Here is a 144,179-nt window from a genome sequence, read left to right as displayed (position 1 = left end):
AAAATAGTAAACATACAAAATCATGTAGCCAAATTATTCATGTATGCTAGGGTTAGTGTTAGGCTTATGATGTGAACATGACAGGTTATGGACATAACAAATAAGTTCATTTTCCGCCTGTTACAAACGGTACGTTACAAAATGTCAACCTTACCCCAAGTTCTTCCAACTCTGTCGTCCCAGGAGGTAATGTGGGAACCGCTGTATTTCTCAGGCGAAAGAGCTTTTTGGGCGATTTCTTTCGACCTCCAGCGAAGTTCAGTAAAATGCAGACTGCAGAGACACGGTGATCAGCTTTCTGCAGATTCTCAACAGGTGTGCTCACATCCAACCCCAGAAATTCCAGTCACAACTTTAGCCTTTCTGGATCGTTGAAAGGAAGTCTGTGACAACTTTTTTTGCTACGAAATTTTCCCCACTGAACTGCACAAAATCGCCTCATTTTTAGCTGTCTGTTGCAAAATACTTCAAGACAGCGATCTTCTGCTTCTTCTGTGTATTCAATGAAATGCCAGTGGTTTGCTTGTAATTGGCAAGACGTGTAAGGTGCATTATCGCCACCAACTGGGCTGGAGTGTCTATTATTCAAGCTCTCAACGGAAGAATGTACGGGTGTGAGGCGTTTGGAAAAATAGCTCCACAGTTTTACAACCATAGTAAAACACCTGTTGGAAAGCATCTTTTGCAGCGATTTTTGTGTGAGCATATCAGCGAACACCCCTGACCACTCGGTGAGTTTCACGTCTTTGTAAACGAAAGTTTAATGCGTTTTAGGAAGGATTGTTCCAGTGCACCTATGCAGCGTTGTGGAGGAGGGGGGGCGCTACCACAGACACCGAAAATTCTCAGGACAGCAGCATGTGTCCAAATTTCAACCTTAAATGTGTGCTGATGAAACAGTTGTGTAGGCTACTCTATTGTTATTTATCCCCTATTCACCCACGCCGTCAATTCTGTGGCGCAGTGCGTTAATGACAGCCGCCAATACGCAGCAGTTATCAGCCCCCTGTCCAAGAGTTCGAATCTGGGTTAAGCGTAGTTAGCTTTTGGGAAACGCACCCCTGATGTCTGATGTGTGATCAGTGGAATATGGGGAGGGAAGTGGCAGTTTTTTTTGCGCGTCTGCAGAAGTCAGCCAAATATGAATGTAATTCTGCGGCATAAAGCAGATGTATTTGTTTATTGTACAGAAAAATAAAAATGACATGTCAAGCAGTCAATTGACTACATTGCAGTCAAGAAGTAGGGCAAATTAATTTACGAAACCAAAACGTGGGTCATAGCCTAGTTGTCTAAGCTTCTATTGCGTAGCCTGTTAAAAACGATGCTAGATAGTATTAAATCGCCAACAACATTGTTTTCTGCAGAAGCCTACCCAAGGCTACAGATGAATTCTGAACAGTTATTTCTCTACTGGCTCAATTGTCACACAAGACACTGTTTTGATTTGCATAGTTGCGTTACCCCCAACACTGACAATAACGTAGACAGCAAATTAAAATATTTTTTCATTTTGTGGAGTGGCACCGGTAGGCTATCAAAAGCAGATTTCGATTTTCGTTACCACCGTGTAGTCAAGCCTTAAGCCATACCCAAGTAGCCTAAATCGAGGTAATGTTTAATTATGCATGATTTATTTTGTTATTGAATTCGTAGGCTGGGATTCCTCTCGGCAACAATTATGTTTAAAGGTAGCCTCCTGCTTTTTCAGAAGGGGCAGCAGTCAGGCTACTGACAGAGCGATGTACAGTGGCAAAGCGACGCACAGTGGCTGAAAGTGGTACTAAAGTTTCACGCAGCTTCATGCCGCGTAATGCGCGACTGAAGTGGCCATTTGAAAACAACGCCCACTGTACTTCCCACAACTTCAATATTTGACAACATATCATGAATGGTACTTCAAATAGGTGTTATTTTAAATAGATTGCTGATGGGCTATTCATCTTGGTGAACGTCTGTTAACAACTTCTTGCCGTCATCGTGAGGCATGTATCTCGCGGTTATGGAAATATGATGCAATATGCCATTTTTTATAGTTAGAACAATATGTGTTCCCAATTATATCATGTTCTATAGTGTAACATGTTATTTCACGGTGTCTTACGTGGGTTAGGGCACCACACATCCAAATAAGTGCCCTTCATGACCCACAGGCCTTCAGTCTCCACAGGTTAACATGGCAAAACTCGAAAAGCTTGTCAGACCTCCCGTGCCTAGTGACGGGTTGCTAAGCCACGATTGGCCTGTGGTGGTTTTCGGGTGTGGCTTAGCGAAGGGTGAATTGATTCCTTTTGGGTGTTTAATAATGATCACCTGTTTCAGCTATACCAGTCTTGGCTCGTCATCAGACTTACATTTTGCACAAATCTTGGATGATTAATGCCATGAGGGACAAAAATAAATATGCATATCAATCAGCTGGCCACACACAGCATATAAGCAACAGCTAGGATTTTGCGATCATACTCTCTTCAGATCCTGACATGTTTGAACATGGTAAGGTATATTGCATAATGTATGTATAATGTTTTTTCATCTTCAAAACAGTTTTTAATACTTTACTTTTTCAATGCTTTATTTAAATGTTTTACTTTTTTTTTTCTCAGCAGAGCCAATGTCCAATGTGACTTTACTGTTCACAGCCTATGGATCTCCAGGTTCAAAAAATCATGGGGTATTGTTTATCACCCTGTTGCTTTATGTTAGCACTGTTTTATCTAATGTTACCATTTTGCTAGTGATTTACTTTGACTCAAGTTTGCACAAACCTATGTACATATTTCTGTTTAACCTGGCAATTAATGGATTAATAGGCACCACTGCAGTCTGCCCAAAGATCATGGCTAATCTTCTTAAAGACAATAACTACATATCTTTGGAGGGCTGCTTAATTCAGGTGCTGTTCATCAATGTCTATGCTTGTTGTGCTTATGCAATTTTTGCTGGAATGGCTTATGATCGATATGTGTCAATATGTAAACCACTCCAATACCACAGTATAATGACACCATTAAGAGTGAAGGGGCTTCTAGCTGTAGTGTACCTCCTTCCAACATCCTTGTTGTCTTTCCAAGTGTATTTGACCTCGAGACTTCCTCTGTGTGGTCACAACATAAATAAGCTGTTTTGTGATAATCTGGTTGTTGTTAATCTATCTTGTGTTAGAGATGCCATTGGCAATTTGTATGGCCTTTGTTTAATTTTTGTACTTGTTGTTCTTCCTCTGTTTCTAGTCATTCTGTCCTATATTAAGATCATATCTGTAAGCTTAAGAGCCTCTACGAGTGCACAAAAGAAAGCTCTACAGACATGTGCACCTCATTTAATTACATTTACTAATTTTTCCTTGGCCATTCTCTTCTCTGTAATCTATAACAGAATTAGTCATTTTCTCCCTCAAGAAGTTAATATTTTGATGTCATTAGAATTCATTTTGATACCACCACTTTTGCATCCATTGATATATGGAATCAAAACAAAGGATATTAGAAAAAGCCTGTATAAAATCTTTAGAAGAAGGGTGGTTTTCATGAACTCTGAGACTGACACACTAAATCAAAATAGATTAACAAACAAAATATTCTTCTTTTAAGAATCATCATGAACAAGCACCACTTATTTCAATGGGTGTTAATAAAAAAAAAGGTTGCATTATCTGCCATGCCTAAAAGAATATGTTTGTTCTGCACTTCAGAAAACCTACATTGAAATTAACACATACTAAGTTCTCTATATTCAGTTAAAATGAATGACCAACAGTTTACATCCTGCTAAATGTTACAAGGTAAACAAAACCTTCCATTTAATACAAAACTGATACACTCTGGCAGTTTCCCTATACATACACTACCAGTCAAAAGTTTGGGCCTCGCATCTGATGGGCCTCGCACCTGGCCAAAGATGACATTAAGCGTTTATTCTTCATTAATGCCTATTGGTAGCCTAAGCAAAAAGCTTAACGTGGCTTAATGTCCTAAAGCAACGATCAGTGATCACCAAATTTCTCTCATATTGTTCCTCATAATTATTAAGAACCTTATTAAGATTACCTGACGTGACAGCATGTTTCTTCAATCTCCTTCACTGACTCATATGGAAAAGGTTTAACGTCCTAAAACGTCCCATTAACGTCCCATTGCTCCTACCTCATAACCATCTATAAAAATCTATCCCGAAGTTTTTTCTTTTGGAGCACGGGCATAATGCACTAGCCTACCTCAAAATAGGCTCGAGATATAATTCAAAAGGGGACAGATAGGCCTAGGCTACTGCACTTACTTACACAACTTAAAAAGATTGAACGAACCTTCCCGAACTTTTAAATTGCGGTCAGTGGCTGGCATCGGGTGAACGAAACTTTTCGAAGTTGAATATAGGCTATTAAAAACTATTTGCGCACCTCCATGTCACAGGATAGATAGTGGGCTCGCCCTTCTATGAAGACGTTAGCTGCAAGCTGGTATGATTTCATGGCTGAGTTTGCGGCAAAGTAGGCTAAGCAAGTTATGTTTTTTATTCTGAGTCAGGATATGGCGAGTCAATGTCATTTATTTGTCCAATGTTAGCCTATACAGTTTCCATAGTGCACATGTTATCAATAGCCTAGTTTGAATGCCGAGTGTGTTTCTGCTCATTGACAAATAGCGTTCAGCAATTTATAATAATTCAAGCCCAATTAATTCCCTCTGTTAAAGTGCTTTGTCACACTAGTTTGGTTTTGTGATGTAGCCTAAACGGCCTATAGTCAAATAGCCTATGTGACTCAGCTAATGTTATAGGCTATACAATTTCCCCTCTTAAAGACAAGCTGGTGTTGCCTACTATTAAAATGCACTGACAGGTAAAGTAGGCTATGGCATGACTTCATGCACGTAAGTGAAAAGAGCCTCGCACCCGTCGAGTTGCCACGGCCCTGCAGCTCTTAAGACAGCGGAAAATAAAGTTCAAATATGTGATAAACCCGGAAAAAGTTGTCAGGTAGCCTTCAGGTAGCGGTTCCGGTGATTATTTGTGAAATTGTGCAAATGACAGCCTTTTCAAGGCATTTCAAGGAAGGAGTGGTAGCATGCAAGCTCCCAAATTAACCCAGTATAAATGCGTCAATAAATTATTGGAGAGGGTCATGCGTTTTTTTCTCAATCACTTTGGAGGGTCATAGAAAAATTTCTTGCTGGCGAGGGAGGGTCACGTCTTTTGTATCAATGAAAACAGCAAAAAATCAAAGTGGCTTGTTTGATTGTTGATTTCTATCGCCATATAACGTTCTCTTTCGTTCCATAGCTGTCAACATTGAACAATGAAGGGAGATTTCCCGGGTTTCTCACGCAAAATACAGAAAATGTCAACATTCGTCCCCATTAACGCTGGAAGGGTTGGAGCAACAAATAATAATAATAATAATAATAATGCATTTAATTTATGGGCGCCTTTCTGAACACTCAAGGTCACCTTACAAAATCAACAATAAAACAGTCAATCCATTAAACAAGCAATCAGAGAAAACAAGCAATAAAATAACAAGATAATACTATTAATAAAAAATAATATAAAATTAATAAAAATAAAGAAAAAATTAAAGAGAGTAGGCCTGTCTGAAAAGATGAGTTTTTAGGTGAGATTTGAAAGTGGTTATGGACGTGGAGTGTTGAATGTAGTGGGGCAAAGAGTTCCAGAGGTGGGGGGCTGAGTGACTGAAAGCTCTAGACCCCATGGTAACCAGACGAGCAGGTGGGAGGATGAGCTGGATGGAGGAAGAAGATCTGAGAGAATGGATGGGTGGATGAGCTGGATGGAAGAAGAAGATCTGAGAGAATGGATGGGTGTCTTGATATGGAGGAGCTCAGTAAGATACTGAGGAGCAAGATTGTTAATAGCTTTAAATGTAAGGAGGAGGATCTTGTAAATTATGCGGTATTTGAAGGGGAGCCAATGAAGTTGCTGCAGGACAGGTGTTATGTGACTGGTGGAGGGGGTTCTGGTAATGATGCGGGCAGCAGAGTTTTGGACCAGTTGTAGTTTATGGATAGATTTGTCAGGTAAACCATAGAGGAGAGAGTTGCAGTAGTCTAGGCGGGAGGTGACCAGGGTGTGAACCAGAATTTCAGCACTGTTGGGGGAGAGAGATGGGCGCAGGCGAGAGATATTACGTAAATGGAAATATGCTGACCGAGTGATGTTATTGATGTGGGACTGGAATGACAAAGTGCTATCTAGGATGACACCCAGACTCGTAACCTGGGGGGATGGGGACACAGATGAATTGTCGATGGAGATGGAAAAGTAATTTATTTTAGAGAGGATGGATTTGGTGCCAATAAGGAGGAGTTCAGTTTTGTCACTGTTGAGTTTGAGAAAGTTTAGGGAAAACCAGGATCTAATTTCCTGAAGACAGTTGGATAGAGAGATGGGAGGGAGGGATGTAGTGGGTTTAGTGGATAGGTAGAGCTGGGTGTCATCTGCATAGCAATGGAACTGAATGTTATGTTTACGGAAAATATGCCCAAGAGGGAGAAGGTAGATAATGAACAGAAGGGGTCCAAGGACAGAACCTTGGGGAACACCATACCTACTTTATTCACGCCTAACAGCCTATATCCATTTGGTCAACTATATCCAGCCCTAAAAAAGCTAAATTTAACTTTGGTTTACTTGTAGTTTATCGTGTAGCCTAACTTTTAAGCAGTGTGCATGCTTATAAAGCCTATGTGCTTCATTCATCCACACATCCAGCTCCTAATGTTTTGACAAGCATTTCTACCAATTGACCTTGTTCCTGCCCATCTCTAGCTTTGCTGTCTCCATCCTTTCTGTTTTTGTTGTTTGCAAAAAAAAATATATAGTATTTATTGGTAACCAGCAACAAGTGCAAATAGGGTTAACATCACTCTGAGTTCGCATTCAAGCAAGCAAAACGATGATTTGAATACATCTGTTTCACTGGATAGTCAGGGGGCCTATGTGGTTTCTGTGGGATTGAAATGTAAATTTTTGGAGAGTGGTTGGACTGTCTTTAGAGGTCATTGAACATGGAGAAAAATGATGTCTCCATTTTTTTTACCTGTTTTAACCCTATTTTTGTGAATTTGTATATTTCACTATAATTAACACCATACATTTCGCCTAAATTACAGGCTATTAGGGGTGTAACGGTTCATGTATTCGTATTGAACCGAAACGGTACAGGCGTCACGGTTCGGTGCATGAATTTACACGTAGAATACACGGTATAAAAAAACATAAAACTCGTGTGCGTATTAATTAATGTCATGCGCAATTACTGTTAAGTAGCGAGATTTACGGGAGTTCTTTAGCGACACCTAACGCTAATCTGTAGCCCCGCCTTAGCTCTGAAGCTCTGATTGGCGCCTATTTATTTTTTTGTCAGGTCGTTGGTGGAGTCAGTCAGTCAGAGATAGTAGCACTAAGGTGGCGACACGCATTAGAGGATCCGCTGGTCTCTTCGCAATTTTAAGAACTTCAGTTACAGTAGTACAGGCGAGAGAGTGGTGGATAAGAAACTGTGTGTCGGCGTTGTTCAGCAGTTGTTGGGTATGTGAGTGGAAATATATGCTACACATGTTCGAAGCAATCACCCAGATGATGTAGGCTACCAATCACCTAAATGAGAAAAAAAAAAAAATTCCCTCAAGCTTCACCAGCCTTTGGATACACATACAAATAGATCCAAAACCTATGGCTTAAATTAAATGATTTCAGAATGACAGAAAGCCATGTAAATCAAGCTGTGGTAATTACCTTTATGTTGGGGTAACTTGTAACTTCTCACATGAGGAGCTGGTAGTGTTAAGTGCATAGACAGTAAGTGTCAACGCTAACCAGGCTAATAAACAAACCATGCTACGGTGAGTTAACGTAGAAGGGCAAAGTCATGTGACTTCTAGTTGTAGTCTGTTTATGAAATGAAAGGAGCAATTTCGTTTTTTAAAAGAAGGCAAAATAGTGTGATATTTTCAGTTAGTAGGCTAGATTATTACTCTACACACACTGAAAAATATTGAGGCAAATTGTAGACCCTTCCATATACAACTAAACACAGATGTTGAAGGTCTTGCTTAAGTGGATTTTTAAAAATCATTATTCTATGTAATTTGCACTTTCAGAAATAAGAGATGCTGTAGGCCTATTTTAAGTTTTATAGCTGATTGTCTTATTTTGTTTACAACTTACAGATGGAGTCTGGGTACTATTGTACTGTTTAGCCTACATCTTACACACTTCAGGCTGTTGCAGATAGCTCAGGGAAGAGACTGTATGACACTAGGTGGTACAGCCTGATACATGCACAATAAAAAAAAAAATTGCTTTCTGCATTTTTGGTTTTGCTTTTCCCTCCATTGTACCGAACTCGTACCGAACCGTGATGTCCGAACCGAGGTATGAACCGAACCGTGACTTCTGTGTACCGTTACACCCCTACAGGCTATGTTGAATAAAGTTCACAAAACAGTTATTTTCTTATTTAACAGTATGATTGTATGTTATTATTATGATTGTATGTCAAACAATTAGAGATAAGATCAATAACCAATCAGTTTCACCAAATCTACATACTCCATTGCAAAATTACAGAATCACAGATGATACCTCAAACAACATTTAATTCATTTACATACCCAACATATTAGATCTTACCTCCACAATTTCACTCTAAAAAATGCTGGGTTATTTTCTCAACCCAAACGCTGAGTTGAAACTGTTGGGTCATTGTGTGGGGTTGTTTTTACTCATGTTGGGTTATTTTCTGTAACCCAGCTTGTTGGGTTGATAGTTTAGGACAGCGCCCCTCCTCTCCCCTGACGTGAGCATACTACTCAGCACCAGGGTAACTTTAACACAGCTGCATAGTTATTTGAGAGTTCGGGGGAAATCGTTATTCTTTCAACCGTCCATGCAGTCCAGCAGCTTTCAACATGCAGTGGAAATCAGGCGATTTTGGAAGGTATGTATCTGCTTTTAACTTTTTTATTATTATTATTCAGACGGATTTTAAAAGTAGCCTACACTCAGAGATACCTTCGTGATATAAATGGATATTCTGCCTGCCAATTTCGTTCAGCCTAAGCAGGTTAAGAATTGTGACATTCAAGCCAGCTAACGTTAGCTAACATTAATTTACAGTCTTACAATTACTGCTCATGTTAATGTTAAATCTACACAAAGACAGACTCTTAAAAACATAGTTCTGTGTTGACTGGGTATGAACTGCTGAACAGAAACAAAACAAAACTTTTACAAAGAACTAAAATTAGCATACCAACAGCTGGCTAGGTTAACGTTAGCAGACGGTTGGTATGCTAGCTTCTAGCTCTAACAAATGCTTCGTGTTAGTGCAGCATGTTTGTCAGCTAATGTATACAGTCGAAGTAGTCTCTTTACGTACGGTAATCATCATGCCAAACAACATATTAATTCATTCAGGGTAGCTTCATATTATAGCCATGTAACTTCCTGGGTGGTTTTTGGTGGTAACATTAACGTTACAGACAACTTGAATTTAACTAACTGAATGTGTTAACATGAGCTAGCTAACGGTAGAACTATCACTGACACTAAAGTTAATATTACTGAACGTATGTTTGTCAGTCTGCTGTTAAACAACTCCATGAGGTGGTCATGGTTTCCGAGTGTGTTGCGCTAATATTTTGTCTCCGAATTTTTAATGTTTGTCAACATCATTCACTGATCATGGTTCGTGAAAGTCTTGATCTAAAGTTCTGCAGTGATTAATTTACTCTTTTTCTTTCTTTGATTGACAGGGCTGACCCCCAAATGGACCGTGGAATCTAGCTGTCTTCATGGAAGTAACTTATCACATGCTGATGCTGCTTTTAGAGTAGGCTATCCATTAAAAAATAAAGTAAACTGTCAAATAAATAACTAGATGTACCGCATAGCGGTACAAAATATGACCGCCGCTCAGTCCTGTACATCCGTTCCGCGAAAATATATCACACTTCAATTTGTCTCCATATTTTACTCCATCCCCCACTCTTGAAACTTTTGTGTATGCTTGTTTGGCATGCCTGAGTGTGTGTGTGCGGCTGCACAGAAAGTACCCTACTGGTGCTGAAAAGGTGAATAGATTGTAGAATAGCCAAAGAAGATGTAGAATTGTTATAAAACCTTTAAAATCTCTAAACAATCACAAGTAGGGCAGTTCATCACAGTTCATCCATTGCAACTGGATTGATGAAAGGTCACTTACACCTGTAGGCTACATTGTATTTGGGAAAAGCAAATTATTTATTTTTTATGTATTTTTAAACAAAAACATCTCTGTCAGTTCCATGCCATTTTCAACAGCTATCAAAAACAAAGGTCATTTTTGGATGGATGGATTTTTTGTGAATGTTTCTTCTTCTACATAAGATTTTAGTAATCTTTAGTTCATGTAATACTTTATTGTCAATGCACAAATTAAGTAACAGTAGTCTGAAACGTTATTGTTAATGCACAAATTAAGTAACAGTAGCCTAGTCTGAAACGAAATGCTGTTTTACATCTAACCAGTGGTGCAAATAACTGACATGTCCAAATGGGCCTTGATGAAATGCGTCGCTAGACTGTTCATACACATTTTAACGGGCCAAAGTTGAAGAGCTTTTGTCCGGTATTGTTAGTGCAAATATAGGCTGATTCATGTTCCCTTGCATTGTTTAACTGAGGTCCATGGCTAGTCTGGCTTTCATCAGACCAAGCTCAATCTTTTAAGAAATCAAAAAATAAATAGCGGGCAGATCAGGCTGGGTTCACCCAGCCTAGTCCATAGGCACCCGATATTGTTTAATTTTCCGATTGAGATATACACGGTCTGGCTATTCTAAATGCAAAAATGCATCAGGGAGTTATGACAAAACGGTAACTAACCAACTAGATCCTAATAGAAAGCTGTTAGCTTCCCTAAACTACAGGTAGGATTATAAGGTAGGCCTATTTACAACATAAATTGTCAATAGGCTATGCTGGCTACACAAAATAAAATCTCCTTTGAAACCAATGGCTTACGCCTTTACAGTATCAAGCGGACTTAAACTGTCATATCGTGGCGAAAAGTTGTAATAACATTCACGCAGCTCCATGAGTCAAGGAAAGCGAATGAAGTAGCCACTTCTAAATGGGACCCACTACACAGTAACTTAAGGTGTTTTGCTAAAGCAGCCATAATGAAATGAAGGTGTCATTGTTTGATACTTCACACACACGCGCTTTTTTTAATTTCACAGACTACAACTACCAAGCTGCAATCAAAGCACATCGATTCCCCTCTCACACCCTGCACGCACTTAAAACAAAATAAACAGGCGCCTCAGTCTCACGATGTATAGGCAAAACTGTATCAGACCGTGTAACGTTGGTAAATCTTCCATTGCACAGAATGATTTTGTAGCACGCGTGCAATAAATGACAGTCGAAGATACAAACAGTGCTGCTATACATTTGCTTGGTATAACCGCATTTATAGTTTTCTACAAATGCAATAAATCAAATGCCTCCATCACTCAACCAACGCTAACGGTAACATTACCTAGGTCCTTATTGATATTACAAGATTAACGCATTCTGCAGTAAAACCAAGCATGTCCGATAAACATCCTCAGATTTATTTCGGGCTTCAAGAAGAAATGGGAATTACACTTCATGTGAACATCGCCCTATCCTTATTAGATGTTCGCCTGCGGTAAATTACAGTCCTTGTATGAAGCGCCCATTGTTTTTTCCAACCCACTTTTAACTTCAAACAAAATTACGCCTCACTGCAACGATCGCCATCTAGTGGACAAACGACTACTTCTGGCCAATACTGAAAATGCAGCCATGATGATGATGATGAATATTTATTTTGGCTTTTTTTAATCCTACTGATTTTCATTTTTACCGGGGCAAATCACAAATGAGTGATTATGAGCCAGGTTGATGTGGGCCCTTGAGACCAACATACCATAAAAGATTCACAGAGAACTGTGTCTGCCCTACCCTCCTTTCGGGGGTCCAGTCCAGCGGGGGGGGCTGCAGATGAAAACGAAAAATGACGGTTCCATGCTATCCATGTGGGGGTACATGCCCACCAAGTTTTGTGTACCCCGGTCTTTCAGTGTCCCGGGAATCCTTGTTGGTGTACGTCACTAAATGTACACATAAATTATTTTATTGTAAGGCCCCCCATGAACGAAAGTACACAAAACTTGGCATGCATTCAGAGGGTGTCATAATGATCCTAGCCTTTTAATTTCGTGCAGTTTTGACCTTGTCAGCCAGAGATATTGAGATGAAAACACCTAATTTTTTGCTTTTAATTTTTAACTAGGTGGCGCTATACATGAAATAAGTGGTAATGGGATGGGTTGACATGCCCCCCTTAAGACCAACATACAAAAAAAAGGTGGACCTCCTAGGCCCTACGGTTCTCGAGATATTCACAGAAAACTGTCTCCGGCCACCTACAGGCCAGTTGGTGTATAGTAACATAAATTAATTTATTGTGTGGCCCCCCATGAACGGAATTCCACAAAACTTGGCGTGCATACAGAGGGTGTCATAATGATCCTACACTTCCAATTTCATGCAGTTTTGACTATGTTAGGTCACAGATACCTTCAATTACACCACCTCATTTTTACTTTTTTGTGTTTAACTAGGTGGCGCTATACATGAAATGAGTGGTTATGGAATGGGTTGACATGGCCCCTTGAGATCAACATACAAAAAAAATGGTCCTCCTAAACCCTACGGTTTTCGAGATATTCACAGAAAACTGTGTCTGCCCTACCCTCCTTTCGGGGGGTCCAATTCAGCGGGGGAGCTACAGATCAAAACGAAAAACTATGGTTCCATGCTATCCATGTGGGGTTACATGTCCACCAAGTTTCGTGTACCCCGGTCTTTCAGTGTCCCGGGAATCATTGACGGAAATTTGGGCATGCGAAAAAGAAAAAAAAAAAAAAAAAAAAATCTGACTAAACCTATATGACCGCCGCTTCGCTGCGCGGCGGTCATAATTATGTCGAACTGTTTTATTTCATTGCATGGCTATTTGTTGCCCATTTTCTCTCAATGCAACCCAAATACTTGGTTTAGAAAACCCGACATACTGGTTATTTTAACTAGCAGTTCTGTTGATATAACCCAGTGGTTTGGGTTGAATCTATACCCAATATACTGTGTGAATTTTACTCAACATTTATATAGTTATAACCCAGCACATTGGTTACCTTTACCCAGTCTATTGTGCCAATTTAACTAACGTTGTGTTGATATAACCCAGTGTTTTGAGTGTTCCTCATCAAAATCTACAACTAGTCGACTAAACCTTATTCCTACTCACCTTCTTAAGACTGCTCTCCCCTTCCTAGATAACGTTTTGCTCTAGATTATAAATAATTCAATGCTATCAGGGCATGTACCGCAGTCGTTTAAGACATCTGTTATTAAGCCCTCCCTCAAAAAACCTAGCCTTGTATCGATACTGGTCTTCCTGGACCTCAGCGCTGCCTTTGACACCATAGACAATGACATACCACTTACAGTAGGCTTGAAAATTTGATAGGCATCAAAGACTCAGCACTCGCTTGGTTTAGATCAGTGTTTTTCAACCACTGTGCCGGGGCACACTAGTGTGCCGTGAGAGATCATCAGGTGTGCCGCAGAAAATTACCCAAATGTCACTCACTGGTCCAGAAAAGCAACTGTTGCATCAAAGAATTTATAACCACATACTCTCATTAATTGTATGATTGCACTATTTGTGGTATGCAGGCATTGTACAACGGGGGCCCCATGTCCAGTATTCACAGAATCATCACATATCCAGTTCAAAACAACAATTAAATTAGAGATAGTCACCTACAAATGAAACAGAGGGCGCTTGTTATATTGAGCAGGTCTTGCATAGAAGCCATAATAAGGCCATATCTGTGTATCATTTGAAATTTTAGGCTATGGTATGTTTATTTTTTCTTCACACAGGATTAGTGTGTTAGTGTGCCGTGGGACATTTTAAGTGTCAAAAGTGTGCCGTGGCACAAAAAAGGTCGAAAAACACTGGTTTAGATTATACCTAACCGTCAACAATTTGTACAGGTCCATAATAAACCATCTACCCAGATTATGGTCAAATGTGGAGTGCCTCAAGGCTCAGTACTGAGGCCCCTGTTGTTTAGCAGATGATGCATAACTATACCTCTCCAGAAAACCTGATGAATTAACACCGTTAGCCAAACTTGACACATGTATAAGAGATATAAAGACATGAATGACAAATAATTTCCTGCTTTTGAACTCAGATAAAACAGAAGACATGGTTTTAGATTCTAAAAAGATGAGGGATATCCTATCCACATCACAGGCTACATATAGTGATCTTCCACTGACCTCATCCACAAGTGTTAAAAACCTAGGAGTTATAATTGACCAGGACCTAGCACTAAGTAATCACATAAAACAGATCACCTATATAAAAGTCTATTAAACTTGACTTAACAGAGATCTCTGCACTTTGTGCTCTGAAAAATGTTTTATAATGTTGTATTGTTTATGTGGTCCACTTTTGCACACTACCTTGTAGAATATCTTTGCTTTTTGGCACCAAACTCTATGCTATAATACTAGCAATGTGAGGTTTATGGACAAAACACCAAATTTGACCTTTTCTGAATTTGACCTTTGATTTGGGTCCTTCAAAACCTTCAAAAAAAATGGAGACATGTTTTTTTTTTACTCTTAAGAACCCCTAGAACAAAGATATATTACTCTCCAAAAATTAACATGCGAATCCCACAAGCCCCCAAATTACACACATAGGCCCCCCTACTAGGAAGGGCAAGGGGTAACAACAGGACAACACAGAGACAGGCCAGAATGCAGGACTAATGTTATGAGAGTATTACAGTAATATTCTACGGGAAAATATTAAAACGGCAAGACAGCGGGGAAAAGTTAAAATGATAGGCCTAAACCCGGAAAAAGTTGGCATGTTAGGCATTTTTCAGTCCCTGTGATTATTTGTGAAATTGTGCAAACGGCCTTTTCAAGTCATTTGAGAAGGAAGGAGTGTAGCAAGCTCCCAAATTGACGCTCGTCTGAGAAATTGAGTTTTGGATAATGTTCAGCTTTGGCAGCTTTACAATGACTGAGGAAGCCTAGAGACAAGTCCATAGCAACAAGTTCATGTGTTGATGTTGTTTTATTTCATGTGAATACTTACTAGAAGAGTAACTTATTTCAAGTAGGCTAATGCAGTTGCAGGAAGTCTGCATTTAGTTTCCATGCTTATTGTGTTTCCACAACAATGTTAGTGAGTACATCTACTGAAATGGCCATCATCTTGGTGAAGTGTGATGTGTAAGATCAGAAAGCAGATGGTGGGTTTAGAACGGTAGCTTAAGTCGATGTGTTTTAATGGTGCTTAAAAGTGTGGACGGAAGGTATCGACAATTGGCTGGGGAGGGTCATGTCTTTTTTGAAAAGACTTTTGGAGGGTCGTTGAAAATGTTCTTGCAGGCGGGGGAGGGGCATGCAACTTTTGATTGAAGCACTCAAAATCCCTCCGGTGGCCCCGTTTATAAATAACGAGCAGTCCCTCCCACAATTGAGTGGCGGAGTGCTTCCCTGCTGAAAAAAAAAAAACAGCCTGACCAGCTAAAGGTGGTTTGCTTGATGACCAGCTCAGGGGTGATAGTAGAAAAAAATCCTGAGCCTGAACTTTTTTTCCCTTGGAGGTAAGTGGGCCCCTAAACCAAGATATATGCCCTGATCACATAATTGTCAAGCAGGATCCAGGGGTGTGCTCCCCTGGGAGAAGATTTTGATAAATAGTCCCTTAGATGATAGATTCTGGTGACTTGTGGATATAAATGGACATCATACAGACATGAGATGAACAAACCCAATACTAGCATATATTACAGTAGCATCTTTGTGTAGAGCACCAGAGCTCCTGAGCCTGGTAGGCCTGTTCATTAATCCATTAACCCTGCTTTTAACTAGTCACTTACCTGTATAATTATTGCTTGTATAGCATACTGAGACTACAGATACTACAGCCATACCAAGAAAGGTCAGTGGGTGGCAATTATAATACTCAAAAGTAAACTAGGAATTGATTAGTAGCCTAACCATTGACTGAAGGGAATTAATAAGGAGACTTTCATTTTTCTGCAAAATATGCACAATTTATTTTAAAAATGTTATTATTAAGTTTGTCGGACAGATTTGTTTTAAAGGGATATTCCACCATTTGGGGAATTACACTCATTTTCCACCTCCCTTTGAGTTAAACAATTGATTTTTACATTTCTCCAGTTCATCCAGCCGTTCTCTGAGTCTGGCGATACCACATTTAGCTCCAGCCTAGCATAGATTATTGAATCTGATTCCCTGAATTCCCTAATGTCATCGGTGCAATAGATTGCACTCACATTGCCTTACGAGCACCCCATGTGAATAAGTGTGCCTATGTTAATAGGAAGAACATCCATTCAATTAACGTGCAGGTCATTTGCAATGCTTGTATGACAATTGTGAACGCTGTTGCACGATGGCCAGGGTCGACGCACGACTCATTCATCTTGCACAATTCCAGTGTGGGGAACCATCTAGAGGCTGGAGCAGGCAGAGATGGCTGGCTTCTAGATAAACACTTTTTATATTTTACTTTCTTGTTTCTTGCTTTAAAACGCATGAGATAACCAAATTACCTCTACACCATTAGGTGACAGAGGTTATCCTCTGAAGCCATGGCTTCTCACCCCCGTGGCGCACCCACAGACACCCAAAGAAGCCCACTTCAACACTGCCGGTGCCTAAGCGCGGTCGGTAGTGGAACAGTCGGTATGCTAAAGGGAAGCTGGCTGTGTTTGGATGCATCGGGAGGGAAGGGAGATGCGCATGGACCGAGATGATCACCCTCCCCTACCTGCTGAATTGAACAACCATGCCACTGCTCTAATGAGAAGACAGCAGTTGATTCACCGTCTAACCCGACAGGTAAATGTTTGTTAAATTATAAGTATGAGAGAAGTTATAGGTGATATGATAAGAATGAAAACTACACATTTTTATTTTCCCCAATTTTTTTTTATTTACGCATGCACTCTACCAAAGCGGACAGCGTTTGGTTCATGTGAACCAGAGCCTGTCGTACCAGCCGAAGTTCGGCAAAAACCTCTCCAACAGAATTATTAGTAGCATACTAGCCATTTGTTAGTCATTATAAGTCACTAATTAATACCTTATTCTGCAAGACCTTATTCTACCCTTACTAGACCCTTAATTAAAAGAATTTCCCCTATGTAAGCTCCTAATTACCCCTTAATCATAGTTATTAAATAAGTTGTTGCATATGAATTATGACCTAAATATGTATGGCTCAGTGTAGGGCTTGTAAAGTGCTACTACCACAAGAACACTTATTCACTCCTAATAATACTTATCAAAGAAGGTCTATTTAAATGGAATTAGACATTAAACCACAGGTGCTAATAGTGTACAAATAACTCAAAATTAAGTCTTTGTAATGCAGAATATGTTCCCTATTCTAAAGTTGGGTCTTTGTTCACATTTAATTCACAATTAATTTGGCACTTATTAACCCCCATGTGTCCCTAAGTTTCTGCCAAATTCATAAGATTAAGGGTCTAGTAAGGGTAGAATAAGGTCTTGCAGAATAAGGTATTAATTAGTGACTTATAATGACTAACAAAAAGTCTTGAAACTCTGTCGTGCATAATTTGGAACAGTGCATTTTGAGTTTTTTATTTTTGAAAAAAATACTGTCATCATTGGGAGGTTTGTTCAATTAAATTCAAATTATACTCTAACAGTTGATGACTTGAAAGTTATCATTTGCATCAACTATTTAGGAAAATCTGAGAAAAATGTAATTTGCATAATAACTTGGAACACGGTGTATGCTAATGAAGTAAATTAGGGGCGTTTACAAGGGAGAGTTCTAAGAGCATTCAGCTGCGCACAATTTCAAGATCATTTGTGATTTATAGACCGCATATCTGGCAAAGAGGCATACGCAAAGGGTTGCCAACCGTGCCGAATTGTCCGGGACATCCCGAATTTTGGGTGATTTTGATTTGTCCCGTCAGGGACCGCTCCAGTCCCGAATTTCAATCACAGCCTCATCGGCCTTGTCTAGTTGTCCATGGCCAATAGTAGGCTACTGTAAACGCACCTGGAACAAAGTGTCCAGTGCCGTTGCTACCGCCACCCGCATCTCGCACTGTGCGTAGGGCACCAAGGGACAGACCCGCTCAGGGAGCACCACAATTTAGCCAGAGTAGCTTTACTGCGAACTTCTTTTCACTCTTCTTAGAGAATTTACAATGTTAGAAATCCACCAACAGCATCTTACATAAGGATGATACTTTGGGTCCTCTCCATTATGCAGCAAATCTAACTTGAACGTTATCCTTGAATTTCCTCTTCCGGATCAATAAAGTATCTATCTATCCTACTCATTTTGGTTATAGCTGGCTTGTCATTGTTGGCAATTGATTTATCCTTTTTAATTTGAAACTTTTAAAGGGAAATCATGAGGACAACAAAACAACTCTAGAGGAGATTGCACAGTTATCCGGTTCCCACTTCTGACCATTTATAAAATGTGAGAGGGCACATTGACAGGCTGCACGCACTGTGATTTGGACAGTGATAGAATATGAAGAGTGGTCTTTGCTTGCAGTAATGTGAATAATCAACTTGCAATTGCAGTAATGTGAATAATCAACATTTAGTATGTTTAGGCCTACTCTGTAGACAACAAAATTGGGGAGGCCTACCTTATGGAAAGACCTCTAGGCCTACAGCATAATCCTGCTGTACGTTATGATACAGTAGGCTACTGTACGTTTCCAATATGACCCAGGGTAATATGCTGATTTAGCCTACAAAACAGAGGACTAAATTATAAGCGTGATATGTCATGTAGGCTAAACGTTTCTTTTAGGATAGGCTTTTAGGATGTTTTTGCTGAAAAAGTAGCTTAGTTCGCCGGTCATTATTCATTCATTCTGCATATCTTTGCGATCGTTTTCTTTCAATAATGTCCAATGGCTTAAACATTGTCCTTTATTGTTTGCTTTAGGCCTACCTTAATATTCTAGCCTACATTATCCAACTCACGTATTGTCATCTGATCTGGGGCACTGCCAGTCAAAAAAAGCAAACAGGTGCGCGCTCTGCACCTCTTTACGCAACTCCGCCGCAACACTAAATATGAAGATGTCCTGCTTTCAAGGATACAAGGATAAAAGGATACAAGGAAGTTTATTGTCACATGCATATAGTTACTGGAAGTAAGAAATGCAGTGAAATTATGTCTGGTGTCAGCCTATTTGTGCATTTATGGGGGGGGGTAAAAAGTGGAGTAGAAGAGGGGTTTAGTAGATTAAGTGGCAAGGGCTGCTTAAGAAAGGTGGGGGAGGATTGGGATTGGGGGGGGGGGCACCAACAAGGAGCACCCAAGAGCAACAGGGGCAAGGAAAAACTCCCTTACCAAGGAAGAAACCTTGGGCAGATCCACGGCTCAAGGGGCTAACCCAACAGCCAGGGGTCTTGGTGTGTGTGTTGGGGGGGGGTGACAAGGGAGATGGGATAGTGTGCTGTGTATGTGGGGAGAGGGCAGTGTGCAATATGTGTGTTGGAGAAGCTTCCTCATGAGACAATGTGCTGTGTATTGGGGGGGGGGGTAACTTCCGTCCCTTGGTTGTGTAGGCTATATATGATATAAAATATCTATAGCCTACATTGTATAGCTTACATTCAAATATTACCTTTCTGTTACGGAGCTGGGAATAGGCCTATGAGCGCAAAGTAGGATGTAGTGGAGGCTAAACGCGAGGAAACACAGTTTATCCACCTCTGAAATTTCAGAAATAGAGTTTACCCACCTCTTATTAGAGTTTATCCACCTCTCAAAAGAGTTTATTGACTCCCATCAACTGTATCCTCTGCCTTCAACTATTTCAAAATAAAAGTCCTCACTAGCTAGTTAGCATCATTAGCATTGTTGTTCAACATTCATGAAACTATGTGTATCAACATCTATTAACAACTTTTAAACTATCTACATTCCACTTTTATACTGTCTACTTGTAAACTATCAACTTTTATTAAGCTATGCTGTCTGTCCTAGCTTCATTTTCATGCACTCGTAATTCCCTGGAATTACATTCTCTAGTTATTACAGTGCATGAAAATGCACTGTACTGTTCTTCCTAGGCTTCTTATTACAGTGCATGAAAATGCACTGTACTGTTCTTCCTAGGCTTCTTCTTATTACAGTGCATGAAAATGCACTGTACTGTTCTTCCTAGGCTTCTTATTCTTATTCTTCCGCTAACGCATTTAATGCAGCTTCAACCGTTTAACGTAGAAACTTCATTCAAACTATGTTACGTAGGTCTTACTTGGGACATTGGTGCTATGTATTTTTCAGCTTTGTAACTTTTATACTTTTTAAACTATTAATTAAAAACTAATCAAAATTTCCCCATTGACTTAACATTATGATTATGACATCACAATATGGCCGTTAAGCAATTAGAATCCAATGGCAGGTGTTCGGGCCACCTGGATCAACTGCCAGTCTCCGGCTTTAAGCATACAAACTGGCCCTATTAAGACTACACATCCTGTTCAACTGCTTCCTCTGCAAAAAACTGTTTCAAAATAAAAGTCCTCACTACAATATTTCACTGTTAAACAATTTAACCCTTTAAACTACTGAACCTTTTAACTGTTCAGCCATTGTAACTGTTACTTGTCATCAACTATGACTCCTCCCCACTGTAGCTAGTTAGCTAAGTTAGCTAAGTCACATGGTTAGCATAGTTAGCATGTTAGCATGTTAGTTAACATTTTTAGCAAAACTGCTAACACCTGGATCAACTGCCAGTCTCAGGCTTTAAGCATACAAACTGGCCCTATACATCCAGACTACACATCCTGTTCAACTGCTTCCTCTGCCAAAAACTTCATTCAAACTGCGTTGCGTAGGTCTTACTTATGTGACTTCAGCTATGTATTTTTCAACTTTGTAACTTTTATACTTTTTAAACTATTAATTAAAAACTACTAAAATTTCCCCATTGACTTAACATTAGATTATGACATCACAATAGCAATTAGAATCCTATGCCAGGTGTTCAGGCCACCTGGAGCCACTGTCTCAGGCTTTAAGCATACAATATGGCTGTATTAAGACTGCAGATCCTGTTCAACTGCTTCCTGTGCCCACAACTGTTTCAAATTAAAAGTCCCTTTAAACTATCCAACTTTTAAACTGTTCAACTGTTATCAACTGTTGTAACTGTCAGTCAACTATGACTCCCATCAACTGTATCCTCTGCCTTCAACTGTTTCATAATCATTCTATTAAGACTACACATTCTGTTCAACTGTTTCCTCTCTCCACAACTGTTTCAAAATAAAAGTCCTCGCTACAATAATTCCCTATTAAATAATTTAACCATTTAAACTATCCACCTATTAAACTGTTCAGTCATTCCAACTATATTAAACCTCATCTACCTAGAAAATAACTTAACCTTTTAAACTATCCATCTATTTAACTTTTCAGTCATTCCATTCAGTCAGGCTAACTATGTTACTTGGCTAACTTAGCTAATAATTTTTAGCAGTTTTGCTAAAAATGCTAACTAACATGCTAACTATGCTAACCATGTTACTTAGCTAACTTAGCTAATCATTTTTAGTATGTTTGCTAACTATTTTAACTAACATGCTAACTATGTTAACCGTATTACTTAGCTAACCTAGCTAATCATTTGTAAAAGTTATGCTAACTAACATGCTAGCATGCTAACTAAGCTAATCATGTTACTTAGCAAATCATTTTTAATAGTTATGCTAACTATGCTAACTAACATGCTAACTATGCTAACCATGTTACTTAGCTAACTTAGCTAATCATTTTTAGCAGTTTTGCTAAAAATGCTAACATGCTAACTATGCTAACCATACTAACTAGCTACAGTGGGTAGGAGTCATAGTTGATGACAAGTAATAGTTGTCTGACAGTTACAACAGTTCAACAGTTGGCAGTAGTTGAACAGTTAAAAAGTTGGATAGTTTAAAGGGACTTTTATTTTGAAACAGTTGTGGGCACAGGAAGCAGTTGAACAGGATCTGTAGTCTTAATACAGCCATATTGTATGCTTAAAGACTGAGACAGCCTGAGACAGTGGCTGCACGTGGCCTGAACACCTGGCATACGATTCTAATTGCTCTATTGTGATGTCATAATCTAATGTTAAGTCAAAGGGGAAGTGTTAGTAGTTTTTAATTAATAGTTTAAAAAGTATAAAAGTTACAAAGTTGAAAAATACATAGCTGAAGTCACATAAGTAAGACCTACGCAACGCAGTTTGAATGAAGTTTCTAAGTTAAACGGTTGAAGCTGTATTAAACGCACAAAAAGCGTTAGAAGAAGAAGAATAATACTAGAAAAGCATTTCCTGAAGGAAATACAGTGCATGAAAATGCAAAAAATATGATGTCAAATATCATACAGAGTAAAAACAAACTATATTGGTTGCTAGGTAGATGAGGTTTAATATAGTTGGAATGACTCAACAGTTAAATAGGTGGATAGTTTATATAGGTAAATAATTTACTTGGTAGATAAGGTTTAATATAGTTGGAATGATTGAACGGTTAAATAAGTGGATAGTTTAAATGGTTAAATTATTTAGGTAGATAGTTGACAATAACTGACACTTGGAATGGCTCTAATGTTTGCTAGCAGTTATGCTAACTATATTAACAAAGATAATAATGTTAACCAAGTTACTATGCTAACTAGCATGCTAACAATGTTAAAATGCTAAGTATGCTAACCATGTGACTTAGCTAACTTAGCTAATTATTTTTAGCAGTTATGCTAATCCAGCATGCTAACTATGCTAACCATGTTACTTAGCTGACTTAACTAATCATTTTAAGCAGTTTTGCTAAAAATGCTAACTAGCATGTTAGCATGCTAACTATGCTAACCATGTGACTTAGCTAACTTAGCTAATCATTTTTAGCAGTTTTGCTAAAAATGCTAACTAGCATGCTAACATGTTAGCATGCTAACTATGCTAACCATGTGACTTAGCTAACTTAGCTAATCATTTTTTAGCAGTTTTGCTAAAAATGGTAACTAGCATCTAACTATGCTAACCATGTGACTTACTATGCTAACCATGTGACTTAGCTAATCAATCATTTTAAGCAGTTTTGCTAAAATGCTAACTAAGCATGCTAGCATGCTAACTATGCTAACCATGTGACTTAGCTAACTTAGCTAATCATTTTTAGCAGTTTTGCTAAAAAATGCTAACTAGATGCTAATATGTTAGCATGCTAACTATCTTAACCATGTGACTTAGCTAACTTAGCTAATCATTTTAAGCAGTTTTGCTAAAAATGGTAACTAGCATGCTAACTATGTGACTTAGCTAACTTAGCTAACTAGCTCCAGTGGGTAGGAGTCATAGTTGATGACAAGTAACAGTTACAATGGCTGAACAGTTAAAAGGTTCAGTAGTTTAAAGGGTTAAATTGTTTAACAGTGAAATAATGTAGTGAGGACTTTTATTCTGAAACAGTTTTTGGCAGAGGAAGCAGTTGAATAGGGTGTGTAGTCTTAATAGGGCCAGTTTGTATGCTTAAAGCCTGAGAATGGCAGTTGGGACAGGTGGCCCGAACACCTGCCATAGGATTCTAATTGCTTAACGGCTCTATTGTGATGTCATCAGCCCATGTTAAGTCTATGGGGAAATTTTGAACAGTTTTTAATTAATAGTTTAAAAAGTATAAAAGTTACAAAGCTGAAAAATACATAGCACCCATGTCCTAAGTAAGACCTACGTAACATAGTTTGAATGAAGTTTCTACGTTAAACGGTTGAAGCTGCATTAAACGCGTTAGAAGAAGAAGAATAAGAAGAAGCCTAGGAAGAACAGTACAGTGCATTTTCATGCACTGTAATAATAAGAATAATTCGGATAACAATAGAGTGCATTTTCATGCACTCTAATAAGCATAAGAATAAGAAGCCTAGGAAGAACAGTACAGTGCATTTTCATGCACTGTAATAAAATGCCTAGGAAGAACAGTACAGTGCATTTTCATGCACTGTAATAAGAAGCCTTGGAAGAACAGTACAGTGCATTTTCATGCACTGTAACTACTCAAAATTTCCCCATAGACTTAACATGGGCTGATGACATCACAATGGACTAATTAACTTGATTTGCACCTGTATCATCTTCCAGCTGCTCATCTAGGCCCCATCAAAGAATCAGTTCAATTGATTGCACCTGTATCAACTGCTTTCTACTGAACTAGACCAACTCTCTCTGTGTTTCTCCATTCTACAAGGATATAAGACACATTTCATCCAACTTTCTATCCATTCATCCTCTTCAAACCATTCTCTCATCCACCCATTAAACTATCCATCAACATCCATTAAACAATCTGCCTATCAACATCCATTCAACTTTCTGTCTATCAACATCCATTACACTATCTACATTTAACTTTTAAACTATATACTCTGTCTCAGGCTTTAAGCATACAATATGGCTCTATTAAGACTGCCGTTAAGCAATTAGAATCCTAGGCCAGGCCACCTGCACCCTATCAGTTTCTCAGGCTAACCTTTTAAACTATCCACCTATCTGACTGTTCAGTCAGTCCAACTATATTAAACCTCATCTACCTAGTTCAGTCATTCCAACTATATTAAACCTCATCTACCTAGCAAATAATTTAACCATTTAAACTATCCACCTATTTAACTGTCCAGTCATTCCAACTATATTAAACCTCATCTACCTAGTTCAGTCATTCCAACTATATTAAACCTCATCATGTTGGTTGCCAATTAGCACATCATCTGTTTTAACGATATATTTCACACCATATGTTTTGCATTTTCATGCACTGGTAATTCCCTGGAATTGCGTTTTCTAGTTCTTCTTATTTATTATTAACACTTTTTGTGCATTTAATACAGCTTCAACTGTTTAACGTAGAAACTTCATTTAAACTGCGTTGCGTAGGTCTTACTTATGTGACTTTGGCTATGTATTTTTCAACTTTCTAACTTTTATACTTTTTAAACTATTAATTAAAAACTACTACTATACATAACTACTAACTCCCATTGACTTAACATTAGATCATGACATCACAATAGCAATTAGAATCCTATGCCAGGTGTTCAGGCCACCTGGAGCAACTGTCTCTGGCTTTAGCCATACAATATGGCTGTATTAAGACTACAGATCCTGTTCAACTGCTTCCTGTGCCCAAAACTGTTTCAAAATAAAAGTCCCTTTAAACTATCCAACTTTTTAACTGTTCAACTGTTATCAACTGTTTAACTTTTCAACTGTTGTAACTGTTTGTCAACTATGACTCCCATCAACTGTATCCTCTGCCTTAAACTGTTTAAAAAATAAAAGTCCTCACTAGCTAGTTAGCATCATTAGCATAGTTATCATTTTAGCATAACTGCTAAAAATGATTAGCTAAGTTAGCTGAGTCACATGGTTAGCATAGTTAGCATGTTAGCATTGTTAACATAGTTAACATGTTAACATTTTAGTAAAACTGCTAAGCCTTTAAACTATTTGTCTATCAACACGCATTAAACTTTCAGTCTGTCAACAACTTTTAAACTATCTACATTCATTAAACTATCTGTCTATTAAACTATATGTCTATTAACAACTGTTAAGTTTAACAGTTGTTAATAGACATATAGTTTAATAGACAGATAGTCTGTCTACAGATCTACATTCAACTTTTAAACTGTCTACTTCTAAACTATCAACTTTTATTAAGCTATGCTATGTCTGTCCTAGCTTCATTTTCATGCACTCGTAATTCCCTGGAATTACATTCTCTAGTTATTATTCTTCTTCTAACGTAGCTAATGCAGCTTCAACCATTTAACGTAGAAACTTCATTCAACCTATGTTACGTAGGTCTTACTTAGGACATGTAGGCTTTGTATTTTTCATCTTTGTAACTTTTATACTTTTTAAACTATTAATTAAAAACTACTCAAAATGTCCTCATAGACTTAACATTAGGTTGATGACATCACAATGGACTAATTAACTTGATTTGCACCTGTATCAACTTCCAGCTGCTCATCTAGGCCCCATCAAAGAATCAGCTCAACTGATTGCACCTGTATCAACTGCTTTCTGCTGAACTAGGCCAACTCTCTCTGTGTCTCTCCATTCTACAAGGATATAAGGCACATTTCATCCAACTTTCTATCCATTCATCCTCTTCAAACCATTCACTCATCCCCCCAATAAACTATCCATCAACATCCATTAAACAATCTGCCTATCAACATCCATTCAACTTTCTGTCTATCAACATCCATTACACTATCTACATGTTTTAAACTATATACTCTGTCTCAGGCTTTAAGCATACAATATGGCTGTATTAAGACTGCCGTTAAGCAATTAGAATCCTAGGCCAGGTGGCCAGGCTATATTAAACCTCATCTACCTAGTTCAGTCATTCCAACTATATTAAACCTTATCTACCTAGTTCAGTCATTCCAACTATATTAAATCTCATCTACCTAGCAAATAATTTAACCATTTAAACTATCCACCTATTTAACTGTCCAGTCATTCCAACTATATTAAACCTTGTCTACCTAGCAAATAATTTAAACCTTTTAAACTATCTGTTCAGTCATTCCAACTATATTAAACATCTACCTAGTTCTGTCATTCCAACTATATTAAACCTCATCTACCTAGTTCAGTAATTTCAATTATATTAAACCTCATCATGTTGGTTGCCAATTAGCACATCATCTGTTTTAACAATATATTTCACACCATATGTTTTGCATTTTCATACACTGGTAATTCCCTGGAATTGCATTTTCTAGTTTTTAATATTATTTGATATGGCTGGCGGTAGCTTTGTTTAATTATTATTTAGTGGCAGGATTGATAGGCCTGCCTGGCGCCTGAACTTGCTTTTTTCTTAGTGCCCGACTTAGCGCTGTTACAGGTTGAGAAATATGATTCACAAGTATACAAGTTCCGTACAGTTAGTATAGTCCTCACACTACAATATAGTTCTCAGAATGTCTCAGTGTAGATCTCGGATAAGTCTCAGTATGGTTAAATGGTATGTGCACACACGTAATGTCATACACAGTCATCACCACTGGTCTGGTCTAGAACCTAAAAGACAAAAGCAAACAAGTTTAACAGTTATACCAAAACAATACAAGGAATGTCTGCAATTGTACAATTGTTCAATACAACTCATTTATTTAAGTGAAGTTGTTACATTACATTAGGCTGACACATTTTTAACCTAACGACTAACATGTAAACAGTTTAAGCTTTTTAAACAATTCTCTCAACAATTCTAGGACAATTAAAAAAAGGTAGAGTATAATAGAATTGTTGCACCATCAAGCTACTGGTAGTTAAATACTAGCCTATAATATTAAATTTAAAACGTAAACAGCTTAGAAAACTTTGCAGGCAAAGGGTTTGTTATTGCTGTTGATAATCATAAGGACGGATCATTCTGATACTAAGTATCTTGATAACCAACTGCTATAACTTGAACTGCTTGCTAGGTCTGTCAGCCACACTTTTTTTTTCCCTAGATTACGATGTACTACAACTGGAAAGCTTGATCACGTGCCAGGCTACACTTTAATTTAGATCAGAATAATGCAGAAATGTGTAGGCCAAGTAATGTAAAGTTGACAACATACTGTATTAACATTGATTAACAGTGGGTTTCCTTACATAATAAATATCAACGTAGCAAGGTGCTAACATGAACTATTTCACTAACGTTAACGTTACCTAACGTTATAACGTTAGTTTAGCTATTCGTGACCCATCATTTCATACATATATAACGTTACATAACGTTTGATGACATAAATGACTCAAATACTAAAACCCGGAACACTTACCTTGTCTGTAATTAGAGAAATGTGCCTCTGAAGGATAGTTTTACGAGCAAATAAAGGGTGCATTCAAGGCACTTCGGAATGACAAGGACCGCCCCCGTGGCTACTTTGTTTTTCCCACAGCAAGTGTTCATGTGGACCAGATAGCTTGTCTGTGGCTCGGAACTCCCAGCAGCCTATGCGTCTGAGAGGCTACCAGACTAGTCCAGAGGAAGAGAGCCAGCATCGGAAGGGAAGCTGCAGTTTGGAGGGCGTCGGAAGCGATGAGTGCTTCCGGGAATGCGAAAAAGCCGCCAGACCCATTGGAAATGGCGTTTGGTGGACTGGGATGTGATCATGGATTGTTAAGCATGGATAAGTTTGAAACTAGATCTAATGATTTGGAGGAGTTGTCAGGGGAGCATGATAGTGAGAGTACTATAAGCGAAGGTGACGAAGGTGAATGGAATTTAATTCAAAGAGCATCGAAGAAAAGAAAAGGAAATACTAAACTAGATGAAACGAAAAGAGTTAGGACTGAGGTTAAAGTAGTGATTCGATTTCAAACCCCCTGTGTATTAAACCCATTAAAAGTCAGTGAAGCAATTTATAAGCAAATAGGAGAAGTTCGCTCCGTCAGAACGCTAAGAGATGGTAACCTGTTAGTGGTTTGTCAAGACAGTGATCAGAGAATGGGATTGATGAAACTTAAAACGTTACTGGGGAAAAGTGTTAAAGCCCAAGACTGGGAAGAAAGGGGTAAAATAATGGCGGTGATATCTGGAGTATCGACAGACTTGTCAGAAGAAGACATTAAAAGCAATGTTAAACGAGTTCGAGTCAGCAAAGTCAAGCGTTTGCAAGTACTTAGGAATGGAAGTAAAGGACCAAGTTTGTCTGTCTTGTTAGTGTTGGATGAGACTAAGATGCCTGAACGAATCATGATTGGGTATGTAAGTTATATGACGAGGACTTACATCCCCCCACCAACTAGATGCTTTAAATGTCAGCGATATGGACATATTTCTTCTGCGTGCAAATCAAAACCCAGATGTGCTAAATGTGGAGGCGAACATGAATATGGTAAATGTGCGGAAGGAACGAAAATCAAGTGCTGTAATTGCGGAGGTGAACATAGTGCGGCCTACAAAGGGTGCGAAATGCATAAAAGAGCAGTTCAAGTGCAAAATGTTAAGGTAAAAGAGATCATTACTTATGCTGAAGCCATTAAAAAGGTTGACAAAGAAAACCAAGCAAAATCAAGGGTTAAAGTAGGTATGGCCCCTTTAGATTTAACCCCTAGTCAAGCTCAAACGACCCAGAAATGTTGTAAGGTAACTGAAGATACTTTAATTGTGGATAAGAAAAGTTTCATTGCTTTTATGGTGGAAGTGGTTAACTGTTCAGCCCAAGTGGCAAGTAGAAGTGATAGAATTAAAATAATTAAAAGAGCAGCAGAAAAGTATCTAGAGATTCACGATTTGTCAGTTGACTCTATTCATAACATGGTATTAGGAATTTCTGATAGCCAGGTACCAGGTGGCAGTTAAGTAATGAGTCTATCAATTTTACAGTGGAACGCCAGAAGTTTAATTGCTAATGGTCAGGAACTTAAAAACTTTATTGAGGAATTAGATATTAAACCCAACATTATCTGTATACAGGAAACCTGGTTAAAATCATCACTTGATTTCATAATATATGGATATACAGCAGTGCGTAAAGACAGGGATACTGCAGGAGGTGGAGTGGCCACATTTATTCAGCAGGGGATTAATTACAGAGCTTTAAAATGCAGATAAAGAGGTTGAAACAGTCCTGGTTGAGATCTGGGTAGGTAAAACTAAGATTAAAATCGTCAACTTTTATAACCCTTGTAAAAAGATCCTGAGAGAAATGCTAGACAATATGTGTGAGGAGGGAAATGGGAAGCTAGTATTATGTGGAGATTTTAATGCACATAACACTCTGTGGGGAGGTACTAAGGTGGATGAAAATGGGAGCACTATTGAGGAGTTTATGGATGATTATAAGTTGGTTTGTTTAAATGGCCGGAAGGAATACTAGGTATGATGCGTCTCATGGAACAGGATCAGCAATAGATCTTACATTAGTATCTGATCAGATAGCAGGGGTAAGTGAATGGGAGGTTAGTGAAAATTCTCTTGGCAGTGATCACTATATTATTTGGTTAGGTATTAGAAATCAAAAATGTGTGCCTTGAAGAGAATTGGTTTCCAAGATGGAGAATGAAAAGAAGCAAACTGGGGTTATATAGCATGAAGGCAAGTGGCAGGCTAATGGGAATAATGTCAGAAATGAGTAATGATGTTGATGAGTTAAATTCAACAATTACAAATATTTTATGTGAGTCAGCGGGAGGAGGTTCTTGGCAAATCTTCTGGGATGAGGAAAAAGAAGAATGGTACCTTGGTGGTCAGATGATTGTAAGGAAGCAATTAAAGCCAGAAATAAAGCTTTCAAAATTGTTAAAATCAAATCATTCCTATACCAACTTAATGGAATATAAAAAATTACACTCAAGGGTTAAAAGAGTCATAAAAGAAGCTAAAAGGACATATTAGGCGTGACTTTTGTGGTAAAATAGGAGCAGAAGTCAAAGTGGGTGATGTTTGGAGCATGATTAAAAAGATGGGAGGCATTAGAAGGAATTTTCTCTACCTGTAATTAAAATAATGATAAAGAGGCAGTAACTAATCAAGAGAAAGCAGAGATGCTTGCAAAAAAGTTTTGTTAAGGTTCATAGTTCAAAAAAACCCTAACTGATGAGGAATTGTCTTGGAGAGTTAAAGTTATGGATGAGAGTAAAAAAAAGGGCTACTGGGGAAACACGTAATAAAACGAGTGTACTAGATAAGGAATTTACGTTATTTGAACTTAGGAGAGCGTTAAATGGAGTTAGGAATACTTCACGGGGAAGGATGGTGTATGTTATAAAATGATTAATGAAGTCGATGATATGGCTAAAATGATAATTTTAAGTCTTTACAATAAGGTTTGGGAGCAAGGAAGACTGCCTTTGGGCTGGAAACATTCTGTAGTGGTTCCTATTGGGAAACCAGGGAAAGATAAGACTGAAGTTAAAAGTTACAGGCCAATAGCATTAACATCTAACTTATGTAAGCTTATGGAGAAAATGATCACTAGAAGACTAATGTATGAAATTGAAAAAAAGAGGTCTTGTCTCCCCACACCAGAGTGGGTTCCGTAATGGGCGTGCCTACGATGGACCCTGTTGTATGTCTAGAAAATGAAGTAAGGAAAGCAAAGTCAGTAAAGAATCAGTCTTAGCAACATTCTTTGATATAGAGAAAGTATATGATATGCTATGGAAGGAGGGACTGTTAATTAAGCTGAATAGAATGGGTATTAGTGGTAAGATGTTTAACTGGATTAGAGACTTTTTTAAAGGATAGAACAATAGAAGTGAGAGTTGGGGTTAATTTTTCTAACATCTATTCAATAGAAAACGGAACACCTCAGGGTAGTGTATGCAGTCCAGTGCTGTTCAACATCATGATTAATGATGTTTTCAATACAATAGACGACATTAGAATTAATAGAGCATTATATGCGGATGATGGAGCTTTGTGGGTAAAAGGACGAATATTGATAATATTACAACCAAAAATGCAACTGGCTATTAACAAGGTAGAAAAATGGGCATGTGAGTGGGGTTTTCATTTTGTCTATAGAGACTCAATTTATTTGTTTTTCAAAGAAAAGAATAAATCCCACACTAGAACTTAAGTTATATAATCAATCATTAAAACAAGTTAACGTTATTAGGTACCTGGGAGTGTGGTTTGATGTCAAGTTAACATTTAAGGAACACATACAGAAAATAAATGAGAGGTGCAAAAAGGGCATTAATGTTTTGAAATGTTTGTCAGGGTACAACTGGGGAGCGTCAGGGATGTCCCTTAAAATAATTTATATTGCACTGATAAGATCAGTGTTAGACTATGGATGTATTGTGTATCGTTCAGCATCTAAGACATTGATTGGTGAAATCAATAGAATGCAGGCTAAAAGTCTGAGGATATGTTGTGGTGCATTTAGAACATCTTCAATACCAGCATTACAAATAGAAACAGGAGAAATGCCCTTAAGCCTTAGACGTATTAAGTTGAGTATGGCTTACTGGATTAATTTAAAGGAACATGATGTATCACACCCCACTAAGAAAGTTCTTAACGAGTGTTGGGAATATGGTATATCCCAGATTTGTAGCTTTGGTTGGGATGGTAATAAAATAGCAAACCAATTGGAAATAGATGGTATCAATTGTAGTAAGACTGTGCCCCTGGTAGGAACTCCACCTTGGTTGTTTTGTTCTCCTATGGTAATTATGGAAACCAAAGAGATAGCTAAATCTGGAGGAGTGTATCAGAACGTAGAGCAATATCTAGGAAGTATGTATTATGATACAACACAGGTCTATACAGATGCATCTAAAGATTCAGAGGGTAAAACAGGTATTGCAGCATATATCCCTGATCACAAAATCTCTATTAAAAAGAGAACATCAGACCATCTGTCCATATTTGCAGCTGAAATGACAGCTATTATTATTGCATTACAGTGGATAGAAGAAGCTAGGCCCCCTAAAGCAGTTATTTGTTCTGATTCAATGTCATCTCTCACATCTATACAAAATGGAGAATCATCATGCCGACAGGATTTATTGAATGCAGAGGTGGAAAAAGTACGAAAATATCGTACTCAAGTAAAAGTACCAATACCTTGATGAAACATTACTCAAGTACAAGTTAAAATACCGATCTGAAAATGTACTTAAGTAAAAGTAAAAAGTAGTTCATTTAAAATGTACTTTAAGTAAAAGTTACTTAGTTACTTTTTTTTTTTTGGGGGTTCCAGAACAACCAGTTTTACCAGAGACTTTCTAATGAGGAGATACAGCACTCAAAAAATCTCCATAGTAATGCATGGGGTTAGTCAGTTGTCTACAAATATCACAACCCTTCAGCGGCAAAAACGTTGACATGTGAGTACATTGAGCCAATCATGTGGTGTGTTGTAAAATACATTGAGCCAATCATGTGGTGTGCTGTGAAGACATCGTGCCAATCATCTGTTGTGATCTCGCTGCTGGAGCAAGATTGGTGTTGTGAAGCCTTACGCTGCGCATTTCTGCGAAATAGATGCACGATAAGTGCCCAAAAAGTGTTGCAATATGGCCGCCGAAAGTGGAGGTACTTGCCTGAAAAGGACTTTGGTCCTAGCTCGAGTTGCTGCAGCCAGCAGCTAAGGCAGCCATGTTCATGCTCCCAGTGTGTAGCGCTGTAGCTGCAGCAACTTCGAGCTAGGTAAAACCGATTGTTTCAGTTTTGTTCATACCGACAGCACTTTCGGTGACGTTGAGAAATGGAGATCTATGTGAAAAATCACCGGAGTTCTCCTTTAAGTTTGAGCAGTAGTTGATTTTCAAAGTTAGTTGCACTCATCCTTGCGGCCGCTTTGCAGTGAACAGTAATCCAACTGAAAAGCCCCTCACAGGCAGCTGAGGCAGGGAGGCCAATGTTGAGTTGTTTTTTTATATTTGGAAACAAGCAGAAGGTTCAGCAGATTAAAGGGCGTCGAACTGGGGGGGAGAGGAGGAAGTATAGGGCCCCAATGGAGGAGAGGGCCCATGAAAAGTGGAATACGGGGGGTACAACATTTTCACCAGGCATTAGTAATAACTCAGGTAATCCACACATAAAAAATCCAAACAACTCCATAAGTAGAGTCATGTGTAATGAAGTGGAATAACACAGGGAAAAAAGTATTGAACAAGCTAAGAAAAAAGCACTAAGGCAAGGAAAGGGAAGGAACAAGCTGGAATCTGTAAGTAGTTAGAGTAGTTATCCTTTCTATCTGTGCAAATTAATATAAGCTTGGTTAGTATATTGATGGGCTATAAAAAGGTTTTTCATTACCAAGGTGTCACACAAGAAACATTTCATGATGGATAAAAGCAAAAAGCTCTCCCAAGACCTTTGCAACCTTATTGTTGCAAAACATATCAATGAAACTGGTTACAGATGCATTTCAAAACTTCAGAATCTTCAGTAAGCAGCATGGGAGCCATTATCTGCAAGTGGAAGAAACATCACTGCCATGCAGGATCTCCTCATAATATTTCTGACCAGGGAGTCAGAAGGATAGTCAATTCCAAAAGCCAAGGACCACTCGGAGTAAGCTCCAGAAAGGATGAAGGCAGCCAATTCAATTAAATTCAATTAAACAGTTCTGGAAGTAACTAAAGATCAGGATTCACAAGAGGGACCCCTGGAATCTGTTTAGAACAATGGGCCAAAATCACACCTGATACTGTGACTAATACGTTTTTTGTCATACAGGAAATGTCTTGAAGCTGTCTTTACAAACAAAGGCTTTTCCACAAAGTATTGAAGAAATCCGTTCAGTACTTTTTTTCCTGTGTCATTCCACTTTAATACACATAACTCTTATGTTTGGATTTTTTATAACGTGTGTTAATATAATGTGTGGTGAAAATTTCGAATAGACTCACTGGAAATTTAAGCTCATTACTGAAAAAAAAAAAAATATATATATATGTCCACCATATATTTATTTTACCTGAATATTTTAACTTCCAAATTAAATGTCAAAATGAATGTCAGACGAAATTTAAAGTTTGACTGACTGGATTTTGTATACAAAACATAGTGAAAACTGTCTAAGGTCACTCTCCCTTGTTAAAGAGCTAAATGGTTTAGTCCGCCCTGCACGATTCATAAGGTAGTCTATCTTTTGTTTATTTAGTTGAGCATCGCTAGTAGTGGACCGCTAATTGTTGTGCTGCTGGTGCAATGTTTTCTCCAAGAAAGCCAAGTCAGGTTACTAAAAAGAGAGACATCAAAATGAGGGGAAACAACTGCTAATAAACTTCTTTCCAAAGAAAGGTGAGCACAAACGTCAAAACACGAAATCCCATGGTGTTTGCTTGAATATCACAGCTATCATTAGTGCTAAAACGAACTGAGACAACCCATTGAAATAGCGAAAATACACTTTCATAGGTTAGGCTACACATGTAATCTGATGCATCTCGTGATCCAGCTCCAGCTCCATCCCTTTCAGAAAGACTGCATGGCGCCAGCTTGATGTCCTGTTGTAGGCTACATGCTGATCATTATCACTAGGCTAGTGGTTTAGGGCACGATTTCTTTTCTCTCCCTTTCTGTTTTTCGTTAGTCTTAACTTTTTTTTTTTGCTCAAGTAACGGATGGGATTTTTTATGTAGCGAAGGCACAATACTTCACTCAAAAATGTAATCAAGTAAAATTTAAAAATACCGAATAAACTACTTAAAAATACAAAATACACAGAAAAACTACTCAATACAGTAACGTGAGTAAATGTATTTCGTTACTTTCCACCTCTGATTGAATGAAATTAATAATATCATATTTGCAATCAGTCAACAGGGAATATCAATCCAGTTTGTATGGGTACCTGCTCATAAAGGAGTTGGTGGTAGTGAGGAAGCAGACAAGCTGGCAAAAGAGGCAACTAAGGAAGAGGAAGTTCAGTTAAACATTCCTCTCAGCAGATCAGAAGTTAAGGTAATCATCAAACACAAAGTTAACTTAATATGGCAAGCTGAATGGGATAAGGAGAAGAAAGGTAGACATTTATATAATATACAAAAGAATATCCTAAATAACAAACCTATGTACCCAAACAGACAAGAGGAGGTTTGGTTTACAAGGATGAGAATAGGCCATACTGGTTTGAATAATAGCTTACATGTTGTAAATAAACATCCAACTGGAAAATGTGAGTTTTGTGGAATGAGAGAGGATGTAGATCATGTTCTTTTAAAATGCTTAAGATTCTCCAGACAAAGAGAAAAGCTAAAGAGGGAAGTGAACGCAGCCAAGAAAGCCTTCTCTTTAGACACCTTATTAGGTGAGCCTAGATCAGGAAACATCACTAGTGCTGTCATCACATTTATCAAAGAAACACAATTAGCAAATAGGATTTAGTTGGTTGTTTTGTGTTTTGTGTTTTGTGTTTTTTTTTTTTTTTTTTTTATTATTATTTATTTTATTTTTTATTTTTATGATTTTCCTTGAAATAACATCCAATTGATTGCATCTCAGTCCAGTAGATGGCGGTAATACACTTTGCCTGTAAACTGCCATAAAACCTGACAGAAGAAGAAGAAGAAGTGTTCATGTGCTTTGCCGTCGGAGTATGTGACAAACACGGATGCTGCAACAAAGGTTAACACACACTCACTAATCCTAAATAAACAACTGTATTTGCTTAAAATATAGTGTAAGACGCTTGTGAAAGAAAGATATGCAGCTTTCAAGTGACAAAAACGGCAGATTCCTAAGTTCACATTAAAACTGTTGGACATGAAAGGCCACATGGACTACAAACTGTAGAAGACCTGTCTGGGAAGGGCTGTCAGCGAGGGGCGTGTGGCCTCCCTCCTGGACGTCAGAGCACATCAACGTCCTCGAGCTGAAGGCCATCCATCTCGCCCTGCAGAGGTTCCTGCCAGGGTTGCGAAGCCAACATGTTCTGGTGAGGTCAGACAGCACCTCGGCGGTGTATCATGTCAATCACCAAGGCGGCCACGAGGTCCTGGCGGTGCCTCCAGGTGGCGGAGGAGTTGCTGTCATGGGCATGGCCGTCTGGCTTCAGTGAGGGCAGTACACGCCCAAAGCGTGGAGAACAGGGCGGCCGACATTCTCTCCAGGACCGGCCACTCCCGGGGAATGGAGATTGAACCCAGAGGTGGTCAGCCAGGTCTGGGCTCAGTATGGGACTGCACAAGTGGACCTTTTGCGTCGGCAGAAATCCACTCACTGCCCAGAGTGGTACTCTCTGGGACAGGGAGGCAGTTTGGGCCTGGATGCTCTGTCACAAGACTGGCCGACAGGCTTGTTGTACGCTTTTTCCTCCATCCCCTCTTGTACCTCAGGTCCCGCGGGAGGATCAGGGAGGGCCAACACACAGTTCTGCTGGTTGCTCCATGGTGGCCGGGCGAGGCCTTGGTTCCCAGACCTTCTCCGGCTCCTGCAGGGTCAGCCATGGCAGTTACCCTGCCGGGCGGGTCTTCTGTCACAAGCAGACGGGCAGATCTGGCATCCCAACCCAGGTGCCCCTGCGCCTGTGGGTTTGGCCCCTGCAGAGTCCGTCATTGAACAGCTAGCTGAGTCTGTGCAGGAGACTCTGAACAACGCCAGGGCTCCTTCTACTAGAGCTTGCTATGCACTCAGGTGGAGGATCTTTTCGGATTGGTGTGCCAGCTTGGGTCTTGAGCCAGCGGTTTTGCCCTGTGCCACAAGTTTTGGCGCTTCTTGCAGTCCTATTTGGATCAAGGCAAGGCGGTCAGTACTGTGAAGGTTTATGCCTCGCCATTTCAGCCTTTCACCAGGGTGCGGATAACAGGACCTTGGGTAGGCATCCACTGATTGGTCAGTTTTAAAAGGGCCCGCCGGTTGCGTCCCAGTTCGCACTTTGGGCACCAAACTGGGATTTGCCCACCGTTTTAATGTCTCTTACTGAAGGCCCGTATGAGCCCATTTTAGATGCAGATCTGCGATCTTTTTTGTCTCTGAAAACTAGCTTTCTCCTGGCTCTTTGTTCGCCAGGCGTGGGGGAGCTGTGCGCCCTCTCCGTCAGCGAAGACTGCCTGAGGTGGCAGGCAGGGGGGCACTGGCGTGTCACTTTGGCCTAATCCAGCCTTCCTGCCTAAGGTTCTAAGTCAGCAGTCTATCAACCAGGTTCTGGAGCTGACCCAATTCCAGCCGTCTGCTGCCTCACAGGCAGAGAAGCGACAGGTTGCTCACTCTGTGCCCAGTCAGGGCTTTGAGAGCTTATCTGGCCCGTACGCAGTCGTTGAGGAGGAACACACTCAACTTTTTTGTCTGTTATGGGCTGCCGAAGCAGGGACTACCGCTTTCCAAACAGCGGCTGTCGCGATTGGCTGGTTGAGGTTATTTCCCATGCCTACCAGGCTCTGGGAATGCCGGTCCCTTCGGGTACAAGGGCTCACTCCACCAGGAGTATGGCTACGCCTTGGGGGTACCAGCAAAGCGATATCTGTGCAGCGGCTTCATGGGCTTACGCCTTGCACTTTACCAGGTTTTATAGGGTGGGCGTCCACTTTCGCCCAGCTCCGGTTGGCGGCGCTGCCCTCATGTCCGTGACCGAGCAAGGTTTTAATGGTTAGCTTAGAGCTTCTCGCGACTTTTTTGGTATGTGTCATCCCTTTTTTAGACCGTAGTGACGGTCAGAGTGAGGTCGAAACAGATCGTAAGTTACGCATGTAACTATGAATCTGTGAGACCGAGGGATGACCCTCGGTCTCACAGATCCATAGTTACATGCGTAACTTACGGTATGTGACCACGGCAAGCGAAGATGTTCAGAAGATTCATAGCTCCAGCGGTAGATCGTGTTCAGCTGCAGTCACGTCATAATGCAATTAAGTTGCCGCCACAGCGGTCAATGTTAACTCTATGAGAATGTTATCGTAAATATCTCAAAAAGTATAAAGTTCACAAATGTGAAAAGACATAGGGCAAATCTCTGTTACAAGACCTTTGTAGGAGTGTTTGAATGACGTCAAACGGTTCAGTGGTTTCAGTATGGCAAGCCGTTCAGGACATAACGTCTGTCAAAATAACGCCTCCACGTGTAGATTTTTTACTTCTTCAGGAGTAAAAAATAGACGTCTGAGCGTCAGACGTCATATTTTTACGTGTGCCAAGCGCAAAAACTTTGCGTCTGACGTCAGAAGTAAAAAAATGACGACTGGGTGATTTGCTGCAATGCCAGAGCCTATGTGCCAGAGTAGACACAGCATTGGCTGCTGGAAACAGCAAATGCAGCCGCTATAGTTGCAGCAGAAGAAACAAGATGCCAGAGCAATGTGCAGCATATTCCTGCTCAAATCGGCGGACCATCGCAAACAGGGCTCGGGGGATTACTTTTCACAAGTAAGATTTAACATTATCGTACTATTGGTTGTATTTTGTGAATGCAATATTACCAGAGAGTTGAAAAGGAGCAAGGATCTTTCGTAGCCAGCTAGCTAGGCTACTTGCTAGGTGTTCAGGTGTTCACCCGGCTATGAACTGAGACTTGATAAGTCATATTCCATAACACTGACTTGCATTACAACTGACACAAGAATGCTATTGTAGAAATGAATCAAATATTACTAATATAACATTGGCCGGCGAATTTTACACAAGTGGCATAGACTGTAGCCTATTATCGGGCAGTTGCTACTTGTAGCTTAGCTAGTAATAAGTGTGTTGGTGGTAGCTTCACTATTTCCTGAATAAAGTCACTTTTCAATAGCTTAACTTCTTTATATGAAGTAGCTTGGCCAAACAAGCTACACTTTTGTCATGTAAAATTAGCACAATTTAAAGTAGCTTCCTATGTAGTGAACTAGCCTACTGCTGTGTTTGTGTTACTAAGCTTGCTACATTTGACTGGGGTGGTAGTTTTGTGTAGTGAAGTTTTATTCATGGCAGAGTAACTGATAGTTTCGCTCACTACAATTCCCAAGTAGCATTGCCCAACACTGTATTATTCACATGTAATTCACCCGAACAAAAATAAGATGCATCTCAAATCCCTTTTTATTCATTTATTTATTTTATATCTCCCCAGAACAACTGCCTTGCTCAAGGACTACCACGAATGAGCTGAACGGTCTCCTCACACCCCTGGAACTGAGGAAGGTGTAGCTCTGATCTTATTTAAATGTTTATGGAACCTTTCTGTATAAGTAGATATACACTCTTTTGATCCCGTGAGGGAAATTTGGTTTCTGCATTTATCCAAATCTGTGAATTAGTGAAACACACACAGCACACAGTGAACACACAGTGAGGTGAAGCACACACTAACCCCGAGCAGTGAGCTACCTGCTACAGCAGCGCTCGGGGAGCAGTAAGGGGGTTAGGTGCCTTGCTCAAGAGCACTTCAGCCGTGGATGTGGGCATGGAAGAGCAGTGCTCAACCACTTCCCCTGCCCACATTTTTCCTACTGATCGAGTGTGAGATCAGCCATTCAGACACCTGAGGGGTAGGCTATTCCAAGTAGGCTACGTGGTTGAGTGACAAACCTGAGTAAATTGACTCAGAGTAGGAGAGCTGATACAGGAAACATGGTTGTGTGTATTTTAATATTCATATATAATATTCGTGGCTTAACAGTAATAGAATATTCTGATACTGTATATCATATAAAGTGATGACATCCCAGATCAAAACTGGGAACATAATCCATAATGTTTGACAGCATAGACAAAAACTGGTTTGATACAAGTTGTAATGAGTTAAATGTAGTTGTAATTCCATAAACATTTTCAAGTGTTTTCATATTTAAGTTCAGTGCCATCAAAAATAAAGTTTGATAAACAGACATTGGTTTGGAATAAGTAAAGGAAATGGTGTAACTGGGTTCACTATCTGTTAGAAAAGTTCCATAAACATTGAAAAGTGCAAGTTTGTAGGTTTGTTTCTGATCGTTAAAAAACAGACATTGGTTTTTGGCATAAGTAAGTGTAACAGTTCATTAATACAAGACAAAAAGGTCAGCATGTGTTATTCACAGTTCACAGGTTCCAGCCCCAATGAAGAGATCAAATAAAGAGGAATTAAGAAACATTTTAAAAACGGCTGAGATCAGCCCTGTTCAATGCAATCAGTAAAGAATCTGGGAGTGTCTTAACAGGCTCAGTGAGACAGAGGTTACTGTCATGCTGGTGACAGTACATGTGCATGTAATTTTGTATGTTCCCAGTCCACCTTGCTAAAATTGCTTAGATACACTTAGACTGAGAACAAAAGTGCTACAGACAGCAGGTGGCAGTACATAATGAAACTGGGTAAACTCCATAAAAAAGGACCGAGTCATCCAGACAATGGGAAAATGGGAAACAGAGTGGCGAATGCAGGTGATTAGATTAGATTAGATTAGATTCAACTTTATTGGCATTGTGCAGAGTCCAAGTACAGAGACAACAAAATGCAGTTTTTGTCTAACCAGAAGTGCAAAAAAGCAGAAAAGTGCAATGTGATATACAAAGTAGTTGGTGCATAGACAGACAAAATATATAGTGCAGTGTAGACAGTGTACAGTTGTTTTCAGAAGGTGGTTTAGAGTAGTATAAATTAAATATAAGTATGTGCAGTGTATTAGCAGTAACCTTAGAAGAGCAGAATAAATATGGCCATTAGGGCTGGGACAACGCGTCGACGCAATCGATGACGTTGACGCAAAAAATACGTCGACGCAAAATATGCGCGTCAATATGTAACCTGTACATATGTTTATTGTCCTACGAGTTGAATAATGTGTAAGATAGGATAATAACTGGAATGTTTATTTAATTTCCTGCCTATAATGTTGGTAAGAGCCTTCTAGTTGTATGAATATTACACAGAACTGAACTGGAATGAAATATTTGTTTGAGAAGAAAATGTATTTTGTTTTGCCTACCTGGTACCTGTAGGTAATGAGGTCACGTGAGAGGTGTACCTAGCCTATTCCTGAGGGGAGGGAGGTTTTAAAAGGGTAGCTGGGAGGCCTGGAGTGGCTACTGTCTGGGGAGAAACGAGGAAGCAGCGGGACATTTCGAACATTCAGGCCTTCGGTGTGGTGAGCCCGCGGTGTTTATTTTTCCTACGCTGTAGGCCTACAGTTTATTTTCGTGGATTTTTTGATTACGGGATTATTGGATTATTGCATTTTTTTCCGTTTCGAGGAGCAACTCCTTTTTCTTCTGTTGGACATTGTGCGCACCTGGAATTGCGGTAGCGCTTTATATGACTTTGGGGTTGGGGCTGGGTAGAACAAAGTGAGCAAGTTTATCTGTACATGCTTGGACTGAATTATATATTTCTGTTTGGGGTAGGGGTTATTTTGTTAATTGTATGGAATTGGTTGCATGTATGAAATGAAATCAGTTAAGCGAGAAAGAAAAAGCATAACGTGACCGTGAAGCCGCACTAAAGGGCAACTAAACTTAAACTCAAATGACTGGTGTCCGAATTATTTCTTTCTGATTTTAGTAGCGTTCATCTCATATATAAAATTTAGGGTTGAATTGTTACAGATTCATTAAGCATAATGTGTGCCTCTAAATATTATGAATTTTACACCTTCGTGTTTCCCATACGTTGACTAATCTGTGGCTGGGGGCCACGAAATCATTGATCTGTGCTTTTTACGCACGCAGCCTTTCCTTGCCCCGGCCACTCTCTCTTGTAACGAGCCCGCTGCTCCTCCTCTGCATGTGCATTTAACAAAATATTCACGATTGTTGAAGGATTGTTGTTGCAACATAGAAGCATTGCATAGAACACGGTGAATATATTACAGACAAACTGAATAAATATGGATATTTAGTATAAACCATATAAACAGATATGTACAGTATGGTAACAGTACCATTGTAGTGCAGAAACAGTAACATTATAATAGTATTAAGAATAAGTGTATGTGCAGGATGAAGAGTAGTAGAATATGGCTATGGATAAGTTTGTAAATAAATAGACACTATGGATGGGATAGGGTAGTGCAGTTGTGAGGGGGTGGAGTGGGGGATGTCCGTCTCCTTGTTGTCCCTGTCAAGGCTGCCATGGTCGTATAGTATATAGTATAAGTATATACTCTATGACCATGGCAGCCTTGAGTCACCATGGTCGTGGACACCTCAACAAGCACAGACAAGGAGGCATCAGGCGGGGGCGGGGGGTGATGGGGGCTTAAGTTTGTTGGATGTCACCGGGATGCAGAGCTAGAGTTTAGTAGGGTGACAGTCGCAGGAAAGAAGCTTCCTCTGAACCTGCTGGTTCAGGTGCGGAGAGACCTGTAAAGCCTCCCTGAGGAGAGTGGGGTGAACAGTCTGTGGTTGGGGTGAGAACAGTCTTTGATGATGCTGAGCACCTTACGCAAGCATTGCTTGCCCCGGATGGCCTCGATGGAGGGGAGTGAGGAACCGGTGATGCGTTGGGCAGTTTTCACAGTGCTTTCCAGTCATGGGCAGAGCAGTTGCCATACCAAGAAGGTGATGAAGGTGGAGCTCATAAATCAAATATTTATTCACATTGTAGCAGATGTCCTGCAGTACTACAATGTAGAGCTGCACCTTCCTCAGTTCCAGGGGTGTGAGGAGACCGTTCAGTTCATTCGTGGTAGTCCTTGAGCAAGGCAGTTCTGGAGGATATAAAATAAATTAATGAAAAGGGATTTGAGATGCCTTTTATTTTTGTTAGGGTGAATTACATGTGAATAAAACAGTGTTGGGCAAGCTACTTGGAAATTGTAGTTAGCTAAACTATCAGTTACTCTGCCATGAATAAAACTCCACTACACAAAACTACCACCCCAGTCAAATGTAGCAAGCTTAGTAACACAAACACAGCAGTAGGCTAGTTCACTACATAGGAAGCTACTTTAAATTGTGCTAATTTCACATGACAAGAAAAGTGTAGCTTGTTTGGCCAAGCTACTTCATATAAAAAAGTTAAGCTATTGAAAAGTTACTTTATTCAGGAAATAGTGAAGCTACCACCAACACACTAATTACTAGCTAAGCTACAAGTAGCAACTGCCCAATAATAGGCTACAGTCTGTACCACTTGTGTAAAATTCACCGGCCAATGTTATACTAGTAATATTAATTTCTACAATAGCATTCTTGTGTCAGTTGTAATGTAAGTCAGTGTTATGGAATATGACTTATCAAGTATCAGTTCATAGCCGGGTGAACACCTGAACACCTAGCAAGTTTAGCTAGCTGGCTACGATTTACATACAGTAATAACAAAGATCCTTGCTCCTTTTCAACTCTCTGGTAATATTGCATTCACAAAATACAACCAATAGTACGATAATGCTAAATCTTACTTGTGAAAAGCAATCCCCCGAGCCCTGTTTGCGATGGTCAACCGATTTGAGCAGGAATATGCAGCACATTGCTCTGGCATCTTGTTTCTTCTGCTGCAACTATAGCGGCTGCATTTCCTGTTTCCAGCAGCCAATGCTGTGTCTACTCTGTCGGTGCCGTTTAAGTAGTATAGTCTATAGTATACTACTTAAACGGCACCGACAATCAAAAAATCCAGTGGAAACTAGATGGCAGAAGTGTGTAGGCCAATCTGCCCACCAGCTTTTTCTACTTTGTCACCTACAGAGTTTGACAGGTACGATCTTTCAAAACGCCATGTTATTTCCCATAGACATTTGACGACCGAAGGTTGGATGGATACGGAAGTTAGGAGGCGGGACTTATTCTGGAGAGGTCTATTGCAGCAAATCACCCAGTCGTCATTTTTTTACTTCTGACGTCAGACGCAAAGTTTTTGCGCGTGGCACACGTAAAAATATGACGTCTGACGCTCAGACGTGTATTTTTTACTCCTGAAGAAGTAAAAAATCTACACGTGGAGGCGTTAATTTGACATACGTTATGTCCTAAACCACTTGCCATATTTCAGAGCCTTTAGACGTCAAATTCGGTCGGAAGAAGAAGAATAATATTAAGAAGAACAGCGATAATAGTCCATTGCATTTACATGCAATGCAATTACAATATTGTCGTAATAGAGCACGTCCATATAATACAGATGAACAACCAATTCAAAGAAAAGTGGGCCATGGGAGACACCTCTCCTAACCGGTGGCAGCAGCAGCAACAGCAACATCAACATCGCATGTTCACCCTCCCGGATCTCCCCGGCCTTCACCAGCATCCTCTTCAGGCTACTCCGCACGGGTACTATCTGAGGCCGTCCTACAGTCACAAACAGAATTAAATAATTCTGTTGGAGAGGTTTTTGCCGAACTTCGGCTGGTAGGCCTACGACAGGCTCTTTTTCACATAAACCAAACGCTGTCCGCTTTGGTAGAGTGCATGCGAAAAAAAATTGGGGAAAATAAAAATGTGTAGTTTTCATTCTTATCATATCACCTATAACTTCTCTCATTCTTATAATTTAACCAACATTTACCTGTCGGTTTAGACGGTGAATCTACTGCTGTCTTCTCATTAGAGCAGTGGCATGGTTGTTCAATTCAGCAGGTAGGGGAGGGTAATCATCTCGGTCCATGCGCATCTCCCTTCCCTCCCGATGCATCCAAACACAGCCACCTTCCCTTTAGCATACCGACCGTTCCATTATACTGTAGACCGCGCTTGGGCATGGGCGGTGTTGAAGTGGGCTTCTTTGGGTGTCTGTGGGTGCACCACGGGGGTGAGAAGCCATGGCTTCAGAGGATAACTTCTGTCACCTAATGGTGTAGAGGTAATTTGGTTATCTCATGCGTTTTAAAGCAAGAAACGAGAAAGTAAAATATAAAAAGTGTTTACCTAGAAGCCAGCCATCTCTGCCTGCTCCAGCCTCTAAATGGTTCCCCACACTGAAATTAAGTTAATGAGTCGTGCGTCGACCCTGGCCATCGTGCAACAGCGTTCACAATTGTCATACAAGCATTGCAAATGACCTGCACGTTAATTGAATGGATGTTCTTCCTATTAACATAGGCATACTCATTCACATGGGGTGCTCGTAAGGCAACGTGAGTGCAATCTATTGCACCGATGACATCAGGGAATTCAGGGAATCATATTCAATGATCTATGCTGGCTGGAGCTAAATGTGGTATCGCCAACTCAAAGGAAAATGATTGTAATTCCCCAAATGGTGGAATATCCCTTTAAAACAAATCTGTCCGACAAACTTAATAATAACATGTTTAAAATAAATTGTGCATATTTTGCAAAAAAATGAAAGTCTCCTTATTAATTCCCTTCAGTCAATGGTTAGGCTACTAATCAATTCCTAGTTTACTTTTGAGTATTATAATTGCCACCCACTGACCTTTCTTGGTATGGCTGTAGTATCTGTAGTCTCAGTATGCTATACAAGCAATAATTATACAGGTAAGTGACTAGTTAAAAGCAGGGTTAATGGATTAATGAACAGGCCTACCAGGCTCAGGAGCTCTGGTGCTCTACACAAAGATGCTACTGTAATATAGGCTAGTATTGGGTTTGTTCATCTCATGTCTGTATGATGTCCATTTATATCCACAAGTCACCAGAATCTATCATCTAAGGGACTATTTATCAAAATCTTCTCCCAGGGGAGCACACCCCTGGATCCTGCTTGACAATTATGTTGATCAGGGCATATATCTTGGTTTAGGGGCCCACTTACCTCCAAGGGAAAAAAAGTTCAGGCTCAGGATTTTTTTCTACTATCACCCCTGAGCTGGTCATCAAACAAACCACCTTTAACTGGTCAGGCTGTTTTTTTTTTCCAGCAGGGTAGCACTCCGCCACTCAATTGTCCACAGGGCAGCAACAAAGATGAACAGGAATAAGTCACTGACGTGGCAGGAAAATATCCATTCAACAGTAATGAGTAGCACCATGTGTTTAAATAGTGAACAGCATCCTTTTCTCTTGACATGCAGTAAAGTTGCCATTGTGTTTTTAGGTCTGGAATGAATATGGGCTGTGATTGTGAGTTTCATCATGCAGGCGAAAACATGAAAATGTTCTTGATTAATTTAGAATCACTTTTTTAATGATAAATGACAAATACATATTTGTAAACCATGTTTATGTTTTCATAAAACAAATCTTGCAAATTAGACTTTGCCATATTTATTATTGTGTAAGAATTGACTGCAAAGTTCAAATTTCCTATTCTAATATTTAGCCTATTTTACACATGTAATGGTAATGTATAGGTTTAAAACTCTCATCAAGATTGATAACCAGTGTTCAATAACATGGAATAAATACATTAACTAAGAGTCAAGGCTAATGTTCCTGGTTTTATTTTAAATGGCTTGAAATCAATATAAAATATAAATCATGTTGAACCATGACCTTGATACTTTACAAGTATGCAAACATACTGACTGAGATTACATGTCTCAGCATTTGAGGTATTCATGGAAATTAGATCAAAGAAATAGTGGTGTCCAGATAAATTAAAACGTTCACATTTGTTTGGATGTCCAGAATCTTCTATACATCACATATTACAGATAATGTTTCAGATCTTGTTGTACAGTGATATTAACATTAAAATATCTGGTGTTTGTGCTGAACATTTAATATGTGCTATATCAGTTATGAGGCAGGCAGAACAAAGGACAGTGTTAGCTAGACAATAACAAGCTCAAAGGTTTGATGGAATCAGCTTTTAAAGACTTCTCTGTGTGTAAGAATTGAGGTAAAAATATCCAAAAAATGAGCTACACGCATCAAAAGAATGAGAAGAAATAAGGGCAATGATGTCATTAAAAAAATGACAAGGTATAGTGCTGCAGATATATCAACCTGAATTAGCATGCTAAATTACTAGCCCGACAGGTGTCATAATACCAGTTTTGGTCATGGGAGGCAGTATGCGGGCAACATAACCGCCAGCCAAACTGCAAGACACGTTTCCCGGTTGTTACTCTAGGGTAGACCATCTTACTTTCTGGATGTATACTGCCCCCATTTTTTATGGAATGTGGAGTATGAATTGATTTTTTGGCGGACATTACACATGGCACCTTTAAGTCTTAAAACAGTTCATTTTTCATCCTTCCAAGTAGTAGCCAGAATGAAACACTAAAAAATCCACATCTGGAATTGTCATCACTAAAACATTTTAAAATTTTTCTTTTTTAAGCTTTCACCTTTTCTGCAACCACACACCAGTTTGCATGATCTAAGAAGGTCTGCAGAATGTGAAGCTCCTCAACATTATTTTCAATTAGCTCAGTCAGTTCCCCATGTCTGAAGACATGGTAGTACCGCATTAACTTCTCTCCTCCCTCTGACTTACAATAGGTTTCCACACACCTTGTACTGTCTTCTAGTTTCTGCAAGGGATCTCTGTTCTCTTGCCTCTTGTGGCAACTTCCCTCCCCTTCCTCAAACTGCATATCTTTTTGGTAAGACACTAGGTCAGGTAGTGGCATGGATGAACACTCTTGGACTAAGGAGACAGATTGTGTCATAGCAGAACCATCATTATTCTTTTCTGTTGACCTTTGGTCTGCACAGAGATCTGTAACAGAGCCAAAGATGTCTTCCTCTAGACTGCTCCTTGAAGAGAAGAGACTAGAAACCTGCCTTATGAAGTTTCCTCCCCTGCTCCAAGAGACAGACCTGGCACCATCACCATCCCTCTCTTCATTTGGGGGGCATTCTGCATTGAGTTCTCGTGAATTGGATTGAGAAACAGTGAGGCTTCTGAAGTCCAATACTGAGTCTAAAGACCTGGAGAAAAACCATAATCTCTGTGTTCGAGGTTGGGTGGAAACGGGAGACTCTTCTTCATCCAACATGGAGGATGTGCTCTTCACTTTCCTGTGCTTTTCACACCAATCACTGTTATGGCTACCACATTCCAAACCCTCTCCCTGAGCTCTGCATCTGCTACTGATTTGGTCACAATTAGGACAGGATGGCAGGTTGGGGTTCCAGGGTACAAAGATGTCCTGCTTTTCAAACTTCCGTCTCTTCTGCTCCATGGCCCACACGTAGATCATCATGCGTCCTCCCATCCGTAGTGTACGAGCCATCTCCTTTATTGCGCGAATACGCCTCTCTTTGGTGGAAAAGTGATGAATGACTACAGGAAAAGAAACAAACAAATGGTCTAGCATTAGACATAATCCATGATTATGACAACAGCATGATTCATGATAAGGTATGTATAAAAAAATAGGCCTACAGTACATAGGGCTGGGCAAAAAAATCGATTTTAAAATGAAAATCAAGTTTTTTATTATAATCGATTTTCTCCTTAAATTCCATCACTGAACTTTATCCAGCTGCTGATGGGCAGCAAACATAAGCAGGATCTGATGTCAAAAGTAATGGAGCTCATTAGTGAGGTCATTCATAAGCATAGAGGCTTAGGCCTACTGCACAATGTATAAACTAATAATACTGGTAATGCCAGAGTAGGCCTGATATATCTGCACTATACTCCCCTCCCCCCTCATCCAATTTGTCTGTTGCTACCAAACTAGACCACAGTCATGATTTGCTTTGAACAATTGTTTGTCATTTGTAGTTTATGGTGGGGTATATGCAGTAGTTTTTTATTAAAATTGTATATGTATATGTCTCGTCGCTTGCTTACGACGAGACTCAGGCTGCGCAGTCGGCACCAGCTTCCTTATTTGGGTTTTGGGTTGCCAGGTTTTAGCCCATGACAAAACGGTTGAGATTGAAACTAAGTGATCGTGTATGTGAAACTAAGTGATCGTGTATTTCATACACAATCTGGCAACCTGAATGGATCAATGATTTTAAAATGAAGTTTGATGGCCATGCAAATTACGGGAGTTTTCCGGGAGAAATAACAAAACGGGAGGGTGCTGGGAGATGACCTTGAAATACGGGAGAAACCCGGGAAAAACGGGAGTGTTGACAGGTATGGTCCATCGCCTTCAGAGTAGTCTAGAGCAGGGATTATAAGACACAGTTGGCATGTCTTGTCTTAAAAGCCAATTAATCTGCAACTCAGCATGTCAACAGTCATTACGGATGCTAGTGAAAGTGATAGCAGTTCAGTGTTTGTAGCGTTCCCCAAAATACTAGATAGTAGATGGTTATGAGTTTGTCATATAAACAATATGCCTTGGGTAAGGTATTAATTGTTACCCTGTTTCACCATTACCTAACGATACCAAACAACTCAACATGTTCACTCTTACTTCTACAGATGGCATATGGCAGATAACTGCTTTGTGAGGATTTGACTTCATTCAATCAAGTTAAAATGAGTGCTGTCAAACGATTAAAATTTATTATCACGATTAATCGCTGAATTCCTATAGTTAATCACGATTAATCACATATTTTATCGCATGATTAAAATTCTATTATTTTGCATTGCTGAACTTTCCAGGAGTCCATATTAACAATATAAAGCAATTATTGCGTATCTTGATTGGGATTCAAATGAAAGCAAAGCAAGTTACTTCATTAACTGAACTTTAAGACGTAGGTCTATTTGATTATTTCAAATCAAATTTCAAAAGATGTGCAGCAGACCTGAGGCAACACAATATATTCTTTATTAAATATAGCTAATAAAGGGCATAACAAACATAAAATACTATATTCATTATGTTTGAGTTTAGTTGAAAATAAGGAACTTTTCGACATGAGTGCACTGCCATTTTATAGGCTTACAGTCTATGGTGCACTGTCACTTGCCACACACATCAGCACCGAAGTTTTTAACACGCAAACACTGGATGAACAATGGATTTTATGGAGCGGCGTTGACCAAATATAACTGAATCGTGATTTACACGGCGGCAAAGTGTGATGCTGGTTGTATTGAAAAGAATGAAATCTAATGTACAGTAAATGAATGTCGAAAGCAGAGTGCATCACACTCATGTCGGCATCGGTGTCCACAGCAATTTAAAACACCATTCAGCTGACCGGGAGTTCAGAACTGTGTTGGTGTTTATTATACGAATCTACTCTTTGGCCGGCTTGTAAGCCCAAACAAGTATGTGCAGCATGCCTTTACGTAGCCTACTAAAGGCGCATAATAAAGATAGGCTACATTTAATCTGCATCACGCCCCATTTTAGCGGAAAACAAGTTAACATTATTATATATCATTGATTCCAAAGACAGCTAGCCTAATCACACCTTGATGTTACATCTAGTTATTAATTTACAGGCCATTCAATCATTTTACTAACAGGGCAGTTATGAAGAATTATGTGTATGCAACTTACTCATGTCGAAACTATGTACATTACAACCCATTCAGCACATAGCTACACTTACCCAGGGATGCAAACAGAGGTATGGTCAAAAAGGAGTGAGATTATCGAAGCCCACGCCCCCGCAGGAAATATCATATAATTACATTTTGCCACCACCTCTGCCATCCAGGGCTCACCCTATTCACACAAAAATGTTCTTTATTTGAAAATACACTGTCCCAGTTCCTTGGAAATTCTTAAAAGTAAAGAATACTGAGACAACGCTGGAAAATTTGGCATGTCCCTTTTTTTCAAATTTTTTTTTTTAAAAGTCTGACATTTTGAATTTGTGTTTGGCTGTCTTGACCTCAATCTCTGTTTCAACCTGTAACCCATGGGCGGATTATGAACTTTCGGGGCCCTGGGCCCAGATGTATTAAGGGCCCCCCACTTATTGCCGTATATGTGGGAGGGGGGGTTTGGGGGTCCTCCCCCAGAACATTTTTAATTTTTCTGATGTGATTTCCTGTATTCTGGTGCATTTTGGGGATGGCCAATACTAAATTCAATCATATTCATAGCCTACATCCTGATTTGTTGATATTGAGGCAATGATTCCATGCAAAGGCTTGGGCTTCAGGGCCCCCTGACCCCGGTAGGCCCGCGCAGTAATCCATCCCTGCTGTAACCAAGACCAGTTCCACTTTGTTTTACAACCCTCATCCACTTTCTTAACTGTTAGTGCCTCACTCTCATCAAATTCTCATTCTGCAAATGAAAAGTTGCATATATTAGCCATAGTGTTACCCTAGACCTGACAGTATCATAACAGAGTGCAAAATAGTTCACTTCACTCTGCCCCCTTTCTCAATGCGCCCCAAAATAACGTTCTTCTGCACGAAAATGTACAGTTAAAATGTATCAACAGTAGTGCGGTCTGTCTGTTAGGATAAGCCCACACATCAGTTTCTCGCCCTTATGTGGTGGTATCATTGAAAATAAGTCAGTTCGTCACTTGTCACTTCGGGTTGCATTTGCGAAAAAGCCTAGACCAGCGGCTCATTAGGCTACTAGACGTCAACAAGCTGCTAGCCTAAAACTAGCACAAGTACGTTACCATTAGGCTACACATTGGAAAGGGGGTAGAGTTGGATATAACGTTAGGCTGCTACTAAAATATTAGGCTACAGGATAAAATACTGCTAGTCTGTCCGGAATACTAGTCTACTAAACTGACTGACGCAACAAACAAGGTTAAAAAAAAAAATCCAACTGTATTTTTGCTAGTCATGTAAAATGTAGCGCTAGTGTGCTACACTAACCTGGCATAATTATTCTAAAGACTGTAATGACACATTAGGACAAGCTAACCATTACACAATGCAAATGGTAGAAATTATCTTATTAGAAGACATCAAATATGGTTAACCTTACTTTTCTTGCAAAAAAGACCAGGCATGACAAAATTACTGGATCCCGGACTGATGGATGTAACGTTAAATCCTTGCAGTGAAGTGCAGCCCCTTAGCAGTCAGATAATGGTGCGCAGCTTTTTGATTTAGTGTTGTCTTACACCTTACACTTCCTATGTTTCATGGACTGTAACGGTAGGCTATGTGTTTATTTAGTCATTTTAATACAGAATTAACTTTGATGAAATTATAATCAGACACTTCAACCCCTGCCCCCAAAAAAAAAAAAAAAGAAAAACTCATCGGATCTGCACGATTCACACAAGTCCCCCAGACAGCCGTGAAAAAGGCGGCATCCGCCAAAAGGCGCGCCGTTTGCATCCCTGACTTACCATATCCCATGTAAAACGGTTAGCTTGCTAGCTAGCTAACTATGGAACTTCAGTATAACAGGCATAGCCAATTATCTCACCTAGTTGTAGGAAAAAGGCTACGTTCATATTACAAGTGATAGAATGAATGTGTCACTTATGTTTAGTTGATGTTATGACATGTAAAGTTAAGCTTGCCGAACTTAGTCAGCCACGGGCAGTTTGACTGTGCCTACATTCGTGACACTCCTGTTAGTAGGCTAGGCTATAAACTGGAAAGAGCAGAAAATAGGAACATAATGGTCACATTAATCCCATAAACACACAGATAACTCTTACACCAACCTTATTTTGTGCCTTTTATTCACGTTTGTTTCAAGATTTAGTAAGTATAAGCCCTTTTCGCTCCCCACTTTGATGCAGCATAGGTTACCATTATCCAAACAGCTCCCTTTCCCCTAAAAGGGGGCGTGTACATGCAGCACGGTCTAGCTAGATCCAGTGTGGTGTTGTAGTTGTTCTAACGTTACTAGTTGTTGCAACAGCATGTGAAAAAACTACAAAGTTTGTTACACAAAAATAAAGTTAATCTCGCGATAAAAAAATTGACACCGTTAATAACGCGTTTAACTGACAGCACTAGTTAAAATAGTAAACACTTGAAGTAAAAGTGCCCACAGACAAATACATATGTGCCAATTTCTTCAGTGAGATCTCATTTCAGATGTCCTTTACCAACTTACTGCAATTTTCCAAATTCCTCAGTGAAAAAAATGGCTAGAATAAAGCTAACGTTAGATATTCATCCAAAGCAGCATGTTTTTGATAGTTTAAAGTAGCGGAGGGAACTCTATCTGTGCACCACACAGTTTGTTGTAGGCATCATGTTACTGGTTGGTAATAAGAGCATGGCTTTCTGAGGACTTCTGTCACCTTCACCTACCACCAGATGGAGCCACAGGGGCTTTTTAAACCAAAAACACATGGGTTCTGAATTTGTCACACCACAGATGTCTGATAAGTCTAAATGAGGTTTCAAAAATGTCTGGTATACTCCGCTCTCAAATGCTGTAGGTAGGTCTGCTGAGTGTGCTGAAGCCACACCCAGTTGTGACAAAGATTCGGCCCATCTCATAAGTTCTAGTGTTTTCCCTACATTCATTCAGCAGTAGTGCAGAATATTAGAATATTCTAACTAACTATCCAGTTAGAGATCATAGATCTAGAAATGATCACTGACACTTATGACACTTATGTCTTCAATGAAATAAGATTAAGAATACGGTTTTTGAACACTTATTTTAACTAATGACAAAATTAATTGAATCCACATATCCTTATGCACTATGCACAACTTTTTACCACTAGCCTAAACCGTGAGATGCAAGCAAGGCTTCCATTCTTTAGGTGACAGGCACTCAATTAGACCTACACATCACCAATTACAATGATATTAAAGATAAGTGTAACAGTTTAGCTCACAGGCGGTATGTGGCCTTAAAATAATTAATTAATTAATAAATAAATAATCTTTCTAATCATGTTGTGCCATCTTTTTTTATTTTTGCTTCATTTCAAATTTCTTTTTTATGCCTTGAATGAGACAGGAAAGTGGGAGAGAGAGTTGGTGTGGGAAAGAACCACGGGGCGGGAATCGAACCCGGGGCGCCGGCGTACGGTGCAGGCCAGTCGCGCCTCGGCTGGGGCCATTCATTTCAAATTTCTACCAACAATTTAAATGAAAAAGCTGAAAATTAACACAATAGAAAAACATGAATGCAACGTGTTTGCAACTCAGGCCACCCATGACTCCCACACGGACATTGATTCATATGCTTTCTCCATTCTGACCTGTATAAACTCCAACATCAACAGTGTCACCACCCTTAAACAGATTACCACTTTCCTTAATCAGAAGCCATGGTTGAACAGTGAGGTCAGACTCCTGCTGAAAGTACAAGACATTGCATTCAGATCAGGTGATGCTCAGGTCTATAGCTCATTCAGGGCTAACCTGAAAAGAGGCAGCATGGGGGGCACCCCCCATTACTGACACCTCCTTGCCTGATGAGCTGAACCCCTTCTATGGGACAACAAGAAGGTGGCCATCAAGGATGTGGTCTCTGCAGATCTGTATTTCCTTCAGGAAATGCTTTTCTAGTTACTTTCAATATCTCAGCCTGGCTTGGGGCACTATCCTATTTTCCTTGCAACTCATTAAACAAAACTTTACCAATAAAATAATTGTAAAATAATTGGATTGGAGCAGGAATCATTTATCAGCATGTACAGTACAACAGACGGGCTACACTAAATGGAACACAAATAGCCTTGGACATCACACACTCACTACATTGCCATTACTGGGCCCTATTTGTCAGAGGTACAAAGTTTAGATGGCATGATTTTGTGATGAAACGCTGGGCATAAAAGGGTTGTTCTTATGTTTCTTTATCAGTCATGGGTGTGTTTTGGGCGTAAGATCCTTTAAACCAATGAGAATTACATCTGTCATTCCCTTTTACAGCAAGCAGCGCAACTTCAAACAGCACATACTGTTGACACACACATACATACAGTAGAACACATATTACATATAATTGCCTTGTTACACCAAACAACTTTGACAGGATTTGGGAAAGATTCTTGGGAGGCATTAGTTAAAAGACTACAATCTTTCAAAAATCTTGACAACACAACACAATGGCTCTTTGGCTATTTTTTTTTAACTTAGGGCTGAGCTACACCAGGCGCGTAACTGAAGCGTTCCGTTTGCGTTGCGTCTGCTGCAACATTAGCTTCCATTATTATCAATGGAAGTAGCTACACCAGCTACACATTCATCTAAAATGGATTTTACGCGTCGCGAACGGAACGCTTCAGTTACGCGCCTGGTGTAGCTCATACCTTAGACTTAGATTTATTTTTCTTTATTGTAGTTGTTAATCACACCATCTAACCTGATTTGAGAGGGACAGGATTCAGGAATAGGCTACTAAAGACAGGCCCATCTTCTGTCTAACTCACGTCACGTTACTCCATGCAATAAACCACTTGTCACTGCTTGAACATAGTTCACAATGGAGTCGACAATGGAGAAAACACTTAGCCTATTGGTTTCTGACAGAAATTAAAGGGAACTTGGCGACTATATCAACTTAATAAACCCGTTTAGAAATAACTTGGATGGTTAAATGACCTGTTCCGGTGAAAATGGTGACTTTCCCCTCTCCCCCTAGCGTCCCCAGGCAGAAAACCAACCTTGCAACATTGGGACTACCGTCCCGGTAAGAGAAGCGAGAAACAAAAAGCTCATTTTAAATAATAGATGGTTTTGTTATGCCATGTGTACCTCCACTTATTTATGACCTACTACTTCTAAATTTAAGCATCGACTGGAACACTCGGGAAAAGTCGCAGCACCGATGCTTGCGGTGCTACAAAAATATGGCCATAGTCTGTGTTTTTTCATTTTAGAATCTAAAGGTATCACAAGTATCGGTTCTCATTACATCCTTAGTCCCCACATTTGCAAAATTGCTTTAATCCCATTTACCTTTATCAGTACTGTACCAGTCGCTGCTTTTAACCTGCATTGAATCGCGATTGAGTACGCATCTAATGCAGTCTCCGTGGAGAGTTTAATTTTCTCTATTCGCTAATGTAGGGCCCTATCATGACAGTCAAAAGCGCATCGTCCTTCGTCAGAAGCTTATTCAAATTTAGTAGGATGTGTCCAGTCCACATTGGGAGGGTTTTCGTTATCAAACGTTGAACGCATGGCGCAACAAGGTGTTCCTAGGTTTTTACATCAGTCATGGGTGTGTTTGGGGCGTAACATCATTTAAACCAATGAGAATGACATCTGTCATTCCCTTTAACGGCGCAAAGGCAATGTCAAAAAAATGCATCGGTATTTTGACATTCAACGGTGCATTTGAAGGAGGCTGCTTGCGAGACCGTATGGAATTTCACTAAACCATGCTTTACTAAAACCTAGCATAACCTTCACGCATTTGCACTCCTCTATTATTTGAACTCATTGGCAAAGTGAAACTAACTTCACCATGGTGTCAGTCAACGACAATACAGTTCTATGCAGTTACTTTCACTATTGACTGACAATGGGTTACCATCGAAAACATAGGCTGGAAAAAGTAACACTTACCCTAATATCACTCAAAAGACTGAATAAAACAGCATTTATCCTGCAGAGGAGTTTCTTAAATCTCACGACAGTGCATCTTCAGCTGTGCTCCATACGTGTCTCTCGCCTCTCCCCTAATCACTTTTAAATGTCATTACCAATTTGCAACTGATGGTGAATAACTACTCATTATGAGATGTACAGTATTGCGTTATATCTTTATTCTAATTATGTTTCCTATTGTAATCGTGCAATTTGTAATGTTTTGCTTGGACGTGCGCTGGTGTGCGTTCATGGATGATAGGTGCACCCGCCAATATGACCGTTGACAATGCGCTCTTAAAATAACATATAAACAACTTGCCATAGACCTCTGACCAGGTGTACAATAGCGATTCTTAGACAATGCGCTAAGCCACTCCCTAAGTTGTTAATTGCCACACCCCTGGGCGCATTGTTTAAAAATTAAACGTGCAAAATAAGGAATTAACTTTGCGCCGGGTGAAAAACGAGTTTTACGCCATGCGCCAGTGTGCAAAATACAGCCCGTAGTCTCCAAGTTTAATTTTCGCTGTTGTTGCGAGCTAATAGGCTACAATATAGGAAATACTTTTAAGTTTCCTCTGAGTAGGACCAGCTCCAGAAGTGAATGGATTTTTCTTAGCCTGTGCTACACCTTTCCACCAAGTTGTGCAAAAATTGTAGGGTACCTGTAATGTTGACAAACATGCATAGTACATGGAAGCTCTTGATAGCGCATGACACTAACATCTATAAAAACAATATATTTATTGAATAAAACTAGACAGGTACCTCGGATTAGCATTGCTGTTTATTGTTAAACTGACAGTGCGTTTTCAGCAGTGCTTTATATGCACTTTTCGCTATGGATATTTATCCTGCAGACGAGTTGTTTGGGACTTGTTGCTAAGAGCTGCTTACATCTCGTGACAGTGCGTTTTCAGCAGTGTTTTCTATGTGCCTTTCGCTTTAGACCAGGTGTTTCTTGGTCAGGGGCGTAATCATTTTTAGAGGGTGTAAGACAGTGATTTTCGGATCAAGCACCAGACCACATTTGTTTCGTTTGACAATTGACACACCCCTGGGCGCAATGTTTAATTAAAGTGGCGCGCGAAAAATGAATCACTGAATTGGGTGTGAGATAAGAACAAGCCGCGTTGCGCCGGGTGTAAAATAGGGCCCTAAGAGAGCTATGTCAAGTTTTGTGCCTGCATCAATTGAACTCAGGACTGTTTTATTTTTTATATAAAAAAAAACACTTATTTATTTATTGCTTATCCATCAGGCATTATTTATTGTTCTTTACGAATGCAAATTGGCTCCATGAGGTATGTATGCATAGTATGTTGCATGTGTATGTCTCTACATGGTGTGTGCTTTGTTGTATTGTATGTGTGTGGAATGTTGTATGTGCATGCTGTGTGGGCATTGTATATGATGTTAGGTGTGTGTATGCCATATTCACATCTAAGCTGGAAAGTTTTCTTGAGCCTGCTTTTTGAATACAACATGAAATTTTCATGAAACATTTTAAACATGTGACTGATGAATGTGAATGAAGGATTTGAGTATGAGGCAGAGTGCAGCATTCTTAAAGAGAATGATACCTGCTATGGAAAGAATGGCATCAAAACAGCCATCACGGTAGGGAAGGCGCAAGCTATCGCAGAGCTGAACCTCATATCCTTGGTTCCAGGCAGATTCCACAAGTGGGCGGCATACGTCACACCCCAGCTTGAAGACATTTTCATTAATGTGGAGATACTTGCCATTACCACAGCCTAACAGGGGGAGGTAAAATGTGGGTTTTGATTACACTGTATTTCTGATGCATTTTGTTTCATTTTAATGGGCACCCCCAATCCCACCTCCTCAAACATGAAACTGGGAATGTCTTGTGCCCAACATTTTTAACAAGAAGGCTTCAGACAAAATTTGGTTGAAAATGGAGAGAACTGACTTACCCACATCAGCCACAATACTACCTGGCTCCAGTTCCAGAAGAAACTGACGCACTCTAGGCCAGGCTTTGTAACGACTGTCATTGAAGTAAGGTGCAATCTTCTCATAAACATTGTGCACATGGTCTCTCTCAAGCTGACAGGCTGCGTCTTCCATCACGCTCTCTCCTGCCACTTTCACAAATCAGCCCTGAACAACCACATCTGTGTAGAAAAACAAGAGTGAGATAGCTACACAATAAGACATCACATCGATAACACTAGCCCAAAGACAATCTATGCTGATGGAACACAACATTTTTTTTAGGTCAGACTGTCAAACACTCAAGAACAACCTTTAGGGCTTCATGCTTTATTCCTTAAAGAAGAAATCCGGCGAGTTTTCATATAGATCTCTGTTTCTCAAGGTCACTGAGTACTGTTGGTATGAAAATAAAATGTACATGCCCATGTACATGCCCCCAGAGTGGAGCGCTGTAGCTGGATTTCTCATTTAAGGGCAACACTGTGATAGCTAGCTTGTTAACTGTTTCAGCAATATATTTGGTGACAAAGGCTATTCTTGATATACTTACTAGGTTCCCTGCCCAGAGCACAAAATCACATAGTGAACATTCTGAGGAGCTAATTGGAATAATTGTGTTAAAATCCTTAAATCAAGTAAAAATATGTATGAATTTGCATTAAGCCACAATGTGGAATATTATTGCAAATGCAAGAATAGAATAATGTTAGAAATAAAACTATCAACACAGACATTTACATTGATAGTCTGGCGTTATAATTTATTTGCCTCGGGTGTACTGTGGAGTGGGCAAGACTGTTTTTAGTGGCAGGCTAACACATACTGATGACTTGCGAACTCTGCAACTAGAAGGAAACATGTTGATAACGGTCTCCACTGATAAATATCACACTTGCTAACTTCAAAATGAGGTCCTATGTCCAAAATTCTTTTGACATTGCTAAGTTGCCCCAAAAGGCTATGATATATGCTATTTAGTTGTAAATGCATATTCTGGCCTTACTCAATGCATGCCACTTTGGTCCCAAATGAAAATGTACACTCATTATCATCCACAAATAAACCCAAGGTTGTTGTTAGACCAGTTCCTCTTCCCAGTTTTCCAGTAAGTTTAGGTATCATGTTCAGAATTACATGAAAATTACACATTCATTTGGTTGTTACAGAATTACATCTAATCATCACCACAACCACATTGACTTGCTTCCTTTCAAATCAATGTACACAAAATACCTGTGACACACTTCACATGGCTATGTTGAACCTGATCTGCCAGCTGTGATAGCCTGGATGCTCCGTGTGAACCTGTGGGGCAAAAGGCAAATGATAGGCAGAGCCTGTCAGTCACATTAAGAGAGAGACACAGAAAAATATGACTGCCTCCTACAGTGTCATCACAAATATGATCTGTATGCTTTCTCTCTAAATACCACCCCATTCTAAACCAAGCACTACACTGAAAGGCAAACAGGAATGTACTAACAAGCTCATTCCTCCCTGCCATAGGGATACATTCTTACATTCCATATATGACAATCCCAATATTCAAGGTTAAAATGTGGGTAAACAGAACATCCCTACAAAACACACAATAACCTAGCTTGCACTTTTACTCCTTCTAGGTCTAGAACATGCTCTACTTGAATTCTCACTGAATTGCAAAAACAGACATTATGTAATAATTGTAGGAAGTACAGTCAACCAAATGATATTGACAATATGTGACAAGATCTTGAATCTGAATCTGAATGGTCACCATCCTCCAACCACACCAATGTAAACACACATGATCAATGACATTGATGTAAAATATGAATCTATAATGACAACATCATTAACGTAGAAATAATATTTGTGCAGTGAGTGACTAACTTGATCTATGAACTAAGAAAAACCGGTCCCCAAGTAATTTGCTTGATTCCGTACACGACTTAAGCATGTTAATAAACACTACCGTTAAGCATCTGATTGAACATTATTCACCAAAACCTAAACATGCAATCACACAACCATTAAACCATCCATTAATAAGGACAGGGAGGCTGAACCGACCGATGCCATTTTAGTTATAAATAGGGCTGTCAAGCGATTAAAAAATGTATCTAATTAATTACATACTCTCTGATTAATTAATGTAAAGTAATCGCATGCATCCAGTTTTGCTATGAACGCATTTTTAAAAAAACATTTCAATTGGGCAGATTAGTGAATCAATGAAAAGCCAAACCACCATTAGACTTTAAAGCAATTCGTTTCAGGTATTTTTGGCAACTCTATCGCTCCACATAGTCGTAATATCTATATTTTACTTTGCCCTATACCCTACTACTCATGGCTTGTTCCCCTGGTATAACAACACTTTTGTTGTGGAGGTGAAAGACTAACAACAGGCAGAAACCATCTCCAAAAAGCTATAGACCTATCTACTGATAAGGTATATGGTATAAAATTCTCGCCAAAAGTTTTCTGTACCTGTACCAAAGTTTTGTGCTTGTAAGAATATTTTGTGCTTGTAAAAATTATTTGTGTACATGTAAAAATAATTTGTATCTGTAAAAATATTTTGTGCATGTAAAAATGGTTTGTACATCTTCAAATCCGTTTTGTCACTGTGTAGAAAAAAGTTTTGTGAATTTGCGAACGATTTTTGCACGGACGGATTTTCCATTTGCAAGTGCGCATCTGATTTCTACAGACATGAAACAGATCTACGGGTGCGAAACGAATTTACAAGTACAAAACTTTTTTACAAATTTTCCCAAAACAGCCAATCACAGCACTGCTTACTGAACGGCCAGTCAGCCGATCAGCTCGCTTCTTTAATTCTGAAACGTTGGACATACCGCTCTGGGTACATCCATGTAAACACCACAGTCAGAAGAGGTGAAACACTTAAAAAAGAAGAAGAAGAAGAAGAGGTGAAACAAGTATTGGCTGGGCTAAGCTAACGTCAAAGATACTGCTGATGGCTAAGAAGCGAGCTGATCGGCTGACTGACCGTTCAGTAAGCAGTGCTGTGATTGGCTGTTTTGGGAAAATTTGTAAAAAAGTTTTGTACTTGTAAATTTGTTTCGTACCCGTAGATCTGTTTCATGTCTGTAGAAAACAGATGCACACTTGCAAATGGAAAATCTGTCCGTGCAAAAATCGTCCGTGCAAAAATCGTATTAATGGATCGCAAATTCACAAAACTTTTTTCTACACAGTGACAAAAACGGATTTGAAGATGTACAAACCATTTTTACATGCACAAAATATTTTTACAGATACAAATTATTTTTACATGTACACAAATAATTTTTACGAGCACAAAATATTCTTACAAGCACAAAACTTTGGTACAGGTACAGAAAACTTTTGGCGAGAATTTTATACCATAAAGGTAGGCCTAATGTTTCACGATTCTGGCGAGATGTTTTTTTTCAGCATGGTAAATGCAATGACTGAAGTTTCCACCCATTGTTGACATGTGGAGTAAGCTTACCCTAATTCTGAGGTAATGCAGTCGATTTAAGGGAGTTCGTCAGTTAGTTAGTCAGTCATATGTAGCCTAAACAATACATTTTCAAAGTTAATTTTGACAAGGCAATTTAACTCGTAGCCTACATCCGGGTTGCTTTGCATTGAGGTGATTGACTTGAGGAAATTCCTTACTGCAGAAATAGCAGAGAACATGCTCTTTACTCTCAACAGTTCCATCTGGGCATTTTCATGAACATAGGATACATGTTCCATTCACTGGACCAAGCAGCACTTTCTCGTCTGCCTCCTTCAGTCACTGAAGCCAGAACTGCACTTGGTAAAAGGTCTCTACAAAATGTGATTCAGCGTTATTTTTTAACGTGTTATTATTTCTGTAATTAATTAATCAAAATGAACATGATATTTTGACAGCCCTAGTTAAAATATCTTAAATAGCTTAAAGCAAAAACCTGCACTACTATGCCTATATTTCCTTCCCATTAAGCTGCTGTGCCTTCTGGTTTCTCCACCTACTGGTGTCCTTAAGCGTTCATTATTAGGGGTTATTAGATTGATAGTATCGATACCAACATTGGTATTGGTATTGGTATCGGATCGATACTTTAATTTCAGTTCACCTCCAATAGATCTACATTCACAATGAGTTGCTCTTGTTTCACCGAGGACTAGCCTACAGTCGTGCAAACACCATTCCTTTCACATACCCACTTTGCAATGTTTCGTTGTTCAAATGTTTGTAAATTATTAACAGTGGAAATCACAAAATCATTAGTGGTCATGGAAATGTATTCAAATTTAGCATATTGATGTTTTATTCACGTCATAAATCATGACACACCGTTCTCCCCTACATACAAGTATAAGGTGGTTTCAGTAACAAATATCAATATTGGTATCGATATCGGCAATACTGGCCCTATATTTAATTGATATTGGATTGAAACCACATTTTGCATCATCATCACTATTCATTATACTCGCCATTCCCGACCTCGCACAATAGTGTGACATCAAAATGATGTCAGCCTCGGGCAGGCAGCCCCTGCACAGGAGGATTTTTTCAGTGTTGTGTGTGGTCACGTCTGGTTGCGTTTTTTATACAGCCTAGCCCACATCTTAAATAAACTGAGTAATTTCAATAAAATGACTGTAGTGATGAAGTTTGAATAGCAAGTTCTGAGGACTGATTTGTTACAGATAGGTTAACAAAGTTACCAGCGAGAGTTACAACAGGAAAGAACTAGGACCCAGGGATAGGGCTGGGACAATGCGACGTCGTAATCGATGACGTCGACGCAAAAAATATGTCGACGCAAAATATGCATGTCGATTAGTCAAGCATAACGCGTGCCGCTAAATATTTTTAATTTTACACCTTCAGTGTTTCCCATAGATTGATTAATCTGTGGCTGGGCGCGATGAGATCAAAACCGGCCATCACACGTCTATGTTGTACTATTTAAAGTAAAGATAACATAAAATCCTTTAATTGAGCCGTTCATGGGCTTTGGAAAAACATTTTTCCCAGTGAAAACATCATCATTCCGCGTCATTCACGTCACGTAATGTGTGAGTCAGAGGTCCGAAACTAGGCTAACAGAGTTGCCCAGTTAGGGGCTCATCATCACTTTTGTCGTCACATTGTAGTTCGTTTGTAAATTGGCCTTTCATGTCCAACAGTTTTAATGTGAACTTGGGAATTTGCCATTTTTGTCACTTGAAAGCTGCATATCTTATAAGCGTCTTACACTATATTTTAAGCAAATACAGTTGTTTATTTAGGATTAGTGAGTGTATGTTTTAACCTTTGTTGTGGCATCCGTGTTTGTCACACATTCCAACGGCAAAGCACATGAACACTTGCTGTGGGAGAAACAAAGTAGCCACGAGGGCGGTCCTTGTCATTCCGAAGTGCCATGAATGCACCATTTTCACACACGCAGCCTTTTCTTGCCCCACTCGCTCTCTCTCGTAACAAGCCCGCTGCCCCTCCTCTGTGTGCATTTAACAAAATATTCACGATTACGTTACTCATGCAGGGCTCATTTTATTGACTCTGACACTGAATGTTCGATGTAAATGGAAAAGTGTTTTCCAAGACTTAAAAGTGCTTGTCCCAAGGAGAAGTACGGACCGTTATTTGAACTAACTACGTTATGAATTGCATCCACACATCAGCAGGATTTTAACTGTGTTAGTGTTACAATTGCAAGGGTTCCCTCACCGCCTCACGAGCGTCTTAAAGTGACAGGCACTCAATTAGCCCTATACACTACTGAACTTTATTGAATGCATTACTTTGCACTTGTATAGTCTTTTATTTTGGAATTTTTAAGAGCAATAAACATACACCGTGTTCTAAATTATTATGCAAATTGGATTTAAGTGTCATAAACATTTATGTTTTTGTTTTTCAATTAAACTCATGGATGGTATTGTGTCTCAGGGCTCTTTGGATCATTGAAATCAATCTCAGACACCTGTGATAATTAGTTTGCCATGGGAGCCCAATCAAAGGAAAACTAAGCTTACTTAAGAAGGATGTTCCACATTACTAAGCATGCCACAGGTTTCAAGCAATATGGGAAAGAAAATTGATCTCTCTGCTGCTGAAAAGTGTGAAATTGTGCACTACCTTGGACAAGGTATGAAAACATTCACATCATCGTACTGTGAAGAAATTTGTGGTGTTGTTGTCGTGTTCAGCCAGACAAATTCATAGGATTAAGAGAGCAGCTGCTAAAATGCCATTGCAAAGCAGCAAACAGGTATTTGAAGCCGCTGGTGCCTCTGGAGTCCTGCGAACCTCAAGGTTTAGTATCCTCAAGAAGTGCAAGTGTGCCACCCCTAAGCAGAAACAGTTGCAGTGGGCTCAGGAATACATGAAGACTAAGTTTCAAACAGTTTTGTTTACGGATGAGTGCCGTGCAACCCTAGATGGTCCAGATGGATGGAGTCCCAACAAGGCTGAAACATCAGCAAGGAGGTGTCATGTTTTGGGCCGGAATCATGGGGAGAGAGCTGGTAGGCCCCTTTAGGGTCCCTGACGGTGTGAAAATGACCTCGGTAAAGTATGTAGAATTTCTGACTGACCACTTTCTTCCGTGGTACAAAAAGAAGAACTGTGCTTTCCACAGCAAAATCATCTTTATGTATGACAATGCACCATCTCATGCTGCAAAGAATACATCTGGGTCATTGACTGCTATGGGCATAAAAGGAGGGAAACTCATGGTGTGGCCCCCATCTTCCCCTGACCTCAACCCTATTGAGAACCTTTGGAGCATCATCAAGCAAAAGATCTATGAGGGTGGGAGGCAGTTCACATCAAAGCAGCAGCTCTGGATGGCTATTCTGACAAATTAAAGCAGAAACTCTCCAAGAACTCAAGTTCAATGGCTGCAAGAATTGTGATGGTGATATCAATGAAGGGGTCCTATGTTAACATGTAACTTGGCCTGTTAAGATGTTTTTGATTGATTTAATTTATATGACCATTTTTAGTTCTTTACAACCTATAAAATGTCTTGAAACTCTGTTGTGCATAATAATTTGGAACAGTGCATTTTGAGTTTTTATTTAAAAAAACTCAAAATGCACTGTTCCAAATTATTATTTTTAATACTGTACTGAAAAATGTAACTTGCATAATAATTTGTAACGCAGTGTATATTGCAATGTTAAGGAATTCATGTTTCTTCATTCAGATATGTAAATCAACATGTATAAATTGTTATTAGTCAATTAATGGGGAGATAATCGAATCTAATCGAAATCGAATCAGACTGAAAAAATGAATCGTTAGATTAATCGATGCATCAAAAAAAATAATCGCTAGATTAATCGTTTAAAAAATAATCGTTTATCCCAGCCCTACCCAGGGACATGGCAATAATCCAGCAAAAGGTAACAAAGAAATGTATTTTCAACCAAAGGATATCTGCTAAGACCTGAAGAACATCTGTTTCCACTTTAGGAAATTACACAAACTCATCTCTCTGCGCCAGCCAGCTACATACACCATGGAAACTAAGCTTAGATGGTAATGTCCCCTAGTTGTGAATAGCAGCAACCAAAGTCTGAAGTATCATCACAGAGGCTAGTTTAGTCGCTACTGCCATTGACGCAAATGCTACTGACAGCGAACTGCTCACATTTCTTCTTCTACGGTGTAAAGTACTGTTGGTGGCGATAGCCTTTTCACAACAGCGTCACCTAGTGCAACTGTACAATGACAATAAAGGCTATCTATCTATCTAGCGTCGTGACCACCACGTGCGAGTATAGACCTCAACAGTCCCGCCCCTCCTCCGAGAGAGCTTAGTTTCCATAAGTAAGTTTCCCCATTAATTTCTCCAATCGACGTCTGGAAAAATCCGTATATAAAGACTTTTAGACCATGCCTTAGGCTAACCAGCTACGACGTGACACATAATCATACAATATATCATTTTGAGTAAAAAAACGAACAGAAAATCCAAAAAAGGTACAAAGCTGTGTACATATTTGAAATTCCGAGTGAAGGAACTACTATCCCATGAGTCTTTTCAAACGTACACATTTCGAACATTTGCAGCCTAACGATAGTTTAACATGCTTCTATTTTGATGTTAACAAGAAGATGACCGTTTCCTACCGTTTCCAATGAGTAAATTCAACTTTCAAGATGAGAAAACAGTTTTTATCGGACGGCCACACATCGGTTCTGACAGCCTTGGTATCCATTTTGAGTAATGAGATGACAGGCGCGGGAACAGTGGCATAAACATTTCCATGGCAAAGGCGATCTCTACCAATCAAAGGCTCTGCTTTTACAAGCTTTTACATGTTAGGATGTTGGGTAGTGTGGTACTTTTCCGTCAAATCGCAAATAAACTAGGTTGATGCCCCATTAACTTTTGGCCTCAATATGAGCATGTACAATTTCTTGGTCATGTCGTAGCTGGTTTTAAGTCTACCATGAACGGGACTATAAATAGTTACGGCACTCCTGTGATGTCACACTGTCGCGCGACAGGTCAGGAATGGCGAGTATGATCAAAGATTATACATTGGCAGAGCAAGACACTTCATCAGGATGCACTTCCGGGAACCTGGATCGCACAGGGGGGGGGTTCTATAGTTAGGAAAGCTGTTGTTGGCTAGTTGCTAGCTGTCTGACAGGTGGAACGTCATCAATACGTCAACGACACGCCTCTTTATGCAGACAGGAATCAATCCCCATTTCGCGCCCATAGACATGAACTACGACGAAGTATCTTGCTCCGCCTATGTATAATCTTTGGTATAATGAAGTGGTTCTCAGTGTGGGGCGGGCCCCACTAGTGGAGAATAGAGACATGACAGGTGGGGTGTGATGAACAGGGAGATATTTGTTTTTTGTCCCCATCTTTAATAATGCCTTTCTTTTTTGACAAGGAAGATCGTATATTCAAAACAAAATAGCCACGCACAACATAAGTCATAAACAGACCGACAATTCAAATAACATATGATCCAGCGTACTGAGGGAAATCTAACGTTGAATCAAAATGTGAAAAAATATATAAATTATAATGTTACCATTTTGCTGGGTTGATATGGTCAGGTGGGGCTGAAAATTCCCCACCTCCAAAGTGGGGGATGACAGAAAAAGTTTGAGAACCACTGGTATAATGAACGCTTTAGACTAGCCTACAGCAGCAGGAATTGTCAGACATTCACAAACAAGTTTTAGATGGATTTGAAGTTGCTTTTCATATACACCACGAGCACTAGGCTACATTACAGCCACTTGGACAAAAGACATGTAGAAAATACATATTTTTGCAAATTAGCAACCATTTAAGCCCAAATTTTTCAAGCCCAATGTTTCAGACATGCAAATATGCAAATGATGTGTTATCAGCAACCCTTTAAAATAATCAAGAATTTTTTTTTTGAAAATGTATAAAAGTAGATGAAAAAGTGTGTTTTATTACCAGTCATGGAATAATGCGTATACTCAATTTAAGGTTGCTCAAATTGTTTTTTGTTAAAATTAGGGTATTCTGACAGGACTTTCCAAACTGATATGAACACTGAGCTAAAATAAATCGGACATAGGCCTACAGTATGCTGAACATCTGAGCAAGAATAGCCTAAAATAAATCGGACATAGGCCTACAGTATGCTGAACATCTGAGCAAGAATAGCCTAAAATAAATCGGACATAGGCCTACAGTATGCTGAACATCTGAGCAAGAATAGCCTAAAATAAATCGGACATAGGCCTACAGTATGCTGAACATCTGAGCAAGAATAGCCTAAAATAAATCGGACATAGGCCTACAGTATGCTGAACATCTGAGCAAGAATAGCCTAAAATAAATCGGACATAGGCCTACAGTATGCTGAACATCTGAGCAAGAATAGCCTAAAATAAATCGGACATAGGCCTACAGTATGCTGAACATCTGAGCAAGAATAGCCTAAAATAAATCGGACATAGGCCTACAGTATGCTGAACATCTGAGCAAGAATAGCCTAAAATAAATCGGACATAGGCCTACAGTATGCTGAACATCTGAGCAAGAATAGCCTAAAATAAATCGGACATAGGCCTACAGTATGCTGAACATCTGAGCAAGAATAGCCTAAAATAAATCGGACATAGGCCTACAGTATGCTGAACATCTGAGCAAGAATAGCCTAAAATAAATCGGACATAGGCCTACAGTATGCTGAACATCTGAGCAAGAATAGCCTAAAATAAATCGGACATAGGCCTACAGTATGCTGAACATCTGAGCAAGAATAGCCTAAAATAAATCGGACATAGGCCTACAGTATGCTGAACATCTGAGCAAGAATACTGTCGAAAATAAATGTCGACATAGGCCTGCGTGCATGCTGAACATCTGAGCAAGAATAGCCTAAAATAAATGGACATAGGCCTACAGTATGCTGAACATCTGAGCAAGAATAGCCTAAAATAAATCGGACATAGGCCTACAGTATGCTGAACATCTGAGCAAGAATAGCCTAAAATAAATCGGACATAGGCCTACAGTATGCTGAACATCTGAGCAAGAATAGCCTAAAATAAATCGGACATAGGCCTACAGTATGCTGAACATCTGAGCAAGAATAGCCTAAAATAAATCGGACATAGCCTACAGTAGGCCTATGTCCGAAAATAAATCGGACATAGGCCTACAGTATGCTGAACATCTGAGCAAGAATAGCCTAAAATAAATCGGACATAGGCCTACAGTATGCTGAACATCTGAGCAAGAATAGCCTAAAATAAATCGGACATAGGCCTACAGTATGCTGAACATCTGAGCAAGAATAGCCTAAAATAAATCGGACATAGGCCTACAGTATGCTGAACATCTGAGCAAGAATAGCCTAAAATAAATCGGACATAGGCCTACAGTATGCTGAACATCTGAGCAAGAATAGCCTAAAATAAATCGGACATAGGCCTACAGTATGCTGAACATCTGAGCAAGAATAGCCTAAAATAAATCGGACATAGGCCTACAGTATGCTGAACATCTGAGCAAGAATAGCCTAAAATAAATCGGAAAGAATACTGTCGAAAATAAATCCCGGACATAGGCCTACAGTATGCTGAACATCTGAGCAAGAATAGCCTAAAATAAATCGGACATAGCCTACAGTAGGCCTAATAAATAAAAATCACCATTTTAACAAACTTGTTAAATTGAATGTCATATTACTGTACCCTGCACATAAAGGCTACACATTTCCACAGCACCAGAATCCGACCGAATGCCTCCCTCAACCCCCTCCATAATCGGCCTTCCACTATTATTTGCGATGGCCAACTGATCTGCTACTGTAAAACACTCTGGTGCCTTTCCTCCTACTGTAGTGTTCGAAGACACCTGTTTCTTTTTAGCTGTAAAACAGAGGCCAAGTGAAGGCTATAAGCTAGGCCTACATGTTTTCATAATTAAGAAATATTAATGCAAGCTATAACTAAATAAACCTACTATTCTGAATAATGTTTTTGTGTTTCATTTTCACCTGCTGCCATGTGCGTTTGGCAATGGTGTTGCATCTGAAATCATCACAGGATTAGGCATACACTAAATCAGTCAATGGGGGCTACAATTATCCTTATTACTGTAATCTATATGCCCACTTCTGAATTGGGTTGCATCTGTAGGCCTTTCTATGAACTCAAATTAGGCTATTTAATTATTTCAACTCATTTCAGACATTCCGCAAGCTACTAATCCTCTGTAACACATATTTGAAGAACATGTGGGAATAAAACTTTACTTTTAGGCATTTAGGCTACCCGATCTGTAATACGTTGCCAACAGCCTTGCTTTGCTCACTACCGACGTATTTGATTTTTGTCGTAGAGTGGGTTTTAATTCCTCATAACTTGTCATAATAATTGTGCATTCTTCATCCGTAAAATAAGGTGATCGCGTCATCATTGAAAGTGGTGACTTGCGCTGCAACCCGCCCCTTATATGTGAACGCGCACAGGTTAACCCCGGCTCAACAAATCAACTTCATAATCAGCGTCGTAGTACCGATTAACACCACTTAAGATAACCAGGTTTTGTCAACCCTGGTTTAACAAAGTAACCCTGGGTTACATCTGTGTAGGTTAAGCTCCCTTCGTAGTACAGGCCCCTGCATGTCCCTTTACTCACTGAGCTAACTCATCCCTCCCCGGTAAATCATGCTGATATCTATCCTACCATCAATTAATAACATGTCCTGAGGTAGCCAATCTGAGACAAGTGATCTAAAACAACCTTGGGCTGCAACAATTGTCAATCCAGTGTGAAGCATAATTCAAAACAACATGTTTCCACGGTGCTGCTTAAGTAATTAATTGATAGATGGAAATCATAACTAGGCTAGAAGGTTTGGGGTAGCAGTGGGATAAGACCCTTGGCAACTTATTGCAGGATCGAATCCATATATATATGAAATGCAACCTCAAATCCGTCTAAAACCACTTGTTTGTGAATGTCTCAACTCCTGCAGCAGTGGTGAGCAACGCAAGCACGCGCAACGAAACCAGTAGGTGGAAAACCAGACGGCACACAACACCGGCCCAAATACGAACGAAATAACAAAAAACGTTAACGTTTGTCTACGTTTACCGTAGCTTACGTTTGTCTACATTTATTCGCATCGTTTAGCCTTGCAGCTTACAGTGCCCTCCAGAGTATGGATGGACACCGAAAGAAGCTTGATTTAAGGGAGGAAGGCTTAAACCCCCCCCCCCAAAAAAAAAAAAAATGGTCACCAACATAGCGCTAGGCTATAGTCGACAATTACAGTCACCTCTATCGCAGAAACCGTATCAGGTGAGGGCACGGTCGGGAAAAATGAATTATTGCATCAGTGTTTTGTGACTCTCGTAAATCAACGTTAACGTTAATCAACCCGTTAGCCTAGTCGATGTTATGACACATTGGATACAGTAGGGACGACATATTTAACCCTTGTCGTTTACTAAATGACACATTAGCCGAAAGAAAAGTTTCCTTTCACCTGAACTCTGATCCCTTGAATGACATCCATTGGTAGCCAAATGTTAACGTTAGCTAGACTTCCAGCTTTAAATAGTATATACTCTGAAAATCCCAAACAACAACGCTATTACCAAGACACCCATGGTGCTAACGTACTTAACCAAAAAGAGCTGCCAACAGCCGTCAAACACATATAGCCTAATCACATCTATAAGCACTAACCAGGGAACTGAATGTGCACGGAGCACAAATCACTCTCCTTCTCGGCAGCGCAGCATCCACCCCCTCTATTGGTCGAACTGGATCACATGACCACACAGTTTCCCTATCGCCTACCGTCTGCAATATTATTCCTTCAGTTTTGGGGTCTTCAAAGAGTGTATTAGGCTACACTAGTCTTTTTACATTATATCTTAATAATTCGTGCAGATCTGCATCTAATAACGATTCTGTTAAGTTGTATAAGTCTATCACTATGGTTGGTTTATTTATTTCTTTTTTTATTCACCCATATAGAAAAATCAAGGGGAAAAATATATTCACATGCAGCTGCCTCCAGCTTATATTGGCTTAAATAGCTACAATATATTTAAACACTTGTAAAAACTAGTACAAGAATGTATTTATTTAATGTGGAACCCAAAATGGATATCTTGCATGAAAGCCCATGCTGAATATATTTAATTGCAGAAAATATAAGAAAGTGGCCAATATTGAATATTTACTCATATTTTGAAATATAAATACATGGAAATATAAATACATGGAAATATATCTATTTAACATAGTATACTTATTTAACATAGATTTAACTGGAATATACTGGAATATGTTCAGTATGGAATATACTGGAATATGTTCAAGCTGCATATATGTGGATATGGATACTTCTTCATCCAGTTCAACGTCAGCCTGACAGAACAGCCTCCGGCTCCTCAGCCGATGGTCACGTTCCGCCGCAACATCCGGAACCTGTCTCCAACGCACTTCTCCTCTGTGGTTGCCTCCGGTCTACCTCCACTCAACACCTTCTCCTCGCTGGAGGTTAATGAAGCCACTGACTCGCTCTGCTCCACACTGACCTCGTGTCTAGACGAGCTGTGCCCTCTTACCACAAGGCCAGCTCGATCCAAACATTCTCATCCATGGCTAAATGATACCCTCCGATCACAGCGCACCAAACTCAGAGCCGCGGAGAGGAAATGGCACAAATCCAAACTAGCTGACGACCTCAAAAACTACCAGACACTCCTGACCTCCTTCTCAGCCAGCATCACTGCTGCTAAGACTGCTTTCTACAATGACAAAATCAACAGCGCTACAGACACTCGAAAACTTTTCTCAACCTTCAAATGCAGCTACTCAACCCTCAGCTGCCTCCTCCTCCATCCAGCCTTACTGCAGATACCCTCGCCTCATTTTTTTTACAAACAAAGTGGCGGCAATCAGCAGTCAATTCTCTACATGCCCACTCAACGCATCTGACTCAGATACCGCACTCCTTCAAACCTCTAGGGACTGCTGGAACATCTTTTTCAGCATTCACGCTCTCTCGAGTGAAGTGTCCAGACTCCTGACATGCAGCCGTCCTACCACATGCTTTCGCTGGACCCTATACCCTCTGAGCCTACTTCAGTCCATCAGCCCGACCATCGGCTCCAGCTATCACACATGTGATCAATGCCTCGCTAACCTCCGGCACATTTCCAACAGCGTTCAAAATGGCCCGGTAACACCGTTACTTTAAAAAGCTTCTCTCAACCCTGCTCAAGTCGAGAACTACCGCCCTGTCTCACTACTGCCTTTCCTATCCAAAGGCATTGAACGAGCAGTCTCCAAACAGGTCTCTGACTTCCTTTCACAGAACAACCTTCTGGATCCAAATCAGTCTGGGTTCAAAAGCGGCCACTCTACCGAAACGGCTCTGCTGTCTGTAACAGAAGCCTTAAAAGAAGCCAGGGCGATCGCTCGATCATCAGTACTCATTCTGCTTGACTTATCGGCTGCCTTTGACACGGTTAATCACCGGATCCTTCTCTCTATACTCGCTGACATGGGAATCTCCGGAGCTGCTCTCTCCTGGTTTGAATCCTACCTCACAGGGCCGCTCGTTTAACGTATCATGGCTTGGTCAGCTATCTGCACCTCACCATCTCACCACAGGGGTCCCCAGGGCTCAGTGCTGGGCCCCCCTCCTCTTTGCTATCTACACCACCTCCTTGGGACAGATTATCCGTTCGCGACGGCTTCTCATACCACTGCTATGCAGGCGACACACAGCTCTATCTGTCCTTTCCACCTGGCGACCCCCTGGTTTCAGCACGGATCTCGGATTGCCTTTCAGACATAGCTACATGGATGAAGGCACACCACCTCCAGCTGAACCTCTCAAAGACTGAACTGCTGGTCATCCCAGCTAAACCTACCATACACCACGACATCAACATCAAATTTGACTCCCTGTCTGTTTCACCGACCAGGACTGCAAGAAATCTAGGAGTTGTTCTCGACAACCAACTAAACTTCTCAGATCATGTTGCCTCAGTCGCCCGGTCATGCCGTTTAAGTACTCTACAACATACGGAAAATCAGGACTTACTTGACTCAAGATGCTACCCAACTTCTGGTTCAGGCAATAGTCATCTCACGACTCGACTACTGCAATGCCCTCCTGACAGGTCTCCCAGCCTGCGCGTGAAACCACTTCAGATGATCCAGAGCGGCGGCGCCTGGTCTACAACCATCCCAAAGGGCACATGTTACCCGCTGCTCATCCAGCTACACTGGCTACCTATGGCGGCCCCGCATCAAATTCAAGTCTCTAACGCTTGCCTACAAAGTAGTCTCGGTTCTGCTCCCACCTACTTGAATGCCCTCATACAGACTTACACTACCTCCAGACCGCTCGCTCCTCTGACGAACGGCGTCTAGCTCTACCACCCGGTGCGCTCAAGCCAATCCAAACTTTTCTCATCTGTTGTTCCTCGTTGGTGGAACACACTGCCAGTTCCTACAAGGGCAGGGACATCCTTTTCCACTTTCAAAAAACTCCTGAAGACCCAGCTCTTTAGAGAACATCTACTCTCATAGCAACACTTACAACAAGTCTTACTGATCCTAGCACTCACCAGCCGTTAAACTGACAAGTAACTGTTAAAATACAGCACTCACCGACGCACTTATTCTTACTGTACTCTAATGTGTTTTTTTAAACTGTCCTAAAATTGTGAGAATTGTTCTAAAACTTACTGTTTACCATGTTGTTAGTCGCTTTGGTTAAAAAAGCGTCAGCCAAATGTAATGTAATGTAATGTTATTTTTCTGTATGGGGCTGGCTGCCTACTTGAAACAGTCGATTCCAAGTAGGCCTAATGTTTCTGATTTCAATGTTTTTTTTCCGCCTCGTGCTCAATGTTCTGGTCGGCTAGTTCGCTTCATCGGAATAACAGGACAGAAGAGGGTGGAGAGGCTACTTTGGAGGGGGAAAAAAATACAATATGATATGTGGCGCAGCGGTGGTGGCTTCCCATATCGTATGGAGATATATTTTGAGACGGACTGGCCATTCTCCCCACAGTATGTCAATACATAATTGTCATAATATATTCTTAAGTGCTTTCTTTATTTAAACCCAATACACTATCTGATTATTTACTGTCTAAAATGCTAAAACCAAAACACTTTCTGTGGGGTCGTATTATAGAAGCTTCTTAACTCGCAAATCCTATCTGATCTGTTTGGTAACCATTGTAACTATAGAAAGTCATTATAGAACAGCAGTGGTGGACATTACTTGAGTACATTTACTCAATTACTGTACTTAAGTTGCTTTTTCATGTATCTGTACTCTACTTGAGTATTTCAATTTTGTTAAACTTTTTACTTTTACTCCAGTACATTTCGAGGCCAAATATCTTACTTTTTACTCCACTACATTTTGTGACAGCTGAAGTACAGCTGAAGTTCCTTTTGGAAAAAAGACTGTACAAAAACATGTGTAAATGTATATTTTCTATTAAGCGAGCTAGGCGTCAAATAATGGTGTTGCCTAACCTATGTTATTGTCATATGCACTATTTACTGTACCTTGTTGACCCCTTTTCACAATATTGATGTTACCATAACTAGCCTCTTGACGCCATCAAGCAAATGATAGACAATCTGACAGTATCAAACACAAAAGGGAACATCTTGATTTGGTCCGAAAGTGTAAAGCATTTAACAAAGAAAAATGTGGTTACTTTGAAGTATCTAAGATAAGATATCACATTAGTTTGTTTTTAGTTATTTCTACATACAACAAGTATTAACTGATTTTGTCCTTGAATGGAGGAGAAAGGCTCAATGAATGCCTATGTCTGTGCCGAATCATTTCAACAATGCAACTGTATTAGGCATAATACATTTCAGGACTTTTACTTTTGATACTTAAGTACATTTGAAGGCAAGTACTTTTGTACTTCCACTGAAGTGGCAATGTAAAAGGAGGACTTCTACTTTTACTGGAGTAACATTTGACCATGTGTATCTCTACTTTCACTCAAGTACAGGATTTGTGTACTTCGTCCACCACTGTAGAACAGCCGCTAAGTCAGTGTTCTCTTAACTTCAGATAGGAAAGGTGTATTCCAGAATTGTATGGAAGCCCATTTCCGCCAGTAAAAAAAAAAAAAAAAAAGTTCATAAAAATGTTCAAAATTATGAGATAAAATATCGAAATTATGAGATAAAAAGTCATAAATAAGATAAAAAGTCAAAATTATGGATAAAACGTCATAGTAATGAGATAAAAAGCGAAAATTATGAGATAGGAAAGTCGAATTTATGAAATAAAAAGTCAAAATATCCACTAGGGGGAGTAATTTTCGCCCATAGACAGTAAAAGAAAGGAAACGCCTTGTTGTGGATTAGTCACGTCTAAAGGCTATCTGAGACTAAGTTCGGTAGGGAGGATTGAAGAAAAAAGTAATAAAAACTTACCACTCTGAAACATCCTGGAACATCCTTGTCCAGTCTAGTTTGAGTATCATCGAGTCCATCTACTCTTTCAGTCTCACTCTCTGGGTCGGATTCTGGCTCAAATTGATAGGGCTGTAGGCATACTGACGCCATAACAGCTAAAGAACGTTTGACGAGCCGTGACGTCTCTGATCTAAACTGCTTTCGAGCGTTTCAGACACAGGGTACTATAACGATGTAGGCTAGGCATTAGTATAGGGAAAATAATGTTTATGAGAACACTTTGTACACATTATAAATCAATTCAAATAAACCCAACAACATTATAAACTGTGAAAATGACCATAATAAGGCCCCTTTAATGGCTAGTCATCTTAGCTCACGAATGCTAGCCATGCTACGAGTGGAACGTTATAAAACATTCATGAAAAATAAAATCAAAACAACAAATACAATTGGTTGCACTAAAGCCATGGCTCAAGGTCAAACAAAAATACAAAACCAAATAAAACATCGCCAAAACATGAGTTATGTGGATGGACATACATAATATTTTACTGACTTTTAATGTGGACCCTCTTTTGCCCAGCTTACCTGCAGCAGTTAACTTCCCTTCTGCTGCAGGACACCCACAATGTAACTACTGTACAGAATAATTACAAAATAAAAGTCTTGACCCATTTATGCAGGATGTAACATTAATTATATGGAGTACTTTTAACACTAATGGCTAGTTTGATTTGCATTGAGAGATGATGTTATGGAAAGTACCCCAACTATATATAGTCTAAATCATGCCTCTCCCGACAGTGTGATCTACTAGACTACTTGTGCTGACTACTTGCCTTAATAAAGTTTATGTTCACAGTATAGCTTAATGCGAAATTCATTGGAATTAATGCAAATTATTTTATTTTGACTTCTGCTGACATTGACACCCACGGATGTGTAAGGAGATATTGCTTTCGTGAACAAAATATAGGCCTAAGCGCCTATAAGTAAAAAAAAAAGCCATAAACCTTTTCCCTACAGTAAAGTCTCCTAAAACATTTATTGTATTAAAATGCACACCGTTGAACATCAAAACACTAATAATAAATAGGCTAATGCCCCACGCATTATTAGCCATTTGATTATTTGTTTCAGTACAAATATTAATGCTTTGCAGTTCGCACCTTATGGTGTGCTGTATTAACCTGACCCTAGCCAGATGAATGTCGTTCCGCTTAGCTCTGCCTAGCTTCACTCACATCCATCTGGGACCTCTTCCATTGAGAGTGATTTCTCCAACCAACTTTATGGTTTAGCCAATCAGGGCGCAGGGCGGGGGAGTTTCATAGATGTGACATAAGCGTGAAGACTGTGAGTCTGTTATTAAGCGTCCGCGGGTTGGCTTCGATGTGAGTGGTTGAAGTAGCACGTCAATAGATGACGGACAAGTGGCTTATTCAATCATATGCAAGCATTTTTTGATTAGGCCCAGCCTTCTGAAGCAACAATGGATCGGTTCCAGATGGATGAGTGGAGCTAGGCGGAGCGAAATTCATCTGGCTATTCACCCCTTGCAAGTGACGTCACGTTTTGTTCGCGCCACAGCAAAATAGCCTAGTGGACGGCAAGAACACGAATCAAATCAATGGGTTGTAATGGGACATATCGCACAGCTAGGAGATTATAGTGAGATTTAACCGTAGTAATGCCCTTCCACGACTGTTGGCTTATTGTTTGGAATACAACAACATCCCATGTTCTTGCATAGATATATTTTGGTTTGTTTTCTTTGTGTTTCGGGAGTATTTCAACCACAATTGCATGCTTATCTCTTCAGTGTATGAAGCACAGCAGCGGTTGCTATAGCAACCATAGACTCTGAACAGGGCGGACAGATAGCACTTAGGCAAAGTCTTTGGCAAGATCTGAATGTAAACAGATAATACCGTTCAAGTTTTTTTTTAATTTCCTATTTCTTTCAATTCTTTAACTTAAGACATGTAAGAAGTAAGTTTATTAAGCTGGGCAGCGTTACAAACTGGCGAGTTACATTAGCCCTAGCACTATGAGCTACGATAAACGTTAGCTAGAATAGCTAGCTTCTAAGTGTGGCAGCTAGTTATTATTTCATGTTCTGATATGACATTCTTAACGTTTTGACTATGTTACAACTGATAAAAGCAAGACAAATAAAGTAACCAAATCGCTTTGCAATATTTTAGTGCAGAAATACTTATGGGTGTTCATTTACCATAATGTTAATTACAGTAGCCTAATGTAACGTTATCTCCCCTTGCTGTTACCACCAGTTTTAATAACTTTACATTTGCGATCATGACCCATTTCATCTAACAACACCACTGGCATCTTCTTTGACTATCAGACCCCAAACAGCAACACATTGAACTACAAAGATGTTATAGTAATGGTGTTCAGTTCATCATAATATTTATGACATAATGTAATTTGCCATCTGTCTCCCATCTTTTTGCCGTCCAGCATGGAGCCGTCACGTGACTTAAGTCACGTGTCTGCAAGGGGTGAATTGCCAGGTTAGTGCTGTATATGATGAGCCCAAACACATGGCAAAACATTGGATATGGTTATTAAATTATTTTAATACAGAACTTTGTCAGTCTGTTATTTCACATAGGTACACTTGCCAAATGTCAAACTTATCGCTGTCTGCCAACTTTGACTTCCTTCTCCAGATTGATGTGACGTCGCCATCATTTCAACGATAGCCAATAAAATGATCGGTATAAATGTTAGAATATTCATGAATCGTTTCGCGTTGACCTTTTATGGGATATTGTGGGACGACAATGGGAGGAGTATGGGGCTCGTGCACGCACGCACATTCACTGCAGGTGGGTATTTATAAGCAGTCGCCCGAGGTGTGCTCTGCACGGTTTTATAAATCAGAATAACTTTGTGCGTACGTAGATTCTGAGTTTTGGGCGTACGCAATGTTTCAGGGAGGAATCTATGCATAGTTTTATAAATGAGGCCCTAGGTCTTGTGAAGCTTTGTGCAAAAGTAGATCAATATAGAATGAAAAATGAGTACTTTAGACTAGATCATTATTTACTAAGGTATGGTCATGTGTTTTGTAAAATGCCCTGGAAACTCCCCATAGGACTTTTGGTTACCCAAAATGCATACCGACAATAAAAGCCTTACTGTGTAGCAACCTCTTGGTGTATAATCTTGGTCTCAAATGAAAGGTAACACTGAGGTTTCTTGTAGACTATTTGGATTGTATGTCAGGTGTTCTGATAGAATGACTACACAAAATATGGAATCATTACACAAAAGTCTCTATTTTTGCATTTACTTTGTTGGTTCAATGGTGTATAAGATAGACTTTATACTGTACATCTGCACAACTAATATTGGATAGAACAACATGAAGATTCAATTTCTATGGATTCTTGTGAATATTTCAGTACCCAATATGTTGCATCTACTTATTGTGCTGCAGCTACACTGCAGCCAGAGGTCAGGGTAGCACCAAAAGCGGAGGAGGGCATTTTTGATTAAATTTAATTAAGACATAGTATGATTAATCTGACAATGTAAACTATACAGCACTTAAATTTGCCCTGATAATTACACTTGTGTTTATATTTTGAAAATGTAACTTTTTCTGCAACACCATTAATCAGTCCTGTAAAATATTTCCTGTGATAACGGTAATGTTTCTGTGAGATGCTCTTTATAAAAATGTCTAGGGATAATAGATCAGTATTATTTGTAAGGAGCATCTAGTAAAATAAATATTTAACAGGATTGATCAATGCTTTCCTATTTTGCAACATGTATATGGTCCAAAACAGAATCTTACTTGCCAAAATAACATTCTTGCAAATGTTCAATCCATGTCAAAAACTAAACACGTTTCAAAAGAAAAAAAAAAAAAATCATTAACTACCTAACTTTTTATAATATAGTTCTTAACCATCATTTCAGTGAAACAGCCTGTGATTTGTTTCCTCTAAAAACCCGATGGAATACACCTTTACTGGTAATGGCAGGCCCCTGTCATTCAAATAAAGCATATGGAAAAAGCAAATTATAAACTTAATTTTGTTGGGAAATGTACCGCTGATTCTTTGGCAGAGTAAAAACTTAATTGTATTCTACCAAGCTTATAGAAATCAGACTCCGTTTGAAAATCAATTGGTATAAACTGCTATGAGGACAAGAATGAAATTGCAATACTAAAGCCTAAATTAAATTGCAATACTTGCATAACATGTATAATATGCTAAAAATCACACTAAAATCCATCCATTTTCTTTTATTAAAAACCCCAATAATAAAAGTAATCACTAGTGGTCACACAATACAAGAATAAAACGGCGAAGGGTATTTGACTTAAGACTAACATTGACATCAGAGAATCTATGCACCAACCAACCAATGTAGTTTTATAGAATATTTATTATTTCAGTAGACTGAAAAAACAATTGGGGCAATTAATCAGCATTTTATTTAAACACAGCCAATAGTAAAACAAATGCTTTTCCACATATGATGCCTTCAACCTTCCTCAAACTGTGATAAAATCAATACTGCAATTTCACTTGATTTTATCTTAAAACTTTTCTTTCTTTTTTTAAGGGCGGAGGCACATTTGCACATGCATAATAATATGCACACAAGAGTACACAAATGAAAGGTAAAAAGAATAGGACAACATGACAGACAAATAAAAAAGAACTACAAAATGGCTTCACAGTACAGAATGACACAGAAGAAACACTTAACAGATACAGTCCTGCTAAAAGTCAATTTACTCAGACATCAGCTGGTGCAATATTTTAAAACTGAAGGAGAAAAGCTATACATTTGCCTCCCTAACCTTGTGGGGTGGAAGAGATGAAAACAGACTATTTACATTTCTTTTTAACTGGTTAAGTTTCAACAATGCAGTCGGCATACATGACATTTAAAAATGAACCACAAGTCATGGAGAGCATGTATCAGCGTGTGTCTGTGTGCATCTTTGCATGTGGCAAAAGCATACAACGAATAAGACTGCAAAATACAGCTGAAGCAGATGCATGGCTCCATTAAGTCCAAAGTCCACAGAAACATGAATGTGTCCCTCCCTCTGTCAGACCCACTTGCTGTAGCTGCTCTTGGACCTCATCTGCGTTCTCTCCGGGGGTTTTTCCGTCTAACCTGGAATAACAAAGATGGGGGCTGTTGTCAGTCTCCTTTAGGTAAACATGAGATTTGAAAAAAAAAACATCAGTCTACAACTCCGTAGTTTTACTTTAGGGGAACTGTGCTGGTTCTCCTCCTCTTGCTCCTCCTCCTCCACATTCTCCTGTGACGTCTCCATGTCCTCGTCTGATTCGTTATCTTGGTTTACTGTACCTCTGGAGCGACCCCCACTGTCAATTAGCGAATCAAACATTTACAAAACACAAAAAGTAAATTCATTCAAAAAAGGAAGGATAGCTCAAGGGTAGGGATGTAACGATTGCGAATCAGCTAAAAATCGATGCAAATGTATGACTATTACAACCGCATTGCGATGCAATTTTAAAACAGAATAGGGCGTAATCTGCTTTTGATTTCACTTGTTTGACATCAGACATCAGTAGGCTACGCCTTCAGTTGTTAGTTGGTTGTTGTGAAAAGGCAGCCTCTCCTTTCCACCGACACGCCTGACACCTCCTGCAACATTTGAACTGAAGATTCTGCTCCAGTTCCATTCCCAGAGTTCCCACAGAAATCCGAGATGTATCTGATCAGATTTCCAGCTTAGCATTTTAGCCTTCCCTTCAGTGGTTGGAGGCAGTGGTTCTCAAACTGTGGCATAGCACACACTGGTGTTCTAGGGTAAAAGCTAGGTAATGTCCCTAGTATGAGAAAAGTACATTTCATGACTTAAAAAACTTTCAATTAATTAATGCAATGGTTTCTCTAGGCCTGGAAAATGGGATTTTACAATTCCATGACTTTTCCAGGTTTTCCATGACCATGGGAACCCTGCATTTTGTTAATCCATAGGCTACATTTTGCACCCATACACAAACATTACACTAATAGCTTTCACTTCCTGATTTGTGGTCCAGCAACAGTTTGTTCCCCAAGGAACATGAGCCGAATGGAATTGAGTGCTTTATTCCCTGATTGGGACAGGGGAAAGTGAATGATTGGTATGAGGAGTTATTGTCACCATAGTGAAACTATTGATCATACTGCAGTGCCATCATTATTAGTATTATTATATATAATTATGTTTATATATTAACATAATTATCATTAATGATGACATGTATGCTAATTGACGTTTCAATGTATGTTTGTGATAGATGGGTGATTCAATTGTATGCCGACCAATTGTAGATAGAAATTCACCCCATCATATTTACATATTTAGATAATTGGTGTTGACCTACACAGGTAGCACAACCAACATGTTGCAGCATGTCATAGTTTGTCTGCAGGTCATTCTGTTAATTTAAAATGAATCGACCGAAACGTAAAATGAGTATCGTTACATCCCTACTCAAGGGTATGGGTCACGGGGAGTTTCTCTAGACATACACAGGTTTCCTGGAAGCTTGTTGGTTTTTGGGCGGCCGTCCTCGTCTCTTCTGAGGAGTAGATTCGACCGACTCTTCTGTGGTGTCAGAAGCTTCAGCTCTAAGACAAACATCATCAAAGGGTGAGCTCATGCAAAGTGACCTCTAATGCAGATGGTTAAGTATGGAGTATTACTTACACAGAACATTTACCCACAAACATTGCATCACCACATAGGGCTTACACCATGTGTTAATTCAACCGTGCAGATAATTCAATGTGCAGATAAGTCTGAATGAAAAGCAGCACTGGTTGAATCCTGGAAATATTGTAAACAAAGTAACGTTAGCTTAATTTGCTAGTTTATCATAGTCTACTCGATAGACTGTTCAGTTTCAAATGAATACTTTTTCTCCTTGGGACAGGCCCGTTTGAGTCTTGGAAAATACTTTTCCATTTGCATCGGGATTGAGATGATTAGAACTTAGCAGTCAATTTGAATGCAACAGTTTTGAACAAATTCGTGCAGCGTGCTAATGATGCTAGCCGGATTTAATAGCAATTTAGCCAGTCTTGCACGATTAATGTTTGGATTACATGTGCATGCTGAGGAGGGATGCGCCTGTTGAGAGAGAGAGAGAGAGAGAGAGAGAGAGAGAGAGAGAGAGAGAGAGAGAGAGAGAGAGAGAGAGAGAGAGTGCACGGGGCAAGGATAGTCTGTGTTGAGGTAGGCCTACTTCGATCACCTACTCTGGTAGAGTTTGACATACTACAATGCAAGATATATTTAGCCTATTTATTTATGGACAATGTAAGGCAGGAGGTGTGTATTGCTTTTAATTATGAATGTTCTATCGAACGTATTTTTATTGATATTGATTACATGTCTATTGCGATACATATCGCTATCGTTTAATCGCCCAGCCCTATGCTCAATAATAACAATTTTAACACACGCATAAATACTCAGCCTTTCGTGCACGTAGTCTATTGACATTGACTGATACACTGCCCTCTGGTGGACAGAACATATAGAACTTAAGTTTGATACCAATATTGGTCTTACTGAAGACATTTAATGGTTAAAATATTATATTAGAATATATTCAAATTTTAATATTAATAAACAAACGAACTTCGAATATCAGGGTTTCCCACAGCACTTTGCAGTCGAGGCGGCCGCCTTGGCAAAACAAGCCTGCCGCCTTAACTACGTCGTCAAAAAAAACAAAAAAACGTGTTACTTTTTCCTGTTTTTTCCCTTTCATTCCAAACCGTGACCAACGCTAATCTCCCTTCTCCGCAGAACGCTTTAAAAAATAATAAACGGGTCATGAATCGAAAAATAATCAGATTTTATAATATTAACATATGTTATATGCCTCCGAATCAGAGCTAGTGAGCGGAGCTGAGTGGTGCAAATATCTCGCTCCTCGTTCTCAAGAATCAGTCAAATCGCGAACAGCCACAGCTCCGTTTAATTGTCAGGTGTGATGAAATGCGTTCATATTTCACTTTTTGTCATAAACGTTGCAGGCCTATGGAAAGATTTAGTGGTAGGGTTGTCCAATGATCAAGTTGTTGCTTCAATTTGTGTTTTAATTGATGCGACGCACCGATGCTGGGTTCATCCGTTTGGCGCAAGTTTAAAATATTTAGCCGACTGCGTGATTTGTCATTTTCGTTCTTTTGGCAATTAATCCCGACTAATCCCTTTAGTTAACGTTGCCAAGCTTGTTTGTTGTTGCAGTATCAGTGTTGGAGTCTTTTAAAATAAATGTTCTGAGTGAAATATATTGCCGTTGCTCTTAGTTCTTTGGTACTGGGGAGCTAAATTGACCTGATGCGAATTTGACTGGAGAAGCGGCCGAGTAAACAGCCACCTGCTCTCAGCACAGTGTTGACTTGCGCGTCTAATCGGACTGACAATAGACGGGCCTAGGCCCGTCCAGGCCCATCCGTGCCTACGCGTATGCTTTCTAAATTATTTAGCTAACTCCATCCCCATTAACAAACGAAATTTAACGGTCTTGGTTTTATTAGTGGGCATGCCTCAGACTCGTTGTGTGAGCGGTATGGGAGTGGAACAGAGCGGCCACTCCGGCCTCTAAAATAAAAAGCGCTCCGCGCTCAAATTCCATCCATATTACACAAAACTATAAAATGATCTAAACTTCATTCACTTTCGGTGTATAGATACAGCCTGCATGAAGATAAGCATTAATGGTCCAATAGTAAAACAGTGCAATTACCAAAGGGCCCTTGAAATTATCTTTTTAAAGCCAAGGAGGATGGCTTGTAACAATGCTAGTTGTCAGCTCTGCCATTAGTAGTGACTGATCACATTTGCACATTTTGCTGTTTTGCACTTCTTTTGCACTTGTTCTATAGTTTGTAATAGTTTTTGTTAAAATTGCAAAATTACACAAATATTTTGAAATATTTGTATACTGTTGTATAGTTTGTTTGGTGTTGTTACTTTGTTCTCTGTTAACTGTTATTTTGAGAAGCTGGTTATTTATTTATAATGTTGTGTTTAATAAATAATTGTTAAATATACAGAGTCTGTAGTGTATCGCACAAACAAGACCCCCTTTCGGATGGCAACCGATACCAGACCCAGTTCCATGGGGTAATCTCTTCTACCACCTCAAAACAAAACATGTCACTGAACACCAGCATTGCCAAGCTTTTTCTTTGTTCAAGTCTCTGCAGCTAGTGTACTTGAATTTGAGTTATCTGCAACATTGCGTCATGTACCCTGGCACTACAGACATTAATGACACATTGTTGAGTGACAAAACATTATTAAACTGAGAAATTTTACAAATACAGAAATGAATACTGATTTCTGTGTTAGAATATTTCTGTGCAAAACCAAAGTCCTTATAGACCCTTTCAACAATAAAAACAAAAACAATGCTTGAACGTTCTATTTGGGTCCCAATCTACTTCCTCTGCATTAAGATAACGTAAGTCTTGTGGGGCCAACTATTATGCTGATAATGGAACTCTTGAAAGGAAGACCCCCCACTTGGCAGCCATCTTGGTAATGCATTTCAGGCAGTTATTTTGGGAAGCTATTTTCCTATTCAAATTACATAATATTGACATAAAGTACATCGGGCGAAATCTGTGTTTAAATAATAGTGTCTGCTAAATAATTAAATGTAAATATAAAAAAGACAAAATTGTGGTTGGCTACTTACATTAAAGGAAGGGGCGGGATGTGTGCAGACAACTGCCATATTTGTGTTATGCACTAACCCCACACATTTCTATGGTGGATTCTTTGAGTGCTGTCTCTCCTCATAAGAAAGTTTTTGTTTAAACAGAACCCCGTTTTAGAAGTGACATGATTACAGAACAAGTGTGTTTTAGTGACCAACCTTGTTACAGTTCGGCGGCCTCCTCTGCCTCGTCCTACTTTAGGCTTCACCTCCATGTTCTCACTGCCTGCGTCTTCATCCTCCTCCTCCTCCTCTTCCTGCTCCTCCTCTGCTTCCTCCTCAGGGGGTGGGGCCGATTTCTTGCGCCCCTTCCGATTCTTGGTGGGAGCCTCCTCTTTGGGGATGGTGGATTTGGGTGGCCGTCCCCTGCGCCCTCTCTTGGGTGGGCTGTTCTGCTCATCCTCCATCTCCATGGTAGTGTCGGCAAGGCTGCTGTCCTCTGCCCAGGCCTCATCTGGTTCCTCACTGACAGTAGGGGCCTTCTTACGGCCTCGCTTAGGCTTGGAATCTTGAACTTTGTCGTCTGGAGTGGTGGCAATCCCACGCTTACGCCCTCTGGGTTTTTCACTTTCAGCCAGACTCTTCATGGTAATGTCCTCATTCTCACTGTGGTCTACATCTGTGGTGTCCAATCTGGCAACATTTCACATGGCAAGATCATTGTTAGTTTATCTAATTTTTCACTTACAAAAATGTGTACACATTCATCATGATGACTATAAAAGAATGACGACATTTGTGCATCATGATGACTGTAAAAAACATCTTTCACTAGAATTACAAGAGGTCCTGTCGTGTAGGATAATTTGTCCGTTGAGTCTTACTTAGCATTAAACTAGACATACCACAAAGCTGTAGGTAATAAATTACTCCGGATACCATCAGAGCTCCCCAAAGCAGATCAAATTGTCATCTGTAAGTTCTGAATTATGTTCAGGATCATTCTTAATTGGCTGCCATCAATTATTTTGTTGTGGCAATGCTATGAACACATCCGTAAGTCACATCACTCAGTAGCACATGCAGGTTGGATAAAACAACAACTGAAGTGGCCTCAAAATTTTTAAAATATGTACCAAAACAAAAAAAACTATAAAATATGGTCCAGATAATATGGTAGTCTATGATTAGACTGTTTCTTTTTTTTATTTTATTTTTTTACCATCTCATCCAGTAGCAGCCGCTCTAAACGTATTGTAGCGTAGGCCCATGACCAATAATGGCCAATAACCACCCTGTTTCGAAAATGGAAGGTAACGCACAGAACTCTGGAGATATTCTGGAAATATTTTGGATTCTACACCGTAGATGGTAAAGTAACCGTTAAAGATTGGGTAGTTTGCCGACTTTGCAAGAAACAGTTTACTTAGGCATCCTCGACATCCAATCTTTGTGCTCACCTGTCGAGTTAACATCCAAATGAGTTGGAAAATGTATTAAAATATGGTTATGTAAATGCAAGTTCTACACACTTTGTCACAAAAAATGGCCTGCACTATGCCTAAAACACACGTGCATAGTCCGTTGTTTGTCTCCTAAATATTCTTCACCCATTATCCAGACATGCATGAAAACATTTATAGTTAAGAACAAAATTATTTATACCCCTAGCAAATATTGATGCAATGTTGATTTTCTCTTGACCAATATGTTTGTTCTGACTGAAAATGACACTGCCACATGCCAAAAGGTTGTAAGACAATGTAAAAACATGGAATCAAAAAAATTATAATTTTTATACTTTTTTAACATTTTTATGAAAAATGGCATGTCCAAAATTATTCATACCTTTTTTTACAGGGGGCACAGAGTGACGACTGCGTAGCATGCAAGAATACCCCTAAGAAAACTTTGAGAACCTGTGGCCTAAAACAATATGATTGCATGCAGGTTGCATGTTAGATCTGAAGTGAGATGTGTCGCGATGGTCTGTCATTTTTAAAGTGGGTCCCCAGAAAAAAAGTTTGGGAAACACTGGTCTAGCCAGTTACATTAGTTGAGTTTCCCAAGAGAAAGTCAAAAGCTTAAGTACCTTTCAAACCTATGCTGTAAATCTAAGCAGACCAAGAGGACATCTCAGCTATTTTCTTTGATGTTTAAGAGCGAACATTAAAGGTTACAGAATAGAAACAAATGCGTTAGCTTATGGCTAATATATATGAGAAATTCCATAGAGATGCTGACTGTTAGCATATTCAATAAAAGATACTTTATTGATCCCCTAGGGTAGGGCTATTGAATTAGTTTGTAATGGGGGCCAGTTCATAAAAAGCATCACAACTGAGGGGCCGAAGAAATGCGGCTTGAAATATGAGTAATCACATTACAGCTGTAGATACAATGAAGTACAACAGCAGCAATATGGGTGTTCAAATGTTGTATTTTGTACATGCATAACATCATCTTTAACTGGTTTTTGATGGCTAATATACACTGCTCAAAATACATAAGGGAACACTTTTTCATAGGAGTATAGCATCAAGTCTATCAAACTGGTAAGCTATTGGTCTGGCCAGTTACGTAACAGAGGAGGTTGTGAATCAGTTTCACCTGCTTTGGGGCCAATCTCAATTCTCTATTTTACCCCTTCCCCTTAGTTTTGCACGTGCACGTGAGACGAAGGGCTATCTCAATTCTCATTTCGATCGAGGGGTAGGGATAAGGGCAAGGGGTAGATACCCCTTAAAACCAAGCAAGATCGGGAGCTTACTTGAAACCGAGGGGTAAGAGAAATACCCAACATACACCGCTCACACCGGAAAAACCGATAGCACACCGATAGATTCATTGACATGAAATGTTGGCAATGAGGATTATAAAATTAAAATGGTAACCGTTTTATGTTGCATTCAGTCTTGTGACCATTGAAGGTCCTGTTCTTCATGAGGAAGTTTTCAAAAATCGCTGATCTGTGAATGTTAACAGCACATCATTATTTGTGGGAATGTCTCACATTTTACATATTTCCATGTCTGATATACCCCGCGAATTGGCAGCATACCATGTCAGAAATGTAAAGTCCAACAGCAGCTAAATTCACTGAACTTTTTTACCGCTCGTCTGATATGAATGCTGCATAGGCCTACTGCTGCCGACTCCTCGCATAGGCCAAGGCTATTACAGCTATCGATTGCTTCTGATGTCAAGTAACGACCATTTGGATATTATTGTAAAATATCGAAGGCGTTGTGGGATGTTTACATAGCGAACTACATGTTTATTTTGTCCCCCATCCCTGTTTCATTTACCTGGACCAGGAGGTAGGCTACGAACGAACATAGGCACGTTCTGCTGTTGTTGAAATGAATAAAACGGTTTTATTCCGAGCTGAAAATGCAATAGCCTATTTAACAGAAGACAGGTAGCTAGTGACAAAATAGCTTTCAGTGTGGTACAATCTCTGTAAATTACGTTAATTCAAGTGTTTAAATCATCCCACTCTCCCTTATGGTTGGCTAGTGGCATCTCATTTCCAAGGGGAATATTTTTCACCCCTATGACTTGCCACTCGGTTTCGAGGGACAAGGGCTAGGGGTAAGATGAAGGGATAGGGGAAGGGGTAAAACAGAGAATTGAGATTGGTCCTTGGTGTCATCAAAGTTAACAACAGGTGCACTAGAGGGGCAATGATGAAACGACCCCCAAAACAGGAATGGTTTTACAGGTGGTGGCAAGTGATAATTTTTCTATCTTTATCCTTCTTGAGTGATTTTTCACAAGTTTCGCATTTGGGTAGGGTCAGTGTCACTACTGGTAGCATAAGCCAGTACCTGGAGCCTACAAAGGTTGCACAAGTAGTCCAACTCCTCCAGAATGGCACACCAATACGTTCCATTGCCAAGACTTCTGTGTCTCCCAGCACAGTCTCAAAAGGAGATTCCTGGAGACAGGCAGTTGCTCTAAGAGAGCTGGGCAGTGTGGTAGAAGATCCTGTACCCAGCAGCAGGACCATAATCTGCTCCTTTGTTCAAGGAGGAACAGTAGGAGCCCTGCCAAAGCCCTACAAAATGACCTCCAGAAGGCCGTTGGTGTGAATATCTCTGACCACACTGTCAGAAACAGACTTCATGAGGGTGGCCTGAGGGCCCGATGGCCTCTAGAGGGACCTGTGCTCACAGCCCAGCACCGTGGACCTCAATTGCCATTTGCCATAGAATACAAAATTAGCAGATCCGCCATTGGCACCCTGTGCTTTTCACAGATGAGAGCAGGTTCACCCTGAGCACATGTGACAGACGTGAAAGGGTCTGGACATGTTGTGGAGAACGTTATGCTGCCTGCAACATCATTCAGCATGACCAATTTGGTGGTGGGTCAGTGATGGTCTGGGGAGGCATACCATTGGAGGGACACACAGATCTCTATGGGCAAGACAATGGCACCCTCACTGCTCTTAGGTATCGGGATAAATCTTCAGACACATTGTCTGACCCTGTACTGGTGCAGAGGCCCCTGGGTTCCCCCTGGTGTACAACAATGGCCGGCCACATGTGGCGAGAGTGTGCAGGCAGTTCCTGGAGGATGAAGGAATTGATACCATTCACTGTTCCCCACACTCCCCTGACTTAAATCCAGTAGAACACCTCTTGGACATTGTGTTTTGGTCCATTCAACACCAGCAGGTTGCACCACAGACTGTCAAGGAGCTCGTGTGATGGCCGTGTCCACATCTGGGAGCAGACCCCCAGGACACCATCCGCCGTCTCATTGTCAAGCATGTGGGGTCCATACGAAATACTGAGTACCATTTTGAGTTGCTGCAATGAAATTTAGGCAAAATGGACTTGCTTGTCGCATCATTTTTTTTTCATTGATTTTTGTGGGGGTCTTTGAATTCAGCCCTCTGTAGGTTGATAATTTTCATTACCAAAAAATAATGTGGCATTCTTTTACCCAGTACACATTACCCAGTGCATATCAGTATAGATATCCAGCATGAGTTTTTTTCCCCCATTGAGATCTGATGTGTTCCTTTAATTTTTTTTAGATAGACAGATAGATAGATAGATACTTTATTGATCCCCAGGGGAAATTCAAGGTCTCAGTAGCATACAGACAACACACACACATTCAGTAACAGCAGAAAAAGTAATTAAAGTATATAATATATAAACACAACTAAGCAATAAGGACAGTAGAAGATAAAGAATATACTAAATATACTAAAATACAAATTATACTAGCACTTAATCTAAATCAGTTCTAAAAAACAGTATCCACATAGTAGTGATTAATCAATCAAGAGGCACTTGCAATGACTGAGGCAGGGACTGAGCCTGTGATTCTCTGTGCATAGTAAGGTAAGGTAAGGTGCTCTGTGTGAGTGAGTGTCATGGTGATACTGAAGTTGCTAGGTTACTGGCAAGTCAAGTCAAGTCAAGTCAAGTTTATTTATATAGCACATTTCATACACAGAGGTCATTCAATGTGCTTTACATAAACAAAACCAAACGATAATAACAAATAAAAGCATAGAAGGGCAATATAGTCAAAGAATAGTTAAAAGGTAAAGATCATAATAAAAAGAAAACATAAAACACAAGGTAAAATCATTTAAAAATAAAGAATAATTAGTAAGCAAAACAAAGGCAAAAGTAGTAAAAAAAATAATAAAAGACAAAGTAGAATAATTATCGAGGCAGATTCAGAATTTGTAACTTCGGCACAGTTAGCAGAAAGCGTCTGAGAACAGTTTGGTCTTAAGTCTAGATTTAAAACTGGCTACAGTTGGGGCCTTTTTAATGTCATCCGAAAGTTGGTTCCACAGCTGAGCCGCATAGCAGCTAAAAGCTGCTTCACCATGTTTAGTTCTAACTGTAGATTTTACTAGCAGGTTTTTCACCTGGGACCTGAGAGGGGACGAGAAGGTGTGTACTGCTGAAGCATGTCTGACAAGTATTTAGGTCCTGCTCCATTTACTGATTTATAAACAAGCAATAGTGCTTTAAAGTCAATTCTGTGACTTACTGGAAGCCAGTGCAAGGACTTAAGAATTGGAGTAATGTGGTCAGTTCTTTTAGTTTTTGTTAGAGTCCTAGCTGCTGCATTTTGTATCACCTGAAGCTGTTTAATAGTCTTTTTAGGAAGGCCTGTGAACAGTCCATTGCAGTAATCAACCCTGCTGGAGATAAATGCATGAATGAGTTTTTCTAAGTCATGTTTTGACATCAGCCCTCTGAGTTTGACAATATTTTTGAGGTGGTAAAAAGCTGATTTAGTTATCGCTTTCATGTGGCTGTTGAAATTTAGATCACTGTCAATTAATACACCAAGGTTTTTAACAGTATCCTTTGCCTTCAACCCTTTTTGTGTCAAGGGAGAGTGGCAACCCTAAGTCTTTCCTCATTTTACCAAATATAATTACTTCAGTTTTTTCTTTGTTCAGCTGAAGAAAATTTTGAGACATCCAGGTGTTGATTTGTTCTATACACTGACACATAGATTCAAGAGGACCATAGTTGTTTGGTGATAGAGCTAAGTAAATTTGTGTGTCATCTGCATAGCTATGATATGAAATCAAATTATTTTGAATGATTTGTCCAAGTGGGAGCATATAGAGGTTGAATAATAGTGGCCCCAAGATCGACCCCTGGGGAACACCACAGGTCAAGGACGTTGGTGTTGAGGTACAGTTTCCGATGGCAACAAAGAAGCTCCTTTCTTGTAGATATGATTTTAGCCAGCTGATAACTATGCCAGTAAATCCAACCCAGTGTTCTAGTCTGTGTAGTAAAATATTGTGATCAACAGTGTCAAATGCTGGCAAGACACACCGCTCCGTCTGGCATCATGTTTTTGTTTGTTTTTATGTAATGTTCGAAATTTTATGTAATGTCACGTTTATTTTTTGTATTTATTTGTCTAGTTAAATGTTTTCTCTCTTTATTTACGTTATTTTTGATAGTTTTCGTGTTATTCTCTTAGTCCTTTTTACTGCTTTCAAGTTGGCTGATGTTAACGTCTGTCCATTGGGAGCTTGCTATGGCTAGCTTTTGCCCTGGGCCTCTTCCATCCTTCCCATCCATCTGTGAGCCGGTGCTGCACTTCACTGTCTGGTCGAGGGGATTTCTCGGGACAACAGCTGGAGCTACTCTGAGAAAGATCTGCTGAGGCCGCCGAGCTGTTTCTGACCAGTGAGCTGCCATGCCAACTGCCTGGAGTCTGGATTGAGCAGACTAACGTTAACGTTGACGTTGAAGAACTCTGCATTACGGACCAACAAACGGTTGCCGTTAAACGTCCACAGAGTTGCTGATCTACAAGATCACCCATGACTTCGGACTGTTATGCTTCCAGTGACTTCGGACTGTTATGCTTCCAGACTGCCAGTGAGTGTAAATAACTTTGTTGGCGTTGCATGCATCGGTTGTGGAGACACAGCTGTGCGCAGTTTCACGCGAGTCATCATTGCCCTTGGACATTTTCAGCCTAATTTCAGACTAATTTAGTTTTTATTTATTAATTTGTTTGTTGTCTGTCTTGTATGTCTTGGTGTCACGGGTACACTGGCGACTACGCCGCTCCGTCCGGCATCTTTTGTGTTTGTTATTTCTTAAATGTAGTTCTATGGTCTTGGTGTCACGGGTACGCTGGCGACTACGCCGCTCCGTCCGCTATTGTCTTTGTTAGTCCATGTGTCAATGACAATGTCTTAGCCTATATGTGGAGCGCTTTGGGTTGCACTCTGTGCACGTTAAATGCGCTATACAAATAAAACTGACTTGACTTGACTTGACTTGATAGTGCAAATGAGTAAGTCCAACAGTGCAATGCAGAAATAAAGTGTATATAAATGATGGGGGGGGGGGGAAGAGGCAGACAGACTATGCAGAGAAGTCTCTCTCTCCTCTTCCCTTAAGTGAAGCATTGAACAGTTCAATGGCCCTGGGGACAAATTACTTTCTCAGTCTGTCTGTTGTGCAAGGCAGTGAGCGAAGTCTCCAGCTGTTCAGGCTCTTTTGCTTAACAATAGTGCTGTGGAGTGGGTGACACTCATTGTCCAAGATGTTGATCAGTTTGTTCAGGGTCCTTTTGTCAGATATTGAAGTGATGCACTCCAGTTCAGCTCCCACTACAGAGCCAGCTTTCCTTACCAACCTGTCGCCCCGCATCCTTTTTCCTTGTGCTTCCTCCCCAGCATACTACTGCATAGAAGAGGACGCTGGCAACAACAGACTGGTAGAACATCCTGAGGAGCTTGCTGCACACATTGAAGGACCGCAGCCTCCTCAGGAAGTACTCTGCCCTTTCTTGTAGAGTGCATCAGTGTTGGCTGACCAGTCCAGTTTATTGTTCAGGTGGAGACCCAGGTACTTGTAGGTGCTTACCACCTCCACATTGACCCCATCAATGGAGACTGGTAGCAGAGTGGGCTTAGACCTGCGGAAATCCACCACCATCTCCTTGGTCTTTGAAGTGTTGAGTGTGAGATGATTGAGTTTGCACCATTGCACAAAGTCCTCCACCAGGCTTCTATACTCCTCCTCCTGCCCGTTCCTGATACACCCCACAATTGCAGTATCGTCAGAAAACTTCTGCATGTGGCATGACTCAGTGTTGTAGCAGAAGTCAGATGTGTACAGGGTGAACAGGACTGGAGAGAGCACACTTCCCTGTGGCGCTCCGGTGCTGCTGATCACAGTGTCAGAGAGACAGTTCTTCAGTCTGGCCTAACTGTGGTCGCCTGGCCAGGTAATCTGTGATCCAGGTTACCAGGTGGCGCCCACACCCATCTGCAAGAGCTTGTCTCCCAGTCTGAGGGGTTGGATGGTGTTAAAAGCACTTGAGAAATCAAAGAACATGATTCTCACAGCACTTTTCCCCTTGTCCAGGTGAGAATGTGTCCTGTGTAAAAGAGAAGTGATGGCATCGTCCACGCCCACTTTCTCCTGGTATGCAAACTGTAACGGGTCTAGTGCATGGCGTACCTGGGGTCTGAGCATACCTAAGACGAGTCACTCCATTGTCTTCATCACATGTGATGTTAGAGCGACAGGTCTGTAGTTATTAAGCTCACTAGGATGTGACTTTTTAGGGACAGGGGTGAGACATAATGTCTTCCACAGTGTTGGAACTTGTCCAAGGCGTAGGCTCAAATTGAAGATGTGCTTCAGTGGCTCCCCCAGTTCAGCAGCACAAGCCTTGAGTAGCCTTGGACACAGTCTGTCAGGCCCTGCTGCTTTATTGCTGCGCAGTGTCTTTAGTTGGGCTCTCACTTGATCTGTTGTGATGATGCGGGGTGTAAGGGGAGGGGAGGGGATGCATCTGGGATCTGTGTGTCTGATGGCTGTTGACTGAGGTCGTTGTCACCTCATTGTTCGTGATCGCCATGTGGGGGAGGGGTGCAATATCCAGTGATGGTGGGCGTACGATAGCCTGTGATGATGGAGGTGAGTATTGCACTGGTATTGAGGGGGGGTGGGGGCTGGGGGACAGACTACTGCCATTGGAGCTGGAGCAGGGCAGTCAAACCTGTTGTAGAAGTGGTTCAACTGGTTCGCCCTGTCCAGGTCCCCCTCCACAGAGCTGCTGCTCTTCTTCAGGTCAGTGATAATCTTCATGCAGTCCCATGTCTCAAGTTGTTTTCCTACAACTTCTGTTCCACCTTCCTTCTGTAGTCCTCCTTAGCCTCCTTTAGCTTGACTGAGTTCCCCTTGCACGCGCCTCAGCTCTGCCATGTCTCCCTCTCTGAACGCCATCTTTTTCCTGTTAAGAAGGGTCTTGACATTGCTGGTTATCCAAGGCTTGTTGTTGGGAAAGCAGCGTACAGTTCTGGTGGGAACAAGAATGTCCATGCAGAAGTTCAGGTAGTCAGTTGTGCACTGTGTGACCTCCTCTAAGTCCTCTTCATTCTGTAACACCCTCCAGTCAGTGCACTCGAAGCAGTCTCTCAGAGCCTCATCCGCTTCAGGTGTCCACTTCATGAAGATGCGTGTGGCAACTGGTAGCCTCTGTACTTTGGGCTTGTACATTGGCTGGAGATGAATGAGGTTGTGGTCTGACTTTCCCAGTGGGGGGAGGGGGTTTGCACTGTATGCATCCCTCACGTTTGCATACATGAGGTCTATTGTCCTGTTTTTCCTTCTAGGGCAGTCAACAAACTGGTAGAAATTTGTGAATGTGGAATCCAGTGTTATGTGATTGAAATCGCCAGAGATCACAAAAAAGGCATCAGTGTGTTGGGTTTGAAGCCTTGCGATTGTGGAGTAGATGACGTTGCACGCTGTTTCTGGGAGAGCTTGAGGTGGAACATAAACACAGACAGCAATTGCGTGCGAGAACTCCCTCGGCATGTAGTACGGACGGAGACTAACCGCTAATAACTCCACATCCTTACAGCATACAGTCTCCTTCACTGTAACATGTCCGGGGTTGCACCATCTATTGTTAATGTACAGCACCAGTCCACCTCCCTTCTTTTTGCCAGAAAGTTTAGTCTCTGTCCAAACGAGCTACACTGAACCCCAGGATAGGTGTGACATAAGGTACTAATGCAATTTTTTTGCATAAATTGATAGTTTAGGGGGTGTAGTCTCAGAATCTGACGGGTGCCGCTCCGGCAACCTTGAGCATTTTTTTTTAAATGACAATTTGCCACGCCCCCTTTTTTTGACCATAAAAAAATAACCAGATGCACATTACCGTATAAACCCATCATGTACATGATACATGAAACATGATAAAAATGATTTCAAGTCCCTCCAGAGAACATAATAACTGTAAAGCCTGGTAAGGTCACACCGGTGAAATGGTAGGCTGAGCAACAAATTGTATCAACCCGCAACAATTAATCAAATAGACAAAGTTATAAGGAACAAAGTAGAACTTTCTCACAGATTCTGAAAGCAAATATATACAGAACATGTTGCCAGGCTGGCCTTGTACACATCACAAACATCAAATGTCTCCTCCAAAAAACATTAATTCAATCAGACATTTCTCCCTCGCTGTCATTAGTATCCTCCACTGAAAGTGTAGCCATCTTCGAATTTTTATTTGCACACTGTTCACCACCTTTGCAATGGCAGTAGGTGGTGCATGGTAGTCTATCTGACTGATAGCTGCAAGAGGCCCTGGAGCATGCTGGCACTGCCTTGCATCCACAAGCAACAAGCTGTAGACCTGTTTTGGATGCAATGTCGGTGTTGCCATGAACAGGCACAGGAATTCTATACTCTATTTTCCGAACAAACAGGGATACATCATCAGTACACAATGGAGGAGTTTTTTTGTCAGCAGCTCTCCACAGAAGGACTTGCAGCCGTGCACGCTTGATGTGTTCCACTGCATATTCTCTTGTTGGAGGAAGACTCTTTACTTAAGGAGGGTCTCTTTTCTTGGTGAATAGCATGTATCTCAAGTTACTGAGGCTTTCAACAGTCTTTTCATAGTAGAGGCAAGAAAGGAAATCCATTCATGCTCATCAGCTTCTACAGTATGTATGTACAATTCTTCAAATCAAGATTCCTCGAGCATCAAATTGATGTTTTCCCTTTGCTGATGTTTTCCCTTTGCCATATGGATATGACACACTGTCACAGCCAAACAATGCATGAACAGTCAACAAATCATAACATTTGTCGCCTAATTTTGCAGCCATATCATTAATGTCAATTACTTTGGGCATCCATGGCCTACTGGTTAGGGAATCGGACTTGTGACTGAAATGTGGCCAGTTCGGTCCCCGACTGGTAGGAAAAATGTGGGTGGGGGAGTGACTTAACTGCTCTCCCATGCCCACAACCACGGTTGAAGTGCCCTTGAGCAAGGCACCTGACCCCTCACTGCTCCCCGAGCGCCACTGTAGCAAGTCAACTCACTGCTCCGGGTTAGTGTGTGCTTCACCTCATGTGTGCTCGTTGTGTGCTTCATCTCACTCTGTGTTCACTAATTCATGGATGGGATGCATGCAGAGACCAAATTCCTTGCAAGTATACTTGGGCTATAAACCTGATTTACATTTATTGTTATATTTGTTGTTGTAATTCCAAATGATTCGTGTCATTCCTTGCAATACTAGAAGAAATAATTTTCTTGATTCGGTCCTCTCCTCCTGTAATAAACTTTGCAGTTTTCTCTGTAATTAAAGGGGCAAATTCAAGAACTGTTATAGTTAATGTGCTGACTAACTGGCAAGTACCTCATAACTCAGACTAGTTTGTATCAATCCTGGCCTGTGGTGTCTGTTTTCAAAGCATTAAAAAAATGTTAGGATGAAAAATATTGTTGTCTGTAATTCTGGGGGGAAATCCAAGGACAGTTATAATTAATGTGCTAACTACCTGGGAAGTACCTCACAACATTGTTGTCTGAAATTCAGCGACTGATTCAAGGGAAATTAAAGCTAACATGCTAGCTAACCCGCAAGTTGGTGAACTAGGGTACATCAGACTTGTTATATTTCATATTAAAATGAATTACTATTGAATGATTGTATTCCTGTATGCATTAAGCTACATGGCAGTTCCATAATTTATCTAATTTAATACCAAACATGACACGATTCAGAGGTATAAGCTGTTATGCAGCAAAAAGGAACCTAATTTGACCTTAAAAGTCACTTTGCAAAAGGTTTTTTGTTCTCTGGAGGGACCTAAACTATTTTTTTCTACTTTATTATGGTCAAAGCTGATTTCTGTATGAAAATAGAGCTTTAATTTGATACCATACATGATGGGTTTATATGTTAATGTCTATTTAGATGATTTTCTATGATCAAAAAAGGGGTGTGGCAGGTGATGCCATTTTAAAGAAAATGCTCAAGGGTGCCGGAGTGCTCAAGGGTGCCCTTACCTATCAATTTATGCAAAAAAATAGCATTAGTACCTTATGTCACACTTATGCCCAAATTCCACAAAGTTCTACCTGACTAATGGAATGAAATCTGTGATAAGATAACAGTAATGGAATCTGTGCTTTGCACAGTAACTGCTAGGTCTACGATTTCCAGTGAGTACAAACAGGATTCAAACACTGTTCAGGTGAACTAAATGTGTAATCAGTCGCATATGTAGCTCTTCTGACGTATAGGCCTACTTGTTACATTTGACGTTCCCACCATTTAAATGAGATGACTGTGACCTTCCTTGGTAAGGGAGTTTTTCCTTGCCCCTGTTGCTCTTGGGTGCTCCTTGTTGGTGCCCCCCACCCAATCCCAATCCTCCCCCACCTTTTTTATGCAGCCCTTGCCACTTAATCTACTAAACCCCTCTTCTACTGCACTTTTACCCCCCATTAATGCACAAATAGGCTGACACCAGACATAATTTCACTGCATTTCTTACTTCCAGTAACTATATGCATGTGACAATAAACTTCCTTGCATCCTTGTACCTCTAGATTTTTTTTAGCACTGGGGGCAGTCCAGTCATAATAGCCTCCTAATAATAATAATAATAATAATAATAATAATAATAATAATAATAACAACAACAACAATAACACGGGGGTCCAGGGGTGTCTCCCCCGGGATTTTTTTTTCTTTTCTGGTGGCTAATCACACTATTTTAACATGTTTTGAGAGGGACAGGCCCATCTTTTTTCTGACGCATGTCACGTTAACCCATGCATTATACCAAAAGTCACTGCTTGAATAAATGAAAAACATAGCCTACTGAACATGGGCATAGTTCACGATGACAATGAAAACGTTTAGCCTACTTGAAAGTAGGGGTGGGCGATATGGACAAAAAATAATATCTCGATATTTTTGTGATTTTGACGATAACGATAATTCGTCAATATCCTTTAAAAAATTGTTTTTGTTAAAGTCTGAGTTACTTTACAGCTCATTATTTATGAATAGCATCATTAGGCCTACAATAATAACCAATAACCTAACCTGTGACTTTTTAACTTAATCAACCAATGCATTGTCACTCTATGACACATTTCCAATTCTGCCCCCACTTGTGTGTGTGGCAATGACATGGTCTAGCCAGCTACATTAGAGAAGATGAATAGGCCTAACAGTTTCCCAAGAGAAAGTCTGAAGCTGAAGTTCCTTTCAAACCTTTACATAGGATTCACTGTAAAACTAAGAGCAGACCAACAGAGTAGCTTACATCTCAGTTATTTCCTTCTATGTTTTGTTTTAGAGCAATCACGTAGGCTAGCATTCCAAGTTACAGAATAGAAACTAATGCGTTAGCTTATGGCTAATGTATATGAGAAATCCCATAGAGATGCTAGCGGTTAGCATAATCGGTAAACGTAGATATTTAGAGCAAACTTCAGTCCATTTACAAAAGAGTTACATGAGAATAGTTATTTGTTTACAACTGACTATTAAAATACTCAAAGTCTAATGTTTTCTCTCCATGTAATACCGTGTATGAAAAAACGTGACTGTCTCATCAATGCTACTTGAACAGAAGTAGCCACATAAAATCCCAAGTAGGCTACTCTCGCTGCACAAAATAAACATTAGGCTGCGTGGGTCAACGTTGTGACCCACTAGTGATCACGCGACACTTGCTCTGCTGCACTTCTCCCGCTTAGCCTCCTCCACGGAAGTCTTCCGTGCGTGATTGAGTGTTTTTCCCCCATAAGTAATTTAAATACTCGATAATGTCAATTTGCACATCGTTAAAACAATCACGATATTATCGCAGAAGATATATATCGCCCACCCCTACTTGAAAGGCAAAAGTTTTTACTCCATATAATACTGTGTAGGGAAAAACGTGTTTTACTCATCAATGCCACTTGAACTAAGTAGGCTAGATGCACAAAATAAACATTAGGCTACTGCGTGCGTGTGTCTGATCAGGGGCCAGTTTCACAAAAATAGACTTTGACTAAAGCTTACAGTGTTCCAAATTATTATGCAAATTGGATTTAAGTGTCATAAACATTTATTTTTTTGTTTTTCAATTAAACTCATGGAAAGTATTGTGTCTCAGGGCTCTATGGATCATTGAAATCAATCTCAGACACCTGTGATAATTAGTTTGCCAGGTGAGCCCAATCAAAGGAAAACTGCTTAAGAAGGATGTTCCACATTATTAAGCATGCAACAGGTTTCAAGCAATATGGGAAAGAAAAAGGATCTCTCTGCTGCTGAAAAGCGTGAAATTGTGCACTACCTTGGACAAGGTATGAAAACATTGGATGTTTCCTGAAAACTTATACAAATTCATAGGATTAAGAGAGCAACTGCTAAAATGCCATTGCAAAGCAGCAAACAGGTATTTGAAGCCGCAGGAGCCTTTGGAGTCCCGCAAACCTCAAGGTGTAGGATCCTCAAGAAGTTTGCAAGTGTGCATAAACCTACTATTCGGCCACCCCTAAACAATGCTCACAAGCAGAAACGGTTGCAGTGGGCTCAGGAATACATGAAGACTTAGGGTCCCAACACTAATGTTAGAAAATATCTCACGAAGCTATCTGACTATGTTCATGATATCTGCTGAGTGCTTTGAGAGAGTCTGCCCATCAAATAACATGAACACGAATATCTTTGCTGATTAACCAGACGTAGTAAACCAGCACAGCCCACACAACAATGACCGCTGGAACCGGCATGTTCCTGAATGAAAATAGTAGCAGGCTACTACAGGTAGACACGTCGGCACTGCGTGTGACGTAGGTGAGCACGTCCGTACGCTAATTTGCATATAGTGGTGTCCCAATTCATAGGGAAAGATCTTCACCCCCACTTCCCTTGTCGAGAGGACTTTAATGTTAAGGGAAATCAAAACCAAGTGGAAGTTTTAAGGGGGGAGAAATGGGACGGGCCCTAATTTTTAAACAGTTTTGTTTACGGGATGAGTGCCGTGCAACCCTAGATGGTCCAGATGGATGGACTAATGGATGGTTGGTGAATGAACACCTGGTCCCAAAAAGGCTGAGATGTCAGCAAGGAGGTGGCCGAGTCATGTTTTGGGCCGGAATCATGGGGAGAGCGCTGGTAGGCCCCTTTTTTTTTTTTTTTAAACCCGGGCGCCTAAAGGGTTAAGGCACCTTCATCCAACCACCTCTCCAGAAGGATATGTGTACTTTATAGAGCTTGCATATTTTACTGAGGAGATGGACAGATATCTTCCATCATAAAGGGAACTCCACTGATATACCATGTTTGAACAGATGAACATAGCATGTCTGTGACTGACCTTCCTTTCCCTCGCCCTGGGGAGCTGGGGTTAGAGTTACTGCTGGCATTGCTGTTGGTCTCCATACGGGAGAGTTTGGTCTGGAGCTTCCCAGTGGCTGAGAGGGGTTTGTTGACAGCTCCAAGGACATTTGCAGCTTTGGGCTGTGAAGATGAGTCACAGAGTCAAAGACTATTATGAATCATTTGTTAGTTTTCAACATACAAAACAAAAACATAACAACCTTAGGAATATACCTTTCCAGGGGTGAAAAATGACTTCATTTCAGGCGGGAGATAATTCTTTGTGTTGCTAAAGTTCTGCAAAACAAAACAAAGCACAGAAAGAAAATGTTGACGTCTTCCAGGATTAGAATGTATTAGAATAATCTAAGAGTCTTCAAGTTGATTCTGAGTCTTCAAGTTGCTACCTTGTCAGGCTGTGTGAAGTAGCGTGCTGGGAGGACAGGATCTTTAGGTGACTCCAGGCTGTACGTGGTACTTTTGGAAATGACAATGTTCATGGCCACATCACATACGGTATAGAGTTTCTGGGGAGGAATGGGTAAATTCCTATCATCATTATGGTTTTTTTAACATAATTGTTTATTTGCATCGTAACGTAACATGCATTTGGACTCTTTATTCATGCTGAGGTCTGAGAGTGCCACACCTCATTAATCTTGGCATCGTCTGGCGCCTGGCCATCTTTTGTCTGTTTGATATTCTCCACCATTTTCCTAATGAATGCATGGCTGTTGTTCTCATTTTTTGCCATGAGAATTTCCAAGACAAACCATAAAGCCCTGTGAAAGAGCAGACAAGTGAGAAGGAGAGAAAAGAGTGTGAAAGAGGCAGAAACAGAGAGAAGGAAACAAGAATTTATTTTCACAGCTGTAGCAGATGTGTGATGTGAACTTCCAGGCTGGCAACCAACAGCAGACACTCACTCTTTAATATCTTTGAGCTGCTCAATGTCCTGCACTTTCACATAGTCTGGGTCATGCACCAGCAGATGGATGGCATATGGTACTACATACTCCGGCAGGAGAGAGATGAGCTTCTCTGTGGAAACAGTAAAGAAACAATGAACAACCTCCACCTCCTCTTTGTTGAAAGGCAAGAAACAAGACTGAAACCATGGAGTAAGTGGTTGTTTAGGAATTAATGTTAGCTCTCTCAAATCTTCTTTCACATGTTCTATCTATTTCACATGCATTCTCTGTAGGCTAATTTCGCAAGCATTAATATCCAAATACTGCATAGGGTTAACTGTCCACTTATTACCTTTCTAGCTTCAAGGTATCATCCAGGTGGTCAGGATTTAACGAGTTAGCTTCAGCCAGTTACCATCATGGTTAGCCGCCATCATCTTCAAAAATGGCGTCCGGCGTGCTCAATTCCAACCCAATTTTCACAAACAAGCCAATTAGCTGCCATATTTCGGGTGGACACGAGTATTTTGTCTATGTGGATTGGCAGTTTCCAATCTGGGAGGATCATCCAATCCACATGGATGACATAATTCGTGGCCACGTGTCAGGTGGTACCGGAGTTGTTTGTGAAAATGTGGCTGAAATGTGGCTGCCACAGACGGAGTAAATTAAGGATATTTTGGGCTGAAGTAGCTAGCCTAGCATTGGCCATTGAAATAGACCTCTGAAGCTTGCCTAAAAAAACTGTCATATAATACATATCGCCCATATAAGGAGATCCAGTTTCTTGCCATTTTTCCTATGGGAAAATAAAATGGGGGTTTTCACACTCTTACAAGGATGAAGAAGTCTGAAATACAGAGGTTTTGCCCCACATACTTTTGTCGTCTGCCTTCGAGAGGCTCTGTGATCTTGGGTACATTAAGATGGTGAAGTTTGATTTTTTCTACTCTGGAGCTAACTTGCAATGGTAGTTAGCTTCTATTAGCACCCGAATCTCCTTATATGGGCAATGATGGCAGCTTTGGGGTCTTTTTGTAGGCGAATGTGAATTGTGAATTGAAGCAGTACTTTCACTCTCTCCAGGTCTATATAATACCTCTATGATCTTATCTAAATAAGGAGCAAATGGCGAAAATGAAACTTAAAAGTCCTGTATCAGCTGACTCAATAATGAACAAACAGGCCTGTCTTACCTCACTATATTAGTTCTAGAATATCTGTGCACAAGTAAATATGTCTCACCACTGACTGCAGCATGCTGCTTTAGGTACTCCCTCCGCAGATTGATGTTTTTCACCAAGCACTGGCGTGCATGAGCCCGCCGCTCCTTCACTGGGTCTTTGGCACACAGGGCAAACACTGCCAGGTACTCAAGAGGCAGCCGAAGTCGACACAGGCCTTTATGAAGCTTCTGAGCAAATGCTTGGCGAACCTGGTAGCATTCATCCTACCAAGGAAAGCACAGAAGCAAATCAGCACAAAAACAAATGTGAAAGTAAAGCTAAGACAGTAGACAAAACACCAACTCAGGAGCTGAGCTTTCCAGAAAGCCATAGGCTTGCATGTGAGCCAACATCAGCGGCTATTAACCACCTGCATCCATGCTCATGAGATGGGGAAGGGTGAGTAAGGAGCATTACATTTATGACGAGCGCGCAGAGCTGGTACTGCTCCAGGGTGATGATCTCATGGTAGCATGGCTCCTGGGCCAGGCGCAGCAGTGCACAACCTGCAGCTAGTCGCATGCGAGACATGTCAGGCTTCCTGTAGAAGGGCAATGTGCAGACACACACACAGTTTATTCAGCAAAATGGTTTCAGTATTTAACACAGACTGATGAGCACAAAGAACATGTATCCAAAGACTTATTTGACATTCACCCCATCTTGCCCTGTTCAGTGAGGTCACCATCGCTGTTGAGGATGGCTGTGAGCATTCTCAAAGTGGAGGTGCCCGACTTGCTCTGATTGTTCTTTACCCCCAGCAGCCAGCGCACCATCAGTTTAATGCCCTGAATCTGGAGAGAGAGATTTTATTTGTTTGTTTAATTTAAGGCCATTTCAGCAGCTAAGGTGAATAACATTGTATGTAAGAGAAGTTTAGAGAAGTTTTTTTTTTTTTTTTTTTTGTTTATTTATGCTAGCAAGAAATTCTAAAACATTCAGAAGGTGGGACCTTACTAAAACATTATCCACAGAAATTTGGACAGAGAGAGAAAGAGGGAAGGGAGACCAAGAGGCAAGGGAAGAGAGAGATTACTTTTTATGCTGAATGGCTGTTCATTCAATTCTGAGCAAGCTGTGAGAAGGATGTTTGTAGGTCCTACCTTAGCCAGTGTTTCAGGAGAAACCTCGTCATCTGGCACCCATAGTTTGGTTGTTTTCTTGCCAGGAATCTGTTTAACACATTTAACATAACATTAATTTAATCAAACTATTGAAAGTCAATATGTCTCTTTCAGGGTTCCCACTGTAAGTCAGATGTAAAATTCCCTGACGCAAAACCTGAATTTCCATAAGCTACTATAGAATGAATTGTATAATATGCCAACCAAAGATTTCAGAGTAGCTGCATAGCTTTCAAGAATCTTTTGACTTTTTTAGAGTGGGAGATGAATAAAAGGGCATTGGATAAGCAAAGTTGGACTAACCACAACCACTCATGCAAGCAGTAATGCTAATTACCAGATATATATCAGTTCTGCGTCGACATATATTTGCGTATTTTGGCAAGTACATTTTAAACCGCTATAACAAAATTCCCTGATATTCCACGACTTTGTCCCACAAATGATGCAATTCCCTGAATCTCCGTGTCTGGAATATACTATATAAAATTTCCAAGATATTCCAGAAATTCCATGACCCATGGGAACCCTGCTCTTTGAAAGTAATGGACAGCAATGGATAGCCACCAAACTGCATGATATTTCTGACAAAAGTAGAGTGCCTGTGGCTCCATGACTTACCCGGTCATTCATTAGCAGGTCCTTGACAATGAAATTAGCTACCAAGGACTTGAGTGGCCCAGCAAACTGCTCTGGCGCCAGCATAGCCAGGTGGCCCAGCGTGGTAAGAGGTGTAATGAGCTGTTCAAAGTTTTCTGTGTCCACACTTTTGTGTAGAGGCTGCAACAAGAACACATGCCAGTAGAAAACGGTCAACAGCAGTTTCTGCTGTTGTGCCATCCATTCAAAGGCCATCAAACCCACCTTTAGTCTTCCAAGGCTTAAAGCAAAGAACATTTTTGAGCCTCAAAGTTCTCAAACATTTTTGAAGATGTCATAGTCCTACAGGCATATTGACTATTTTCAAATCTTCATCAGCCCAGCCCATGCCTGAATTCAGGCACAGTGCCTGAACACTGTAAGCCCTGCTTTTCTAACTTAAATTCAACAGCTGACATCCATTGAATTACATCTACACACATCAATTTGTATGCAAGGCACATGAAATGTCTTCAGAAATAAAGCAAAACTGGTGAAAAATGTGTGTCCTGGTAATTCTTGCACAAAAGTAATTTGAATCCTCAACTGATATTGTTCCTATTCATTAGGACAACCACTAGGCTGTCAAAATTTGTCTCAGTCTCAGTCACCGAGCAAATGACACAAGCAGAGACATTGTTTAACACAGCTTGTAAGAATCACCTCATTCACAAAATTGTCTGTTTGCATTTTCAATAATAATCAATTTATAATGATATACCTGCATCCTAACTTGGTGAGCTTAGAGTACATCATACTGGATGGGGCCAAGCCCATACTCCCTATCCAACACACCACCTCACCAGAAATCAGACTTCTGACGATAGTGAGTTATTTAGCAGCTATAAGACATTGCCAGAATCAATGTTTTGTCTAAATCAAAGGCTCCCCAAAAAACAGGTCGTGCCAGTTAAGATTTTTAGGATCGACTCACCCCCATTTCATACCGCAATGTGAACGTACATAACATTGAATGAACACAGGCAACAGGGGGCCGTATTTTATTCACATATCATACACCATCGTCTTAAAGAGCAAATGTCAGGTGAACATTTCCATTAACGTTAGATAAACGTTAATGGAAACGCACGATTAGATAAATCAGAGGAGATGTACACATTTTAAAATGATTACTCGAAATGCACTGCTCATCAGTGACATCATCGTCATCAGTAATGTTGAATATACTAGTGTGATTATTCACACCAGTGGCCATCATAGATTCTGCTTAGAAGAAGGCTTAGAAGAAGAAGAAGAAGAAGGCTTAGAAGAAGAAGAAGAAGAAGAAGAATTCAGCACTTTTGTAAACTTTATACTTGTTGAGATATTAATAAAAACAAGCTTATTTTTCCCCATAGACTTTGCATTAGCAGTATGACATCACAATGGATTAATTAACTTGATTTGCACCTGTATCAACTGCTTTCTGCTTAACTAGGCCAACTCTCTCTGTCTCTCCATTCTACCAAGGATATAAGGCACATTCCATCCAACTTTCTACCCATTCATCCTCTTCAAACCATTCACTCATCCACCCATTAAACTATCCATCAACATCCATTAAACAATCTGCCTATCAACATCCATTCAACTTTCTGTCTATCAACATCCATTACACTATCTACATTCAACTTTTAAACTATATACTCTGTCTCAGCAGGGCTCTACACTAACATTTTTTTCCAGGAGCACTTGTGCACCCAAGTTAAAAAATGTAGGAGCACAGACAAAAATCTGGGGGCACAGTCAGTTATGTACTTAACTTACACATAATGTAACTTTACACTGCAGCTAACAGTTAAACATGCCAATGCACCAATTACGAAGATTAAGAATGACTGACAACATTTACAGGAAACAAGATTTTAAAGAACATCAGTGCCTACTTTATTTTCAGTCCGTCCTATTTTTCTACATTTTGTTAATGTAAAATAATATAATGCATTGCCATATTTGCATATAGCCTGTATGAAGTACGCTATCCTGCCAAATGTAGGTCCTTAGGCCAATTTATTTATTTGTGAATCCACCTATAGCTAATCCAAATATCCCCATGGTGACCTATCTGACTGCATACTGCCCAATACTAGCCTACTACTAAAACCTTGAATTTTCTTTTCAACAAAACCCAACACAGTCTTATCAATGATATTTATATTTATTTGAAATATCTGCACTGATGGAGGCAGTAGGCAGATGGTAGGCCTATGCTTACTTTCGTTTTGCACTTCAGCTTGTATTCGGTGTAAAACAAACAAGCATGCATGGAAGCCTGGAGTTGTCTGTAGCGTTCTACTTTTGAATAAAACGGGAGTATTACGGGAGGCTACTTTTGTGCCTGTTCGCTACAGCTATATTTTGCATATTGCAGCCAATGTCAACTGGGCTAAAAGGCATGTTACCTTTTCCTTCTCTCACTGCATTCTTAGAATCTCATCCTGTTCCTCATATATCCGATGAATTCGGTGGATTGAAGAAATTAGTTCTACTTTGCATCTTGGCTGGCTAGTCTAACTTTCCGCTTTTTCAACGCACCCTTAAATTTGATAGAAGCAACTAGCGAGTCACAACGCGAAACTGCTAACGTTGATGGGAGGTGTAGTTTTTATGCTATATTGGCGACGTGATTTTATGGTTCGCACCAGTAATGTTTCGCGACATTGCGGTGTATTTGAGTACTCGACAATGTAGACCAACATTGACTTGGCTAGAAGTCATTCGCACCAGTGCGCCTAAATATTTTTTTTCACTCGCACGCAATTATTTTTACTCGCATGTGTGAGTGAAATGGGCGCACTGTAGAGCCCTGCTCAGGCTTTAAGCATACAATCTGGCTCTCTTAAGACCACTATTTCCTCTGCCCACAACTGTTTCAAAATAAATGTCTTCACTACAATAATTCACTATTAAATAATTTAACTATTTAAAACGACTCAACTATTTAACTGCTCAGCCATTTCAACTGTCAGTTGTTATCAACTATGACTCCTGCCAACTGTTTTCAAATAAAAGTTTGTTTGGCATTTTATGTTAATATACAGTATGTTTATACTTTCATGCACTGGTAATTTCCTCAAAATTACATTTTCTAGTTTTTTTTTGTTAACCTGACATTTGCCCTAAATCGAATTGTGCCAGCATATTATAACCCAAATGTTCAAAGATTTCTATTCATATTCAACTTCTATTACCTTTGTTGATGAAAACCCACCTCAAAGATCTGTGCAAAATGTGTGTCTCTGTTGGAAAACATAGCGTGGATGCAGTGGATGGCGTACTTGGCCTGGCGAGGAGGGCCTTTCTTGGCTTTATGCTGCAGTACAGGCAGCAGGACCCTAGATGACAGAGGAGAAATTTAAAGCCTCTTTCACAGATATTACTCAACCGGCCTGTGCTTCACCCCTCTGTATTAATTGTGGACAGACTTGCTGCTGGGAGTGCAGACTCACGATTTGATATGTGGGAAGCTTTCCTCCAGCTTGCCACCGGTGTTCTTGAAGATCTGCAGAGCAGCCTCCGCCACCTTTTCATCGTCCATCTTCAAGCAGCCCAGCAGGGACTCAAATGTTTCCGCCGAGTGGAAGGACACAGGGTGTGTGAAGGACAGGACCTAAGGGTAGAGTAGAAATACTACATTCACTCCACCCATATATAATCTACACACACTTATTCTGCTACAGTCTCAGAAATGAATACCGATAGTTTGGCCAGATACTACACAGCGATAGTTTGGCCAGATACTACACGGCTCCATGAAGATGCATTGCCTGTAACGTTAACCTACGTTGTTCGGTAGCTTCACCCTGTTCGTCACAGTCACTATTTTCCACATCACTTTCAACTGCACAAAAGTCGTTAGAGTAAAATCCATAAAAGTATGATTCAGACTCACATTAAACAAAGCTATTTAAGAAGAAATTCCGCTGTTCACAGCTTCTAAATCGTGCCGCCACCTTACTATTACTAACGTGTGTATGGTGTTTGTTTAATACTTTTTTTCCGGTGGCTTCAAACGTCACCACTTCGCTGAAACCCCGCGAAAATGTATTATTTAATCCTATTGGTTGGACTAATATGGGTTGTGGTCAGCTCCACCTATCACAGCCTCAGTTACATTTGAAAAACCGGAACCTGTACTAATGGTCGTCAAATCACATCTTTATGGTAATGCAGGAGGTGTCAAAACTCGTCATTATGGGTACAGGGGGTGTCGTCAAAAGTCATCTTTATGGGGAAATGAGTTAAAGCAGCCGATAACTATGTTAAAATGAATTAAAAGAAAAGCAAATATGAATCTGTGTTGTTGTTGTGTGTCCACTAAATGGCACATTGGAACTTTGCCAAGCCTCTCACTGCAACATGTACTTGAACAGGCTTGGTTCCTAGACTACGAATCTCAGCTAGCTGCTACACTGTTTAACGGAGTCTGATCTGTCCGTTTATGTAGGGTTTAGGGATCATTGACAAATGATAGGGAATATTTAGCATTGTTTAAGTCTAAACAAATCCTGAGAACATTCATGTCACACGCCTGGTGCAGTAATAGTCTAGTACTATGCTAAGAACTAGTATCAGGTGGGTAGGTGGGTGGGTGTGGGTGGACCTTATAACTCCAAAGTCTGGAGTAGTAGTCAGTAGAACTCTGTAGAGTACTGGTATCAGGAGAAAAAGAGGGTTAGAGTGATCTATCAAAAATGTTTTTAAACAGTAGGAGTGTAAATCGGAGCCTTCATGACGATTCGATATGATAGATTTCTTAAGCCAACGATTTGATTATTTTCGATACTTCAGAATTCCCCACAATACGATTCGATACGATTTAATACTCAATATTTTTACATGATATCTATTAGGTTTTAAATAAATCAACAAAAAATAAATAATTTGCCTTTTATTGAGAATGCAGAATTAACACATTGGCAAAATAAACACATTGATCGATACTCTTGCGGACGCATCGATGCATTGAATCGTCGGCTGCATAATCGACGCATCGATACGAATCGATTAATATTTACACCCCTATTAAAACAGATGGTTGTTGTACCTTCAAAAGCTCCAGGCCTGCACGGATGGCCTGTTCAGTTGGCACTCCCTCATCCTCATCATCTGCTGTGCCTTCTATGGATTTATTCACCTGTTTGATAAGGGCACTGCAACACAGAAAGTGGGATTACAAACCCAGCATAGCAGAAAAACCTACAGTGACGGACTGAAGCTTAGGAAACGCTACCTGATGGATTCTGTGTCAATATGAACGGGGGCAATCCTTTCCAATAGGAATTTCACCATCTCTAGGAAAGGATTGCTTGGCTGTTTTGGGCTTCCTAGTTTCTTAGTGATGTCTCTCTGTGGGAAGACAGAACATAACCATACAATGTAGTTTGAAGTTTGATGTAAAAACACAGTGCAGTGTTTTGTTACAGTCGTGAATTTTTAATAGTTTGCTGGATAAGTTAACAAAGTTACCAGTGAGAGTTGCAACACATGGAATTAAGAGGAAAAAATAGAAACGATTTATTTTCAAACAAAGGATATCTATTAAGGCCTGAACAAAATCGCTTTCCACTTCAGGAAATTACACAAACTCAGCCAGCTGCTAGCTAGCTAGCCAGCTAACTAAACTGTTTAAATTATTAAAATTTCCCTCGGGATGACTAAAGTACCTATCTATATATCCATCTATCTATCTATCTATCTACCTGTGCGCACACCTTGGAAACTACATGATAATGATGATGGTAGTTGTGAATAGTAGCAACCAAAGTCTGAAGTACCATCACAGAGGCTAGCTACTGGTGTTTCTTATTGCAGCTTCTTCTGCTGTGTAAGTAGTTAATGTTAGTCTTTTCACAACAGCGACACCTCTGTTCAGGAGAACATTGCAACTAGTGTTGCGACCACCACGCGCGAGTATAAATGGTTACGGCGCTTCTGTGACGTCACATTGTCGCGCTACTTGTCGGGTGCGTCGAGTATGTGGGACGTTTAACTCCTTCTGTTAGATGGGGAAGCTACATAAGAATTCTAAGCTACGACTGATTACACAATTCCCTCACTTTTTACAGAGACTTCAGATTTCATATTACCCAGCAAAAGTATAGCAAGGCAGAAAGGTAGTCCAGTCAGTGGTCTGTAAAGGCCCTGACACACCTACCCAAAGGCCGACCGTGTCAGAAAAGGCAGTCAGACTGATCAGTCAGCCCTCGGGACGGTCCAAAAAGTGTGTCGGAACACACCGAAACGACTACCGACTTGAGCGTTCTTTCTGCGCTTGCGCGAAACGTAATAAATTTCCATAACAGCAGGTGGCACTAATCTGTATTGCTTCCTAGCAGGTAAAACGTGTTCAAACGGCTATAGCCTACATTTAGTAACAATTGGCGAGGTAGAAATGATACTACATGTCTACATGCAATTCTATCTGCCATTGATAATCTGTTGAGATCCAGTGAAACTGCCGTCATGGAGACAGTACGTCACACTTTGGTTATTTTGATTATGGTGTTTTCGTAATTATTGGAAGTCATAATTGACAATTCATCTGTTAATTTAATTAACTGCACAGCCCACAACTCCTCACGCCAAGTAACAACAATCCTATCAATGTGACATTATGTCATTAACACCCGCCATCCCAGAAAAAGTGGAAAGGAAAAGATGATGGGACAGAAAATAGTAATCCTGAGAGGAGTTAAATTGGTTTTCATACCACGCAACCCTCTGCCTGTTTGCAGGAGCAGGCTGGGCTGACCAGGGTCTCCAGCTGCTTCCTGATCTTCTCATCCTCCTCCAGAACCTGGGCCAATTTCTTCACAAAGTCCTGGGCTTTTCCTGGATCTGGTAGATTCCCTGTTGAAGAGAGAATAAAGAAAGCAAATCTACAATGCAGCCAGACTTCAGATAAGGAATCCAGAGCAACTGAGTAGTGAAAAGGATTGAATACATACTGGTGATAACCATAACCTTCGAGAACACTGCTTTGTTGTAGGACTCCGACTGAAACACAAAGAAAACCCATCATAACTTAAACGTAATTCATTATTTTCTAGGGCCCAATGATTTCCACATGGCAGAAAACATGGATGAATTGAATTGAAATGAATTGAAAGATAGTAAAAATTGATAGTAAAAATTGAAACCTTGGTAATTTAAGGAAAAATACAACAGAAAAAAAACCCTGAATTTTGTAAACAAAACATATCATATGGTTCTAATTTTCTCAAATTAGTGTATCGATTGATGTTTCAACATTTTTTAATTACAGTACTTACTTTTGGCTGCTTCACAAGATCCAGGAGATCCTTCACATGGTGTCTTAGCATGTTTTGACATTTCCACATCTCATTCAGAGCTCTTGACAAATGAACCCCCCCCCCCCCAAATATGTTACATCACATTGTTTCTTTCATAATCAGAAGAATGGCATGTTTGTGTGTATATGCGTCTCATATGTGTCTTGTGTATATGAACTTACTTGACTGCATTCTGGTCCAATGTAGCATACAAGTAATAGAGACACTTCATCCTCTCAGTCGTCTCTAGGTTGTGAGGGACCATGTACTGAGCAAAGATGCGCTCAACAAGCAGCCTGTGAATGGAGGAGAGGTTTCAGGAGAATCCTAAACACTGTCTCAATACAATACTTTGTTGTTGCATGGAGGACAGGTATTGATGGGATAGATTGCAACTTCAGAGGAAAATGGTATAATATTGTTCAATCTGTTCAGTTCCATTGCAGTGCACTCTGCTAATGACATGTTTCCACTGTTTTCTACACAAAAAAAGATCTGAATAGTGCTGGTGAAAGTCTTCATAGTAATGAAAACAAAATAATTGAATGTCGGTTTGTAGACTGCAGTCGCAGTCGGTTTGACATCATCTTTATCAACATTATTAACTATCAATTTTGTTATTTAGTATTGTACAATTAAAATATACAAAATCAAATAATTTCAATTGATTGCATTATGATAACTCACCGGTCATCTATGCTATTCTGGTAGTATATGTGAAGCAGCTTGTCCTTGATCCAGGAGATCTGCTTGGCAGCTTCCTTTCCTCCTTCACCCTGCAGGGAGTACTTCTTGTAGATCTGAGCCAGACCCATCATTGCCTCTTTACGAACCCTCCACTGGAAGAAAATAAACAAACAGTTCTTATGGCCAAGTTGTAGTCACATTTAATTTGGTGTCCTTCAGAGAATGGACCCTTAGACCCTGCATTCTCTCATAGGTGTGAACACACGATAAACTTCTACTCGTCACAAATGTAACACATTTTGAAATTAAAAGCCAAGGTGCATCACAGTTGCACTGGTAGGCTAATGGAGAAAATATCTACTTGCTTTTAATCCCATTTCATTTGAATGTTTGAATGTCAGAAACACAAAAGGCCTTCCAATTTCTGTGTATGGTAAACAGAAGAGCAGATGAGCATAAATCATTAATCTGGGGGGTATTTCAGAAACTAGTTTTAACAAACTCCCAGCCTAACCCTGATCATCAAATTGATTTACCCTTGAGTTCTACCCTGAGTTTTGTGGATTTCTAACTTAGTTACTGTCAGTATAGTCAGAAAATGTATGGAATTAAAGGAGAAAAATATACAGTAATTTCCTGTGTATACAACACAAAACAGTGTTTTAAATGCAGTGCCCAATAGTCCAAATGAATCAGAATCAGATGGAGCTTTTATCATAAAGAAGAATAAAGAGAAGAAATACATTCTCGTGTATAGCCTGACCCCATGAATTAACCTCATAGCTGAATAAATTTTGCAAAATCAATGTATAGAACATTGGTTAATAGTACTTACGGTAGTGCTGTTACTAAATTACTCAATAAAACAGTGTTTATGCTCCACATATACACAAACAATCAAGTTAGCCTCCGTCATTCAACCAATGCTAATGCAATGTCACACTAACTCAAGATTGCCGTATAGGCCTCAGATATCCACAAGTTAGCAATTTAATACATACCCTTTTATCCAGGGTTCTCTCCCTCACAAAGTTCAAGAGATGGTCATTGACCAAAGCCAGATCCTTTTTGGCAGCAGTTACGATGGATACAATGACATCATGCCGTATAGCCTCCTCGGGGTCATGGGATCTCACCTTCAGGTACTCTAGGATTCAGATGTAGCAACATGTAGAGATGCTCTATGAAGCCATGGCTAAGGGTATGGTTTCATACTTCTATGTATGAACAGATGCTTTGTCCAATATAAACATACCTGTGAGATCCTTTGCGAGGTCAGGGTGGTTCATAAGGCAGTGACTGGCAAACTTCACACACTCTAAGCGAATGGGAACATGAATGTCATTAAACCTGCAAAATCAAGGAGAAGGCCACGGTCACAATCCACCAATGACATGGGCAAACTTACATTGTACATTCCACAAATAGGACTCACAGAACACATTCCTAGATAAGCAGAGAAGGATGTGTCATGGTCACCATACCTTCCAAGGTAGCACTGCCAAAGGGGTTTGTTTTGTGTGGCTAGCTCAGAGTCTTTTGCCCCAAACATCTTTGCCAAAAGCTTCACAACTTGAAGACGTTCATCATTATCATTACTCTAAAAGAAAAAAACAGATTCATATGTGTATATATATAAATATATGTATGTATGTATGTATATACATACACAAGACACACACACACACACACACACACACACACACGTTAGGCATCCAACAACCAATCAACTTGTCCAAAGTAGGCTATAAAAATAGTCACCGATGAATGCATGAGTGCATGATTACTTGGTTACATCATTATGTATAATGGACTAAAGGACTCATGCCATAATTTATTCTTTATATTTGACATTTTAATTATATTGGTTCAGGATCTTAATACTTCCACTAGTCTAACATACCCAGTCCATTTAGATCAAATCCTAGAGAATTTCTCTTTCTAGATTCTAAGAGAGAAACTTGACAGCACAATAGCTTTACAAACACGAACAGAAAACAGCATTAAGGCATTTGTTGAGAAGAAGGAGGTTTTGGATGTTCTCTCTACAGGATTCACAGTAAGCTATTTTGTTGCTTTTATTGGTTAGGTCTATCCAATTGTGTGCAGAGACATTTTTCCTCTTTTTTCAGATGAAACACACCCGATAATAACATTCCAATCGTGCAGTACTAGACTCAAATTATAGCAGAATTGAGTTCTGCCTACACCAGGCTACAATTTTCCCATACATTTATATAATAGATTATCTATTGTAGGAGATTCTTGTTTTAACCACCAGTTTTTTACTTACCATACCATAACTATCAGTATCAATTGCCCATCATTGTGGTCAAATCAAACCTTGTCAAATTAAATATTCCTGTAGTATAGGTTGTCAGACCTGAAAGGGATGCTCATCCCAAAGACAACACCCCCAAAAAAAAAAAAACTCGATCTGCACTATTCACACAAGTCCCCCAAACTGATGTGAAAAAGGCGAGAGGTGCCGAAAATTACTCTGTTTGCATCTCTGACCTGCTTGCTTTGTTTATTTTAAATGTCCATTAACTTTGTTGTATTCTTCATGCAGCAGCATCTTAAGCTGATCTAGTCCACCAAGACCAAGCATACCACCACAGCTGTACCCATATCAATACAAATCTCAGACTTATTCTGAGAGTTTTCTGCCTGAAATACTGAAATAATGAACTATGCTGTGGGTGAGTGAAAGATCACCTTAAGTTTGAACTCCAACTGAGGCAGGACGGACAGAAGGAGGTGGCTGTCGATGTTGTACAGCTCCAGGATCAGGTCAAAGACATGCTCTGACAGATCACTCACTGATGTCTTTCCCAGCATCAGGACCTGATTAAAAAACTGTGGGGGGAAAAAAACACCATGAAAACCAAAAAATGGTTTTAATATCCCAAAAGCTATGAATTTCCATATCATAGCTGAAACAGCAGCTGTGACAATACAATAGATAGCCAAACAGCTTAAGGCCCAATCATGCAAAAAATGAATGACAATAAAATACCTGGATGAAATGTGAAACCACCTTAATAATAGTGAAAAAATATTGTGATAAAACTTTTTCCATTCCCTCAAGACAGTATCGGTGCATGGCCCCATGGGCTCAAATGAATATGCTGAGGCACAAATTCACAATGCTCACTGTACTCCCATACTTATTACAGGGTATCTGCACATTTTCCAAGTGCAAATTTAAAGACTTTTAAGACCTTTTCAAGACATCTAAATGCAAAAATTAAGACTATACCACGGCAAAAAGATATATACGACAACTTAAAACTGTTTTATGCAATTTTTCTACTAATTTTAACCCCCAACCCATTTTGGATGTCTACAGAAGTTACAATATATTTTGGCGAAAGAAAAATAATTGTGTGTGAATTACCTTCACAGCTATAAATGCACAATTTTAGTGTCTGGGCTGCTTGCTTTTGAAGCTGGCTGTAGATATTTGGTTGTGCTTACTGGCTGAGGCTGACTGTTCTTGACCTGTGTCTGTAGTAGCCTAGGCTACTTGCCAAAGACATGTGCACTGGACTGGATTCCCTTCAATATTGCTTTCAAAGTTAGACTAAGCTATTTAAATATTTTAATAGGCCTACTTTATATAATTTACTATGTGCATCTATTGTCCCATATGCAGCACAGCAAAGTTAATCCACTACTTTACATTTTGCATGCATCTAAACCAACCAAAGCTTGACTAAAACGTTGTAATACCATTCACTTGTTTTAAATTAATTAAGACGTATTATGAACACACGTTTTTTAATGTAGCCAGTCGCCAACATTCCAAAAATATGTGGTTATATTTCACAACTTGCGATGCTGCGTCCGAGCAAAAATTCTAGATGCCGAGCGCAACTCTAAAAAGGAGGACAAATGAGCATCCGGCTTGAGGCTGAGCCGGACAGGGCTTTTAAAATCCGGCCTAAATTCAAACTTATGGCCAACCTATAGCTAACTGGCTTACCAACTCTTTCTCCCGCTCATTCCACCCATAGACAGTAAAAGAACTTCTACCGCTCACGTAGGCTACCTGCGTATCTCTCAGGCCTCGGCTACACCACGAAAACGTCAGGCATATTTGTACATACTGTATTATTACCATTTTCACACCTTTCCACACCCCGTGAAAAACATCTTCACTCTGCAACCACTACACTTCCTCCCGTATCCTTATAGTCACTTATACAATTGCATTTTAAATACACAAAACCGGATGGAGACATTTCGCTTGCTCTCTTGCACTTGCTGGCGGTCTCATACGCAAATTTAATACTTCCCTTTCGAAAATTCAAGACATCCCAGACAATTTAAGACTTTTTTAGGCCTTAAAAAACAAAAATTGTATTTAAGACTTTTTAAGGATCCGCGGGAACCCTTTTATTACTCTACTCACATTTATCTAACTGACACTAATAAGTTGTGACAGGGAAAGGACTGCTACCTGGACAGAATTAACAACTCACATTGGTGATGTAGGGCTCTATTGCCTGAGCAGTCCTCTTCAGCAAAGCCTTGGCCAGATCATAGGCTTGCTTGTTCAGATTCTGTGTGGAAAATGATATTGGGGGTATGTAATAAAATGTTTTCCCTGAACACTATTGTGTGACATGCTGCTGAATGCTGTGTTTCTCACCTTGTGCGCAGGCACCAGGTTAACCAACACCGTGTCCAGCAATTCCTGTGAAACAGAGTCCCCCTCACAGATGATGGAGCTCATTAGGTCCACCATATGCATGTGTACCTTCTGGTTATGGCCATTGCTGGTGAAACAACATAAATAGCAGCCAACAATATCAACAACAAATTTGCAACTGCTGTAATGATCACTTTCAAAAGGCACAACAATGTATTGTATTGTTCAGTGAGTTATATGAGTTCAGTATATAAATACTGAATCAGGTAGGTTACACAGAGTTTGCTTTCTTTTTTCACATAAAACATCCCGTCACTAGCTAGATCAGAGACTTTCTAATGAGGAGACACAGCACTCAAAAAATCCTCCATAGAAATGCATGGGGCTAGTTTGTAACGCCAATATGGCCGTTGTCTTCGCATATCACACCCCTTCCGCGCACAATCGTGCCAATCATGTGTTGTGAACTCGCTGCTGGAGCAAGATTGGTGTCGTGAAGCCTTGCGCACGTGCATTTCTGCCGAACAGGATGCCCGATGAGTGCCCAAAAAGCGTTGCAATATGGGCGCCAAGTGGAGGGACTTGCCTAAAAGGACTTTGGCTAGATGCTTTAGAATTTAACATGGTTTAAACTCCTAGGTTGCAGCAGAAGTGACATTTCCGTCACTGTGAAAGGAAACTAGCCTATTTGGAATATTCTGTAAGTCTAGTCTAGTGTTCCTTTTATGAGAACACTTTAACAGTCGACTGATCAAACTTTCTTTAGGCTATTGAATGCTTTAAATGTGAATACTATATGCTTAATTCACTATTAACTAGATTAGCGTGGTTCTATGTGCAGTTATAGAGCTTTCCTATCGTTTTAATAAACGACACACATACTTGTGTGGTTAAAGTAAGGAATTGTTTTCAATCATTTTCTTGCAATTTTCACATAACATAGATACTTGTGTAACCTGCATTGTGTGTAACCTGCATTGTGTGTAACCTCCACGGTTCAGAGGCGCCAGGGAGTGAGGTTTAGTAATGTTGAACACGCACAGCTATGCTAGCTGGCATCCGCATATTCTCCCCTTGAATTAAATCTGAGATTTGCATGCCATGAAGGCAGTTACGCGCTTTGGGCATTTCTCATTTAAACATTTACCTTTCTTTATCCTTAATGACCTTAGAGGCTACATATGCAAATGCATTGACGACATTATACCGAGGGTGACTGTACGAAATTTTCCTAACCAGAAGCCAAGGGTAAACGGAGACGTCTGTTCAGCACTGACAGCTCAGATAGCTGCCCTCCATTCTGGTAACTCAAGTGAGTATAGAAAAGCCGTTATGAACTCAAAAGATCAATTAAAAGGGCTAAGAGACAGAACAGGGAAAAGGTAGTCATATTACAGCGCTGCCCTTTTCAAATATCTGAAACAGATGTGTGTAAATTCTTTAGGAGGGTAAACACACACAAAACTCCAGGATCCGACATCCCAGGCCGTGTTCTCAAGGCTTGTGTATTAGAACTGGCAGAAGTCTTCATGCACATCTTTAACCTCTCCCTGCTCTTGTCTGTTGTCCCCACATGTTTCAAGAGGACCGCCATCATTCCAGTCACCAAGAAATCAATAGTGAGCTGCCTTAATGATGGAAACTTAGATGCAGTCAGGGATTTTACGCAATTTCAAGCCAATAACATTTTTTGTCACATTCAGCAATTGTCTCCTCACAGCCGCTAGCTGCCCATTTCGTGATTACTGTAAAAAAAAACACAGTCTCTACAGGCAGCCCAGGCTCCAAACATTGGAAACAAACAAAGTTGGGACAGCCTGCCATGTCAAACAAAGACGAAACTCTGCTGAACTGTCACTTCATTCATTCATAATGTGTTCAGCGGACACCTCCTCAATGTTTGTTTGCACTGAACACTTTATTCCATTGTTATTCTATTTGCTTTTTTTTCTTTTTATCTTTTATCTTTCTAATACTCACCCACTTTTCAGTCTTGTTTATTTGAAATGAATATACCTTCTCTTAATTCTACTATTTAATTGGGCTCTTGAGCACAATCATTTTCATTACAGATAAATGTCTATTTATGAGTACATAACAATACAACTTGTTGATCTTTATAGACAGAAACGCACATATGTGTTATTAGGTTACTTTACTTTTTCTCAGATTAAGCTATGTGATACACAGAAATGTTTTCATTTGAGGTTATTTGGAATAAAATTCTCCCTTTGCCTGCATGTTCAAAATAAAACTTTTTTTTTTTTTGCTTACCATGCATTTTAATGACACTCTCAAGGTTACAGCACGAGTCCACGTTCAAGCCTTTCCCAATTGCTAAACAATGTTCTCAATGTGACTCAGTTTACCCCTATGGCCTAGGTATGGCCTAAGATGCCATAGAGGAGAATATGCATAACTGAAATGTGTAAAATGGGACTTTGGAGAATACCCGTACAGCCCTTGAATTGAATGTTTATGTTTCTGTCACTTCCATAACATGTTGAATGCCAACACTATAAGTAATTAAATCCACTCACTTGATGACTTGAAAGAGTGTCCTGTAAAGTTGTGTGAAGATTTCATTACTGTCCTCCAATTCAAAGCAGATGTTGTAAGATTTCACCCAAGCAATATTCTGCAGAGAGGAATACAGGTAAATGCCCAGCACTACAAAAGCTGCACGTTCACAAAAAAAAAAAAGACACCAACCTCAAGAAGGTAAAAATATCGATTGAACTGGGCACTTTTGGTATCCTCCAGTCCTTTGAGTTGCCTTGTGATGAACATGAAAATATCCTGAAATGCACATAAATTTTTTTTTAATTTTTTTGAAGTTTTTATTAATTATAAGACAAAATAAAACACAGTTGTGGAAACTACAATTGCAACGGAAAATCCTTTAAACCTTTAGTTTATCAGGTGATGTGTATGGTGCCTCTGGAGCATAGATGCGAAAAATGTCCGCCAAACAACATGCTACAAGTAGCCGCACATCCTTGTCTGGATGTTTGAGAAAAAAGTCTGAGGCTAGGTGCAGGGCTAGATTGAGATACAGCTCCTTTTCTTCTTCTGAATCCTGATCCATGTCCATGAAGGTTTTTACCACCATCTACAAAACAATAGCGTCAATAAACATTCACAAACAAATACTTATCTTCACAATAGTGGCACGAGCCTGAATGAGAGACCAAGAGATCTGAAATAATATGGTTTAAAAAGTAGCCCTAGGTCAAGTTAACCAACAATTGAGAAAGAGATATGGTGGCTATTTAAAATCATATAGTGATTAACACGACGGCGATAGCAGAAAGACCATCTTAATAATGCATAGTCATTATCAAAATCTGTGGTGCTAAAATCGGGTGTTTCCAACAGATTGATAGGAGATGGTGTGAATATGTGACTGAAAAACGTAATCACGGAATGCCCATCACTAGAGCCATCATAGAGCTGAATGCTTTGGAGATCGCTAAAGAAAACTTAAACACAATTCAAAACTAGACTTAATGATGCGGTGCAATGAACTGTCATTGCGTCACTTTCTTGCCCAGCACTTGCCCTCAAACTTCAAGGAGAAACTACTGTCTTTTCAGCAGTAAGTGAACAACTTAAGGAAAACTCACTCACACCCCCTGGATCAGATGGGAAATGCTGATCAAATGCCAGAGTTTTTTTGACATGCCAACATCTATCAGTGTTGAAACTGCTTGTTTGAGTACAGTTAGACGTGTAGCCTATTAGGGTTAATGCAGTTATTGAGGATATGGTTCTTTTCTTTCATAATCGGTAGAACTACCACAGTCTAGGTTTTGCACTTTTATGGCATTATAAAAAAACCTAGTTATTCATTAACGTATTACAAGTTAAATTTGATAAATGCATTCCAAAGACATATCATAATTTAATTTAAATAATGTTAAATGGCCTATAAATTAATTAATCCAATGTGTCATCACCAGCATAAAAAAAAAAATGTTAAAATATATTTTACTTTATTTCAAAAATTAGTCCTGAAAACTCTTATATTCTGGCCAATACGGCAATATAGAAATTACATTTTTAACCAATGGAGTTACAAATAATCAGGTTAGTGTCTGCCTGCATAAAAACTGTTTATGTAATTCTCTGTGACTCAAACCTATGACATTCAGATTGACAGTATCTTACATTACCATTTGAGGTACAGGTAAATTATTTTACTTTTACTGGTAAAATGAAATGAATTGCCTTTAGTTAGTGCCAACTGGACAGTTCCATGTAAGGCTCACTAGTGATAACAAAAGTTCCATTTGTTGTGTAAACTGACCAAATATAGTACTTCCACCAACCTTAAGCCTCCGAACCATCTCCTCCTTTGAGATTTTATCCGAGATCTCCTTTACCCCTGGTGGGTAGGTGATCTTGCCATCTGTGGCTCGATTCTTGGAGTGAGCCATACTCTCCGTTCAGCGCTGACTGTAGAGTACATATCACAGTTAAAATGTGTCAATTTTCTCTTGAAAAACACTTACACAGGAAAACAGTAGCACCACTTATAGATAAACTCATGTTTCTAAATAAAGGAGAACCGGACAGGGGACACAAATGGGAAAAGCATTCATTATTAGTTAGGCTATGTCTATCTAAAATGTCAAACACGTTACAGTGTCACTCCCTTAGGGCATGTAGCATCAAACAAAGCATCACAGCAATTTGTCAATGTTAATATTAAACCTGGGAAACAAGCCTGCTCTGCCATTTGCTGGAGATTTCAGGTTCAACAAAAAGTGCAAGAGAGAAAGACAGCATAATTACGTTACCCTCTCTTTAAAGTTAAATGTTAGCTAACGTAACCAAAAGAATAGCTAAGTTATTTTCTTTTTTCTTGCATTGACCATAGCACGCAGCACAGTGTTAGATGACATGTTCAAGATTGTATTGATTATCACCTTAAATATGCAAAAGTAAATTATCAATGGTAACGTTAACCACTTATTAACAAGTGATCACTTAAATTATGTACAAACATAAACGTTGCTGTTGCACAGCTTTATATATACATAGCCCATCGTAGATAACGTTAACGTTAGCTGTTGCTCTGCATTGACAGCAGTCTATGGATGACAAAGTCAATGTTAACTTACTTATATTAAACAGCGAAGAACTTTATCTCTAACACTAACATTAAATGTTGCCTTGATGCATGTTTTGGTAGCTGCAGATAGCTGGCTACGCCACAGCTTGCTAACGCAGTCTTCCAGCGAGCTTCTAACTAACGACATGTTGGTAACGATAACGTTAGGCGAGCTTACCGTGCACCTAACGTTTTCTAGCTTAATGAGCCCTTGCAAGCAGTAATGTAAAACCCAGCGAGGTAATGTAAGCGGGAAAGGTCAAATTTGACCCAACGTCAATGTAACGTTAACGAACAACAAACTATATGTAAAAGGACCAATGCTATACACGATGCTCACACAACATACTGGAGCTATGGGCTAACGTTATTGTGAAACGAATGGCAGTAAAACTGTACCTTCATCAATAACGTTAGCAGTCTAGCTATGTCTTAGCGCTACCCGAAATTGTGAAAACTGTCTTTGATGGGCTGCATACTGTTATAGAAAGAACATTTAACTGAATTAACTTGCATAGCTTGTCAAACATTATATACAACGTCAGTGTTACCTATGTCTTGGTAACACCACGCATTTGTTTTCTACCAAGCTGATGGGTTTCGGGGTAACACAACAGATTCCGCGGGGAAAGCAACAAACATTAGCAGCTAACTTCACGTACCCACATGCTAGGTAGCTGCTAGCGATATAGTAAAGTGTAAGTTGGCGGTCCAGAATGCAAAAGGACGTGTACGGAGATCTAACAAAATAACACCAATATCGTCTTTCCGTTGGAAAACACCATAGTTGATGGCCATAACACTGGCTTGCTAAAAGCCATTCTGGGAAAATAATAAACAGGGATAAATGACGCTAGCAAGCTAGGTAATGTTAACATATTATGCTAGCTCAATGTTGGCTAGCTAGAACGCAACGGCAAATTAACGTTACCCTCATCAAACAGCGACACATGGCCAAATTATCACGTATTATAACGAGCAAATATGATTAACATTGTGATACGATATTTAATAATCTCGACCATTTCATTCCAAATCTACGATACCTTACTTGATGAGATGTAACCAATAGTCTGTTCTACCACATATGATCCTCCTTTCGGCTTCAAAATGGCGCCAATTTGGCCCTAGCAGCACCAGCAAGCAAAATTTGCTACAATAATGAAAGTGGTACAATGGTGACTCCTGTAGGACAGGTTGTTCCCCGTTCGCCTTTACCGCACCGGTGCTGATGAGGGCACAGTAATGTCTGCATTCACACTCTGAACAAACAAAACTTGAAAATAAATTATTTATTCAATGTATTTCATTATGGTGGCAAAATCTTAAAAATTACAAAGTAAAAAATAAAGATTCACTGAATGACAATCATTCCCTGAGTTGTAGCCAAATGTTCACAGCCAATTTGGCATCTAGAATTATTATTATTAGTGATAAACTCCAAAGTTCATCTACTGAAAACAGTCATACTGCCTCTTCCTTCTCTGTTGTTTAAAAGCATGTTCAGTGTACTGACGAAGAGGTTCCTGAGAGTTTAGCACAATATCCACAGTCATGGGTCGTTCAAATCGTTCCAGTATCTTTTCTATTTTATGTTTTGGGACACCATGCTTGTTCCTCCTAAAATAAATAACAAATATATACAGCATAAATTTCAATTGATCAGTTGGAAACATTGGGCCAGTTTCCTGTAACATGGATTAACTCTAGTCCTAAAAGCATTCAATGAAGATTCTCATAAAAAAAATTAAAGAAAATAGTCTAGGACTAATTTCAATCCATGTCTGTTAACTGTTACATTATGTTTAAGATAAGAAAGGTATAGCTTACCTCTCTAATTCAGACGGCTCATATTTCCAACTAGTGTTAGGCTCACAGAAACACACAATATATCCTCTCTCTACAGCCTGTATGAATGAAAGGGGGCAAAATATGTGTAAGATATTTAAAAGGTAATTTACATAGTGTATTAATGAACGAAAAACAGCTACTAGACCATTAACAAATTGATTTGCTTTTGCAATTAAGAAAACCATAACCTATCCTGCAAATGTACAGCTAGGAGAACAGCTCTAAGCATACAGTAAGTTATTCATGAGCAGACTTCTAGATCATATTCACCATTTGCACGTATGGCTTCATTTCCCAGGCTTGCATGTTTGTATTATCAATAATAATTGGTGAGCAGTAATCACGTAATGCCTCTCGAGCTGAAGGATGAAGACAGGTGAGAAATGTGAAATATCTTGAAATTTTCACATTATAACAAAATACAGTATAACATACCCAAACATTTTTCTATAAAACAAAAAAAGTTCCATTTAAAACAGATAAATGACAGGAAGTAATACTTCGACTTTGGTTCCAATGATGTGCATCTCCCAGTAGGCGTGCGTCATAAACATAACGGTCTTCTTGAAGAAAGTAGTCATCAGTACTTAGGATCAGTCCATTGGGACAAGACGACAATAAGTCCCTAGAGATATTCAGATGCACTTTTCAATTAGTCAATCTTACTTACTGTCTCATTCTACCATAAACTTTATTACAACAAATTATTTAATGTCAAATTCAAAATACATAAAGTGTAACATAATTCACTAGAAAGGTGCTCAGAGAGAGACCTCTTGATGGGGATCCGTGCCAAACTATCCATGGGCCATGCCCTACCTCCCTACATAGCTTTTGTGTAACCTGCCACATAAGAAGACAAATCAAACTGAAAAAATAACCTCTTTGATGAAGACAATAATAAGTGCCAGATCTGGATAACCAGTGCTCTAAATGGGATGCACCTGAGCCTGTTTCTCATCAGGAAATACTTGCTAATTTGATGTCATCAAACATAGCTTGGCAAAAAAGGTAGAACTGGTATGAGTGTTCATTCAGTTTGTGTGTGTGTGTGCATCTGCGCAAGAGAAACTGAGAGTCGCCTTATTATTATTCTTCCTATTTAATAAGCCTGATCTCCAAATCAGACTTATGCCTGTCTGCTCAGTTGTTTACCATACACAACAGCAGATGTATTTTCTGACATTCAAATCCAATTTTATAAAAGAACATGTAAGCTATATCATTTCTCCATTTGTCTACGAGTGTGATGCCTGCATGATGTAAACTTCATGCTGAAGTCCATACCCATCTTATTGCTGCTGTTTTGTATTTCTAATGCAAGCATAATGCAACCATGTGGGTAGGGCCTATGACAAGAGCGGGCCTCAAGTCAAAGTACTTTGAGAAGTTTGGGTTTTATAGACAAACCACCTTCCAGCTTTCTCTGAGAATGAGGCACAGACTGGACATGAAATTCATCATTGTTCATCAGTGTTCACTGTTCATCTGAGAATTATGTCATCATACAGTGATAAATAATAGCTAAAATTAAATGTATGATGTTATGTTTGATATTAACAACTGTTTGGGAATTATTTTATGGGAACACAATTTGGTTAAACTTTACTTTACATTTATTCATTTGGCAGACACATTTATCCTTAACTACTTACAGCAATACAATAACATTTAAGCTACATAACTACAGCAATAGAATAACATTTAAACTATTTACATTTAATAGGGGTGTAACGGTTCATGTATTCGTATTGAACCGAAACGGTACGGGCGTCACGGTTCGGTGCATGAATTTACACGAAGAATACACGGTATAAAAAAACATAAAACTCGTGGTGCGATTAATTAATGTCATGCAATTACTGTTAAGTAGCGAGAGTTACGGGAGTTCTTTAGCGACACCTAACGCTAATCTGTAGCCCCGCCTTAGCTCTGAAGCTCTGATTGGCGCCTATGTTTTTTTTGTCAGGTCGTTGGTCGAGTCCATAGACTGTATCAGAGAATGTCTAATAAGGGGAGAACTGCCACTCTCGGAAAACTTCCGGTTTCTGAACTGGTTGCAGTTCCTTCTGTGGTTCCACATGAGGGCGCTCGTCCACGAGTGCAGAATGCATGGAGGTCTATGGAGCTGTACCCCTCAAAATCCACTTTTCTTGGGATATATATTTTTTTCAAGTAATTTGAGTATTGCATTCGAAAGGGGAGGCAAACAAAATACACTTGGTTGAGTATTATATTTTTTAAAGTCACTTAATTGTTCTAAAAAGCCTTTCAAACTTGTCAATGACGTCATTCATTAGCACAATGCTAGCATGTTATGGGCAACAACGACCCAACCTGTAAGAAATCAAAAGGACATAAGTACTCGTTTATTCAACTTTTGACCTATAACCCATGTTGAAGTTATACAAACTACAATCAAATCTGAGATTTGTCAACGGCAATCAGGTGAAAGAGACAAATTTAGCCGTCTAGCTCCATTGACTCCCATTCATTCTGCACTCATGGCGATCGCCCCCAGTGGAACTCTGGTGGAACTGCATCCAAAATTCGGTACAATGGGACTTAATACGGAGTGACCAGGCTCTCCGTAGACGGGCTCTGCCCACTCAGTGAGTTAAACCCGCCCCCTTCTCCTTTCCACAACACAGGTCGGTAATGAGGTCGACTCGGCGCCGAAGACTATCTGGCTGAATGAATTTAGCGGCTGTGAGTTAGCTAAACAGCACAAACAACAGTCTTCGGTTTGTTCTTGTCTGGTAAGTTTTGTGTATCAACTGAAAAGTTTTTTTGTCTATTGTTGTTCTTAAATACGTCTAAGAGAGCTTATTATGTTGATTACAGACTGTGAGAAATTAGTATGGTGAATACTAATCAGCTAACAACAGAAATATGGACAGCGAATTACATGCTAACGTTAGCAGCTACATTAACGTTACTGTAAACGGTAGGCTAAGTTGGTCATTGAGGTGAAGATTAGCAAACAGCTCCCGTAAGAGTCGATGCATGTTTAGTCGGTTTTATTAGTTTTTGCTGTTTTCAAATATCTCAATGTATGCCATCTCAACATGGAGTAACCATTGACTGTACATGGAGATTACAGTCAGTACAGTTTATGTTGTGATAAAGCAACGTAAGTTAACGTTATATGAAGCATGGACCTCATCAACTTGTCATATTAATGTAACTACTAGCCAGTTTACCAACGTTGCATTTTTTTCTAACGTTAACGACAAAGACACCTCCGTTAGAGCTACACCTGTGACGGTAGGTCGAGTTGTAGACCGCATAAGTGAATGATCGATAAATGAAACGCCTGCATTAAACACTACGCCAAGAACCAGTCACAAATTCCCAGGGATATCGGTGAAAGTAACACCTCAATTTGTCATCTAACGTCCATGATCAGTCATACTGATAACGTTATTTTTCAAGCTGACGCAAGTTGATAATTCACATATTTAAATATAGAATTTAATATTAAAATCGCATGTTAACATTAGGTAGGCAGTGACATTTATTGCACACATATATTTAATTAATTGGTATTACTAGTGTTGTCGAGTGCCTCATTATATGCTTTGTAATATTGTAAAATTGTCTGACTAACTTTATTGTAACTTTCCTTTTTGCAGATAAGGTATGGGTGATGGCTGAATGTACTGGAGGTGGCGGCAAGGAGGTCTCCATTAGTCTGCAAGGGAATGCCTACGTGAAGTGGTTTGGCTGGGGTGGTCTGAGGTTGCATGTCCTCCCCCTTTCTCCAAGTTCCCATTCATTCATCTCCCTGACACCACCCACTGTCACTGGATCAACCTGAAGCCCCTTATACATGGGACATGGCACAGCACCACTAATAAACACATGACTTTCAATAACTTATGGGCACCAAGATAGGTCTGCCGCTGCTCTGAACCTTCTGTTAACTTGACATCATTCATACTTGAGGCTGTACACATCACTTTGTTTCTATTTTCTTTATTGATGCCACCCAAACTTCAACTTTCTGTATGCCCCTGAACTCACACAAATTGTAAATTGCAATGCGCCATTTAACCAGTGGTGTAGTCTAGTTAGCAGTAGTGGTGGGTATACTGTGAGCAATCCTTGCCTATTTTAAATGGGTATACTGAGATGGTGATGCTTTTTAAGTGGGTTTACTGTGTAGTCCTGTGTATCACATAGACTATACCACTGCATTTAACTGCCTTGGTATTTAACAGTAGCCTACACACAGATGTAGAAGTTAGAAGAACATTAATATCAGAATAATTATTGGTTGATACTAAATCAATTTTGAATGTTTTCATTTATTTTGTTTGAAGTATCATTCAGAATGCCGCAAGAGCACCCTGGTCTTCAATCAGCCTAAGAGGACACATGTAACCCCTCTCCTAGTTACTCTCCGTTGGCTCCCTATAGTAGCCAGAATTAAATTTAAATCTCACACTTTGGCCTATAGGACACTGACTGGATCTGCTTCTTTTTTATTTTGATTCAACGATCAAGATGTACATCCCCAACTGCCCACTGCAGTCTTCTGATGAGCGTCTGTTGTGTCGACCAGTCTTAAACGCCAGGTCAAATTCAAGACTCTTTCCCTCAGTGGTTCCATGTTGGTGGAATGAGTTGCCCAGTGCTCTTCATTCCTGTGATAGTTTTTGGTCTTTTAAGAGGGGTCTAAAGGCATATCTGTTCAACATGCACTTAGTTCATTAAGCACTTCTTAAGTGTTATGGTTTGAATAGTACTGTGTTATTTTCATTAGGCTGTTGATTATTTTGACATTGTTTTTTTATTGATATTCTCCTTAATGTAGTGTTACCATGTTATTGTTATATTATTGATTGAATGGGCATTGTTATTTATTATTGCCCCCCTCCCCTCCCCTCCCCTCATTGTTTATATTTAATTAGGCTATTGATTGATCCCTATTAAATTTAAGTATTGTATTGTATTTGGATATGGCTTTGGACAAAAGTGTAACCTAGCCATCATAATGTGGTAATTTTCTTATGCACTTGAAGCAAAAAATAAAAATATGTTTCTTTAAATGTAGTACCACTTTAAACACATGACTCACTGAACAGCAAAGTAGCTTCCTGATTATGTGTAAAATGTCTACAGAGTATCCTGATGTAGTAGGTCCATGTTCTCATATTTTTACAGCTGACATGAAGGCTGCAATATTACATTTTTGATTTATAATGGAGCACCCTTCTCTGGTGAAATACTAGTACTAGTAACCCTGTGGTAGAGTCATAGGCTACGATTACAGACATATTGAGAGAGCCTATGATGAGTTGTCACAGTTTTCAATTTAGACGTATTGAAATGGGGTACGTCTACGGGAGGATTTACACATCACTGGCAAGACCTGATCAAATCATACCAATGCAAAATGCTTCTCCAGCAGTGCAATTGCAGGTAACAACAATACCTTAACTCAGCATTTTCAGATACCGCTGTTATGAGCATACTAAGCAAATTGTCCATTTGTAACTTTGAATCCCTCCTCACGTTAAGCTATGGTCCAATATGTGTTCACTAAAAAACAAGTAACGTTATTTGTCTGGCTTATTAATAAATGGTCATACCGAGGTTGTCGACCTAGCAGGCTAGGTGACGTGTATTGCCATTCGTGCAAAACTAAGCAAGAGTTAACGTTAATGAAACTTAACATCGCCTTCTCCCAGTGACTTATCGTAACACCCCCAATTATCACCACTTTTGTTCAGAAATTCTAAAACAACGATGTTTTTTAACACTTCAAAATAACATTTACTAAATGAACCTGACATTTTTCAGTAGCCATAGTTGTGTAGATTTGAACAAAATCTGGTTTGGTTCTTAACGGGAGCATTTACTGCCTGAAATATCAGATTTTGTTTACCACGCTCGGAGTTATAGTGCTGGCCTGATGGGTCGCCTATTTACACCGTTTCAACGGCACATGGACGGTTAGACCGAGAATTCTCGTCGTGAAATTAAAATTCCACTGGAGCTCCAAGCGGTTGTATACACGCAGCCTTACAACACTGTTTACAGCTCCTCGAGTCACGGTAAATTGTCATTTTTGGTACATAGCTATATAGCTAGATACACCTATGTTGTGGGTGGTTGCGTTTCTATAGGAGTCCGCTGTCTTGGTTTGTATAGAAATGGATATTAAGTGACACATACACGCAAGACGGTGGAAATACGGGACCGGTGGAAATAGGGGGAGTTAGGTTAGATTAGGTGTCGATATCAGGTGTCGTTAAAATAAGGTAGCGACAAAGCGTCGAGTCTGCTGCCAGCCAGCTGTCAATCATAGATGTAAACACGCCCTTTTTAGATTTGTTAAAATAACATTAAAAAAAATAATTTCAGCGAGAAAAGAAAAATGGTGTGTATTGAAGCATCTTGAAAACTATTTTTTCGAATAAAAAGTTGTAGATGCAAAAATAGTTTTAGGTGAGAAAAGTGACACGGAAAGTTGGCTGCTTGCCCATTGAAATACATGGAGATGGGCGGAGTTACGCATTGTACTGCAACCAGCCACCAGGGGGCTCTGGACTAGCGCTCGCATCACTCTTAACAGACGGCACACTGTCCAGTTCTATATATACAGTCTATGGTCGAGTCAGTCAGTCAGAGATAGTAGCACTAAGGTGGCGACACACATTAGAGGATCCGCTGGTCTCTTCGCAAGTTTGAGAACTTCAGTTACAGTAGTACAGGCGAGAGAGTGGTGGATAAGAAACTGTGTGTCGGCGTTGTTCAGCAGTTGTTGGGTATGTGAGTGGAAATATATGCTACACATGTTCGAAGCAATCACCCAGATGATGTAGGCTACCAATCACCGAAATGAGAAAAAAAAAAAAAAACTTCCCCTGCGCTTCACCAGCCTTTGGATACACATACAAATAGATCCAAAACCTATGGCTTAAATTAAATGATTTCGTAATGACAGAAAGCCATGTAAATCGCGTGGTAATTACCTTTATGTTGGGGTAACTTCTCACATGAGGAGCTGGTAGTGTTAACGCTAACCAGGCTAATAAACAAACCATGCTACGGTGAGTTAACGTCGAAGGGCAAAGTCATGTGACTTCTAGTTGTAGTCTGTTTATGAAATGAAAGGAGCAATTTCGTTTTTTAAAAGAAGGCAAAATAGTGTGATATTTTCACAGTTAGTAGGCTAGATTATTACTCTACACACACTGAAAAATATTGAGGCAAATTGTAGACCCTTCCATATACAACTAAACACAGATGTTGAAGGTCTTGCTTAAGTGGATTTTTAAAAATCATTATTCTATGTAATTTGCACTTTCAGAAATAAGAGATGCTGTAGGCCTATTTTAAGTTTTATAGCTGATTGTCTTATTTTGTTTACAACTTACAGATGGAGTCTGGGTACTTATTGTACTGTTTAGCCTACATCTTACACACTTCAGGCTGTTGCAGATAGCTCAGGGAAGAGACTGTATGACACTAGGTGGTACAGCCTGATACCTGCACAATAAAAAAAAAATTGCTTTCTGCATTTTTGGTTTTGCTTTTCCCTCCATTGTACCAAACTCGTACCGAACCGTGATGTCCGAACCGAGGTATGAACCGAACCGTGACTTCTGTGTACCGTTACACCCCTAACATTTAAGCTACAGAGCTACAGCTATACAATAACATTTAAGCTACAATGCAGAGGAGACTATAGCTAGGAACAGATCTGTAATCGTGATTTACTAAATATTTGTAAGTGAATATTTGATCTATTTCACAAAGACTACAAAACAAAGACTAAATCTATCTAGTGCAATTTCAGAATTTTTTTCTTTCTTCTGAAAGACCCATTTTCATGATTTGATCCAATCCAATATCTAAAATCTGACCTGGGCCCTGCAGGTCGAAGACGGAATTTCAGTTGTACACATGAAAATATGTTAAGTTTCTTGTTCTAATGGTTGGGGATTTCCCACCGTGGTCAATCAACAACCTGCCATCCAGCTGCAACACGCTCCACAGGCTGTTCTCAGAATTTGTAAAGGCAATACTTCGCAATGCACATTTTTGATTAAAGGTAGAACAGTAGAAATAAAACCTAATAGAGTTATGTGGGCAGAGTTTGGTAGAGTTCACACACCATATGGTCAGGAGTACAGATTAATTAAAGTCTTCTGAGACCAGTTGTTCAAAAAACTTCTGAATGATCCAGATTTGGAAATCCCATGTTTTGTTATCCAGGATCATGTAATCAACACTATTACTTACAGTTAAGAACAAAATTATTCATATCCTGACAAATATTGATTTAATGTTGATTTTCTCTTGACCAATATGTTTGTTCTGACTGAAAATGACACTGACACTGTCTTTTTTAAACATTGTTATGAAAAATGGCGTGTCCAAAATGATTCATAACCTTTTTAAACAAATCACTGGAAACATCTTTATTTGCCATCACAGCTCTCAAAATGGTTCATATAATACCTATCTACCTAGCTACCTACGAATCTTAACGTAGCTTCTTGTTTTAGTGTTACTGTTTACTTAAAGAAATCATCACTACAACTCGATTTACACAGAGGTTTGACTTGAAAGCTGTGATATTTGGCCAGAAAGGAGTCATACTCCATGAAAAAAAAAATATGTTCTAGTAAAAAATATGTTCTAGTAAATGCGCATTGGTGAAATCATATATTGCTCAGTGTAATCACAGTTAGACAATTGCATTGGATCACTTTGCAATATTATCACAAATGCAATTTATCATTCAGCCCTAGCACCTATAGGTTAACTCTTTAGTTTAAAAGCTTCAATGTTAAAACACTTAAATGTTAATAGCTTAAATGTTATTGCAGTAGTCATAGCTCTGTAACTAAAATGTTAAAATGTTAAAGTATGACAGCTTGGATGGGAAACACATACCTTTGCCATACAACATAGTTATTACTACTACAAACTAGGCTACCTGTACTGTAGTTACTAACCCTAACTCTAAAGAAGTGAGACAGCAGTTGAATTTGGGTGGAATTTATAACTATAGAGATATGTCAATTAAATATAATTTGTTTTACAGTCTAAGTAAAATAACACCAATAGGACAGTATATAGAATTTTAGGTTTCTGTCTGGACATTAAAGTACTAGGCCTATAACTTGTGCAGCATTGCACTGTCTCACACTACAAGCTAAGATAAGGATACTGATTGATAGAGGTTTTGGGCTACTATGTTATGTTTCTAAGCTGATATATTAACATTAAAACCTGTTTTACCGGATTTTTACACTGAACAATTAACAGCGGGTTAACATCTAGGGGTGCACTGATCCGATTTTGTATACCAATTACCACCATTTAAACTCTGTGTTAACTGTGTCACTACTACACAATCTACATACATACATAGAGTAGCCTATAAATAGATCCTATATTTTCTTACAAGACCATGAAAAGCTAAAAACAGTTACAAAAACAGTGCATAATCTATTACCAGTCCCTCCAGGATTTCGTGAGGATCTTTTGAGATTGTTGCGATCTAAAATGCCTGATTTCGCGACAACTTTTCTAAAAAATTGCGATGGAAGTTGCGAAGAAATTGCAAGAGGAAGTGAAAATTGCAAAAATAGTTGCGATTTTTTTTTAATTGAGGGTAGTAAGACCAAAATTACACTGATCATCTTGATGCTTATTAAAACGTATGCTTATTAAAAAGTAAAGGTAAATAGTAAGGGTTACAGAAAATCCTTTCGTAGAACTGTCCAAAAAAGACAGCCCCCTAAAGAGATGGCATCATGTCATGTTTCAATACATTCATATATGTTGTAATTCATATTAAGTTCATATATTTTTAATAATTCATATTCTTTGACTTGCATAATTACTAATAGCCAACTAAGTATCTAGTAATTTCATATTGATTTTAAACTATTAGACTACACTTTTCTTTGATGTTATTACATTGGTGGTGTGTCAGTCTAATTTACTGCCTGCCACTTTAAGGACGTGAGACTAGCGTAATAACATTTCTAAGTGGATTGGAACGCTTGCATCTCACTGTGTTCGGCTACGACTGGAAATAACTTTTTGCATAGTGCATTACGATATGTGGATGGAATTCGGGGTGTTTTCTATGTCATTAGTTAAAATAAATGTTCAGAATAACTCGTATGAAATCATTCTTGGATCATAGAAGAGGTAAATGTCTTACAATGTTATTAATTTCTATGATTTTGGTAGCACTACACAAACTGAGCCCACAAGCAAACATGACACGAGCTAAAAGGACATCTCCAGGTGTAAACGTTGGCCAATGGGTTGCATATTGTAGCCTACTCAAATGTCAATAAACCGAGTAGGCCTTAATTAACTTACTTTCATAGCCTAGGCAGGTTAGCAACACTAGGTTGAGATGACAGATGCAAGTAAAGCAGATCATTAACGTTAGCCTTCTATAGAGTGGTGAAGTCCCGCCCCTTCCGTTTGCCTCCATGGGACCTATCTTTCAAAAAAATTTGAACGGCAGTCTATGGCGAAAAAGAAATTATTTTCTGGTCCCGGTTGACTTGTGCCTTGAATTACCCATATGATGTTTGTCAATTTCAAAGACAATTTTTCATGTAAAGACATTTGCAGTTTGTTTCGGAACTATTGAATTACAACATTGTGAAAGATCGTAATTCCAACGACTTCAAACCCATCAGTCGCGCTAGTGACGTTAGCTCATTCACAGCCACACTAGATTGTACAAGCATACCAGCAACAGGTCTTAATTGGGCTTTCCTTGCCAAAGAAAATACCATGAGTCAGAGGATTAAACACATCAGGTAAGTTGTATTCGTCCATAGACTGTACATTACATACTGTTAAGTGACATAGCAGGCAGCAAGATGCAACCTTTAACTAGCATAACAGCTCTTATCGTTTCATTACGTTGGTGAAGTACATCGTTCGAGACGAGAGATGTAGTCCACTGAGTGGATTCGCACAAAACCAACATAACTTTTGAAGTCTATCGAACAACAGTACTTTCTTGACGTGAAAAATTATCTTTTAAATTCACACACATCATATGTGAAATTTGTGGCACAATTCAAACTGGACCAAAAAATAATTGTTATCTCTCCATTAACCGTTCATAATTTTTTGAAAGATAGGTCCCATGGACCGGAAGTAGAAGGGGCGGGACTTCACCACTCTATTCATTGTCATCAAAACTGCAGAGGAGTGAAGTTATAGTGCAGTCTCTGGTGTCTGCAGAAGTGAGTGTGGCATCTGACTCAATATTCTGCGCGAGGGGCTGTTGTGGTAGGTGAAATTTCACGGGGAAACCATGATGATTGGTCAAATTTGCGAAAAAGTTGCAGTGTTTGGACAAAATTGCGAGGTCGCCCAGAATTCACGAGGATTTGCTGAATTTGCGTTAATTGTTGCGATCGCAACATCGCGAATTCCTGGAGGGACTGTATTACGGTGCATAATCTATTTCCTCATTCAAGCCTGGAAATTCCATTGGTTTTAGTTTCTATTTATAGGCTACTCTATGTATGTATGCAGATTGGGTAGTTTCACATCAAGTAAAATATGTATGTTTTCTTGATTTTGTGAATGTTTTCCATCTTATACAGGGACCCGTGTGAGAGGCGGCCCAAAGTTTGTTTTGCTATTTTGATTGACAGCTCTCTACTGCTGAGAGCTGTGTGAGAGGCAGGCTCAGCAGTGGGGAGAAGCTCAGCACTAATTGTCTAGTTGTCTGCACCTGTCCTTACCCACATCCTTAACAAATACACTACTCTGTTCTTTTGTGTTACTGCCCTGAAGAAGGCACTCATGCCGCTATGCGTGGGCCTTGTTTTTAATATGTCCATGTAGGACTTGTCAAATTAATAAAGACATTTTAAGTTGGAGTGCCTTAGTCAGAGAATTTATACTCATTCTTGAACCTGGATGTACAATACCTTGGACTAAAGAGCACCCAAACCCAAGAAACCAACAAACTATCTGGATAAGAGCATGCCATACTCTACAAACTTTCTGTTATTTTGTTAGATTTTGTTCTAGGAAAGTAATGTTTAGTTAGGGAAAGTCTTTTAGTCTTTTCCACATGACGGTTTATTAATTTAACTATCGGATCGGTATCGGGTATCCACCGATACACAAAGCCCAGGCCTCGATATCGAGACTGAAAAAGTCGGATCAGTGCATCCCTAGTAACATGTGCCTTTTTTGGTTGACTGAAGACAAGACGGGCTGCAGTATTCTGGATGGTAATTACATAGCCAAGTGTAAGTAGAGTTGGATTTGTCTAACAACACAGTTGTCTTTTCCTAAGTCCATGGAGAAAGTGGTCTTCAAGCAAGTATGTGACTGTGACTGAAGCATTGAGAGTAGCTAAGTCCTCTGTTCAGTCATCAGTATTAATTCTACTAGATTTATCTGCAGCCTTTGACTGTTAACCATGACATTCTCCTTTCTATACTATCTGAACTGGGAATTTCTGGAAAAGCTCTTGACTGGTTTGAATCTTACCTTAAAGGGCGTTCTTTCAACTTGTCTTGGCAGGGACAGGTATCTAAGTCTCATGACCTCACCACAGGTGTGCCTCAGGGATCTGTATTAGGACCCTTAGGTGAGACCATTCGCTCCCATGGATTTGACTATCACTGTTATGCAGACGACACTCGGCTTTACCTGTCTTTCCCACCTGATGACTCTAGCGTTTCCCATCGGATTTCTGCATGCCTTAAGCCTTAAGGATATTTCAGCCTGGATGAAAGATCGGCAACTTCAGCTTAAAGGAATTATCCGGAGTAAAATGCACTTTAGATCAATTTACAGATGATTGGGAGTACACACGTTGAGTTGACATCAAAATCATGTCATTCGGATGTGTTTTGAGAAAGTTCGATTTTACCGTTTTTAGATCGTAAGATCGTTTTAAGATCATTACAGCTGATTCAGAATGCTGGAGCATGTGTAATGTGCATGTAAATCTCTCACTTTGGCCTATAGGACACTGACTGGATCTGCTCCTAGTTATTTTAATTCAATAATCAAGGCGTACATCCCCAACCGCCCACTGCGGTCTTCTGATGAGCGTCTGTTATGTCGACCATTCATAAACACTAGGTCTAAATTCAAGACTCTTTTCCTCAGTGGTTCCAAAGACATAAAGACATTCCTGTTCAACATGCACTTAGTTCTTTAAGCGCTTCTTATGCGTTATGGTTTGTATAATGTTTTTTATTTCCATTAGGCTGTTGAATAATTTGGCATTGTTGTTTATTATTAATATTCTCCTTAATATAGTCTTACCATGTCATTGTTTTTTTTTTATTATTGATTGAATGGACATTATTGTTTATTATTGCTTTTTCCCTCATTTTCATTGCTTATTTTATAAGGCTATTGATTGAATTGATATTGTTGTTTATTATTGCTACTCTTTGCAATTGACACGCCTAATGGAAAATCTAATCTTTATAATTATTTGCGGTGAATACCAACACCCAATTTCCTTTTCATTAAAATAATGACTGACAAAATATATTAGAGTCAACATTGCAGCAAATAAAGTCAGAGCGGAAGGTTTCCTGCACATTTGTGTCATCATCCATATCTAGCATAAAATAATTTGCTGCAGATGTCACATATCAGAACCAGGTATTCCTTACATATTTAACATAACACATTCTAGCTTAAGGGTACACATTTTATGTACCCATTTTTTCGTCATGGGAGATTCCATCCAATGAGTTTGATGCTTTTGTCACTCGGTGAGTTGCAGTTTTGAAAACTAACGTTAAGGGTTGTTTTAAGGACATGTTTGTGCATGCCTGTAGCCAGCCACTCTGAAGCAGTCAAAGGCGATTCTAAACGAGTCAAAAAGTCGAGACAGGACCCATCGTCAACATTTCTGTGTCCACCACTCTAGTTCATCCAAAACAAACCAGAAAAGGGACTCAAAGTACTAACGTGATTTTGGTTTGATATTGACAGTTCAGTGGGAGATCATTAGGCCTGTAAATAAAATATTATATAATAATATTTAATAATATAATATACTTTTATGATATTTTGTCCACCCTGAATCTACCTTTCTGCAGGGATCAGTATAATCCTGCTTTTTTGGATTAAATGTATCCCAATCCTACAAAAATGTTTTGTAACAAATCCACAAACTGAAGATTTGTCACTTTTAAAATGAACTAGAAGCTGAAACCATGAGCAATGAATTGTTATTGACTTTGTTTTCAATGTTGCTTTGTATTTAAATATGTTATGCTGCCCCTTTATGAAACACACAAGTTGTAGGCTGGGAGGGGGGTTGGTCTGATAGATGGACCAATGAATAGACTGACAAGTTTTTGAATGAAAGAGCGCCGCAGGTAGAAAAGACAGGTGGGAGTAAATGGGGACAGGTTACCTGGGAAGACGCTGTTACTTTTTTTCCAATCGTATTTTTTGGGATTACTATTTTTTGGTGGACAACGTGGACTGTTTTTGGAGCGCAATCAAAACCGCAATCGTCTTTTTCACTTTATGGATTAAACGCGTCGGACTGGGCATTTTCCTGAATATCGTAAACTTCTCAAACAAGGCTGCGGTGAGGCAAAGACTTTTTTTTTTTTATTTCTGAAGCAGGCGGATGCCGCACATGGACTGAGTTTGTAAGAGACTGATTATTTGTCCTTGTTGAACTGTTGTGAAATTGTGTAAATTGTTTGTTGTGATTGTTTGTCGGGGTTGCAGGGACCAAGCCGGCTGTGGGAGGGGAGGGTGGTTTAAAAGCTGTTTTTGACTGAAAGGGGGAGATTATTTGTTAAATGTTTATGGTGTTAATACACAGTGAACGAACATATTGAGTTTTTGTTTTTGTATTCATTCAATCATTGATCAAGAAGTGCTGGGTGTTTGTGCGCCGCCATGCACAACATATGTTGATAAAGGAACCGCGAATCCGATTGAGCGTTATGTAATAAAACCTTATCATGAAGGACGAGGGGAACATTACAGTTTGACTACCACAGATCAGTCCAATCCTACATTAGGGATAAAACGGTATGAAATTTGAACCTCACGGTTATAGTGACCAAAATGCACTATACTTTCGGTATTATTGCAATATTTTTAAGTATGTTCAATATGTTCAGAAAGCACTGATAGGCCTACACAAGCTGAAATTTCAAACTTTCAAAAAGTTTGACAGTGTTTACTATGTTACAAAAATATGGACAAAACCTTATCAAAAGTTAACCGGGGATGCTGGAACTCATTTTCACCTGGGGGTGCTCATAGTGGTTACTGACTAGATGTGATCGCTTTATGGTGCATTTTAAGGTGGCCTATTGCTACTGGAGAAGGACATATTTTCATTCACATTCAAAGGCCTACATCCTGACTGTCGAAACAAACTTTGTGGCTACATGATACAGGGCACGTTTTCCGCCTTTTAAAAGCAGGTGTAGCCTAATCTGAATCTCAGTTAAATCCATCAATTAGACATCAGAATCAGTAGGGTACCAGTTTTGTTTCATTGTACCAGGCCTACTGTACCGTATGTCAAAAGCAGGCTCGGATGAAGGAGGGAAGGATTAAACACACAGTTTCCACACCGTGGTAATCAACCATGATAATTATGATATTTGAAATGAAAACGGTAATTGTTATCGTTAACATTTTTATCGCGGTTTACCACTATACCGGTAATCGCTACATCCCTACATGTGATTTTTTCGAATACTCACCTGGCCAGTGTGGATTTCCCAGATCCTGGAGCTCCCCTCATCAATATTAACTTCAAAGAGCCTGGATCAATTGTTCGACCAGGATGGGTGTGAGCCTGTTGATAAAACTTAAATTCTTCTGAATTTGTCTGTAAAAAAGAGCTTGACTGTTTATAGGGTTGGGAGCAATCCGGTTTACTGCTGTGGGGTTCATTACAACCAAAGTCATTTGGAATTAACTTGTAATGGTCTTGATGATAAGCAGCGTGGTTGATACGGTCACCCTGATATGTATGACCTGATTTCAGTGGCATATTTCCCCACTGAAAAGTTTCTTGGTTTGAACCCCAGATGTTGTCCCTTGATCCATCTCCAAGAGGATATGGTGGTATTCTTGGTGGTGGTGGTAAGAGTGGTGAGGGAAATTGATACAGGGGTCTCTGGGACCTTGTTTCTATTCCAAAACCGAGGAATGGGCTATTAGACCCTTGCAAGGCAGGTGGGTATGAAACATCCCAACACTGATAGTAAGGCGGCAAGTGTCTGAAGTTTTGTGTAAGATTTTGAGGCAACTGGCCTGAATGAGGTGGCCCAAGGTGCCTCGGCTTGCTGGGGTCAGACTGGATTTCATGTTGTGGAACAGGGTATTGCTGTTTTTTTGCAAGGGTGCTTCTGTCTGCATTACAGTCATCAGGTTTGTCTACATCTTTTGGTTCAATCTGTTCAAGCTCTTTGTAGAAATGATCCAGTTCATCATCAATATTCGTTTTTGGTTTAATAATCCCTTGATGACAAAGAGGGCCAATGAAGGAGGTGCTGGTAAAACCAACACCTTTAAGGAGTATCTCTTTGTTAGGGATGGGTTGTCCATTTCTATCCGTTGTGCCATCACTGGCAGCGCTGACAGGCAGTTGAGTCGGAATATCGGCCACCTCACTTTCAGATAGCCTAACTGGAGGAGTCTGGCTGTTCGGAAAACCACGCAACTCATCGATGTTTACATTAAAACTCCGCTCAGTCACATTTAAACAAGAGCTCAGGTTTCCAGCTACATCTAAAGACTTACGCTTTTTCGCGGACGTTTTATCAACATCGCCACCATAGGGCGGTTCAGTATACTGATTAATATTATCATTTGACATTTGAAGTGAAAGTGATACAAAACCATTAGTGGCAGCTCTGCGTTTTGTACGGCCGGTTGAGAACACGTTCAGCTTGCCAGTCCTGCCGCCAACGGTCTCAATTTTAAGTCAGAAATCATGTCGCACTCGTCTGATTAAGTTATTCTATGATATGTATTTCACTAACACAAACTATGCTAAAAACACAGCGGTGACAAACAGTCTGCAACACTTGTGCGGCAAGGAAAATGTCTGGACAAGGATATGTCTGGCTTGCCAAGCGGAAGCGTAGCAATGTCCGTGTCCGGTTCATCCGAAATCTATCCATGATGTCGCCAAAATAAAAGTAGGCTACTGAAGGAAAGTGAAAACGTGCGCCTCTAGTGGTTTCGTTCTTATCAGAGAGGATGTAAAATCATAGGTAATGAAGCCATTTCAGCAAACAAAAATATGATATGGTTATGTAACTTAGTTTGGACAAAAGTGCCTGCTAACAAAATAAAAAAACACAAAAAAGTTAAAAATGAACAGTAAACAGGAGAGGTGGGAAAAAGTCATTGTTTGGCAAGTCACAAGTAAGTCTCAAGTCTTAACGTTGAAGTCTGAATCAAGTCCAAAGTCAAGACAGATATGTCTCAAGCAAGTACAAGTCTTACCAAGGCCAATTTGAGTCCAAGTACTTATTTTTTTTCAAGCCCTAAACAAGTCACTGTAGTATTATTCAACCGCATAGGTCATCGATTTAGCTGGGAGGACCAGCAGTTAAGTTTTGAGAGGTTTAGCTCGAGGTGGTATGCCTTCATCCATGTAGATAATGTCTTAGAGGCAATCCGAGATCCGTGCAGAGACCAAGGAGTCATCAGGTGGAGATGACGGATAGAGTTAAGTGTTGTCTGCATAGCAGTGGTATGAGAAGCTGTGCGAACGGATAATCAGACCCAGAGAGGTGGTGTAGATAGTAAAGAGAAAGGGCCCCAGCACCACCAAGCCCTGGAGGAGCCCTGTGGTGAGATAGTGAGGTACAGACAACTGTCTAAGCCATGATCTGTTCAACGAGCACTCTGTGAGTTAGGATTCAAACCAGAGCAGAGCCAATTGAAAAGAGAGCAGAGCCCATGTTTGAGACCCAGGTCTCAAAGACCCATGTTTGAGAGTATAGATAAAAGGATGCAGTGGGATGTTTGAGGATGGCCCCTTCCTGTTCCCCCATACTGTGCACCAGTGCACAAAGCAAGATCCATAAAGACATGGATGGCAGAGTTTGGCGTGGTCACAATTTAAGGGGTTATAAATCAA

At 39.8% G+C, this 144,179-nt stretch overlaps 4 protein-coding genes across 9 annotated transcripts; 1 reads left to right on the top strand and 3 right to left on the bottom strand.

The window, feature by feature from the left end:
- Nucleotides 1–2,421: 2,421 nt before the first annotated feature.
- LOC125308555 (olfactory receptor 52K2) lies at nucleotides 2,422–3,592 on the top strand. The gene is made up of 2 exons (XM_048265117.1): nucleotides 2,422–2,496; nucleotides 2,607–3,592. Exons 1-2 carry the CDS (start codon nucleotides 2,484–2,486, stop codon nucleotides 3,590–3,592), a joined length of 999 nt encoding a protein of 332 aa, XP_048121074.1. The 5' UTR covers nucleotides 2,422–2,483.
- Nucleotides 3,593–47,502: 43,910 nt separating this feature from the next.
- Nucleotides 47,503–71,995, bottom strand: trmt9b (tRNA methyltransferase 9B). Of its 3 annotated transcripts, none has more exons than XM_048263947.1 (5): nucleotides 71,929–71,995; nucleotides 59,963–60,034; nucleotides 58,708–58,908; nucleotides 58,351–58,524; nucleotides 47,503–48,685 (listed from the first exon to the last, which is right to left on the bottom strand). In XM_048263947.1, the coding sequence occupies exons 3-5, from the start codon at nucleotides 58,859–58,861 to the stop codon at nucleotides 47,733–47,735; spliced, it is 1,281 nt and encodes a 426-aa protein (XP_048119904.1). In that variant the 5' UTR covers nucleotides 58,862–58,908; nucleotides 59,963–60,034; nucleotides 71,929–71,995; the 3' UTR covers nucleotides 47,503–47,732. The 3 variants fall into 3 exon arrangements, with proteins under 3 accessions (XP_048119904.1, XP_048119905.1, XP_048119903.1); XM_048263948.1 differs by lacking the exon at nucleotides 71,929–71,995 and adding an exon at nucleotides 71,726–71,918 and having other exon boundaries at nucleotides 58,708–58,935; XM_048263946.1 differs by lacking the exon at nucleotides 71,929–71,995 and adding an exon at nucleotides 71,726–71,918.
- Nucleotides 71,996–81,084: 9,089 nt separating this feature from the next.
- On the bottom strand, nucleotides 81,085–125,380 carry pds5b (PDS5 cohesin associated factor B). 3 transcript variants are annotated; one of them, XM_048263941.1, is made up of 34 exons: nucleotides 125,248–125,380; nucleotides 123,417–123,543; nucleotides 121,994–122,197; nucleotides 121,798–121,884; nucleotides 121,626–121,723; nucleotides 119,086–119,212; nucleotides 118,916–118,996; nucleotides 117,147–117,287; nucleotides 115,913–116,028; nucleotides 115,684–115,778; nucleotides 115,430–115,575; nucleotides 114,429–114,580; nucleotides 113,924–114,037; nucleotides 113,721–113,802; nucleotides 113,397–113,445; nucleotides 113,159–113,298; nucleotides 111,680–111,795; nucleotides 111,494–111,599; nucleotides 109,896–110,056; nucleotides 109,658–109,781; nucleotides 106,429–106,587; nucleotides 105,787–105,855; nucleotides 105,341–105,477; nucleotides 105,101–105,224; nucleotides 104,703–104,907; nucleotides 103,473–103,587; nucleotides 103,196–103,328; nucleotides 102,954–103,073; nucleotides 102,781–102,843; nucleotides 102,545–102,687; nucleotides 86,592–87,065; nucleotides 83,224–83,322; nucleotides 81,941–82,061; nucleotides 81,085–81,846 (listed from the first exon to the last, which is right to left on the bottom strand). In XM_048263941.1, exons 2-34 carry the CDS (start codon nucleotides 123,522–123,524, stop codon nucleotides 81,811–81,813), a joined length of 4,245 nt encoding a protein of 1,414 aa, XP_048119898.1. In that variant the 5' UTR covers nucleotides 123,525–123,543; nucleotides 125,248–125,380; the 3' UTR covers nucleotides 81,085–81,810. The 3 variants fall into 3 exon arrangements, with proteins under 3 accessions (XP_048119898.1, XP_048119899.1, XP_048119900.1); XM_048263942.1 differs by having other exon boundaries at nucleotides 125,253–125,380; XM_048263943.1 differs by lacking the exon at nucleotides 125,248–125,380 and adding an exon at nucleotides 124,864–125,224.
- A 98-nt stretch (nucleotides 125,381–125,478) lies between these two features.
- n4bp2l2 (NEDD4 binding protein 2-like 2) lies at nucleotides 125,479–143,158 on the bottom strand. 2 transcript variants are annotated; one of them, XM_048263945.1, is made up of 6 exons: nucleotides 142,257–143,158; nucleotides 141,784–142,187; nucleotides 126,553–126,677; nucleotides 126,323–126,411; nucleotides 126,032–126,108; nucleotides 125,479–125,821 (listed from the first exon to the last, which is right to left on the bottom strand). In XM_048263945.1, exons 1-6 carry the CDS (start codon nucleotides 142,902–142,904, stop codon nucleotides 125,653–125,655), a joined length of 1,512 nt encoding a protein of 503 aa, XP_048119902.1. In that variant the 5' UTR covers nucleotides 142,905–143,158; the 3' UTR covers nucleotides 125,479–125,652. The 2 variants fall into 2 exon arrangements, with proteins under 2 accessions (XP_048119902.1, XP_048119901.1); XM_048263944.1 differs by having other exon boundaries at nucleotides 141,784–143,158.
- Between the last annotated feature and the right edge of the window lie 1,021 nt (nucleotides 143,159–144,179).

This window comes from Alosa alosa, chromosome 15 (genome assembly GCF_017589495.1).
Source record: "Alosa alosa isolate M-15738 ecotype Scorff River chromosome 15, AALO_Geno_1.1, whole genome shotgun sequence".
NCBI lineage: Eukaryota > Metazoa > Chordata > Actinopteri > Clupeiformes > Clupeidae > Alosa > Alosa alosa.
This window is presented reverse-complemented; position numbering and strand designations above follow the sequence as displayed.

Excerpts from the sequence above, each read along its gene's own strand:
- trmt9b (XM_048263947.1), bottom strand. The coding sequence starts at position 58,861 with ATGGAAGACGCAGCCTGTCAGCTTGAGAGAGACCATGTGCACAATGTT. Across the intron at positions 58,525-58,707 it reads TAGTATTGTGGCTGATGTGG|GCTGTGGTAATGGCAAGTAT; the intron begins GTAAGTCAGTTC and ends TCCCCCTGTTAG. Across the intron at positions 48,686-58,350 it reads TGCCATTCTTTCCATAGCAG|TCATTCATCACTTTTCCACC; the intron begins GTATCATTCTCT and ends CTTTTCCTGTAG.
- pds5b (XM_048263941.1), bottom strand. The coding sequence starts at position 123,524 with ATGGCTCACTCCAAGAATCGAGCCACAGATGGCAAGATCACCTACCCA. Across the intron at positions 118,997-119,085 it reads ACCTGGTGCCTGCGCACAAG|AATCTGAACAAGCAAGCCTA; the intron begins GTGAGAAACACA and ends TTTTCCACACAG. Across the intron at positions 81,847-81,940 it reads ACCAGCACAGTTCCCCTAAA|GTTAGACGGAAAAACCCCCG; the intron begins GTAAAACTACGG and ends TTGTTATTCCAG.
- n4bp2l2 (XM_048263944.1), bottom strand. The coding sequence starts at position 142,904 with ATGTCAAATGATAATATTAATCAGTATACTGAACCGCCCTATGGTGGC. Across the intron at positions 126,678-141,783 it reads GGGAAATCCACACTGGCCAG|GGACTTATTGTCGTCTTGTC; the intron begins GTGAGTATTCGA and ends GAATATCTCTAG. Across the intron at positions 125,822-126,031 it reads GAGCCGTCTGAATTAGAGAG|GAGGAACAAGCATGGTGTCC; the intron begins GTAAGCTATACC and ends TATTTATTTTAG.